This window comes from Siniperca chuatsi, linkage group LG7 (assembly GCF_020085105.1).
Source record: "Siniperca chuatsi isolate FFG_IHB_CAS linkage group LG7, ASM2008510v1, whole genome shotgun sequence".
In the NCBI taxonomy this organism is placed as follows: Eukaryota; Metazoa; Chordata; class Actinopteri; order Centrarchiformes; family Sinipercidae; genus Siniperca; species Siniperca chuatsi.
In genome coordinates, this window is record NC_058048.1 from 28,018,291 (window position 1) to 28,162,469 (window position 144,179).

Here is a 144,179-nt window from a genome sequence, read left to right on the forward strand (position 1 = left end):
TTTATGACTGTATTTCCTTTTGAAATTAGTAATTTCCTCATTGGTCAGCATTAAGGATCAGACGATGTGCTGATCTTGCAAATGTATACACAGTTTGAGGTTCGCAATATAATTTTTTCGTGATTTTAATAAAATACATTCTCAGTAAGTGTTAGCAGCATAAAATGTGATGAACAAACACACTACCTGTAAGGTAGGTTTAACTATGGCTGAACAGTGTACATGATCCTGGCTTTTATAATAGTGAACAGTTGAACACTTCAGTTGAAGACACGGTTATTTTATTTTGCTGCTAAAAGAAGTGACTATTTTGCCAGCTTTTCACTCCAGCCCACTATTAAGGGCACCATGCATTTGATGCAAAACATTAATGGAGGCAAAGTGAGTTTTTGATGTCCATAAAATGTCATGCTAGCTTCAATGACTGCAGAACTCTTCATAGAAAGCAGTATATAGTGTTGTGATGTATCGTCAAATCCCAGTCAGTGTGCTTTGCTAGGCATTTCTGGTTATCTAACTTTATACACATTGCAGGGGAAACTACACAGAAGATGAGATCTGCCAGCTATCCAACCCCAGCAGAGTTGGATGCCTATGCTAAGAAAGTTGCCAACAACCCTTTGACCATCCAGATCTTCCCCAACAGTGTCAAAGTACCTCAAAGGAAGCACATTCGCCGTACTGTCAACGGGCTTGACACATCGTTGTCCAGCCAGCGCCACAGTTCCTATCCCTCTCAGGTCAGCTCCAGTAGGGGCCTGCTGGCTGTCCTCCGTGCGCCTGCCAAAGGTGTCGTCAAAGAGTCAGACGGTAGCCGCACCCGACAGCTTCAGAAGGCCGTCATGAACCCTCACAGCGGGCCGTACGCCACTCAAAGCACTTTAAATCTTCCTCAACCTGCTCCTCACCTACAGGGCCCGTCTCAGCCTGTGGCCCAGGCTGCCCAGAAGCAGGGCATGGTTCTCCCACAGGCGCTACAGCAACAGCAAAGCATGACTCATCCAATGACTTTACAGCAGCCTCAAACTATGCCTCACCCACAGGCTTTACAGCAAAGGAACATGGCTCATTCACAAGCCCTGCAGCGGCAGCAGAGCTTGTCCCAGGTTCAGACTTCACAGCAGCAAAGATTGGCTCACCCACAAGGCATACAGAGGCAGCAGAGTGTGCCTCACCCCCAGGCCCTACAGCAACAGCAGAGCCAGTCTTGTCCACCAGTCGTACCACAGCAGCATCTGTCTCATCTGCAGACACTAAAGCATCAGACGGCTCCTCCGCAAGCTTTACTTACACAACAAGGAGTGACTCAGGATCTGCGCCACATGTCTGATGCAGCTCAGCTTCCGAGCATGCAGCACACCCAGGGGCTAGTTGGCTCACAGCCCCTTCCCCAGGCTGTGGGTGCAGGTCCTCCTACCATGCCTAATAGCCTCCAGCAGCCCCCACCAGGGGCATACGGGCCCCGGAAGCTCCCTGACGCAGATGCCCCACCAAATGTAACTGTATCTACCTCCACCATCCCACTGTCCATGGCAGCCAGCCTGCATCAGAACCGGCCTGGTGACCTGAGCAGCATTGTGCACCAAATCAACCAGTTGTGCCAGGCACGGGCCGGCATGGGCACCACCTCAGTCTGTGAGGGTCAGATCGCAAACCCCAGCCCCATCAGCCGCAACCTGCTGATCAACGCCAGCTCAAGGGTGTCCTCTCACCACCCGGCTCTGGGTTCTGTGCCCAGCTGCCTTATGCTGGGTCCCCTAGACAAAGCTACAGCTCAGACTCCCAATGCTGCTCTCCATTCACAGCCCAATATAGTGGCTACTAATAATATACCTGCCTTTCACACAGACCCAGAGAAGGTACAACTGCAGCAGCAGCAACTTCAGCACCATTTACATCAGCAGAAACAACAACAGCAGCAGCAACAGTTACAGCAGCAGCAACATTTACAACAACTGCAGCAGCTGCAGCAGCAGCAGCGCTCCTGGGCCCAGCATCAACTGGCCCACATGCAGCAGCCGCCGGAGGGGGCCCATCCCTGTAAGAACCCAAGGATGGAGCCTCCAACTGAGTGTGCTTTCCCATCTCGAAACCTCAGCTATTCCCACAAGCTACCCAACACGGCACAGTCCTTTCCTCTAAAGCACCCTGCAGAAAAAACACGACCTTCATCCCCTGTTAACTGCCCACTAGGTTCTATGCCTTACATTAATGGCCACTACATGCAGCCACCGTGGGGCAGCATCCCAGCCACAGCAGGTAACAATGTATCTGGCCCTCAGGACCTCCCAGTGGCTTTCCAGGGGGGGCAGGCTGCTGCCTCCACAGACCGCATCCCAGGGGCAAAGTACAGGCCAGGGAAAGAGGGTCCTACTGGTCAGTCAAAGTTAATGCAGAATGTGGATTTCTTAGGAGGGGACTTCCAGATGCCCAGCTTTCAGGAGCAAAACATGGGTGTGATGGAGAAGATGCACAGGTCAGCCATGGGCCAAGTTCAGGAGCCCAACAACGGCGGAGGTGTCCACACTCATCACCCAGGCTACCGTTAAAGCGTGAGCTTATCCCCCCCCTTGGTGTGTTTTGAGTTTTTCTCAACAGCTACTTTCAGCTTCTGTGGTTCATTCTTTAAGATCTTGCAAGTGATCAATTACATTTTACTGCTTCAGAGCTTGATTTATAGACCCACCAGGTTGTGATGTTTCCAAGTATTCCTCAGGTCTTAAGCCATGTCGTACCTTTGTTGCAGATGAAGGGTTTTTGAGATTGTTGTCCAATGTTGAGTAGAATTCCTCTTTTCATCACTGGCATGGATGTGCTGCTCTTTGTTCATTTATATATGGTGTTCTACAATATTCAGCTGCAGCTGAGAATATGCTTGCCATGTGATTGTCACAGTGCTTTTCCTTGGTTGAGATGGAACAACTCATCTTTTTTCAGCATTTGTGGCCTTACAACTGCCCAAAGGCAAGATTTAGGATGTCCTTGTGTAATGTTTTTATTTGCAATTATTTATCCTCTTAACAGGTTTGTGATCCATTTTAAATAAGAAGGTTACATGTATATGCAATTAATACGACTGTTGAAAGGTTTTTGTCCCAGGAGCTCCCTCCCATATTTGAGGTGTACACTTGTTAATGGGCTTAAATGAGAACCACAACTCTATCAGGAATACAACATGGCTTCTGAACTGCGCCGCGAGTGGTCCAGGTAGTTTTTGCGTCGTTCCATGGGTGATCAGTGTGCAAAAACGGCTAACTATCACTGTTACGCAGAATTTTAGTAAAAAATACGACAAAGCCAGCACTAGCAAAAACAGTAACATTCTCCATTTCTGAGATTCATGTAGTTTCTCAAGTTGCAAGTAGTTTTTCTTACATTTGGAAAGTCTAAAGTGCCCTCTTGTGTGTAATATTTCAAGAATAGCTTTTGAAGTAGTTATTTTATTACAGTTTTTGTCGTATTTCTGTCCTACTACTACCTTTAGAAATTTCTTTTTAAATGTTATGCTTAACATTTGGCAAAAGGAGCAAAAACTCCCATTAACCCCTATTTGTCTATAGCTAATGTGAAACAGAATGGCATATGTATGTCATTATGTGAAAAGCAAATTGATCACTTGCAAGCGTGCAAGTACTTATAATAATGCATACTGGGAAAATGCTTAATTTCCCCTTGAACGCATTTCCTCACCACTTTACTACTGTAATGCAAGTGAACTGATGTGGTGTGGACATAATCTGTGTGGCTTGTGGTGGGCTGTTAATCTACTAATCACTGGCCTTACCCTGTGTTGTATTTCTGCTACCTATAAAGAAAAAAAAAAAGTAAGAACATTTAATGCAGGTAATGTTTTGCTAGATTTGTCTAGCATGAAGCTCTGGACCCATTTCCTCCTCTAGTCCTTTTTCGGGTTGATGTTGTCTGGGCATATATTGCTCTGCTAGCCTCAAGCCCTCTGGAAAAAGCCTTAAATGTCACAGTAGTTATCCCCTACTTAATACTTATCTTAACTGATTTTCTTTGCCAGGATCCCAACTTAAGTATGGCTTCATTGTGAGAAAGAGTAAGTTATTTTTTTCTTTGGTTCATTTGAAATCTGTTAAAACTGTACTGTACTACCTGTTGACAAATCACCTATCCTACTGTCTCAAATGTTGCCTATCTATCAAGGATTTAAGATGATTTTTAAGAGTAAAATATGAATAGTATTTAGCAAAATTAATAGGTATGTAGAACAGGGCTGTAGCAGTTATTTTAAAGTATTTGGACTGTGTTTTAGTTGTTATACTTAATAAATATCCTTATATAGTTTCTTAATTTATTTTTTTTTGGACCACTGCATCCTGAAGCCATAGGTGTTTTCACATTAGGTGCCATAGGTGACACACATTGACGCAGACAGTGTAAACTGAGTTGTCTGCACTCAGAGGCAAATAAGAGGTTTGCACCCATGCTTTAATCTGATGTCTTTCATAGCGCTGAGCATGTCTTCTCTGAATCATTCTCAGAATACAGTACAGGTTAAAAGGGAGAAGATACGTTATCTTCAGAGAAAGACAGCTGAGATGCAAGCCGTAGCTTTTCTGGATTTTGTTCTTCTTACTTGATGGCAGTTCATTTTATTTTTTTCCATGGCTCTCATTTTTGATGTGCCTGCCCCTTAAAGCTGCTATTGACTTTAATCTTAACACACACACTAGTATGATTTGTGTGTATGAATAGTAATGATGTATGGGCTGTATCAGTGAAAATAAGTTCCTATTTATGGGATGGGCGCAGGGCGACCACTCAAATGCTGGTAAATTTGTTAAGGTCTATTCTACCGGCTATATTTGGAGATTATTCTAAATATATAATAACTGACCAGTATTCAATGTGGCAGAGTGATTTTCAGGAGTCTCACCCACTGTGGCCTAAAGACAGACACCTTCCAGGCCTGTTTGGGTTTCCTACCTTTAAATCAACACTAAACAATTCGACAGACCGGCCCTGTTTATTTTGAACTGCCTCTTTACAGCCCGACATAGTCAGGTTCTACAGTTTCATATGAAGTGCCTCCACTGGGCTTAGTATGGAGAAATGTGTGAATGGGTGCTTGCGTGTGTGTATGTTAAGCTTGGGTACTTGCACACAGGTGTGCACACTGACAAGGTGCACAAAGTTAATCTCTGATGGGGGACCAAGCTACTTAGTGTAACTACTGATACTGTGTCATGGACTGAAGTCCTGAGGTGTGCCACGATTCCTAGACACTGTCGGGATGTGTGAACTGTTTGCTGCTGACTCACTGACCAAAGTGACCAAGCGTCCCTCTCTGTAACCACCCCGGCCAAAAGCCTTGGCAAGCTTGTATTGGGAACTTATGTTCTAACAGTAATAAGCAACAACCTGGTGACATAAAGGAGAGCTGCTGCCCTCATTTGGACGGTTAAAGAAAATCTTGTGAAGTAAAAGTTTAAAGATGTGAACAGAGCATAAAAAAAATCTAGAGTGAGTGGTTCCTGTCTGCACAGTACACCCCAATTTCTTTTCAGATTCAGATGTTGTTCTAACCAGAACTTTGTATGTTTTGTGGTTCTATTTCACAATATTATCATCATGCAAAAACAGTACATGTCAATATGCACTGTAAGAATATAATCTATTTAAGCACATTGTAGCTCATCATGTTAGTTAACTCAGATGGCAATATTTATTGGGGCACAGGTATGTAACAACACTCTAGATTTATTTTTACTCCAATTAATATGATTATCTTTGATTGTCAAAGATCTATCATGTTGTGAATGGTGGTGGAGGGGGGCTTACTTTCTCTACTTTGTGAAAATGTGATACTCCAGTTTTGCCTAACCTTCAGGAATAAAATGTCTTGCACAAACATTCCCCCTAACCAAAATAAAGTTTGCAAACACAAAGCTTTTACGAGTGACTGTCTTTAAGTACATATGAAGATGATTTAAGTGCATATCAGAGTAAATGTTTGGTGTATATATTCTAGTTATATTTCAGTTAAATTTCAATCGCTTACTTTATCATATAAGACTTGACCTGTTTACACAAACTAGGTCAATTCTAAACAAGGGAATGAGTGTAAGGTATAATTAAGCAGTTCTGACACTGTAATCATTCGAAGTTAATGGTAGATCTGCAGTATGTACGGCACAGAATGTAGGGGGAATAGAAAAAGTCGCTGTAGTATCCAAAAAAACAACAGAAATAAACCTTAACATTTTATAATTTTGATGCGATGAATTTGGGGAAAGCTGAGATTGGCGATGAGTGGATTTAGGTTCCACAGATTCCCCGATAGATTAATGGCAACTCATATTCGTGACATCTTAGCAGTAAGAAACAGCAAGTTATGTGTGTGGTCTGTTGCTGTACCAGGAGTCTGGTCGCGGGGCTGTGGCTTCATTACTCGATCCCCAGGGTCTTCCTCACGAATAACCCCAAGATCTGACCTCTACTGTCTCCAATTCATTTCCTCTGAAGTTGAAGAAGACTCAGTGATCACGTGGAACACTAAAAATGCTTGACATGACTATATCTTCATAAACTGATAGCATGTTTAAGAATTTAAGGGTCCGTTTTACCCTAATTACCCATAATGGTATTTGTGTTCTCTTGGCACCACAGTAAAATGGGGGTGAGTGGACTTTAGTTTGAGGTGCTCACAGCACTGAAAAATATCCAGCAGTAGTGTTTTCTTTAGAAACAATGTCCTGATTGCTGTTAACTGTTTAACAGGAACTATTTTCTACCAAATAAATGCTCCCCATGTAAAATTCAGATTATTGTGATTAAGCAGGGATATCCCTCTTAATGTCAAGATTAAAGCACATACAACTGAAATTATCTACTATTAGTTACACACCACTGGAGAGAGGTGAGTGAGTTTCTTTGTAATTTGGGTGAACTAACCCTTTGAAGAGGTTGGCCAGTGTTCAGTATAATGTGCTCAGGGTTGCCGGGTGACAATTATACAGTGTTGACAGTAGGTAGACCTACAGCAATACTTTCCCAGACACGTTTGTACCAAGCTGGACAATTCAACATTTCCAAAGTAATTTTCTAATTTTCCAAATACCAAGACACATCCACTGATGGTTTACCTGAAAAACCTACCACTCACGTCCTGCTCACCTCTAAAACACATCATCTTCGACACTCCAGCTTGCTCGTCAGGCACCTCTGCAGAGTCCTCTCCATGTCCAAATTGTAAAAGCCCTCTGAGGATGTCCAACAAAATGTCAGTGGTGTGTCAGATCTTTGGTGTTTGTCATTTTATTTTGTTTGCACACAATCTGGAAACCCTCATAATTTGTACAAGCTATATTTCAGTGCTTCTACAAAATAAACTTTAAATATTTGAGATACTCATTCTGTTTTCTGAGGTGATTAGCTTCATTCTGGCGACTGCAACCTAAATTTCCTGTTACTGTTACCCAGCAGCATTTACAGACATCCTTAAGAATTATCCTGGATTTGTGAGATCAACCTAATCCTGTGAACATTAGGTTTTGTGTACTGAAAGCAAGTTTACGGACTATAACAGCTTCCCACCTGCAGGTTCCAGATTATTGCGACTGTGTTGCCCATTAGGGCTATGAGTATGTTGAGCAGCAGGATGTAGAAAACTTCCTTGTACTGAACATGGTCAGTGAACTCCAGATCTCCCATTCCAATAGTGAACTTGAACAATTCCAGTAAAACAGATGTCATTGTAACTTGGCTTCTCGCACTTAAATGGCTCAACACCAAAGCTCCTTCTACGTGCTCGTGTGCCACTGGTCAGTTTTTTATGAGCTGGAGGGGATTCCTCTATGAGAGCAACAATGGCTGTGGATAAGGAGAAATTTTAAGTCAGAAGTCCTTACCTTGGATAACATTTTAAATCTTTATTCTGCATATGCTTCACGTTTTGCATTTGGAGTCCATGAAAGTCTGCTGTGACTCTGCTGAAGTCACAACATAAACTGGGACAGCAACACTACAAAAGCACAGAAAAATCTTTCAATACTCTGGCAGCAGTTTAACGTTTAATTTCTTAGGCTGTCGTGTTTCATCAAACAAGCCTTCATCACCTTCACGAGGCAGATATTTGGAGTGCCGCCATGCCAGTTTAAACAGAGGATATACTATATACACATAAAGTGTAATAGGTCACCCAGGATTATCTGAAAAGAGAAACAGGCTTTAAACCAGGCAACCCTTTGAGAATTTCGGTTACTAAAACTTAATTCTTACTCTTTGCATCATGACACTGTACATCCCCATTTGTTAAGAGCCTCTTGAGTAGTAAAGAACGTTGATTGCGAAATTTTGCACATCAGAAGGAGTGTTGTCTGCAGGAAACTGCAAACGCAAACGAAGTGGAATGGTAAAAAAGCGATGACATTAAAAGGTATCCTTCACAAGAGGTTTGGCCATAAAAACATCTCATGGCGAGACTTGCAACAGAATGTCACTGACTCCATCTTTGTATAGAGCCTTGAAGTTTGGGGGGGTTCCTCCTGAAAAATAGTTATCTGAGGAGTTAGACATATGGAAATAGTTTGAAATTAATTTGTACTCTCTGTGTGAATTACTGGACCAGATTCCACTCTCTCACCGGTTTATAGAAAAACCTGCTATAAACTGCTCCAAGGACACTGATGAGCTCACCAACGCAACAAAAGGTAGTCAATCGGGACGTCTTCAATGGGAAAATGATTAGGAGTCCTTGCTTAGGATGATGACGTTTTTGAAGTGTAAAGTTAGAGGATGGTTTTGTTCAGTGTGTTTTTGCCTTATCTGTCCTTCCTTTCTGTAGAAGGCCACAGTGCTGAAGATGATCAGATAAACCAAGAAATTCATCAAGAATAATTTGGAAGCAAACTTGTCCCACTCATCCTCGAGAAGCCTGCGCAGAGGCTTGATCTGGAGCATCTCAGGACAGTTCTGAGGCAACGTTCACAGGACAATTTCACATTAAAAACACCAACTTCCTCTGTTTAAACTGGCATGGCGGCACTCCAAAGGCCTTTAATATCTGCCTCGTGAAGGTGATGAAGGCTTGTTTGATGAAACACGACAGCCTAAGAAATGAAAGGTTAAACTGCTGCCAGAGTATTGAAAGATTTTTCTGTGCTTTTGTAGTGTTGCTGTCCCAGTTTATGTTGTGACTTCAGCAGATTATCACATTCACTCAGATCTTGTCTTGTTTCGGACATAATTCCTCCATTATCATTAATATATCCTTAGCATAATTTCCAAATATACTCAGATTTTTTGCATCGATGGAATTAGCATCACATATTTAATATTTGTTGACTTAATCTTTAATATTAATTATTAATATTTCTAACCCGAATGTCACTCCCCAAGACGACTATCTCCAACACAGAGTTGTCTTCGTTAGTATCAATGGAACTCAGGTCATAAAGTGAGGAGTGAACGGGCCCATAGACCCATTCTGTAAACTTCCTGGACTGGGGACTCATCTCCTCATCAACAAATTCACAGTGCAACATGTGCCTGAACAGCTGGCCAATGAGAGATCAGAAAGGAGATAATTATCTTGAGTGACAATACATTGCATCCTCTCATGCCTTCCACACACATGGCAGGTAGTGTTAATCTGCATGGGCGGACATCAATGTGTTTTGACAGATCATGAAAATTTTTTATGTTCAATTAATGTTAAAAGGCAATGCACCATGCTAAATAGGACTGCTACACATTAAAAGAAGGAAACTGTTTCATCAAGGTGCATCTGAAAATACACACCGAGACCTTTAGGCAAGATTGGGGTAGGTCTGTTTTTACTTTAACTTGGCTGCTAACGATTCTTTTTCTCTCTAGTTTGTTGTCCTGAAAAAGGATCTCGTCATACATCCTTGCACTCATATCTGTGTTTTCTGTTATATTGTCTGCTATGACCGCCAAGATGTGCAAGACAGTGTTTCCTTGTGAGTCTTTGTCAGTCAAGTCAGCTCTTCTGAAAGGGTTTTCCATGAGGAAGGAAACAGTATTGGGCTGGTTGGTTCAGGCAGCCAGTGACAGAGGAAGCTCTCCTATTTGAAACAAAAGGTGAGTTTAGTGATAAGATTAGGCCATAAATAACTGGGATAGAAAATGTAGCTTCTGGTTATTTTTAGGATGTAATTAGCCACCAAAATAAAAACCCAGTCCTGCATTGCGAAGAACTTCCCATTGGCTTTGGCTTGCACATCTGCTCTTTTCTGGATCAGCCGTTTCACACGGTCCCTTATCAGTTCATGAATTTTGTGATTGAGGCCCTAAACTTTCTTGTGACAAATGTGATCTGATGGACACTTCCAAAGTGCTTTGGCATTAGTTCCTATATTTTAACAGTATTTTATAAATGTACAGGTCAGGCACCACTTATTTATGGCCAGGCTCTACGCTGTTCACACTGCTCTATCTTTAAATGGATTTTAACATCCAAGTTTCAGAGTATGTCACCCTGAATGTACAAAATCTAAATTAAAATTAATTAAAAGCAGCTGTGTCCTGTGACTGGGTATGCAGTCAATAGCATTTGTGATGGTTGTAATATATAGATTTAGCATTCTACATTTTATGAGGCATATCTAAGTCAACCTCTCTGTGTGAGCATCTTTGACCGAGCAGATATTCCCAGACCACATCTCTTTACACATGAGCCCTTTTGCCCTAGTTCACTTTTGTTCACTCAGCTCTATACTCAGATGGCTTTGTACAGTCAAGTTTCACTTTCCAGAATTCACAATGAGAGAGACTTTCTATTGTATAGTATATGTTTATTTCACAAAAAGTGTACCCAAAGTTCAGGCACACTGATGATGTCTTGAATCTTTAACTGATTGCTGCACTCTACTCTTACGTGTATGGTTTCTCTCCTCTTTACCAAATTGTTTTCATATTTTTGAGGCCACATGGCTGTACTGTTTCAAACTAACATGGTCAGAGATAACAGCAGGACATTGTCAGTTATAAATAAGACACATAGAAGTGCTTCTTCCCTACATGCCTGTAAATTCGGGGCTCGAAAGTTGCTTATCATTATCTCGCAGGTAGTCAAGTAGGCCATTGACTTGAGTTGTGTCTGCCCTGGGAAGACTCTCTCCTTGGTGAATGCTTTACTGTAAATGTTGCCAACACCGGTACTATATTGTCTGAAATGTAGAAAATCATACAAGTCATACAATGCATTATGCAGCTCAAGATTTCCAACTATGCAATAATTAATGAATTGTTACAATATTTCAACACATCACAGGACCAGTAATCTTTTTATACAATGTGCAAAGAACACTTTGTTAACACAATATTTATTTATGAATCTCTTGGGGAAAGGATCCGGACCAGCTTGTGAATAAATTATGGCTTCAAACAAGCTGAAGCTTGTTTACCTGAAATCCGACACCATGTCACCTGATACCTGTCAGTTCCTAAAGGCTAAAATGCAATATTTTCACAGCAGCTATAGAACCACACTGATTTCTGTGTTGACATCACCAGTAGTCAGTCTGTAACATTTAATAATTAAAGGCCACATGCATAACCTGTGAGAAAGAAATCAAACCAGTTCTTCCACAGTAGAACGGGTTACCTAGACATTAAGACGTTGGTATCCATTAGGTGCAGGAATTATCTCTCTTTTCCAAGGAGCCAATCCAGACTATTCCCCTTCACTATCTGATATTATTTTATGCGGTATTAAATACTTGTTTAATCATATGTTGCCACTTGTTTGGACTGTTTGACACTTGTTACGGCTAATGGCGTTAAACAACACTTAAATGTATGTTTTGATTCAAAGTAATGTATCTCAGTATGGTCTGAATGCCTAAAATGCTTCACTGAAAGGTAATTTTATTAAACTTTGATTCTGATGAATAGTCATACCAATTAAGTTAAAGATTTGGAACTCAATAATAAAAAAATAACATTATTTGGCAACAGATACACAATACTACCACTAATAATAGCAACAGGACTACACGATTGATGGCTATAAAATTAATAATCTCATAAAAAGCTTCTCACATTTATTTGAGTTAGAAACTGTTTAATGTGAAATACTTAAAGTCGAAGCCAATCACGGTTCATTGTGCAACTTATACAAGTGTGAAGTGGAAACTTCAAACCTCCAGTGCACATATTAATAAGTATTTGTTTAAGTATTGGCAGCTTAGAGGTACAGCTGGTTGTTCACTAATTCAATAATTCCCCCAGCCCACATGTCGAAGTGTCCTTGGGCAACACACTGAACCCCAAATCGCTCCAGAGGGCTGTGCCTTCGGTGTGTGAGTTAGTTTCTTTGGACGGATGAGCAGCTAGCATCTGCCATCAGTGGGTGAATGTGATTTAATAGAGTGAAGCGGTTTGAGTGGTCTATCTACAGTCCATTTACTTATTTTTCAATGAGGGAGAGGGAGCAGATGTGATTTTAAGAATTTGTATTATTATTATTATTAAACTTTGTTTAAAAACACATATCAGACACAAATTAAGATAAGACAGAACTTTATTTGACCCGAGGGAAATTGTTGTGCAGCAGCAAAATATAAACAATAACATGCAAAAACCAAATGTACACAATTACTATTCAAAGCAGAGTGTTGTAATGTCTTGAAAACAATAAAATATTTGCACCCTCTAGTTTCTGTTTTTATTACATAGATTTGGTTTCAGAATCAGAAACAGAAATACTTTATTGATCACCGAAGGGAAACTCTTTGTTACAGCAGCTCGCCTTTACGTCAGTGCACACAGGAGAAAGTACTAGCAAACAATATGATACACTATAAAACACTATAAAAACAGGTCAGAAAATAAATTAAGTACCAGGTGGGTATAAGATAAAATAAGTGTGAAGTATCAAGTGGGTTTACCGGTTGATGATGATAATACAGTATAGTAATACAATGAAATAAAATAAGTAATAAGTAATAAGCAGAGGTGCATGTACTGTCGAGTTAAGTGTAGCTTATTGAGATTATTAAGATATTGCACAGCAGTAATGGAGGTATATAATATCATCCTGAGATGATTTGTTTTTCTTACAATTCCACTGAGGAAGATTATTATCATTATCATTATTATTATTATCTTTTGCATTTTTGTAACAATATTAGGTTGGATTTTGTTTGGGGTTGGACAGTCTAGTGTATTCATTATAGTGCTTTTCACTAACGTTGCTGTATCTTAAGTTTTAAAGTTGATTTAGGTGAAGTTAAAGAGACACAGAAAATGACTAGACTATATAATAAAGGCTTGAGCTTCAAACCTCAGAATCAGAATCAGAATCAGAATCAGAAATACTTTATTGATCCCCGTAGGGAAACTCTTTGTTCCAGTAGCTCTTCTTTACGTCAGTGCACACAGGAGAAAACGATAATTTAAACTATAAACAGGTCCGAAATAAATTAAGTAACATGTTGGTATAAGTATAAGATAAACTAAGTGTCGAGTACCAAGTGGGTTTACTGGTAGATGGTGAAGTACAGTATAAATACAATGTCACTAATTATGTAATAAATAATAGTAAAAGCGGAGGTGCATGTACTGTCGAGAGTAATTGAGGTATATCCGTAACAGTAATAAGAAAAACTAACAAGGGAAAACTAATATTGCACTTGAGTAGTAAACAGAATATTGCACAATTATTATTAAGATGTAATGCTCAATGTCCAGTTTAGTGACCTAGGGTCAAACAGACTAATCCTTAGAGGGAGGAGTTAAATAGTTTGATGGCCACAGGCAGGAATGACTTCCTGTGGCGCTCTGTGGTGCTCTTTGGTGGGATGAGTCTTCCACTGAAGGTGCTCCTTTGTTTAGCCAGCACGTCATGGAGCGGGTGGGAGACACTGTCCAAGATGGCGTGTAGTTTGGCCAGCATCCTCCTCTCTGACACCACCGCCAGAGAGTCCAGCTCCACCCCACAATGTTACTGGCCTTACGGATCAGTTTGTTCAGTCTGTTTGCGTCCGCTACCTTTAACCTGCTGCCCCAGCATGCAACAGCATACAGGATAGCACTGGCCACCACAGACTCATAGAACATCTTCAGCATTGTCCGGCAGATGTTGAAGGACCTCAGCCTCCTCAGAAAATAGAGGCGGCTCTGGCCCTTCCTGTAAACAGCCTGAGTGTTCCTGGTCCAGTCCAGTTTATTATCCAAGTATACTCCCAGGTACTTGTAGTCCTCCACAATGTCCACACTGACCCCCTGGATGGAAACCGGGGTCGCCGGTGCCTTGGTCCTCCGTAGATCCACAATCAGCTCCTTTGACTTTGTTGCATTGAGCTGCAGATGGTTCTGCTCACACCATGAAACAAAGTTACCCACCACAGCCCTGTACTCCGTCTCATCACCACCGCTGACACATCCCACCACAGCAGAGTCATCAGAAAACTTCTGAAGGTGGCAGGACTCTGTGTGGTAGCTGAAGTCTGTGGTGTAGATGGTGAAGAGGAAGGGAGAGAGGACAGTCCCCTGAGGGGCCCCAGTGTTGCTGACCACGCTGTCTGACACACAGTGCTGCAGCCGCACATGCTGTGGTCTGCCAGTCAGGTAGTCCACAATCCAGGACACAAGGGGGCGTCCACCTGCATCGCTGCCAGCTTCTCTCCCAGCAGGGCAGGCCGGATGGTGTTAAAAGCACTGGAGAAGTCAAAAACATGATCCTCACCGTGCTTGCCGGCCTGTCCAGGTGGGTGTGGATGCGGTTAAGCAGGTAGATGATGGCGTCCTCAACTCCCAGTCGGGGCTGGTAGGCGAACTGAAGGGGATCCAGGAGGGGTCTGACCATGGGCCGCAGCTGTTCCAGCACTAGTCTCTCCAGGGTCTTCATTATGTGGGAGGTCAGTGCCACCGGTCTGTAGTCCTTGGAGCCACTGGGACGTGGCGTCTTCGGCACAGGAACGAGGCAAGATGTCTTCCACAGAATGGGGACCCTTTGAAGACTCAGGCTCAGGTTAAAGACGTGTTGAAGGACTCCACAAAGCTGGGGGCACAGGCTTTTAGCACCCGGGGCTAACGCCATCGGGGCCTGCAGCCTTGTTCGAGTGGAGCCTCATCAGCTGTCCTCTCACCTGGTCAGCAGTCAGGCACACAGCAGAAGTTACAGGTGGGGAGGGGGAGTCGTCGGTCTGGAGAGGGCCGTTAGCCTGATGGGGAGGGGGGGAGCAGAGTACTCAGAGGAGCTTGAGGGCCGACAGCAGCTGAGTTAGAGGGGGGATGAGCAGGAGCCGGTGTGTCGAATCTGTTAAAGAACAGATTCAGTTCGTTGGCCCTGTCCAAGCTGCCTTCAACTCCTCTGCTGCCAGTCGGTCTGAAGCCAGTGATGGTCTTCATGCCGCTCCAGACCTCCCTCATGTTGTTCTGCTGGAGTTTCCGCTCCAGCTTCCTCCTGTACTTCTCTTTGGCCTCCCTGATTTTCACCTTCAGGTCGGCCTGGATTGCCCTCACCTCCTCCCTATTACCATCAGTAAAGGCCCTCCTCTTGGCATTTAGAATGTCCTTGATGTCTTTTGTTACCCACGGTTTGTTATTTGGGTAACAATGGACCGTCTTAGTTGGGACATTGCAGTCCACACAGAAGTTAATGTAGCCAGTGATGCACTCAGTGAGCCCGTCAATGTCCTCTCCATGAGGCTCACAGAGTGCATCCCAGTTTGTCACTTCGAAACATTCCTGCAGTGTCTCATAGGCCTCCCCTGACCATCTCCTCACTGTCCTTGTGGTCACAGGCTGCCTTTTAACCAGAGGCACATAGCAGGGTTTAAGATGAACCAGGTTGTGGTCTGACCTACCCAGAGGGGGCAGGGGGGAAGAGCTGTATGCGTCCTTAACGTTGGCATACAGCAGGTCCAGTGTCCTCTCCTCTCTAGTAGGACAGCTCACATACTGGGTGAAATTAGTCAGTGTTGTTGAAACACTGACATGGTTGAAGTCACCCGAGATTAAAATGAGTGCACTCGGGTGTTGAGTCTGTAGATGTGCTATGGCGGTGTGAGTGGCGTTGCACGCCGATGCCGGGTTAGCAGAGGGGGGGATGTAAACAGCCACAACAATGGCATGTGAAAATTCACGTGGCAGATAATATGGCCGGAGTCCCACAGCTAACAGTTCAATGTCCGGGGTACAGATACTCTGCTTGATAGTGACGTGACCAGGGTTACACCATCTGTTGTTGACCAGAACAGCAAGCCCGCCGCCTTTCCGCTTACCGCTCCCGGTGTGATCCCTGTCGGCCCGAACAGTCTGAAAGCCGTCGATGGAAACGTTATGATCCGGGATATCCTGGTGTAGCCATGTCTCTGAGAAGCACATCAAGCTACACTCACGGAACTCCGTCTGACTCCGGGCTAACGCCGTTAGCTCGTCCATTTTATTCGCCAGCGATCTCACGTTGCCCATTACGAGAGAAGGCAGACACGGCTTAAATCTCTTATTCTTAAGTCTCTTTTGTCTGCACCCCTCTCTCTTCCCTCGCCGCTTCGTTCCACCTCTGCATCCTCGGTGTGTCCTCCTCCAGATCTCAGTGGGGACATCGGTTGTCCTGGGCGCCATGCTGCCCGGCTTCAGCGCGATCAGCTGTTCCCTGGTGTAAACAATGCGGCCAAACAGCTGATCTGCAGCGGTGCCCCGACCGAGTAGCAGAAGAAGAAATTCCACGGCGAAAAAAAGTACAAAAACACTTTCTACCCTCATTTTCGCAAAGAGCGTAGTTTAAATTACACTTACACACAAGTTACAAAAGTTTGGAAGAAAAAAGTAAAGTTAAAAGTTGGAAAAAGTAAGACGACGAGACGGAGCTACAGCAACAGGCAGCATGCGGGCTGGCGCATGCGCACTAACAACCTATATTTGATATTACTAAGAGTAAATAAATTAAGGATTTTATAGAAGTCAGTTGTGTTGAGGACGAGATTAGGAAAGAGAAGTGGCATTTATGCATAATTTGTTAACTGTATGTCCGATTCTATATTCCTTGAGAAAGACAAAGAATGTGCGTGTTTATACATTGAACGCACCGTGTACACTTCAGTCAGTTGTGCGGATTCATTAGAGTTGATAATTACTTTCTTTTCAACACGTCATCAGGGGAGAGCGCGAACGCAGTCCCCCACTACCAGAAATTATGCAGTCGAGATTCCCACATTTGGGGAATTCGCAGAGGTCAGCTCAGCCGGAGTGCAATGGTTAAGCCTCGCCCTGGGTGAACCACCTTCTTGATCATGGTATCTCCCCTGCCAGGTAAGTATGAGTTGTACACATCAGAGGCGAGCCACTCTTTCACGGACAGACCGAGCTCACCGACGGTGCTGACAAATTAATAAACCCAGAGGCTATTGGGGGGGCGAATCTACAGGAATTTAACACACAAGAAACGGTTCTGTACTGAGGCTGAAAAACATTATTTTACACTATTTTACTTGATAAATAATGGCTATATTTCCCATCATGCAATGCTGTCTTCCCATGTTACAAGCTAACTTAAAATCAACAGTTTTATCTATTTTACCTCCTACACATGAGTAACAGCCCAGCGGCAAGTTCAAGCGAGACAAAGCTAAATCATACTGCAATCACAAGTTGTTTGATCCACTTTTGAAATTCAGAAGAATAAAAAAAACTAAACACACAAACCACACTCCCCCTCCTCACATTACAACCACTTCCTGTTTCTTTGTTTACTGCTGGTGGGCGACCCACATTCCTGCTACTGCCACCTGCTGCTCCGGAGTGTGAACAACGCTGGCCGTTTTACAAAGCAGGATTTTTAACTTGCTGTACAGTAAAACACACTGCAGTTCAACAACAGTAATCAGAATCAGAAATACTTTTATATTGATCCCAGAGGGGAAACTCTTTTGTTACAGCAGCTCACTATCACATCAGTGCACACAGGAATAGAAGTACTAAGCAAAAAATATAATACACTATAATACAGGTCAGAAAATATATTAAGTACCAAGTGGGTATAAGTATAAAATAAAATAAGTGTGAAGTACAAAGTGGGTTAACGATAATGATACGGTATAAGTAATAGTGCGTGACCTGTCAAGTTAAGTGTAGCTTATTTATAATGAGACGGAGGATATTGCACAACAGTAATAGAGGTATGAATAAATATCAATATCAATAAATAGGGAATTTTAAACTGAAAAGAGTATATTGCACACGTGTTAACACAGAATATTGCACAATTATTGACATAATACTGGCATTGATTATTGACTTCAAAAAGGGAGTAGTAAGCCCTGTGTTACAGGGTGAGGCCATATGATAGAGTGCCTCTCAGGTGTTTCTGCTGTCAGGAATATGGACATGTTGCTGCAGGATGTAGAGGAGGCAGGAGATGTGGGAAGGATGACTGAAATGTGGAGAAGTGCAAAGTGGAGAAAGAGCAAGCAAAGTGCCTGCATTGTTAGGGAAATCACTATACGGGATCAGCACAGTGCCCAAAAAGAATTAAGGAAGTAAAAATGAATACGATCAGAGCAGAAAAGGGATTGTCATACGCTGAAGCGGCTAAGAGTATGGAGAGAAATGGTGAAATGGTGGCAGTGCAAAAGGAAAAGGAGAAGAATGGAAATGAACATGATCAGAGCATCAATATGGACAAGAAACGATTTCTGGCATTTATTGCCATGGTTATAAATTGTGCTGCTGAAATAAAGGGGAAGTCGGAAAGGATTAATATGGTGCTGGACGCTGCAAGAAGATTCTTGAATGTTGTGGACACATCTGGAGAGGATCTAGATGTTACATTGAGGGAAGGAGTTGCACCAACTAAGACATTTGGGTCTGGGCTATAGAATGGACTATGGCATGGGATCACTTTGGGTGGACACTGTAAATAGTTTACACTGTGAAGCTGTTCAAATCCACTAGGTGGCGGTAATGCACAATTATGGATGCCAACCGCCTTAAAACTCAACAGAAGAAGAAGAAGATCAGTTTGTTGAGTCTGTTAGCGTCCGCTACCCTCAACCTGCTGCCCCAGCATGCAAAAGCATACAGGATAGCACTGGCCGCCACAGACTCATAAAACATCCTCAGCATTGTCTGGCAGATGTTGAAGGACCTCAGCCTCCTCAGAAAATAGAGGCAGCTCTGGCCCTTTCTGTAAAGAGCTTGAGTGTCCCAGGTACTTGTAGTCCTCTACAATGTCCACACTGACCCCCTGGATGGAAACCGGGGTCACTGGTGCCTTGGCCCTTCGTAGGACACACAGTGCTGCAGGCGGTGCTGTGGTCTGCCAGTCAGGTAGTCCACAATCCAGGACATGAGGGCGGCATCCACCTGCATCGCTGCCAGCTTCTCACCCAGCAGGGCAGGCCGGATGGTGTTGAAAGCACTGGAAAAGTCAAAAAACATGATCCTCACCGTGTTTGCCGGCTTGTCCAGGTGGGTGTGGATGCGGTTCAGCAGGAAGATGATGGCATCCTCAACTCCCAGCCGGGGCTGGTAGGCAAACTGAAGGGGCCCAGGAGGGGTCTGACCATGGGCCGCAGCTGTTCCAGCACCAGTCTCTCCAGGGTCTTCATTATGTGGGAGGTCAGTGCCACCGGTATGTAGTCCTTGGAGCCACTGGGGCGTGGCGTCTTCGGCACAGGAACGAGGCAAGATGTCTTCCACAGAACAGGGACCCTTTGAAGACTCAGGCTCAGGTTGAAGACATGTTGAAGGACTCCACATAGCTGGGGGGCACAGGCTTTTAGCACCCCGGGGCTAATGCCATCGGGGCCTGCAGCCTTGTTTGAGTGGAGCCTCATCAGCTGTCCTCACACCTGGTCAGCAGTCAGGCACACAGCAGAGGTTACAGGTGGGGGAGGGGTGGAGTCATTAGTGTGAAGGGGGCTGTTAGCCTGAGAGCCAGTTGAGGGGGGAGTAGGACTCTCCCAGGAAGATGGACGAGGGGGGAGCAGAGGACTCAGAGGAGTCTGAGGGTCGACAGCAGCTGAGTTAGAGGGGGGATGAGCAGGAGCCGGTGTGTCGAATCTGTTAAAGAACAGATTAAGTTTGTTGGCCCTGTCCACGCTGCCTTCAGCTCCTCTGCTGCCAGTCGGTCTGAAGCCAGTGATGGTCTTCATGCCGCTCCAGACCTCCCTCATGTTGTTCTGCTGGAGTTTCCGCTCCAGCTTCCTCCTGTACTTCTCCTTGGCCTCCCTGATCTTCGCCTTCAGGTCGGCCTGGATTGCCCTCACCTCCTCCCTATTACCATTCGTAAAGGCCCTCCTCTTGGCATTCAGGATGTCTTTGATGTCCTTTCTTACCCACGGTTTGTTATTCGGGTAACAATGGACCATCTTAGTTGGGACATAGCAGTCCACACAGAAGTTAATGTAGCCAGTGATGCACTCAGTGAGCCCGTCAATGTCCTCTCCATGAGGCTCACAGAGTGCATCCCAGTTTGTCACCTCAAGAGCTGTATGCGTCCTTAACGTTAGCATACAGCAGGTCCAGTGTCCTCTCCTCTCTAGTAGGACAACTCACATACTGGGTGAAATTAGTCATGACATGGTTGAAGTCACCCGAGATTAATATGAGTGCACTCGGGTGTAATCTATATATACTGTATGTGTCTCTGTATACGGCTAACTGCAAGGACAAATAATCATATAACTGGAATAAAGTGCACGCATGCCCAGTGTTTCTCGGGCTGTGAAACCACACTAGAGCAGAACTAGAGAGCAAAAGATTCAATCCAATCAATCAGAGTGAGGACTTCAGAATAAATGCATGTTTTCATATGTTTCTCAAATGTGGAAAGGGCAGTGAACACAGCACGTTTCTCTTTGCAATCTCCTTGTCTCATTCAGCAATTACTTCATTAAACAGTAGCATGCATGTAACATAAAACCACTTTGCAGCCTCATGCTGTTAATTCAAGGATAATTAATGCAACATTAATTTACAAAATAAGTGTGTAGTTAATTTTAATGAATAGAAGACAGCAGCGGTTTGTTAATTAACATTGAACATAGAGAGGAGGGGTGCACCGGTCCTGGACGTACTGCAATACCAGGTCGATGCGTGGAGTGGACGGAGCTAGCCCCTATTCCATCTCCCTGCTCCAAAAATCAATTTAATATATGGTCCCCGGGTAGGGGACGTATCAGATATTAAACTGATAAGAACAGATACTACACTTGATCTTAGCCAAAAGGCCGAGAAGCGATACTGCAAACAGGTCGGAGGCAACGACCTGGTTCCCCGCACCGGGTCCCTCACTGACGGGTCTGAGTTTGCGTTTCAGTAACAACTCCGCTCCGTGAGACAGAAACAAAGTGCACTACACACGGCAGACGAGTCAAAGAGCAGAAGTGGAAGCAAAATGTGTCATTTTAACAAAAGTAAGGTCGTCGCATGTTCAGATACGCAACGCTTCCTGGTCACGTGACACGAGCTGGTCCAATAGGAATTTAAAACGTGAGAACTGTGTTATTTACTGTCAGAAAGAGAGCCGGGACTTACATTTTAAACAAAATTAATGTCATGTGGATTATAAATGCGCAAAGAAACTTTAAAATCATGTAAAAAGTCCTCTGTGAAGGAAGAAAATATGTTTGATCTGTTAACTCTCCGACGAACAACAAACGGAGCTCCAGCGCACTCTGGCGGCGAACAGAGCGAACTGCACTCTGCGGTCGACTGCATATCCTCCACGTGCTCCTCATGCAAGTTAAACTGCAGACCTGCTGCAAAGTTACAGTTCATGCAGCTACAACGACTTATAAAATATATCCCTGTGATTTAAAACGTACATATATATAGTGTATGGATTGTTATTTTTTATTAATTGTTGTACTTATTATTGACTGCCGTCTGCAAGCCAAGTCTGCAAGCTTTCCTCTACTCTACTGATTCAATATTGATTGCAGCACTCTTGTTTACAATTTACAGAAACAGTTTGACTTGTACATAGTCATTGTATGTTGTTGCTCATTGTTGCTTTTTATATAACTACACACACACGTATGCACATTATAGCTAAAAGTTGATTTTTACATGTTTTTGCTGAACTGCATGTCTTTTCCTATCATCGTAGGAAGAGAGTGAGATTATGCACCTTGATACTTTGAACGCACCGTGTACACTGTTATTAAGCTGTGCAGATTCGAGACAGTTGACAATTAATTTAATGTTGAACATGTTATCAGGGGAGAGCGCGAACGCAGTCCCCCACTACCAGAAATTATGCAGTCGAGATTCCCACATTTGGGGAATTCGCAGAGGTCAGCTCAGCCGGAGTGCAATGGTTAAGCCTCGCCCTGGGTGAACCACCTTCTTGATCATGGTATCTCCCCTGCCAGGTAAGTATGAGTTGTACACATCAGAGGCGAGCCACTCTTTCACGGACAGACCGAGCTCACCGACGGTGCTGACAAATTAATAAACCCAGAGGCTATTGGGGGGGCGAATCTACAGGAATTTAACACACAAGAAACGGTTCTGTACTGAGGCTGAAAAACATTATTTTACACTATTTTACTTGATAAATAATGGCTATATTTCCCATCATGCAATGCTGTCTTCCCATGTTACAAGCTAACTTAAAATCAACAGTTTTATCTATTTTACCTCCAACACATGAGTAACAGCCCAGCGGCAAGTTCAAGCGAGTCAAAGCTAAAATCATACTGCAATCACAAGTTGTTTGATCCACTTTTGAAATTCAGAAGAATAAAAAAAAAAGAAACACACAAATCACACTCCCCCCCTCACATTACAACCACTTCCTGTTTCTTTGTTTACTGCTGGTGGGCGACCCACATTCCTGCTACTGCCACCTGCTGCTCTGGAGAGTGAACAACGCTGGCCGTTTTGCAAAGCAGGATTTTTAACATGCTGTACAGTAAAACACACTGCAGTTCAACAACAGTAATCTATATATACTGTATGTGTCTCTGTATACGGCTAACTGCAAGGACAAATAATCATATAACTGAAATAAAGTGCACGCATACTGTTTCTCGGGCTGTGAAACCACATTAGAGCAGAACTAGAGAGCAAAAGATGCCTAAAAGATTCAATCCAATCAATCAGAGTGAGGACTTCAGAATAAATGCATGTTTTCATATTTTTCATTAAATGTGGAAAGGGCAGTGAACACAGCACGTTTCTCTTTGCAATCTGCTTTTCTCACTCAGCAACTACTTTATTAAACAGTTGCATGCATGTAACATAAAACCACTTTGCAGCCTCTTGCTGTCGATTCAAGGATAATTAATACAACATTAATTTACAAAATAACTATGTAGTTAATCGTTTAAGTGTAAGAAAGTCAGTACTGTTTGCACCTTCAATTAACATTGAACATAGAGAGGAGGGGTGCACCGGTCCTGGAGGTTCTGCAATACCAGGTCGATGCGTGGAGTGGACGGAGCTAGCCCCTATTCCATCTCCCTGCTCCAAAAATCAATTTAATATATGGTCCCCGGGTAGGGGACGTATCAGATATTAAACTGATAAGAACAGATACTACACTTGATCTTAGCCAAAAGGCCGAGAAGCGATACTGCAAACAGGTCGGAGGCAACGACCTGGTTCCCCGCACCGGGTCCCTCACTGACGGGTCTGAAGGCCGGCGTCACGCTTTAACTACAGGCGGGGAAATAAGAGTAAAGCACGACGGACGACAGTCGAGGAAACTGTCGCAGTCGCTACATGGATGTTATTTTAAAGAAATGCACGCATCAACAAATGTGGCTCCTCGGCGCTTCCTGGTCACGTGGTGCCTTATAATCCAATAGGAATTGAGAGCAGGAGACGCACACTTGCAACAACGTTACAATACACACAGCTGTGTGTGTATTTTGCATTGATGTTAATGCTAACACTTGACTGATCGTGAGTCCTCTGCGGGAGAAACAATGATGCGCTTTTTATGACAAAGCGTCTGTTTTCAAAAACAAAAGGAGCTCCGACAGTCTCTAGTGGACATAAGACCTAACTGCAGTTAGCACCAGTTTACATACAAAAACACAAATGCTGCAGCAGCAAATGCTCCTTCAAAAGCTTAAAAAAATGCTTTAAAGTGCAAACTGGAGATTACAAAGTCATGTCAATATCAGATCAGTGTCTTATTTTCTGACTGCCTGCTGTACAGTTCAGGATGCTTTGGAAAAGGTTACAAACCTGCCTCTCTAATAAATGCAGTGGTGGATTGTAAGTACACGTGATAAGTACTGTAAGTACACTTTTGAGGTACTTTACTTGAGTATTTCAAGTAATACTTGAGTATTTTTAATTTCATGCTAATATTGCACTACATCTACAAGAATAGTTCCCTTGCAGATTAAAATTTGATATACAAACCTTATAAAATGGTACATTATATGTTAAACTGTCCAGCAGTATGAGTTGGTTTACATATCAAAATGCTGCTCACACGTGTTGCTTGTTTCACATAAGATCTGGACTCTAATGTCCTCCAAACTGTTGTTCTGATATGTCTGAAGAACGAATAACTGCAATTTCTCTGTAATTCACAAAATAATTAGTACTGTTTATACAGTAATGTTTATAATATAATTGTCTTTTAATAATTTATCAGGGGAGAGCGGGAACTCAGTCCCCCACTACAGAAATAATGCAGTCGAGGTAAGTTTTCATTTTATTAAGTCAATATGGCTGACATGAGCTGAGGGCTCTTACGTTCAGCAATAAGAAATCATCGAAATAAATGTGATAGATAAAATTCTTGGTTTGTCTTCTTCCTTTCTGTCTACATCCATGTTCTGTCAGTTATCATGTCATGGTGGTAGAAGGCTTGGTATAGCAGCTCAGATGTCCGTTTTCCACGCCACATTGTCCAGCTCCTCCTGGGGGACCCAGGTGTTTTCAGCAGCTGTGGGCTGATCTTGATGACGTCACCGGATCTTTTGGGCCCAAATAACAAAGATAAATTCTAGTTTTGGCGCATACATGCAAAATTACAGTCCTGATGGCAAGTAGATAACTTATTGGTTGATATTGCCCAGGGTCATGTTTTAACATTAGCTAAAACTATCAAACAATAAATGATATGGTAGACTGCATTACCTGCCAGCAGAAAACAAGCAAGTTCTGCGTTACTCTGAAAACATTTGTCCCTCATCAGCGATTTCCATTTGGGAAAGGCCACACCAATGCTTATCCTTGTTTTATGCTGTCTCCTGTCCCGATTTTGTTTTGGTTCTTCATGTTTTCGCTTCTTTGACGACGAGGATTCTTCTTCTGCTCGCGTTAAGTAATAAGGATGATCCTCCATTAGGAAACATGTGGGTTCTCAAACTTCTCTCAAAAACAAAATGCTTAGCAGCCACTAGCGAACACGTTTTCCTCTACTTTCTTCTTCGTAATGCAGCCGGCGCTATCGCTCCACCACCGTCAAGCTGCCACTTCATTGTAATGTTGTCCGTTCTGGCCTACTGTAGAAAACATGGCGGTGCAACATGGCGACATCCGTGGAAGTGGACCCACTCCCATGTACATATAAAGGGCTTATTCTAAGGTAATGGAAACAAAATGATTCTCATTTTCAGGCGATTATACACTAATGAAAACATACTTATAAATATTATATTCCACTCCTGACAAAAGATCTCTCTAAATATTACATACTGAACCTTTAATCAATGAACACGATAAATATCACATTAAATGAAAGCTTCCTGCATTTGAATCACTGTATTGTGTAGTGTAAAACAACAACAATCAACAGATCTGCATGAGAAAAATATCCAGTCCACATAAATGAGACACATCCAGCTCTTAAGGGCAGATGCCAAACAATTTAGGAATTCATGTTATTTTTGTATAATCCAATCAATGACATAAAAAACTGAGAATGCTCCTCTAAAATAGACCGGAGAGCTCAACACCTAAAACTGTGCTGTTACATCTGTCATGTAGCTAAAACATCTGTCATGTTTTAGCTGCCTTGTCATATTACTTTCTAAACCATATAACAGAATGATCAAGAATGAATTCCTCATTCAGTGGCATTCCCCTTTACAATCTTGACAATGTATTGAAATGTGATTGACAATCTCATAAAAAAGTACATTTTCCCACAATGACAGTGCAAATAAATACATAATCTCTCCTTCTGATGAAAACCACATGACTGCAATTTTGACAATTTCATACTTTTAGGACAATTTAGGAAATTGTTTTAGGACGCTTTCTAAATGAGGGGTTGAACAAATGAAAATCCCCTCCGACAAACACCTACCCTAAATATCCTGCTGGTTTACGCAGTAAGCAACCTCTTGTGCTCAACATCTACTGCATTTAAATAGTCAGGAAATACAGTGTATCAGGCAAACAAACTCTCTCTAATATAATTAAATACATGGGTTGTGAGTCAAAACAAGCAAATCCTTTAAAAAAAACTACTCATCCCTGATAGCTGTGTAAACATGTAAATATGTATCACATCCCAACACTCTTGATATATTTAAAAACAATGTGAAGCAGACCTGCTTTAGGTACCGTCAGTCTGACATCATATCCTATAATTCATAGGGCAGAACAGTTGCATCTTTATCTGCATTTTAGTACTTGGATTTGGATTAGTCCTTAAGAGTTCGACAAATTCCATGATTCCTGAAATCTGTACCAGTTTTACTCTACTGAACCGTTCTAGTGTCTAGACTTATGTCATCCAGTGCTCCCTTCCTCCCCTTTTAATTCTGCACTGCGCCAAACAAAACAAAAATCTGCTTCTCAAACCACTTCAAATAAACAAGGACATCATTCAAAGATAGGGACTAAAAACATTTGAGTTTGTGAATCCCATGCTGATGAAGGCCTAGAAGATGAGATGGAACTGATACCCATGATGGTGCTACACTCTCCCATCCCTCCATCAGGACAAGAAGGTCATGAGTTGTGGATGCACCATGGGATAGTGGTGAAGTTATTTCCCCCAAGAAACCCCTTTGTCCAGGTCTCCATCACCGTGCCAAAAGCCATTCACATCGCTCGCAGCCGGAGAGTCCCTCCCTCACTAGTTTGGTTGCCCGTTACGTCGCTGTTTCCTGGCAGCAAGGGAGTGAGCTCTGAAAATAAATAAATCATTTTGCGTGTTATTGAATAATTATTTGGAGTTTTGTGTACAGGTTTATTAAGTCAATTCAAGTTTATTTATGTGTCCCGAAATCTCAAGTTTGTCCCATAGGGCTGTACAGCATTAGCCTCTATCCTTAGGGAAATACATAGCTGGAGCCAATAGTCGGTTAGCTTAGCTTAGCATTAAGACTGGAAACAGCGGTCGACAGCTAGCCTGGCTCAGTCCAATGGTGACTAAATCTGCCTACCAGCACATCTAAAGCTCACTAATTAACACGTTGTATCCCGTTGGTTTAATCTGCACAAAAAACAAAGTGTAAAAATTATAATTCACATTTTTTTGCCCAACCCCACATAAACAGTGAATGGTCTTTTCGACACAACATGAGAGTGATATTGATCTTTTTATCTAACTATGTCAGAAAGCAAATAAGAAAGTCAAACTATTGCTTTAACAGACGACTAAAAAGAAGTGCTACCTAATATCGTGACTCTTCCAAAAACAAGACAATAACAAATATATTTTTTAGGATATTAGATAATGCATCAATCCTCAAAGTAAAAACACTGAAAGTAAAACTGATTATTATTATATGATGTGCTGTTAAACATTCCTGTTTGTATTCTGGGAAACAGCATGCATGCACAGGAAACCGGTTTTGTAGAGGTAATTGTTACAATCGCACTTTTTTGACCTACCTTTTCCTCCACCTCTAACTCTCTGTTTCCTGTAATTTCTCATCTTTCCCTCGACTTTTCCTTGAAACCCCAAGGTAAAATTACACTGAGACACATGATTAGCGCTTGTCTATCCATAGTCCAACTCATACTCGTAGTTTTTGAAGGTGGCAGTTTAAATGGTAATAAACTAAAGATGGTTATAACTTCAAACAGAATGCAGACCATCAGTCTGCACTGAGACTGATAAAAGGTAGCATTATGGCTGGACTGAATTAATAATAATTAATATAAAAATTAATTATACTAAATTTGTTTCATACTGATTAAATCCATGTCAGCTACTATGCACAAAATCATGTTAGATAAAAGTTTGAATTGCATGATAATATAAAGTAAACCAAACTCGTGTTTTGTTTAAATTTGTGTCCGGTCTCATTCTGAGAAACTTTTATTACTTTATAAAATGTGTTTAAGGATAACACAATATAATATCATCAAGACAGAACTATGCTAAACAATAGTAATGAATTTCTACATTTAAAATGTAATTTTAAATCATTCATAGAATACAAGAATAGAATTTGGTCTTTTCCTGCCTCTCTGTACTCACCTTTCATCTCGGTTTCCATCTTGCTGTCGTTAGTTGCAGCTGAGTTCAGACGGTTGCAGCTGTTGTTAGCTGCTCCAGTGTTGGCTACTGAGGGGCTGCTGGCAGAGTCAGCTGCATTAGTTTTTACTTGATCCTGTTTCCCTGCAGCACCGGTAGGTTTATTCCCATCCACGCTGTCCATCTTCACCAGACAGAGAGTCTGCAGCAGACCCATGGCGTCAAAGTTTTCTCCGGAGCATTCACCTCGTCTCCTCAACAACTCCAAGACCTAAAGTCAGAAAACATACAACAAAATTGGACAAAGGAAAAAACAACCATATATTCCTTAGTTGCTGAAATAAGTAATTGTATACTACACTACACTACTATTTACACTATTATTGTGCTTTCACCACTTTTTTGGTTTGTCTGATAACATTGAGAGATACAGTAGGTTGTTCAGCAGTAAACGTTTGATACATTTTACACTCAGAGTTTGGAAACTCAAATAAAATGGTGGACAGTAAATATAGTACACTACATAGTAAATAGGGAGTGATTTCTGACACAGCCATGGACACTGGCACACAAACACACAATACGCCAACACACCTTGATGTATTTGTAGGACTTCAGTTCGCTGATGTTCTCCTCCAGGTAGAGCAGATACAGAGAGAGATCGTCCCAATGGCCACCGGGGGTGGGCAGGACGCTCACGGTGGGCAGCGATTGGTAGGTCTCCAGGAAGCGGGCGTATCCATGGCAGAAGAGGGGACGGAGAGTGGCGTAGATCACCACGGGGATCAGTGCAATGAACAGGACCAAGTTGACAAGGCTGGAAACAGAGGAAAACAAACTGCATTTTGACATGTAGAGAGGGGGCATTTAATATTACAATTTGGCCGTGTTATAGAACAACAGGACCAAACAGAATGTCAAAAAATCTATATACAATATAATGATTGAAACAAAATCACAAAATTTTAAGTGAATAACAACTATGAAGTTTCTCTGGATAATGGTGCTAAGTCACATTACAAAAAAAACAGAATTAACTGGAAACAGGAACCATTATATAGGTGGACAAAATGATAGAGGCACCTTATGATATTAATGCCATTCAGTACTATTATTATAAAAATAAAAAAAGGACCTCAAATCCACACATTCTGACATAGTCCGAACATAAACTTGAGCCTCACAGAGGCAGATTCCATTGTAGAGCTATGTTTTGGAGTACATTATATTATACACGGGTTCATGTTATTGTGTACACCTTCTGTAGTTGTTGTTGCAGGAATCAACCTGGGACTTTTGGCCTGACCCTCCCAACTTATATCTGATGTATTTCAGGTGAGCCACACATTAAATGCACCTCAGTATGTTTCTATCACAACCAAACGGCGTACTATACAGACAAATACCTCAGCAAAGAGAAGACTCCCACAGCAATGAGTTTACACTGCACCTTGTCGGGGATGCCCGGGTCGGAGGCAAGCAGGCCGACACGCAGCATGCAGCCAAACTCATCTGTGACGGAGGCCAGGCGGAGGTAGTAGGCCAGATAGATGCAGGCACACAGCAGCGTGACAAAAGTTAGGCCACGACAAAGCAGGTAGTAAAACAGCAGCACCCGCGAGCAACGCTTGGTCATCAGAAACTTCTCCACCAGCGGGTAATTGAAACAGCCCTCGGTAGGGTCGCTGGCAGAAGAGTTAGGAGAATACAGGAGCAGGGAGAGAAACAACAGTGAAGAATGTTTGCGTGATTTCATTGACTGGCTTAATAACTATGACAAGATCAAAGAGATCACCTGGTATTTAGTAGGAATAAAGTAGGAAAATCCTCTTCTGTCTGTTACATAGTGCTAAATGTAGTATCTTTAAAAGTAAATATTTCATCCTCCTCAGAAGTCCCCATCTCTGCAAATCAATAACAAATGTATCACCTTGTCTTGAACTCTGACTGTACTTCCTTCTTGGAGTGTAATTTAGAAAGTTAAAGTGTAGCAGCAAGATGAATAATTTACATTTTTTACATTACATTTTACTTTTTTTTTTTAACAAAGTTAAATCAAATTTTGCATGTGACATAAATAATCAAAAGTTGTAGTAGTACCCTCCTATCACTGGGCTGATCTGTGTTATTTAATGAAAACTGATTAGTGCCATCCAAACTATTGTATGACATACAATAGAATTAAAAATCAACAATTAAATGTTGTTCACCAGTATGTAGAAGGTCAATTACTGTCCCGGTGACATGTCACAAGATTTAAATAATCAATAAAGCTATTCACGCTGTATGACTGTGCGCCTGTGTCAACAAGATGGGTTGGGTCCAGAATTGATTTAGAGATAATTGCTGGTAATACGGTAATACCCCCCCTAATTGTCATAGGGTATTTCACATGCTGCAACCAGCAACCAGTTTTCTTCTGCGATGCTAAATCTGAACCCAACCTTAGCCTAATCCCAAACATTTTCTCTGCAAGTCTGAGTTGATTTCAGGTATCCTACTGTACCTGTCTGGGGTGAGCAGTCCTGAGGTGGCGATGCGTTTGGCCAGAGTGACAGCACGGTTGTAACACCGGTCCAACTCCTCCATAATGAAGCTGAGGTCCGACTGCAGGAGGGGCGCCACAGAAAATCTCCAGAACAACGCAGGGGTGTACATCAGCACCGCCACCAGCAACAGAATGTAGGGAAAGAACTGGAGAGAAGAGACAGGATTGGGGTCAACAAAAATGTTAATTAACAAATCATATTACTAGCAATAACATTCCTACTCAAATAATGGCTGATACAGTCCAAGTCTCCACCAAAGCACAGGAGTCACTGCATAAGGGTATGAAGATTAATTTTATCAGTGTGCGTTGTTTGGCTCAACGGTCATATTATTGCAAGTTCTGATAACAGTTAGAGTGCAGTAGTGCTTCTGCATGGCAGCAGCAGTGTAACCGTATTTAGATGTAGCAATTCAGTCCTTGTGTGTTGCATTTTCAAACCAGTAATATGCTTGTTTCATTGCATATAGCAAAACAAACAAACAAACATCAAATCTGCTACCCCCTCATTCATAAAAACGTGAAAGCCAGACTGTAACTTGAATACTACATCAAGTGTTCTCCCTGGCTTTTAGAGAAGCTTGAGTTGGGTTTCAGCGTCACCACTCCAGTGGATTTTGCACTGAAATGGGAGCTAATGACTTGCCTACCGTGCTGCGAATGGCTCAGACCCATCCTACATCCAGAACATGGTCAAACCAAACCCAGCCCATCCACTACGCTCTGCTACTGCTAAGCGGCTTGCTACTCTCTCACTACGAGGGGGGCCAGCCACCGCTCGGCAAAATCATGACTGTTTGCTGTCCTGGCTCCACAACAGTGGAACGAGCATTGACATCAGCACAGCAGAAACTCTACACTTCTTCTGTCGCAGACTGAAAACTCATCTGATCAGACTGCACTGGCCCATAAAAACTTATCTAAAAAAAAAACAAAAAACAAAACCCTTTATCTCATTGTTTCTAAATGTAGCACTTGAAGCAGTTCAGCATATTTGATGAAGCTGATGTACTTGCATGATTATTGCAATTTTTGGGTTGTAGCCACACGGTTGAAATGCACTTATTGTAAGTCGCTTTGGATAAAAACGTCAGCTAAATAAATGTAATGTAATGCAAACTCTTCAATAACACAATAAAAGCACTGGGGCTGATGATAAAGACATAAACTCACTTAACAGTTTCAGGTGTGGGTGTGTCCATTTTTATCAATGACCCAACTTGAACTTAAAGCTTAAAATGGTGCAGCAAACCACCATAACTCGTCTGATTACTCTCTATTAATCTCCAAAACGTAAAGAGACACACACCCATTACTGCACTCTATTCTTAGCCTTAGCCTAGTCAAGTCAACTTTTATTCATATAGCCCAATATCACAAATCTCAATTTTCCTTTATGGGGATTTACAATCTGTACAGCATACAACACCCTCTTTCCTTCGACCCTCCTACAACATCTTACTAGAAATATTCTCACCACACACTAAAAATCACAAAACAAAAGCTGCCTGTGCACAAGTGAAGTTTTACAAACTAATTTTAATGAAATACACCATACAAGGAAATCACACAACATACAGAGAACTCACATTTTAATGATTTAACACACTAATGATGTAACTCACTGCTGTGTAAAAAAATCCTTTACAGGAAACTCTTAACGTTTAATTTAAAATCAGGTTAAACAAGTGGATCCTGTTAAACACTAACTTTTGGGAGATTTTTAAGAAAATGACTGTCAGACTTTTATTATTTCCACACGTCATGGCACACTAGAAGGATCCTCACTTTTATTTATACCTATATTAATCACTGCATGGCACGATGTCTCATTAAAATACTGTCTGTTCCAGCAGTAGAACTGTCTAAACATGCCTTGTTGTTCTGGTAGAAGGTGTGTTACAAACCATTTTCCCGTATGGTATGTGTGTGGACGAGTTTAAATCATCAAACTAATGTTTAACAATTACACATTTGAATAGGTTCAGCAACTGTAACACTGTTTGCCTGTGTGTGTGTGTGTGTGTGTGTGTGTGTGTGTGTGTACCTTGTGCAGCCACAGAGGTAGTGTGTGTGTATGTACGGCTGCCCAGCAGTATGAATCCACATACGCAGCCTGCCTCCAGGAGAAGTTAGTAGGAGCAAAACAGCTGATCTGAGTACCTGAAAGAAGCATAGAGACAGAAAACAGACACACAAAACGTGAGTGTAAGAGTAAATGATAGGAATGAGAGTGAAAATTTGTAATGGAGCACATTTGATTTTTATTATTTTAACGTTTTAATCTGCAGACTTCTCTAAAGACTGACAAGGCTGTTCATTGGTTTGACACTGCTCTCAAACCCATGATGGCAGGATTATAATCAGTCTGAATCTTTATGTAAAAGGTTCAAAGCTCATGTAATGGCAGATTTAGCTTTTTTCTTTAGAATATCTTCATAATATTTGTTGACTGTGCGCTGCTCTGTAGCCATTAACATTGCAGATCTCTCTCTAATTCTCCATCCTCTTCGTTGTGAACTGGTGTGATCTGTGACATTTCAGGTCTGTGGTTTAATCACATGCAGCTATCCCGACTAACATGATCAGGCTTCAATTAGCCTTGGCTTAAACCTGAATCTACAGTTTAACTTAAGTCAGGTTTTTCACAATAAGTCCAGTTTTTCTTAGCCTCATTGCTGGAATAACCCCCTAGTCTAGAACTCTCTGAGCTAGACTGGATCTGGTCTTGGATCAGACTTTGTGGTCTTGACTCCAGTCCTGGCTCACCACTCACCAACTGAAACTTCTTGAGCGAAGGCCAGAGAGATGAGGAGGAGGGGCAGGCCCACTGCCACGCAGGTCACCATCTTGTCCACAGCCAGCTCAGTTCGGATGTTGCGGTATCGAGCCTGGTTCGGCTCTTTCAGCAGGAAATCGCTGAACATGTACTCCGTAGCCACATGGGCGATGGCCATCTCACCGCTCTTCTGTTACGCTAACAACACCTGTGGACACAAAAAAAATAAATAATCAAGAAACACTTTGTTTTCATGTTTCAGATATTAAGAGTAATTCTCTGTGTAGAATATGGACATGTTCCTTGACACTGTCTGAAGGTCCTTTTGTCTTTTTGACAGGCAAATTTCATTGGTAGGATGCAAAGCAAGGTGTCAGGTAAACTGTGTGTGGCTACTTGCCAAAAAAATCCCAGACAAAGTTTAACAGACTGGTGGCTGGTTAGTTTCCCAACTTGCTTTCTCTTCTTCCAAATGCAGCTCTAACACAGTTCATCCTAAATGAATAACTTTGTTAAGACGATTACAAACTTGATGATCACCTTAATAACCTTAAAGTACAAGTGACATATGTCTACAAATACATCTTAATCTTGTTTTTATAGAGTAAAATTAAGATGGTATGATATAAATTCCATAATGGGCAATCTTTTCCTTACTCTTCCTTGTGTCTGTCCCACTTTGGCTCACTAATAACAACATTTCCCTATTTATCTTTTCTCTTATGTATAATATCATTCTGAAGTCACATGCATATTGTCAAAACATGTTTGTTGAAAACAAACACTTGTAATTAGTAGGCATAAACTGGTTTAAATTAGTATAAACCACGATTTGACGGTCACCAACTGTGAATCATCATTTAACCGCCATTTTAATCTTCGATGCAACTCTAGTCTTGCTGGTTTGCTTCAAATTTCTAGAGGTTAAACTTAGACATCGTACATGTATGTATTTATAAAACCAAGGCTGAAAACAACTCGTGACTGTCTTCCCACAGCAACAACAACAGGCTCCTTTGTTTGGCTGGAGCTGGATCTTTTGCAGTGGATAGTAGTAGCATTTTTAGTTAATACTATTATTTATTATATTTTTTTTCCAGAAAAAAATGTCACTTGATTTGGAGGCTAGGTTAACTCTGAGTACGTTATTTAGCCAGCTATGAGCATACGTTAGGACTATGATGTGTGACTGATCGGAAAACGAAAGTCTTAAGCATAAATAAACCATCACTTTTGCGTTGACTTCACTTAAAAACTATTCAGTAACTTCACACAGATCGGTTAATTTTAAGGATCAGAAGAAACTACCGCTACTAAATGAATAATGACATTATAATGCAACGTTAAGTTATTGTAAAACGGAATAAATGAACTTACCTACCGACCTGCTCCGGCTAAGTTTAATTAGACTATTAAAGTGTCATGGCTGCGATAACACAGCTTTGGCTGCAGCAAAGGTAACTTAAAGGTGTTTTCCAGGACTGGAGCTAAAAGATGCGGCAGACATTCAACAGATGAACCCACAAACACAACTTTGTCTTCTTCCTGTAAGACAGAAAACTCCTTCCGCCCTTCTTTAAAAACAGATGCCTTCAAGTGCAAATCTGCAGCTCTGACTTTCCAGCTGTGATGCTGCCTTCAAATAGAGCTCGTGAGTTTGTACTTTGGGAAGCCGAGTACACAGTATTTATGCCTTTAAGTAGGGTTGTGTTAATTACCCTAAGAAGATAAATACTTTTTTTTTAAAGACTAATTTCTCAATCATGATGTTGAAATGCAGATAATCACAAAATCGGGAAATCACAGTTTTTTTGTCAGCTGAATAAAAACAGGGCTCTTAAGACTAAAACCACGTTAATGGCAAGCACATTGTGTGATTTCAAACAATCACGGTTGGGTCACCAAAGCTGAATTAAACAGCCACCGGTGTGTGCTGACTGGGACCAGCATTCAAAAGCAGTGGTTCCCAACATGGGGTTCGGACTCCTCCACAGGGTCAGAAGGCAAATTTGAGGGGTTGAGAGATGATTTACAGGATAAGAAAGATGAAAAATGCAGTTTCCTGTTAAATACTGAATATGGCTTTAAAATTATTTATATTAAAAAATCTGAGACAGAAACACTCCTAACTGCTCGCAACAAGTTGACATTGCTTAATTTTAGGGTATCATTAGGCTATAATATTGCAAACCATTGTTCAAAGGGATTACAGTCCTACAAAGAGCTCTACATCTGTTTGTGCAAATGGTCCAGTGCTATTTACTGTGGAGGTCAACGTTTGCACTGTTTGTGTATCCCCACACATATTTCTCAAAAAATACACGTGTGAAAATGTTTCCAGAAAATTATCTCAGTAGTAGTTGAGAGATCTGTGTGCCTTGATGGTGACTTTGAAAATTATTATTTAAAGAGTACAATGTCAGGGCTTAAAAAGGGGTATATATAGATGAAAGGCTGTTTTAGTGACAGATATATCAGCCTCTCACACCCAGCTGTGGTGCTCACTGCTTGTTCATCCCACTTGTTTCCCAAAATGTTTCAAAGTTTGATGGTTTTTCTCTAGTAACTGGCAAAGATGGTGGTGAGCAGTAAACCCAAATAGCTTAAAAAGCCCAATCTGTGTCCAAATGTCTGTGTTTCTACAGTCTATGGTCAATGCTTTGTCTCCCCGTGGCAAATATGTTAGTTACAGGCAGCAGCTGCATGAAGTTAACCTATGGGCAAGTCAGCACAGGTAGTTAAGCCTGGAAAAGGGCTTTTCCAACTCCCGTGATAGGCTGGTTGAGTTTAGGCATGAGTTTCAACTATAGCGAGGCTGATTCGCATCAATGTACATAACACTCCGACACATAAATTAAAATTTCAAATGTTAAAAATCTGTACAAATTCACCATTAGGCTACATCACAAAAACACAACATAAAAAATCAACAACTTTGTGCTTGTGGTTCATGTATTTGTAATATTAAGCACTACATTATGCTATGTAATTCTGCTTAGGGTCTTTCATTAGATTTTCTGTTAAATCAACAGCATGAGCCTGTAAAATTCACATGACAAAATTGGATTTTCTTCCTCTAATTGTGAGATATTTCCAACAGTCCTTAAAGGCAGCATCCTCCTGAGCAGCGTGTTTATCTGCGCAGGATGCAGAGGTACTGGGGTGTAGAAGAGACTGACTCAAACTTCATGTACAGTATTTAAAAAACTAAGCTGTACATATAAGAACACATCGTGATAAATAAAATATCAGTTTGGCTCCATCGTTCACACCTACGTTAGGTTTTATTTTTTTGTGGAGGAGTGATTATACGATACTTCGTTTAGTGTGGAAACATTTGAGAAATAAAAACCAAAACCATTTTGAACATTTTTTTTTTATGTTGGTCTATCGCGTTGAATTCTGGGCATTTCTCGCTCTGCCCTCCCTGGTCCTCCCAACTTCTCGCAGCTGCGTCAAGTTGCTGTAAAATATGCACAGTGATACTGGAAAGGGAAGGGTTGTACGTCTAAAATAAAGGCGTAAAATGTGTTTCTTAAGGGAAACAAAAAAAGAAAAATATAAACACCACACTGTTCAACGTAATGAAAATGGTTTTTGTGATAGTTCACGGAACTAAAAGTGGTCATCTACATCCTTAACTTGTTGTTCTTTGTTTGACGAATCCAGAAGACGTGCCCAATCGGTTTTATTGTGAAAATCCTACCCGGAAGCTGTATGCTCTCGCACTGTCTAGCTTGACTACGGTAGATGCTTCACTCTCTCCATTCATTTCATTCGCACACAGTCGCATCCTAGCAGCGTGCCCTCCCCTCCTGTTTCACTCCGCCTGGAAAGATGGCTGCTCCGGTGGTGGTGAGAAGCTCCGGCCCGGCGCTCTGCCCGAGCTTCGCGGAGGTCTGTTCGTTCCTGGAGCGATACGGAGCGGCGCTGGATCTGCCCGAGATGACTTTCCCGCAGATGGAGAGGTATCTGCGGGACACAACGACAGGTGAGAGATCGGTGGTAGTGGTGGTAGTGGGGCGAAGAAGTGGTGGAAAGCTGCGACACTTGAAACCGAAGGAGAAGGGGTCCACCACTACCACCACCACCATCATCATCGTGATGATGATGAGGATGACGAAAAAAATGTTGAGTGTGGCCCGGCAGAGCAGCATTAGATTGGGAGTTTAGTCAGCGAGCTTCTACGCTTTCTTACCGGTTATTGACTCCGACAGTCAGTTTTCCCCTGAAAGACAACCATGTTTTTGTTCCAAGTTTCTAAGAAAACATTTGAACAGAGAGGAAAACGCAGAGCGCTAACCACAAAGCTAGCCCCACTTAAAATAACACACACTTTGGACTGTGTTGTATGTTTGTGCTAAAGTTAAGGGGAAACGGATACAGACGGGGGTACAAAATTTGGCAAGCTACCCCGAGGGGTTTTAGTTAGAGTCAACTGACAGGTCGTCGATAATGTTGTCAAGGCTGATATTGATCTGTTAACGCTAAACTTGGTGTGGGAGCCATGATGCAGCACAGCCTAGTGACCACACACAGCCAACCAGCTAGCTCCGGAGTGTTGTCAGGTGTAATTTTTCACTGGCCTTGCCTCACAGGCAGTCGGACTGGAATGACATCAATGTCCCCTGTGTTTATGTATTCACGGCAATGATATTTTCCCCTTCGATCTGTAGTAAAGACGGCTGTCAAAACTGAGCGACTGATGTTAGCTAAGAACAGTGGATGTTGTTTTTTTTGCCATTGGTAGGTAGAGTCGCTGTCAAATCTGCACATGCGCAATAGGCACTGTAGCTGCTGGCTAACGAGTTAGCAACAACGATTCCGTCAACTTTTAGTCAAAGTACAACACGGAGCCCTATAGTTAATTTAATGCTTTATCGTTTATCAGAAATAGATGTTTGGGACTCGTAGCTGTCGTGTTAGTGGCTTTTCAAACCGTGTCAGCCAGTCTTGCTTGTTAGCTAGCTATATTAGTTTTCAGTTACCGTTAGCTTTGTTGTTTAGCTTCTATAACGTTACCGTAACGTTATATAGAGTAGAATAAAGTTAGATTTAAACGGCTAATATTCGTACTTTAATTAGCTATAATAGTTCAGAGTCAGGCATGTGTAACTGCGTTTTCTTAGGATTCTGTGTCTGCTGATAATGTGAAAACGCAGAAAATATCAGTTTACCGTGCCAGCAGGGAAAACTGGAATTTCCTGTAAATTCATGGGCTCCATAATAGCCTCACATCAGACCACACATTATAGCCTTTTTAAATGTTTTTTTCCTTTCAATAAGGTGTTGTTCCAGGGTTGTAATTTCTAGTTTCTAGCAAATGTCAATGGGACCTTTTCTTTAATTTTGAAGGCAACAGTCATAACACTATCATGACGACTATAATCAGAGGACAGACATAACAAGTCATGACAACAATTATGAATAAAAACGAATATATATAATAGAGACAATAAATAATAAAGGTAAATAAAAAGATAAAGAGTAGGGATTATAGAAAAGAAGGGGGGGGGGGGGGTAATTGCCAGAGGTGTGTTTTGCAGTCTAAAGTGAATCTACAGAGTCTACAATGAAATGTCACTAAGTAACAATACCCTATTCAGCTAAATATCTCTTGCAGTTTATAGCTTTTCTGCTTTCAGAGCAGGTGAGGTACATGCCATTATCTGTTGGAAACACCCTCTAAGTAGGGGTTTTCTTGAGGCATCTCATCTTATTAATACAGAACTTTCCAAGAGTGATGTAAAGATTTACAATGAAATTAATTTTGGAATTCTTGAGTAGTAGAGCATTAGCTTATTTTATGTTTGGCCAACCAGAGTTTTACAAAACATTCACATCCAACATATAACAGTGTCTCTTGGCGATGTTTAAAGGGTCATCAGAGAAGGATGACCTACCAACCTCAATGAAGTAAGGAATTATAAACCTTATTCCGAAACAACACAAAGATACACTGAATATTGATAACTGGCGGCCGATCACTTTTAAACAACGACTATAAAATATCGGCATAAATCTTAGCTGATCATCTGCGATTCCGATTACACGACCTAATTGATGAAAGATTGTAGAATAAGCAATAACATAAGGTGTTGGATCTGATAGACTATAATGAACTTCTTTTCATAAGGCTCTTGACTGTGTCAGTCACAAATCTATCTTTGATACATTAGCTGATTTTAAGTTTGGCCAACATTAGAGCCCTATTGTTATGCTGTAAAAATCATTTGCTCTATATGACTGTGTTTACATTTACACAACTATCTACACTGTACATGGGAGATAAGAGGGAACGTCTGATCTGATGGGCTACCATTAGAATGTAAAAAGTGGTGAAACATTTTCCTGAAAATTAAACATTTAGCTGTGAGATCCCAGGTACCCAATTTTGAGAACCACTGACATAATAAACATTTATTTATCCAGCACTGAGTGAACAACATAAATATTCATAAGCTAGCACATCACCAGTTTTCTTGATCATACTTTTAGTGCAGAAATATTTTTAAAAATAACATTGCATATTATAAGCAGTACACTGAGCAGCTTTGTTGCTTATCTCAAGGCCTTTAAGTTGCACAGATAAACTGGCTCATAAGACCTCTTTTTCATGGTAAAAAGCCATTAATCAATACTTCTGTTTTTGTTTATAAATTCAGTATTATGTTGAATCTTGAACCCAGTTTAAGATTTAATCACATTGTTGTGTCTTCTAACACTGTAACACACATAATAATTAAATCATTGACCAAACATGAATGCAAATCATATTCCTGTGTTTTGTGATATGATTGATCTCTGGCTTTAAAGTTGTGCTTAAGTGCACTTCAGCAGGATGTTGACACTGGAGTTGGAGTGACCTGTGAAAAGTTAAGATGAGCAGTGTTATGTTTCTAATCATCCTGTGTGTTTTCCAGTTCCTAAACCCCTTGTGGAGCTCCATGTGAAGCTGCTCAGAAAACTGGGGAGGTCTGTGTCTACTGACCGCTGGGAAAAATACCTGTCCAAGGTGAGAGCTCTATGTATGTGTGTTTGTGATGTGTTTGGCTTCAGACTCCAACATGAGTATGCATGACTTACTGAAGAGGTTCAGCCATCAGTAAGTCCAGCTTTCTCTGGATGGAGTACTCACTTGCTGCTTCTTCAGAGACACTTCTCAAGTTTAGTTAGTGGGGATGGGATGAAGTTACAGCCCCTGTTTGTCATTTGCTGTTGGACGATAACAAAGGTGTATTTGTACAGAAAACTCTGACCTTGTGGAGCTTTAAGTGAAGTAGCAACTGAGAACTTCCTACTAACTTTACAGCCTTACTTCTGTTGTGGTCAACAGATGGAGAAATGTTGAAAAAGGAGGAGACATATGAAAGAAGATTAAACCAGACATATCAGCGATGAGACAAATATTTTGTGCAAACATGCTTGTATGCAGTGACTATATCTAATCATTGTTTCATGTAGGTTTGCCAGGAGTTGAACAATACCTGGGCATGGGAGCTGGAACAGAAGGGCTACCAGGAAATGTCCATGGAGTGCAAGTCAAGCATCCTCAAAGTATGACATGCCCTGTTTTTACTTAATGTAATTAGTGTATCCAAAAGACTGAAACTTCTGCAGTCATTCAACCACATTAACCTTCTCTTTGTTATATCTTTTCCCCCTTCATCTCCCTCCTCCTCCTCTTCTTTCCACACATTTATTTTGTTTACCCTTCAGTATCTCTGCGAGTGTCAGTTTGATGACAACCTAAAGTTCAAGATGGCGGTTAATGAGGAGGACCCAGAGAAGATGCGTCTGCAGCCTATAGGTCGGGACCGGCAGGGCCTGATGTACTGGCTTCAGCTGGACCAGGAGCAGAACATCCGGCTGTATACGGAGGAGCAGGATGATCTGGATGGATCCACCTGGAAGTGCATTGTCAGGTAGTACTGTTGTCGTAATCTGGTGGATATATCTCATAGTGTGTTGACAGGTGGTACCAGTGTCTCAGACTGCAATCACATCTATTGTTGTGGTTTTATCTGTTCGTACAATGTGGATCTTATTTTGTTAGAAAAGTTGTTTTTCTAAATTTTGTTTGGTTAGGTTCACATTGCAAATTAACATGCCAACCTTGGCTTAAGGATATCTTAAAGTAGTCTTGTTACTTGTTTTCTTCTGAAAAATACATTGTTTGTCCCTGCTGGATAATAGGCTGCAGTTTCATATCAGTTCACCACTTTCTGCTCTAAGTCTATTCAAATTCTGCTCTCCTGTTGTTTTGTAGGACACGTAATGACTTGGCTGAGGCTCTGGAGCTGCTGAAGGCCCAGGTTGATCCAAGCCAGAATCAGGACCGGGACCAGAACCAGGCTGGACCCAGGAGCGCCAGCCCCACAGAGAAAGATGCAGGTATGTTGGGTGAATGAGTAGATATTGCTTTGGAACGTAGGGTTCATGTTATGGATGGAAAAATCATCGGTGGATTGAAAGCTTATGAATGCATGTTGGTAATGATAATTTGGAAAATGGAGAGAAAATATTTAATGTGGCTGATTAGCCAAAGAGAAAAATTGACTAAAAATAATCTAATAATCTGTTATATTAAACAATTGAAAAGTCATTTTCTCACTTGTTCTACATTGTGCCAGTAGTCACCCTAACTTAAAATGCCCAAGAGGCCAAGATTGTTTGTGAAGGACTGTGTGTGTGTTGTGTGTGTGTGTGTGTGCGTGTGTGTGTGATGATGATTTAGGGGATGCGTCCACTGGAAACACCAACCCCGAACCCTCCAAGACCACAGAGGAACACACTGATAGTAAGAAGGTTGACCCTGTAAACGAAGAGAAACAAGGTACCTAGATTAAAGTCATCCCCCTTTTACATTTTGTTTCATGAAAAAGGCACCGTTGACTTGAGATTAACAACATCTTTTTTTTTTTTTTTTTGAATTTTGCTTGGAAAGTGTACAGTAGAGAGCTGACAGGAAACAAGGGGAGAAGGAGACTGGGGATGACATGCAACAAAGGTCTTTAGCTAGACTCAGAGTACTGATGTTCTGCTTACATAGACAGCATCTTAAACCCCTGAACACCCTACAATTTAGTTTCTATCACTGAAAAAGAGGGAGAGGAAACTGGCCAAAGTATCCACTACTACCAGCTACTTTCACTGTTTTACCTGCCAAATATGAGAAGAATTGAAAATTACCTTTAATGATAGTTGTTTCTCAGCTCAAGTGGCTGGTAGACAAACAGCCCGCCCTGATCATCGACACTACATTTTTTTAAATTCTCATTTTGACACAATTTTTTTCCTATTTGATCTGCTCCTAGTGCTCTGTCCCTTTCTTGTTTGATGTTTCTACGAGGTATAATTATTTTGTCTTTTTTGTTTTGCAGTGGTAAAGCAGGAGCAGACACAAAAACAGCCTATCAAACAGGAAAACGCTGAGGTGAAAGAAGAGAAGACGGACCACAAACCGCCTGTCTTTGATAACCGCGTGAGCACAATCACCACCATCATTAAATCAGAAACCAAGGACTCTGATGCCCCTAAAAACGCTGTGTCAGTTGTCATGGCACCAAGTGCGAATGTGACAAAACAGGAAATGAACAAGGAAGAGGAAGCAGAGCGGGCAGTTGTCAGGAGCAACCAGCAGGCCAAGATACCACTGAAGAAGAGGGAGCTTAAGCTTGCTGAGAGCTACCAAAGCAACCACCTCAACAACAGTAACAGCAGTAGTATTATTGTTTGTAACCCTTCAGTGATCCAGACCAAGGACAGTCATGGAAGAGAGGGGAAGTTACCTAACTCATTAGCGCCCCCTGGTGGCCCAGGTGCCTCACAACAGCAGCAGCAACTAGTGGTCACTGCATCGAGGCAAGAACTGACCAACGGGAGAGCGTCTCTCCTCTTGCCGCACAAAGACGGACAAAATGGAGTCATAGGGGTAATAGGTCAAGTTGGCGTTGTAGGTCACGTAGGGGTCATCCGCAGCCCATCTGAGCGTCACAGAGCCCCCGGTGCTGAGCAGCAGCAGGAACAAAATGGGCCGAGTTTAGACCACCGGGGCTCCAGAGCTGTGGAAGAAGAGAGGGAGGTGAGCCGGCAGTCAGTGCTGGTAAGGAAGGGACCTGTTGAAGGGGAGACGCCTGCAGCAGCCACCGTCCTTTCCCCTCATGTGGCGATGGAGGCTGAAACAGCCACAAAACAACCATCATCATCCTTAAAGTCTGATCAACTCCCAGAAGCTGTAGAGAGAAAAGTGGATTCTGTTAGTGTTTCCTTGCTGTCTCAGTCTACAGATGAACCCAAGAGACCGACGGCAGAAGACCAGGGTAAAAAAATGACAGAGGAGCAGTTAGACAGGGGGACGAAAACTGGGCACAGAAGTCATCAACATAAATATGATAACCTGGTTGAGAGGGAGGAGAGGACAAGAGAGGTGTCTGGACGCCCTGTGGCAGAAGAAGGAAGTAAAGATGAACATGAAAAGAATAAAAGCACTTTAGAAAAGTTGGAGGCAGAATCAGGGAGCACCATTCCACCTCTAAAAGTAGAGCAGCAGGATAAAAAGGACCACCAGGGAGATGGGGTCAATGGTGGGTTGGCAGCCCAGTTTAGGGTGAAGGACACAGGGCTTGAATCAGAGGAGAGGCAGCGTCCCCTGGAGGAAGCCTCCTCTGAGCTCCAGAAAGAAGGAATCAGGTTGAAGATCAAGATTCCTCCCCATCGGAGAAACAAGTTAAGGGGAAAAGGGGGAAAGGAGGAGGAGGAGAAAGACAGGGAGCAAGAGGTGCAAGAGGAAGGGAGGCCGCTGAGGAGATCTGCAAGGATTTGCAGGTATGTGTGTAATAAAATTCATGAAACTGCTGGATTAGAGAATACATTTGTATTTGTATTTGTCCATTTTAACCTCAGGTACAGCTGGTTTGATTTGACAATAAATTCAGTCCCATCTATACCTTTTTTCTTGAAGATCATCTGCTTTGCCAACCTGCAGGCCGAGCTCAAAGGTGGCTGAGAGCCAGAAAAAGAAACCACAAAAAAAACAGGCACTGCCTACTAGAACGAGGGAAGAGGATGAGGAGGAGGAGGAGGAGGAGGAGGAGGAGGAGGAGGAGGAGGAGGAGGAGGAAGAAGAGGAAGAAGATGAAGAGGAGCGGAGCTCAACTACAAAGAAAGACAGAAAAACAGAACCTGTTGGGCAAATTAGGAAACAAAGGGTAATCCGTTTCTAAATGTGCCCCGTGAGAATGAACACATAAACTTAGACTATTTTTTTGCTCTATTTTTTGTCTGTTTGATTATTTTTCTTCCTCTGTTGTGTTTTCAGGGTAAACGGAGGCATCGACGCCCCAGATGGTCCAACATTCGTTCGAAGAGACGCAAACTGAATGAGGAAGGGGAGGTGGAGGACAGAGGGAGGAAACGAGGAGATGAAGAGAGCGAAGGAGGAAGTGACTCAGAAGAATCATGTAAATCAGAGGAGATTCCCAGTGAGGATGCCTGCAGTCACTGTGGCCTGCCCAACCACCCTGAACTGGTGAGAGAGGAGCATGTGTGGACACCCCTGTCCACATACATTTGGGTACTTTTGGTCTGGGGCTGTTTTTATGATTTGGACAAGGCCCCATGGTTTGAATTAAGGGAAATCTTAATGCCACAGCATACAATGATATTTAAGACTACAGTGTATTTCCAGCTTTGAGGCAGTAGTTTGGGAAAGGCCTTCTCCTGTTTCAACATTACAATGCCCCCATGCACAGAGCCTTCTTAGAAGAGTGGAGTAATGCCCATGGTTTTGGAATGACATGTTCAACAGTCCAAATACTTTGTTTATGTTGCCGTATACTACTGGTCAGTCAGCACAGGCAGGATCACTGCTAGACTTGGAAAGTAAAACAGTTGGTCTGAAAGACTTGATAAGATCTTTTTCAACATGAATTTGAGGTTTTGCGTGACTTTACTGTGAAGGTATCTGTTTTTGTAAACAAACTTAAGATGTAGCACTGAGAGTAGTTTATTGATAAGCTGCTTTTTGTAGCCTGATGTGCTGTCAGGATTTCTTCAGACATTTCACATTACACAAATTTGGACTGTAAGTAATTATCATTGTCTGATCACTTTGTTTTGATTGTGTAGTTAAAATGTCAACAATAATGACACATTGCACATTGCCAAGCCCGAAGTTGACCAACAATGATTGAGGAATTTATTAATCTAGTAATACTTCTTGCACTGGTCCACATTTATACTGAAGATGCAAGTAAATACAAAATATTGAAGCCATTTAAAGGCTTTGTTGTTTGTATGTAGTTTAATACAGTGAAATTGTGGTTTATATCACAGCTGGCGCTGTGAATGCAAAGAGTTGCCACTATGAGTATCTCTGAGTTATTTCACTATGTAAATGTTTGTATCTTTGTTTCCTCAGATCCTGCTGTGTGACTCGTGTGATAGTGGATACCACACTGCCTGTCTGCGGCCGCCGCTCATGTTGATTCCAGATGGAGAGTGGTTCTGTCCACCCTGCCAACATGTAAGCTGTATGTTTGTGACAGAGAGAAGGACTGACACATAGGCACACATAAAGCACATTTTATCTTTTATCAAACTGTAAACCTATTTACATTTTGGTGGTAAAACTCAAACAGTCATTATATAAAATGTATTGATCAGCATACTCTCTAAAATCCTACTGCCTGGTCAGTAATGTCTTAAAGTAGTTGATGGTTTAAAGAAAGGTTCATTATGAGGTTTGCTTTCATATTTGCAGTAAGGCTGTTGTTTTCTATGCTGGTGAAAGTACAACACAACCTGAGTTTCAGTATCGGTACAAAACCTTACTACACTTCTTATCTACTTGGCAAAACCTTACTTTGAGAAATGTTCATTTAACAAAAGATACCAAAGTTCTCAAAGGTTTCATGTTCACAAGCAGCTGAACAAGAATAATGTTTTGTTTTTAAATTTTTCTAAATTAAATTGTCTAAAACTGACAAAATTTTATATAAATCAGGAACTATTTGATCCAGACATTCAATGCCAGCTTTCAGTACTTGAAAGTTTCAATAGTCAGTGTTGAGGTTCACTACCCAGCCCTCATAAACAAGACATTTTAAAAGAGAAGTTTTCAAACATTTTATGGTGACAGATTTGTGGTGTTTGGTTTTCCTCCCTTCAGAAGCTGCTGTGTGAGAAACTGGAGGAGCAGCTGCAGAATCTGGACAGTGCTTTGAAGAAAAAAGAGAGAGCAGAGAGGAGGTAAACACACACACACACATAAACAAACACACTATGATCAACTTTCTGAAAAAACTCTCCTTCAAAATAATGTTGGGGTGCCCTGGTATCTCACCTGGTAGTGCGTTGAGTCCTTACCGCAGTGGCCTGGATTTGAATCCAACCGTGACCCTTTGCTGCATGTCATCCTCTCTCTCTCTCTCTCTCTCTCTCTCTCTCTCTCTCTCTCTGAGACACTCTCTCTCTCCCCCACATTTCCTGTCTCTCTTCAGCTGTTCCTATCAAATAAAGACAAAAAAGGCCCCAAAAAAATCTAAATAATGTGGATTTTGACCCTCCTCTCTAACTGTCTGTCCAGGAGGGAGCGGCTGGTGTATGTGGGAATCAGTGTGGAGAACATCATTCCTGTGAGTAGTTTGATTTTCAGCATTGTAGAACCATACATCAGAACACGGGTGTAGTAAGTTGTTATGAGGATAAATAATTTAAATGTGACGTTTCACTTGGAGTTACTAACATTCTGAACAAAGATGCTTGCTCACGTTTACAGTTATCACACTGCAATGGCTGTCGCAAGGGAAGCAGTAGTTTACACTCCACTAATCAAATCTCCCAGGTGTTCATGTTTCTGAGTTGGACCAATAACAAACACAGATGTTGGAATTCCCATCAATTAGCCGGGAAATTCCAACCTTGGACTTCGGATGGGTCGTAGCATGAAACTGCCCTTTAAAACTAACAGTTTAGACGGTCTAATCTTGTGAAACAGGTTTACACCAAACTTGACGTGGTGGCCATCTGTTTGATGTAAAAGAAATAGTAGTTTATGTTTTACCGTGCAACATTAAATAGAATTGTCATGACTGTCTTAGGAGGGAGATGAGGAGGAAGAGGAGAAGTCGGCAAAGAAGAAAGATTCCAAAAAGAGCAAAAATCTGGGGAGGAGATCAACCAGAACCAGGAAGCACATCAGCTACAGGTGGGTGTGGCCTGGTGGGGGGTAAAGGTACTGTGTGGGGCTTTCTTACAAACCTAGTTATGTTACATTCATTATTTCTCACTAAAACACACTGTGTGTATTCTTGAGGCGTAACAAAAGTAAAGAATGGTTTTTCTTCCCCATAAAACATTTGCAAGGCACCTCCATTGTTTACTTTCATGTTTACATTAACTAGCAGGCTTCTTCTTTCTCTGCATTTCTGCCACCAACTTTCGATAAGTGGAAAAGCGTGAATGGCCGTACCGATCCATATTTCAGTCCCATTATTGAATATTTGACCTCTCACAGTGCCAAAAGGGCTCTTGAAATGCTTCAGTACACCAGCAACTATAATTTTCTAATGTCACAAAAAAAGTGTGATGACTTGCCTTAATCATAAATATGAGGAGAAATTGTTAAATTGATCAGACAGCGTGTCATTCTTGCTAGGAAATTTTAATTTTGCAAAATTCTCACAATAAAAACACAAAATCCCAGACAAATGGTGTTAACATCTGTTTTGCATGTGTGTGTTGCAGATTTGATGACTTTGACGATGCCATTGATGAGGCTATAGAGGAGGACATCGGGGACCTCTGTGGTGGTAAGTGGACGATGTGAAGGTTAAAAAGAATGGGGCAGATTTCTTGCTGTTAAAGTGATGAACACTGATGAACTGCAGCATTAGAAACAGACATTTATATATTATTTCTTTTATTTTTTATATTTAAAAAAGTATTTATGCAGTTCAGTGTCATCTGTATGTGCAGGAGTTGAACATGTGAACCTCAGTACACTATAAGTGTGTATATTTGAATATGAGCAAAAACAAGAAGAAACCGCATAAGAAATTCATCCCTTCTTGGAGATCCCTTCTTCCTGGGCATCTGGCAGGAATAGACAACATTAATGATGGCTTAGTTTTAATTAGTTATTTCAGTAAGCTAGTATAATACCAGGGTCATGAAACTGATGCACCTAAATGGAATGCAGCCATTATTCATGTTATTAGACTGCACTTCCTGCTATTACATGTCAGAAGGTGCCAGGAGTAAAGGCCTATAAGTGCGTAAAGAGCAATTACAGAAAATGAACAGAAAGTTGTTTGGTTTGTTCAAATGCAAAATACAAAAATGGCTTTATAATCTAACAATATCATTCTAATAAATTCAACCCTAATGTAGTAAATACACACTAATATAAAAAGTCTAATAAAATAAGTCCAGTATCAGTTCTTCACAGCATTTATTGTCCACGATGCCACGTAGGTAGAGTTAGGGGGTTGGTTGGTGGGGCAGCCTGGAGGACAAACTGTCAGGTTCAGGATCTCTAACAACTCACCCTCTTATGTGGTTTCTATTATGAGTTGGGTAGCTACACTCGGACAGAGGAATTCATGTATAGGTGTTCAGTACATGTACGAACAAATCTCTAACAACAAATCTTTAAACTGAACTGACTATACTGAATCACCATTGTCACTGTCAGTAGCTTTTAGCAGTGGAGCTCCTCACTGCTGACTGAGAGCACTGCTGTCAGCTCAGCTGTGATACATTGTACGTTACATCCTCGTTAAAAGCTTATTAAAAGAGTGCGAAAGCCACAGAAACAATCATAATCAGATAATTCTGTCGTAAATAATAGGCTGCTGAGCTATGTAAAGGTTCGTTTTGTACAACTGAACGTAATGAAATGATTCAAATCAGAAAAGTGATTCGTGATTTCCACCTCTAAATTCATGGTGTCTGGTTATTGTCTCTGTTCACTTGTAGGAAAATAAACTTTAAAAATTCTTAATTTGTTAAAATGACCCCATTATTTTGAAGCATGTTTCTCCACTTCTTGCACAGCTATAGAAACAGCAGGTTGTTAGTAAGAGTATCCAGTTTTTGCCCAAGTTGCGATGCAGCATATTGATTAAAATTTCCACCACTTGAAGATGATTGAGAACCCAAACTTAACATTAAATTTAACCCAAGGAGAAGAAGAGTTGACTTTTTAACCGTTCTAACTTGGACTATTTTGATGTAGGAGCAGGACAAGGCAAAGACATCACCGCTATCCTGTCAGAGGACGGGAAGGAGAGCCAGCGGCCAATCAGAAGCCAGGCTCATTCTGCCAGGAACAGGAAGAAGCGGAGACTGAACGACCTGGAGAGTGACAGCACGGCAGCAGAGAGTGAAGACGAGTTCATGCTCAGCAACAGGTAATACACACACACACACACACACACACACACACACACACACACACACACAGACTTTCCCTTCCTCTTTCAAGCCAAAGTCTTTTCAAAGTTTTCTTTCTTCCTCATTTGTACTTTTCTACTTTCCCATCCGTTTTCCTTTTTCCTTCTGTATTTCTCTTTCCCTGTCCTTGTCCTCTATTTAAAAAAGCATTTGCTTCTGTCTGGCTTATTTGTTCCTTCCTCTTCCCCCTCAAAGCTCAGAGGATGAGGATTTCGGTGCATCAGGGGCAGATGATGATGAGGAGGAAGATGAAGATGCGGCCAGCGATGTGGGCAGCTTGGACAGCGGGACTCGCCCCAGACGGGCGGTGAGAGGGGTACCTAAACACCGACCCAGCAGGACCCAACGCAGGGGCAGGAAGCGACTGAGGCGGCGGCGGAGACGCTCCTCCGAGGAAGAGGAGGAAGACAGTGATGAAGAAATGGGTGAGTGCACGGCGAGGGAAAGTGCCACACTGCAAGACAGTTGCAGAGTTGATTGATTGTGTGTAATGGAATACGACAAAGTTCATTTTGAACAGTGTTGAAACATTTTATCAGTTTCATTACGGCACCTTGCTGTTGCTACAGATGATGTAAGATGTAATAAATATTTAAAAGGAAATTTTTTCATCAGGATGGAAATCCCGTGAAACAACATCAGGCATAAAAAAATTTAATTTAACTATTTTGATAACTGAGTAATCGTTTCAGGCAAACCTTCTCTGGTTCCAGCTTCTCAAATTTCTTTGTGATATCATTGGTGTAAACTGAATATCTTTGAGTTTGTGACTTGTGGTTGAATAAAACATCTGAAGACGTCTCAGGATTGGAAGTTGTGATGGGCATTTTTTACTATTTCTTGACATTTCATAGACTAAATGATTGATTGTTTTTTTTGTTTTTTGATTAATCGATTAACGATGAAAATAATCATTAGTTGCATCTCTAATTCAAACTTCTCCACAGCTATCAAGTTTTCGAGCTTCTAGGACTGCAGCTAATGAATGAATGACTATAAAATGTCAGAAAATATTTTTAAAAGCCCATCAAAAGTTCCCAGAGTCCAAGGCAACGTCTGTCAAATGTCCAACCAACACTCCAAAACCCAAAGATATTCAATGATAAAACAGAGAAAAGAGAAACTGGAACCAGAGAATATTTTGCATTATTGTGGATAAATGACCGTGTCTTCTCTAGACTCGGATCAGTTCAGCGACATGACTGGCAGCGACACTGACAAAAAAAGGCGGGGTCTGAGGCGGGGCCAGCGCCAGCAGGTCAACTACCGCGAGACCTCTGAGTCGTCAGACAACTCCCGGACCTCCACCAACAGGGTCAAGGTTAAACCCCGAGGCAGACCACGCAAGGAGCATCTCTCGAGCGACTACAGCGATGGTCAGTCGCCGCTGGCATCTGCAGCGTCATTTCACTTTTAATTCATGGAGGTCAAGAAGTACATTTTAGAGAGGAGCAAGTAGAAACCACAAGCTGTTGTTTTTTTTTCATATTGAACCAAGTTACCACACTGATTGTTTTATTATTATTTTTTTAGTATTAGTAAATCCATCAATTTTATTTATATAGCTTTTTACTAGACTTACTGAGCATACAGTATATACTAGTTGCAACAACACTTCACACTACTTCACACACATTCAGTTTAAGATAGAGACTGGGTTTACATTCAAGTTTATCAAGTGCGCCCCAACAGTATTACTGAAGGGAGGGAAGAGCATGTGTCATTCGTTGTACCGGCAAAGATTTATTCCATCCAATAAATCCTTCCCCTTTCTTTTTCTTTTAGTGTTGCCTTCTTCCAGAGACTCGGATGAGGAGGACGATTATGAAGACGAAGAGGAAGATGACCAGAGAAGGAGTGTGAATAAGAGGAGAAGAGAGGAGGAAGACCTCCGGAGAAATAGGACGAGAGAAAAGCGGAGGAGATACGAGGAGGATGATGGAGAGAGGGGGAGGCGGCTGAAAAGGAAACTATTAGAGAAGGAGAAGGACAAAGACAAGCAGAGATTAAAGAGGACAGACAGAGAAGAGGAGGACCTGGAGAAGATGGGCAGGGGGAAGAGGAGAGAGATTCTGTCACAGCAGCGGCGCAAACGGCTCGCCCAGATGCTGAAAAAACGGCGGCCTTCGACGGACGATGAGGATGAGGAAGAGTCAGATGAATCGGAGTCGTCATCGGAAGAGGATCGTCCAATCCGCAAAAGACTCAACCGCATCGACTCTGATGATGATGAAGAGGAAGACGAGGAGGGAAGACAGAAGATGACGACCAAAAAGTCTTCCGCGGTAGAAAGGAGGGCCGAAAGCGACGCTCAGGAAAAGGGGAGGGGCCGTAGCCTGTCTCCGTCAAACGGACATCGAACCTCCAGAGGCCCGGCGAAGCCTGGGGCTGGAAGTCCCGCCGTGCCCAGGGACACTGCAGGATCAGGCAGGCAGGGCAGGGACAATGGCCCCTTACATCCAGAGGAGGAGGAAGATGAGGGGCAGACAGACTCATTAAACTCTGTCCAGAACAGTCCGCAGTCATGATGGCTGTGTTTGTGTGAGTAACGCTCGCTTCTTTGTTTCAGTTTTTTCTTTTAACTGTCAGGCCTTTTTACCCACAAACCACCTTTGAAACTGGATATCTCTTTCTCTTCCCCTTCTTACTCTCCTGTCTTGCTCTTCCTCCTCGCTGTTGTATTGTGGTAGAGTGCTATCCACCATCACGTACTGTACGTCACAACAAAAACTCACGATTACCCATTCACACTCATCGTCACCTCTGACAGAACCTAACAGCCAGCCGGCCGGACCAAACGCATCCTGACACCAGGACTGGCAGCAGTTCATGTTTCCGTGGACGCACTCACACACAGCCGGAGGTCATCATGACCATTTCCCTGAACTCTTGAGTTACGGACGTCTTTCTGGTGGGTCCATGTGGCAGGATGATAGGGATTGAATTGGACACAGGAGTCTATTTGTAGTGTACCTCATCCTAAAGCACTTCATCATTCTCATAGCACTTAATGACCCGCCACCAAGGAGAGTGTCAGTGTCAAACCGAACACTTTGGATCATGTGAATCAAACAAAACTGTTACAAAATTACAAAAAAAGCATAGTTTCTCACTTACCTCTAGTGGTATCTACCCATGCAGATAGTTTTGGTTTTATTTGTCCAGGTTTTGAGATCTCTGTCTCCACCCCAATACAATGGAAGTGAATGGAATTGTGTTTGTGGTGCTCAAAAACACACTTTTGGTGTTGTCATTGTTGTGGTGTTGTTCTAAAAAATTACCCAGCAGCCTAAGGGTTAAGGCGTATACCACATAACCACAACATTCAGGGTACGACTCCCAGCGGGGGGTCATACCCCTCTCTGTCCCCATGTTTCCTGTCTCTCTCTCTCTCTCTCTACACTGACAGTCTGTCGAGTTTTTAAATTATCTTTTTACAGTGCAGTGAGCACTACAAACTAAATAAGGATTCACCTCCGTTGTGTGCAGAAATCTCAGACCAAAACCTGCAAAAATAAAACCAAAACCATCTGCATGGTTGGATATTATTAGAGGTAAGTAAGGAAATGTTTTTTGTAATTTGGGCGAATCGACCATTAAAACAAGGTGTTTCCTGTAAGTAATCCTGGATAAGATCATGACCCAAATAACCAAATAATGTAAAGTTACACGCAGACTACAGTAATAATCAAACTTTTCTAATTAAGGCGACACACTGACTACTGAAATTAGTTGGGGCCCAATTCGGGGGGGGCCTGAGGGACTGGCATCAAGACTGAACCTGCTCCTCCTCCCCACATAAAACGGTTCAGCCTCACAGAGAGTGCAACACTAATGGTGCATTCGAGTGCTCCTTTTGAACTGGTCAAGTCAAAAAAATTTCCCTCAAACAGCTGGCATGACAAACAATGTCATTTAGGTAATGTCTTTAAAGCAGAAATGCCAAACATTGTCTGGTTGCAGGTTCTCAGTGGTGAAGCTGCTTTTCTTTGTCTAATGTGATAATAAACTGAATATTTAAAAAGCCATCACCTCAGGATTTAGGAAATTGTGTCAGGCAATTTTCACTATTTTCTGGCATTTTATAGACTAAACAAGTAATCGATTATTCGAGAAAATAATCAGCATGTTAACCAATAATGAAAATAATCATTAGTTTCAGTCCTAGTAAATATATTCATATAACTTCCAACACCTTGTAATGAACTTTTTTTTCAGGCTGCTAACAAGCACAAGCGGTGGCGTTTGTATCTGGCATTCATTATTAACACCCTGCAGGGACTTAACTTTATTCACATGAGGACCAACTGAACGCAAATATGTGGCAAAGTTGACGAGGATCGCCTTAACACATATTAAAAAAACGATACTGTTGCTGCAAAGGATTCAGCATTTGTGTTTTCCTAATTTAGGCAGTTAAGTAGTCCATTTTAACAATATTTGGTCTATATTAGATATATTTATATATTAATATATTATGCAGACTTCGGAGTCATTTCAACTCAGTTTTCCAGTTACCTAAACTGGGCTAAGATCATGTAGTTCAAACTTTCTCAAGATGTAAAGAAAATACAAAAACATTAACAGCAACACCTTAAAATCTAAGTAGCTGTTTATAATAATAATAATAATAATCCTTATTCATATTACGTTAAGAGCTGAAAGAGGCACACATTGGACCATTTTGGATCCAAGTAACAATCGGGACGTTCTTTCTGACAGCCAAAGTGTTCGGTTTCAGACTGGTCACTCATTTGTTCCATATGTTCACAAAACCTTAGGTTGGTGGGACCACGTTTGCTGTACATACTTTGCCTGTACGCTGTTCCTTGTAAGATAATAGATGTTCTGTTCTCTTAGTCCTCTTGTAAAATATAGTGTTATATTTTCTATATGAAGGAGAGGAGGAGAGATGCTGCTGTGAGTGATGTGTGGATCGATAAGGTTTCAACTGCGAGTTCATCAACGGTTTGCTTGTTTTGTTTGAGATTCTGCGGCCGTTGATTTGTGTGAAATAAGACCAGCGTGGAGCCCGTTCACCAGGAAAATGTCCCAGAATTGTTTCAAAGAGCCGAATACAGCTCACTTTCAGCTCTGTGTCGTACAACTTTAAAGGTTTTTAACATTTCGTACCCCTGAAGGGGACCGCGGGAGTTTTTAAGAAGGAACAAAGCTTTATTTTTTGATTGAGGCTCAGGTGAGGGAAATGAACGCTGGTCACCAATCAAACAACTGGTAACTTTGTTTTCTCTCTCTCTGTAGGGACATTTACACTTACTCACTTGTTTTATCTGGTAAAATACCTAAAGTGGCAGGTGAATTTTGGGGTTGACTGTGTGGACGAAAGCTGGTCTCTTTGTTGGGCAGAATGGAAGAATTCCTTTAACTTCATACAGTCAAATCACTGTTTATGCTTTAAATGAGTTTTATCCTGCTGTTCACATAAACCGAGCTGTTGACGGGAGGAGGCTGGTTTTACTCTGGATACCATGTTGTTACTCCCCTTACCTTTGAGTTTCTAATAATCCCCCCCCCCGTCAATGCAGAAAATTAGACTCAAAAGTTACTGATCACCTTGCAGGTCTTTCTTTTATTTCTTTCTGTCTGTAAAAAGTTCCTTTTTAAGAAGCAGAATTTTGAGCTGAAATGAATGATGTCCAAACTCTGAGCCTGTATTTGTCAAACTTCTATTCATCAATTATCAAGCAACTTACTCCTACTTACAGCAAAGTGTAAGAAGAGCAGCTTTCAAAAGGTCACATCACTGATCACATGTATGATCAGAGCAGGAAAAGCTGTTTAGGGACAAGGATTTACCCCACGACTGCCATGTTGTGAGGATTCTTTTAAGAATGAACATTTTATCCTCACACATAACTTTTTCTGCAAAAAATATAATAAAAGTGTGAAATCCTTAATATCTCCACTAGCGATTAACAACAATCTAATATATTTATAATATATGAATATATAGATAGGGATAAAATAATTGGAAATGGACTGAAATGGAAACCAAAAGAAAACCCAACTGGAGCTTCAGAGAAAACGCCTACTAAGGAGAATTAAGTACCATGTTGGCAAGTTCAGACAATAAAATGCATTGAAAGTGAATCAATATGAGATTTATTCTTGTTGTTTGAACCCCTCATAAATGTAAAAAAAAAAAAAGTGGTATAACTTCCTGTCAAATGTTCAAATCACACATATTGCTTCAGGTAGTATTCATCATGATTATCACAATTATATTTTGGACAATCACTAAAAACGTGTCTCAGAAGATGAGCTCTCCTGTGTTTTTGTGCTGCCATCATCAAGAATAATGATGAGAAATGTGATAAATAGCTTTTATCTTCTGTGAGTAGGAGTAGAAGTGAAGGATTTATACTTTAATCTTTCACTTAGGTTCAAAATGTCACTTTTAGCAGTTTGATAAATACGGGTCCAGATCCGTCTGCAGCTCTGGTTGTGATCTGATGAGACGACAGATCCTGCAGAGATTCACATCCGACGTGTAGGAGAGTATATTTTAACTTGGTTCCAAACACAGAACAAAAGCTGAGGTCACCAAAAACATTTCAAGTACGATTATATTTTAATTGTCCTTCATTCAAGTTACAAACACAGTTTAATCTTTAATCTTATCACTTTTGAAGTTTTCCAGGTGCAAGAAATACTTTTGTTTTAAGAAAACAAAATGCAGTTTTCATTCTGTCATTCAGTCTTTTTTTTTTTTTTTTTTTTTTTGTCTTAAGACGTCACAAAACAAATGGCCAGTAATTCATTTGAAAAACATCCACTTTTATACTTGGAAGGCAATTTTGGTGTGATTCTCTTTTAAGAAGTCAGGTGTGAAACTGTCAGATAAGAAGTTTGTTTTTCAGCTTTCATTCCATTTTAAAATTGACATGAACTTTTTAGTGAGTCTGGCATTTTATTACTGTTGCCGATGTGCAATCTGTAAAAGTCAACAACTCAGAGCGACGTTTCTGCAGCCATGTGAGTTTACCAGTAATCTTATTTATTATGGTCTGAAACTTTGTTTATGACAAATGTTTGGCAGAATCCTTTACGATAACGTTGATGCACATACTGTAATCATTAAAAAAAGTCGATGCCAGTCAAACCTCAGATTATATTAGTGGTTTACATTTAGATTTGGACACATTTGAGGAGAAAACTCTGAAAATGGTCAAAACCAGGTGTTTTTTTTTTTTCATAAATGTCAGCGTTAGAAAAATAACTACTTCTGCTTGGTTTTGGGTCGCAAATGCAGGATTTGTGCAGGAGAACTTCTCAGTTTGCCAGAAGCATCAAAAAAGATTTAATTGTTGAAGTGATAATTGGGATTACTGGCTTTGGTACAAGCTTGGTACATACTGTCCCTGCTCTCTCACAGTCTTTTGGGTTTGTGGCATTGACTAAAACGACTCCAGATGGCCGGAGTTCACCGCCGGCTAAATTACTAAATGTTCTTCCAGGTACTTTCCTGCGATTGTTCAGGTGTCCTTTGTGGAAAAAACACCTGTTAGGTAAGAATAAGATAAAATGCTCTTCGGACAGAGTCTCTTTATCTGGAAAATGCCCTTAATGCAGACCTGCAAGGCCAGCATCTTGATCATCACGGCAGTGTTTCTGTATCATTTATGAGCTCAACTCTCAGCACTTGTGAAAATTAAGATTGCAGACCCCCTCTGAAGATTTTCACTTGAGTCAAAAGCAATACTTTCAGAGTATTCAGTTTGTTACCCCAGGTTTGTTTTCTCTCATCATGGTGGAAAATCCTCCGACAGCATTTGGACATCAAAGATAGTAAAACCCTCTACTAACTCTTTAAGGCAAGATGAACCACCCCACCTGTGTTAGCAGTAAAGGGAGATTAATGTGTGTTTATGCCACCAGCCCAAAATCATCCCACTGAACTTGGTGTGCATCTGTGTTTGCCACTGTGGCAGAATCTGCTGGTTTTAAAATGTTCAGTCCAACTAATCTGGATTCAAACAGGCATCACTGGATGTGAGTACGGCTCCTTCCACTTCTCTGTTGTACTGTTACTGTAGTATCGCTGTAACATAAATGTTTTCTAAGTTATTAAAACCAACATCCCAGGCATCTCCTCAAAAATGTGTCTGCCTTATTTTTATTTCTGAAATGATTCTTTGATAGAAAATTGATTCCAATCCTGAAAATGACGGAGAGCAGAGACGTGGATTATCCTGCAGGAGAGGTTTCTGTGGAGGTTTTCAGACTTTTTTTCTGCTATGGAAACATGTCACAACAATTGAAATCCCAGCCGACCACAACCTCTGTTCTCTGTGAAAAAACAAACTACAAAATTCCCACATCGAGCCTACAGGTCTACGAAGTCTAAGCCTTAAGCTTTGATAACCAGCCAAGGAGCATGTAACATTTCAACTGATCTAAAAGCATGAAAATAGCCAAAACTTGGGATACAAGACGTTTATGTTACTTAATATTGTACAACTCTGTTTTATATAGTAAATTTGAACAATGGTCTCTGGGGGGGGATTAATTAACTTTATAGATTATATAAGATTATGTCAAATGTCTCCTATATATATTATTATTATTGTTCACTTAATTATTTACTCTTTATATGTATTTATTAATTTCCTAATTCCAATGGTCACTATTATCTTTACATTTGTCAATTTTAATTTATTTTTTGTATTTTAAAGTTTTAAAAAAAGAAAAGGCTTTGCACTGAGGAATTGAGGAATGTTTTTTTTTTAGCTTTCTGTGCATTTTGAAAGTTTTATTTTGAATGGCTTCACCGGAAGTTTTAGTATGAGATTGTGTCTGCCTTTACAACTTGATACTTGACTCGTTAGCCTTGCTAATGTCGGCTAACTGTTACTTTTAAGCTAAATCGCAGACGAGGGTTACCGACGGGTGTAGCCGAGAGCTTCTCCACAGATTATTTTCTTATAGTTTACCGTAAGAAACGTTAGCCCCTCGCGAGCCCCGCGATCAAAGGAAAGAATAACCGTTAACTAGCAGTGAGCGCCTTTGCCAGGTTAGAGCATGCACGTTCTGCCCTCTAGTGGCCACTATGAGTAAGTGCAACTGCAGTTCAGTACCATCAATTAAACACAATTACATATAAACTGTACTTCCGGTCAAACATTCAAATAAAATCTTTATAAATCTCGGGGTGTAGTTACACAGTGTGACCACTGGAGGGAAGTGTAAATTCTCAATGGAGAGAAGACTGTCACAATTCTAAATGTAAAAAAAAAAATACAATTTATGTGTGTGTTTATCAAATATATAAAGTAAAAAAAATCCAACATGGGTATTCTTAAAAAAAAAAAAAACTACACTTAATAAATAAATAACGGTCCCATTAACATCATAACATTTACAATGAAATTAATGTTGGGGTCTTTACATTCAAAATATAATATGACATCTTTAATAAAAAGTTTTAAATTGTGCTTATAATCAAAATCACGAGGTAAAATTACAATTTCTAAATGTATTTCTCAGCCTTCAATTTACAATATTCAACACTTCTGTTATGATTACTTGTAAAATGGAAACTCGTTTTGATTAATAAAGTTTTCCCAAAAAAGCAACAAAAAAACCCCAATTAAAACCAAAAAAAACTTTACCGACATAATAGCACACTAAATCTTCCGGTAAACACTTTCACAATAAAACTTTCAAACTAGCCAGGGATGTAGTTACGCCATATGACCGCTGGAGGGCACCAACCACTGGTCAATACCGGTCATGACCGTTAACTATGTGTGTCAAGTTACACATAATAGCATACAACTTTTTCCGGTAATAACATTCAAAATAAAATGCTAAAAATAGGCAGAAACGTTGATACGTACTGTGGCTACGGGAATAGGGACGTTACGTACAAATACACGTAACGAGGCCTCGTTCGTGTTGTAGCATCGACACATCTTGCCGCGATATTTCAGCTTTGAAAAGATACCGAGGAGTAACGTTAGTCAGCGTCACATCACTAGCTTCAACAACAGTTTGCTAACTTGTGTATTTTCACAATTTACGCCGCTCGAGTTAACTCTCTAAACAGCTCGGCCTGCTTTTGTTAATCCCGGAGAAGAAGCGCAGTAGTTTATCGCCGTTTATCCGCCTCCAGCTGTCGCGCATTTATAAACTGAAAAGTTATTCCGGGTTAAATTGGTAAGATTTGTGGCACAAAATAGGTCACGTAGCTTCTTGTTGACACCCGAGTCTGGTTTCTTTCCTCTCCCGCCGCCTCCTCCAGCGGGTCCGCATACGTTAACGGTTGCACGGACGATGGTTTTACTGAAAAGCCTCCGTCCTCCCACCGATGGAGTGCGGCATGAGCAAGCCGAGACCACGGCGGTGATGGACGGCCAGAAGCTGGGCTGCGGCACGCTCTACGTCGCCGAAACGTAAGTGTTTGGCGTGGCGCTTGTTTTTTTCTTTAAACCACCGGTTTCAGGTTTAGGTTAATGTTTCACCTAAAGTGTTATCAGTGTTTTATACAGACATTATGTTACATGATAGCAATATAACGGATATAAAGTGTAACAACAGATTCATGCTCCATAACACCGCCACTCCTCGTGCTAAGTACTTCCGGAGTAGTCACTTTCAAAATAATAATCGATTTGGTGTTTGTAGTGTAGCGTTAGTCAATCAGGTAAAGCCGAAGCGATTAATCAATTATTCTATTAGTCAGTCGGCAACTATTTTGATAGTCGATTAACTGTTTCGTTGTTGTTTATCAGCTTCTCAAATGTGAGGATTTGATGCTTTTCTTTGTATATGACAGTAAACCGAATGACTTTGGAAATTGTTATGGGCATTTTTCACTATTTTTCTGATCAAGAAAATAATCCCTGAACCAGTCAGTAATGAAAATAATCGTTATTTGCAGCCCTACAGTCAGGGCCTGTCAGATGTTTTTTAACACAGGACTTTCAAGTACTGGCTCTTACTTACACACTTTCTGCTCCAAAACAATCAGTGAACTTGCGATAAAGGTCCACCGTCAGTCCATTTCATGAAAACTTGTTTTGCATAGTTGGAAAGGTACTTGTGTGTGTTTTCTTCTCCTCAGGCGCCTGCTGTGGTTCGATGGCTCGGGGATGGGTTTCTCTCTGGAGTATCCCACCATCGGCCTGCACGCCATCTCCAGAGACATCAGTGCTTACCCACAGGAACACCTGTACGTCATGGTCAACGGCAAACTCGGGGGTGAGAGTCACGCAAAGTGTCATATTTTTATTAAAGGGTCAATCGATCAGTTTTTACTGTAGATCCAGGAAGTTCGAAAAGTCACATTTGCCTTCTCTCTGATTTCTGGCTTGATGTCTGTCAGCAAACAAGGAAACGTTTGTTTAGTACCAAAAATCTGCCACTTACTACTAAAAGTTCCTTCATCTAAATACATGTTAATTTTATTCTTTGGTGTCAAGAACATGTGTTTATTTATTTATTTATTTATTTATTTATTTCACTACATATGAAACCGTTACATGTTCACAAGACAATTCTGAGAGACGCACATGTATACATGCGATACACATTTCCTGCAGATGATATCTGTTTGGTGGCTCATCTCAGAACTGTATGTATGTGAAGCACTGGGCTCTGTTGTACGAATCATAGTGTGGCATAATGATTCATGTAAAACCAGGAGGGGAGTTGAAACTTTGGCGTCTTTCTGCCTGTTTCTGATTTTCTAACTGCAAATGTGTCACTCTTATGTTTCTTCCCAGATGAGAACGAGGCGGAAATGGCAGAGAAAGCAGCTGATGATGATGAAGACGACAGCAGTGACAGCAGCGGCGGTGGTGATGATGATGATGGAGTGATCACAGAGATTCGATTTGTGCCCAGCGACAAGGCGGCATGTGAGTGACCACGCCGAGGAAGAGGGTCAGACTGATACATTGACTTCACAATATATTTTGACTGATACTGGTCCTTTACTGAAATGTTTTTACTGCCTGAAACTGGTCGTATTTTTATAATCATTAAAATTATATTTTAATGACCAGGTAGTCACAACTCTACATGTAAACCACATGAGGGATCATTTATCAAAGATAAATGTTAAAGTTACTGTCCAAACAGTTTGTTGTAGACAGAATTTCCATATTCTTAAATATGAAATATCTGTAGTGTTTCTCTTACAATTGACAAGGAGTATCCTGCTCTAAAAACTACAAAACCTAAAAGACATGTTTTAGTTTCCTTTGATGCTTGTTTATTTTACCTGACAATTGTTAAGTGTAAAGAAATTCAACACCAGTACAAAATATTAGAGGAAAATAACATTGGCCCTTTAAGGAAGTAGTAAGTCTGATGATAGTCTATATTTATTCTTATTGTCAACAAATCCCATGAAAAGACCCAAACCAACGATGAATGTATCCACTAAGTGTTGTGTGTGTGAATCACAGCCTGATGGATCTTCTTCCTCTGAGCCACAGAGCTCCATTGTTGTCCAGAAACTATTAAAAACACATCACTGAGCCGCACTGTTGCACTGGGTGACATGTTCCTTCATCACCATGAACACACACACTGTAGTTTATTCAGTCCCACACACACCGTCCTGCTGCCCCAAACACTCACTACAGCACCACATGTGGATGAATCCACCGCTGAAAATAGTCCCCAACAGATGCACTGTTTCCTCCTGTTTGTTTGATTAAAAACTACAGTGAGCAGCAGTTTTAGGAAATTACTGAGACTTTTTTTTAAAATGAAACTATATATTTATGAGCCTTTTTTTTTTTTATAAAGATTTCCATCTTCAATAGGAACCAATGGGCTTGGAGCTGAGAGCCACAGACAGGAAGTCAAAAAGTATTGACTAACATGTCTTTGGTTTTGGTCTTTTCATGGGATTTGATGACCATTAGAAAAATATAGGATAGTGCCAGACTTAGCTTTGAATGAATACATTTATTTAAAAAGGATGAGTCCACACATACCGGTGTGGGGACTCAGCAGCATTGTGGTAAAAATAAAATATAGTAAGGTTGAATATAATATAACTTTTTAGTAAATCATTTAGAAGCAAAGATATGTAACACAGGAAATTTGACAGTCACAGTGTTTACATTGTTAATTACAGATACTTGAAATGACCACAGGGGCGCAGCACTGCCTCTACTGTAGCATCTCATTTTTGTGTGTTTGTGATTTACATGCAGTGGAGTCCATGTTCTCAGCGATGTGTGAGTGCCAGGCACTGCACCCCGACCCAGAGGACGACGACTCCGACAACGACTTCGAGGGAGAGGAGTACGACGTGGAGGAGGCCGGTGAGGAAAAACGCATAAAGAGACACACAAACGCACACATTGATTCTAATGTCGTCGGCCTGTGAGCAGCTGGTCAACGGTGTCATAACAAATTAAACTTCTAAGTCTTAATTTCTCATCTACATTAAAATTCTGGTATCAAGTCAGTCTCAGCTTTGAAGGAAACACACTGTTAGGTAGTTGCAGAAGTGTGAAATCTAAGCACATACATAGTGAAGAGTTAACTGGTACCAGAATCAGCTTTATTGGCTAAGTATGTGTGCACATACAAGGAATTTGACTCCGGTTTTTCTCAAAGTTGCACACAGTTCCAAGAAAACATTTCAGGAAGATAGTTAGAAATAGACATGCAGCTAAATACAGAAGAAGAAATAAACTGTTCAGTCTGTTAAAAATGTCCAAATGATGAGGTCGAGTCTTGATTTCAGCTGTTCAAAGAGTAGTCAGTGAACAAAGTAACAGGAAAAACATAGACAAGAAAGCTAAAATCTACAAACCTCTCTGGTATTTTCTTGACATTTTTGCTGAATGCATCTGAACCGAAGTAAAAACGTTCACACCGAGTGTGCACAGCAACGTTTCACTGTCCACTGGAGGCGTCTGATCTTCAGCAGCCACATTAACAACATAGTTTAGAGTAATTTGCAGTCATTGTTTGTGTTTTACAAGCATAAATACTAGTTTGCTGCTCATTTAGATGGTAACAGATGCTTTTTGGCTGTACATGAATATGACCAACTCTCTGTCATCACTCATTTTAAATTTCAGTATAGCCGATCACAAAGCACAGCTGCTGTCATTAACCGCTGTTTTTTTTTCATGACAGATGTCATGATCCTAAAATAATGAGCAGCTTGGTGTAATTAATGACTGTTGGTCAACATAGTATTTATTAGCCGCGATCAAATTTAATTCTCGTTCAGTTATCTGACAACAGACACATATGTAAATGAGAACAGCTGTATCATGAATTCAGCTGCATTAAAACACACTGACGGTGATCAGAGAGAGCCGGAGGAGACCGAACAGCCGTCTCCCTCCCTCCTTCACTTTTCTCCTTCTCTCTCTCTCGAGCTACAAACACAAATCAATGTTTTGCGGTGTGTGTGTCAAGATAAAGTCAGAAACAAATGAATGAAGTCAGTTGCCAGTGAATACAGGCATTTATATAAATTCACAAATTAATTTCACACTTTGCGGACTCTGCAAACACAAACCAGCTAGAATGGCGACAGAGCCGGATGTTGTGCCATCAGATTTATTCAAATGTTTATATTTACTATTTATTACATATTGTTGCTGTCATGTAAAAACCTTTTAACTCCAGTGTTGGTAGTTTTAATGTTTTTACTGTAATGGAAAGATTTTATCGACTTGTTAGCATTCAGAAACTTCTCGAGACCCAATCAGATGTCAGAACTGCAGTGAGGCTGTTTATCTTACTGCTTTAAATGTTTACAATCTGGAGACACAGGTTTTCACCCGACAGTACATTATAACATGCTGTGGACTGAACATGAAATGTTGACTCTCATTTCTTTTCTCCTTCTGTCTCTGTTTGTCCGTCTCTCTCTGGTTGTCTGGACTCTTTGGTTGCAGAGGCAGGTAAGACTTCCAGCATTCATTCACAACTAAACTCTACTTTATGAGTACAGACCAGTACAGGTCAAAGTATGGACACTGAATGCCTTTTCAGATTCTTAGGCCTTCCACTTTGTGGAAGCTAGTGGGGATCCAAATTATTAATATTCGGTAACACTTTACTTTAACCCCCCTATTTAACATTTATAAGCGGTATATAGCATTTAATAAATATGTTATAACACACTATAATGGAGAATATGTAGTCATGCAAGCAGATTATTAATGTATTTGTCAACAACTGTAACTCCTGTGGGCAACCATAAGTGGAGGCAGCTGTCTAAATAGATAATGAATGACAATATATTAAAACACAGTTGGAATAATATAAAATGTCTTCATAGGGGAAGTTATAATTGTTGACAAATACTGTACATTAATAAACCTTTAGAAATGTCCTTTATAGCTGTGTACAACTACATACAAGTGTGTTATAAACCATTTATTAAATGTTAATGTACTGCTTGTAAATGCTAAAGCACCGATCACACTGCTGCTGTTATAGTCACCATCTCTCTCCTCCACCACCCAGAGCACGGTCACGCTGACATCCCGACCTTCTACACCTGCGATGAGGGTCTGTCGGCGCTCACGCAGGAGGGCCAGGCCACGCTGGAGAGGCTGGAGGGGATGTTAGCCCAGTCAGTCGCTCAGCAGTACCACATGGCCGGGGTCCGAACCGAAGAAGCCAACGCAGAATTTGGAGGTTTGAGTCAAACACACACAGCAGCCTGGTGATTGTAGCGACTGTAACTGTACTCCCCCCCCCCTCCTTTTTAATAATTTATTTATAACTTTAATCATTTATGGAGCAGGAATTCACACTCGACAGACTGTCCTTCCATGTATCTTCTGAAATATTAACCCCCAGTTCTTCACTCCAAGATTTCCTCAGCTGAATAATCACTGTGTTTATTAAAAAGAGATGTCGATTTGGATATCGAATGCCTGGAATTGGGTGACATTTTTAAAATATTAAAGAGCAAATGTATAACTGAAAGAGTTTCAAAATTAGGAATATTGCTCCTAGCATAATTTAAAATCTGTAAATAACGAAAAATATGATGTTGCAGTAGATTATATTTGTCCTTAAGCTGATTAAATGAATGAAGCAAATTTTCCATCTATATATAAATCTTGAATTGTTATAAGTTCCCTATCCTTCCAGGCAAAATATGTTTTATCCGATAGAAACTGAAACAGCTGATAATCTGAGGGCACTTTTAACTTGATTTAGGACTCTTCAGGAATTTCTCACAGTGAAACTATAACTTATCATTTAATTTACTTCATCACCATTTAGACAGGCTGTATTCAGACATAGTCATTTCCATATTTAGCTACAACTAAACTTAAGTTTCTAATAATGGCAGCCCTGTAATAATGTTTAAAGGACGGTCTAAGTCACCTTCTGCTTTTGTTTTTTGCAAATGAACCTTTGATATTCTGAGTTTTATTTCCCCATGTAAATGTTACAATTCTAGAAATATAAAGTTTAAAGAAAAGGGGAAACCATCTTGATTTAATTCATTTTCCAATTTCCAAAATTCAATTCTTTTGATTCTGTGAGAAACTCTAGAGAAAATTTAGCTTGAATATAAGATTTTGATCCTTTTGGAGACTGTTTTAAAACTAGAGGTTCATCTGGTTAATGTTGAACTGGGACTTTACTTTTTGTTAAAATTAAAGTAACTTCTCTCTTGCAGTATCTAGTAGGTCACATAGTCACAGAGAGAGAAGACAGAGATTTGTATAAATATACTATATCTGATGCTTATTCATATTTCTATAAAGAAATTATTTAAAAAATGATGACTGTTGGGGCTTTGTTGTGTTCTGTTGCACAAGTCTGCCGTGAAACTGAAAAGCAGCTGATTTAACAAGATTTTGTTTATGGGATGTTGTTAAAACTTGGACTTGTTTGGTAATCGGTCTGAGTGTGTTTGTTGTTGACAGATGGTATGGAGGTGGATGGAGCAGCGATGGAGGCCGGTCAGTTTGAGGATGCAGACGTTGAGCACTGGTAACACCAACAGTGAAACTTAATATGAAATAAAAGATTTGACTAGTGGCAAAAGGCAGCAACATAATAATAAACTCAAAATGATGATCAAACCTCAAAAACATCTTTGTAAATAAATATGGATGATCAGAATGTGACAGATTGTGTGCAGTCTGATTCATTCATGTGTTATCTGACTCTTTCTGTAGATGGAAGTCATCTCAGCGGCCAGTCAAAGCACCGGTGTTGCATCATGGGATTGGAGAAGAGGACAGTGGCACTTCTTTAAGGCTCTCAGCTCTTACTCGTACTCTCTTCCTGTTCCAGGCACTTCCTGTTCTCGCTGTCAGACAAACCTTTTCCCGTGTACTTAAAGTCATCTCAGTAGTCTTTTGTAGCTTCCTACATTTTCTCTGCTTTGGAGCTCTCATTTTGCTCATCCTCCTGTCGCCTCCATCTCTACCAATTTGTCAATTGGTCATATATAATAATAAACTTTATTTTTTATTTTAAGAACTAAGTGTGCTGTTATGTCAGCTACTGTAGACTATTGAGATGCAGCCCCAAATGCCCAGATGCTATTCCTGACTGTTTCTGTTTTGAACCTAACGACCAATTTAATCTGATTTTCCTGCTGAGGAGAGTTAATGTCTTTGTATGAAATTGTCAATAAATGCAGAGTTTTTGTATGAGTTTATTTATTTATTTATTTTTGCTTGATTTATTATCATACACCTGTGGTTTCAAAGCTCCACTAAGCATTTTTTTGTTATCTTAATACAATATGAAGGGGTTGCTCGCAGTAACAAACCTACTGAACCACCAACTCTGCAACTCAGTAGTTTTGGTTTCACAGCAAATGGTTCAGTCTGTGCCGCAGCAGCAGCAGCAGGCAGTTTTCATCAAACAAGCTCTGATAAACCCACTGTACTCTACCTGCCCAACACCTAACAGCAAACACCTGAAGTTAGATACTAACTGGTGAAAACGTGGAGTTGGTGGAGACTAAACTAGAGCTAAAATGAGGGTTAATATTGGACTTGCATACACAAAAGAAATGCTCTGCTGGATGTGTAAATAGGCAACTTTTTAATGCATCAATCTTCTGTTTTCAACTAGTTCCTGCAGGAAAAAAAAGCTATTGTAGGTTTAAAAAGCTGCAAATAGAAATCAGAAATATCTTTAGCCAACAGCAGCAGCAGAGTGACCCACAGGCACAACAAGAACAAATGTATGTGTACATTTCTTAAAAAAAGCAGAAGAGAGGTTTTCTATTTTTTTTATTTTCCTACAATTTACAGTGCAGGGTTTGTTTCATCAGATGGTTAATGGATGATTATAAGACTGATTATGTTATTATAGGACCAACAAGCATATTGCAGGTCTGATTGTATCTGTCAGCTGCACAATTTGTTATTTTGCCAGGTGTGACTGACAGTCTTCATGGTTTATGGAGCAAAATTATTGAATTACATTGTTTTAAACATCTTAACTATTTCAATTACAGACAACTGTGAAAATGACTCTATTAATTGATGAGGTTTTAACCTTTAATTTATCCAGGGAAAGTAAAACCGAGGAACATTTATGTTTCACCTTAGTATTAAATACACAGACATACGCTGGCCATTAAAAACAGTCACTGTCAGCCCAAATCCTAAAGTTTCTTCCCAATTCAGTTTATGTTTTGAAACTGAACTGCAGTACATTGAACATTTAAAACCTCCACAATGAGCTGGGAGAACATCTGGGGATTTTATGAATTCCTTCTGGATACCTTTAAAAGGCCAGATCACCCAAATTACACAAAGACAACATTTTCCCACCTCTAGTGGTAACTATTCATGGGGATTTCTGCCTCCACTAAAATACAATGGAGGTGAATAGAATTTAGTTTGTGGCACTCACAGCACTGAAAAATTATATTACAAAAACTCTTTTCCCAGAAACAGCGTCCCAGATCATCAACAGAACACACTGGTACTACTTTTATAGAGGGAGTGCCTGTGAAAAAATATTAAAACATTTACTTAATTGCAGAATAAATCCTGTGTCAATCATTTCCTTGTGTTTGATAGATCACCTCCTACATTTGTCCTCCTCAGCTTCTTTTTTGCTCCATCTGCACTGAATCTTGTTTCAAAACTGTATGATTCTATGGTAGGCTCAGTTACAGGCTATGCTGCAGGAGTATGGGAGTTTAAGGATGCTCCTGATAGTAAGTCTATCCATGGGGTACTTTGTTAGGGTGGGGGTGCATACATTTACAGCAAAGCAGGCTATTGAAAAGGACAGGGGATGGCAGCCATGTCTTGTCCAGCGGAGATGTGAAATAGTAAGGTTATTGAACCGCCTTGTCCAGGAAAGGTTGACCAAAAAGATCTTTAGAGAACACAGTTATCCCTGGTCGAGAGACATCACAGTATTTTCTCTTTCTGACTTGCATTTTATTTTCTGGAACAATTTGCACTGTAATATAAATATCATCAAACTAAAATGATTAAAGATTTATAAAGGAACAATGGAAAGAAGAAAATACATACTGAAATAGTTATTTAACAAGACTAAGTCTACAGTCAAACTGGCTCTGTGAGACTGTACTCTGTGCTAACATGTTCATAATGACATGCTGCGTTTAGTAGGTATCCTAAAACCTAACATTTGCTAATTATCAGTAAACACAAAGTACAGCTGAGGCTGATGGGAATGTCATTAGTTTTGCAGGTATTGGGTCATAAACCAAAGTAGCTATTAGACAAATTGAAATTTGTGACTGGAACTGAAAAATGGCACCATTTAGACATGAAAATAAACCAACCAATCAATCTTATTACAAAATGGAGTCTGACAAGTGACAGTGATTATACAGTTTAATCCGCCTTTCCAGTTTTTTACAGAGAATTCAAAAGGCACCAGTTTAATCTGTGCAAAAACTAACATAGACACGTATACAGTGCATTCCTACACTGTGCTTGGCTCTGGAATGTCAAATTAAGTATAAACATTAATAATATATACAATCTGTCTGTAAAGCACTCTGTAACTTTATTAAGAAAAGTGCTATACAAATAAAGTTTATTGTCATTATAATATTATCTTATTCAGAACATCATATTCTCAACTTTTCATTATAAATGTTTCTGTTGATCAATTAGTGAATTAGGTTGAGTAAATTGTGCTATTACACAAAAACAATACTTGGATCAATGTATATTTTTAAAATTACAATCATGTTTCATTACCAGAAATCAGGCAAGTAAATATTAGTGTGTTTTTCCCAGCTGTGTGGATGTCCAGTCCGATCATGAAAATCAATTGTGATTCCATATCATGCTGTAATGCCTAAAAATCATGCAAGTACAAGGCAAACTTTCTTTTGTTAGTTATAATCGTTGATATTCCAGTGACAGATATTTGACATTTTCAGTGTTGTTTGAACAGTGTAGAGGTGATCCAAAAAAAGTTTTGCAGTGTCTAAAGCATAGCAATAATTTTAAGTGTTCGACCGACCACCTCGTAAAGTAAAAGCTTAGCCAGTTAATTTCTGCATGCTCTGTTTGAGTTCTATCTTAAAATAAAATAAAACTAAAATTAGTGTCTTTCCTTTTCTGTTTATCTTCTAAGATGTGCTCTTGGGGTGAAATCATCCAAAAGACCTACTGTCTGGATAATCACAATCTATTGTGGAAAAAAATAAACTTTCAGGTTGCAGTCTTTAAAAAAGTGCATATCAGTGTCATTCTTCTTTTTCTAACTTCTGATGACTGAAATCAGCAGCAGGTTAACAGTCTGTCAGAAACAACATCTCCATGTGTGCTCTGGGTTTGAACTGCTGCCCAGCGACGCTCATGTCCTCTTCTTGGTGTCCAGGGGAAGATGGAGAGACGGTGATTTCCTCGACAGCGAAGGGACGAGTTTATCAAACAGAAGCACTGAGCTCATCATACCTGGAACAGCAACAATGAATAATAATAGAAGAATTGAAGAAGAGATGAGGAAGAGGAAAAAGCTCATTTTAATATTTAAGAAGATTTGCTTTAAGAAACAAACTCTCTCAATTGTATAGAACTTGGAAGTTACAGCTTGAAAGACAATCTACATTTTACATCTGTGTAATATTTCACAGTATCATACAAATGTGAAAGAATGTGAATGACTGAAGATATACATGGAAATGGGGTGTTATTATCTTGACTTTTGTGTCCTTTGGCTAGTACAACTGATTCATTATCTGTATACATCTCAATAAAATATGTTTAAAAAGTGCATTATGTCCCTCTGAAATGTAGTAGTAGAAGTATTGTAAATAGTAAAGTGCCTCAAAATTGTACTTAGGTGAAGTACTTGAGCAACTTTCCACCCACAACATGAATCCAGATTTACCTCTGTATTCATGCTACTTTTTTAATGGTAAAACCAATCATTTAATTTCTGAAATGTAGGGAGATATTTGATGAGCTTGTTCCAGCTGCCATCAGACAGAGAGAGTTTGTCTTTTGTGCATGAAACAAATGAGTTATGAGAATTTAACATTTAAGCTGTCATAATATTGGGTTTTTGTCCTGTTATTTCCTGTTTTATTTTGAAGTGTTCTCCTCTCCTCATGTGTTTTGTTGTTTTACTTCCTGTCTTTGTTTGCTTTTCCATCCAGTTTTGATTGTTTGCCCCGCCCTAATTAGTTGCACCTGTGTCTCGTTGTCTCCCCTACCTAAGTGTATTGAGTCTGAGTTTTTCCTTTGTTCAGTGTCAGTTAGTTATTGTATGTTGCACCGCTGTCAAGCGCCCTGATTTGTTGGTTCCCTGCACTGTGGATTTTTGGATTTCACCTGTCCACTGTTGGCTTTTGTTTATTACTGCTTGCCTGATCCCTGTCTGAAGTGTTTTGCCTCTGTTGGACTGCCTGAAATAGGTGTAAGCCTTTTTTGTGTTTATCATTAAATGGTTGATCTGCACCTGTTCTGACTACCTGTCTGCATTTGGGTCCTTTCCCTACTTTCCTGCTTGACAAACTACAACATAAGCAGCTTATCAGATTTGTGTCAACATTTTCAACACAGCGGCTGAGCGACTGCCAGATACAGTGACACACACTAAAACACAAAACTGCTTGTTCCCAAACTGTCTTTTTATCTTATTAGATACACAGGAATGTAGTTAGATTAAAAAGAGAACATTCTGATTTTTAGAGTTTTGTATAAGTGAACATTTACTAGAAACAAGACAAAGACATTTGCTTAACCTTCTATTAACTTGCATAAAATCGATATACAGTGATGTCATGTCAGTTGTCTTCTGGTGTTTTATCTCCAAATTACCAGATTTTTTTAACATTGAAGTTCTTTATTAGTTTGTAGAACAGTAAATTTGAAGTTTGGACATTTGGGTTATGAAAATGTTTCCACCTTGCAGCTCTATTATGTTTGATGGCTTTTATCAATACGTGGACCTTTAAGTGTTGACAAACTTTCTACTCAGCAGTGACATTATGTGTTGCACCTCGAACAACTACAACAGTTAAGTACTGCTCGCATGTTAATACATCAATAATAATAATCCAATAATACAACGCTGACAGGGGCCATTCTGCATAATGAGTACTTTTACTTTTGATGCTAAAAAACTAAATTTTGTTTGTTGCTAATACTTCTGTACTTTAACTTAAGTGAAGTTGGTGTGGTATTGCTACTTTTACCTAAACAAGCTGCAACCACGTACGCTAATGCATTCATGCATACACATTTTGGTCATGTTACGTGAATCTGTTTGGAAGTTATGCACCTTTTTGTTATAGGCCACTCCCACTGCCACACCCCCCTTTTGGCAATCGGCATGAACACACACACACACACACACACACACACACACTGGACCTCCATGCCATATTTCAGCCTCCTAGGGCGAAAACTATGGCTGCCAAAGGGTGGGGAAATTTTGAGAGTGAGCCAGGGTCCGACATAACCGATGGCCTGGGGCCAGTACGAGTTTATGCAGGGCAAGTTGATTGAGCAGTCACTGGTCCATCCGGGCCAGTGGCTAAAACGTGACTGTTATTGAGGGTGTCCTCTCATATAGCAGTCTAACGTTAGCCCTATTACGAAACACTTTGACACCTCACCTGGCTTCAATCATCTCATCAACTCTCAGCTCAAATACCTCAGCTCATCGCCACATTGTTCCGTCCTTCCCAGTGGTTTCCTGTGCCAGCGTCTCTGGCCTGCCATCTTCCATACGCCACCTCAACTCACGTCTGGCCATCTTCCCCTTTCACCAGCCTGCCTGCCTCCTGCCTTCGTCAACACAGCTATCCCCTGCCCTTTAAACCTTTTACTAACCGCGCCCAATGTCTCTGCGTCTGCCAAAAACCTAAATGTAACAATGACTTTCACATGAGGTCAGAGGTCTGGAACAATTGAACTAGGGATTTTCCAGCCACTTTTTGGCTATGTTATCACATACAAAAACGTTTTATATTGTTTTCTAACTACTGTTACCACCTAACAGCAGGCTAGAAAAAATATTTAAGACCTTTGTAAATTAAATATAAGCTTTTTAAATACCTTTTGAAGGCCTTTTTTACTTTAAGAAACTGAAATAAATGCTTATTAAAGACTTTTCATGACCTGCAGATGATATGAGCATGCATCAGTGGGTCTTACCCAGCAGCGGGCCCAGCCAGTAGACCAGGCAGTACTCCAGGAAGGAGTTTCCACTGCAGGGGAACTGTGTGGAGAAGGCCAACGCCGGGTTAAACACAGCTCCTGTCACGCTGCCACCTGGACACACACACACACACACACACACACACACAAACACTTTCATTAATGAACTTTTAAGGATCAAAACTGTAGCCACTGTTTTCATTCCTTTAAAACTCCTAAACAAACAAGTTAAATCATCTTTTCTCAGGAGAAAGATGGAGATTAATTCATTGCTAAATGTTTTATGTTCACCAAGTTCAAACAGCTGGGAAACATGTAATATGAGGACACGAGGCTGCAAACTAATTAAAAGTTTTGCTTAAGAAGTTTGTTCACACTGAAAAAGTCATAAAACTAGAGAAGTCAGTATGCAAAGTAAATTTGCTTTCCTGTTCGAGCAAAACAGAACATGACGTTAATTTCTTGTATAATAAGTGCAAATATTGAATGAAGATCAGCAGGTGTTATATAAGAAGAAAACATGGGATACAGAGAAACCAGTTTTAATCAGTTGCTAACATTTACAGAGTTCACTTATAAATTCTCAGTGTTGACCCAACATTCAGTATAGCTCTTCACTTCATCATCCTGTCCAAAAAACACTAATGACAGATTTTTAGACAAAAAAGTGAGCTCTGAGAAGGAAGATGTTTTTGAGATTTATGTACAAACAGTGTAGTGCTTTATATAAATAAATACATGTAAATGGTAAATGATGCACATCAGACTCTCCTCTATGAGACACAGGAAGATTTAGAAACCAGTCTGTATACTGTTGTGAGATCTGTCAGTTCTCTTCAGCTTCAACCACAGGCTAGGCCTACTGTATGGCTGTTTTTAGTTCACATTAATTAGTTGGTTTATTGTGAGTGTCAGATGGGTTAAGGCCAGCTTGATGTCATTATTTTGGGTATCAGTAAAACTTTTAATTTACATTAATTTTCTGCAGTTATATTATCAACACCTACAAACAGAAAACACTGACGATCACACACTAGAGACGCCTAACATAGCCTAACAAATCTCAAATTTGTTCAAGAAACTCAGTTCTGCTGCATGAATTAGAGACCTGCTAAAGTGCCAATGAGCAAGACACTGAATCTCTGACCTCTGACCTCACATTATCATATTATCAGTCTAATTAACGAAGTTGGACTGTGTCCATATAATATGAAAACACAATTATTCACATAACGTAAATAGAGTAGAGTTATTGTCATACCTGCATAAACCACTGTTGCAATGACCGCAGCTACCGCGTGCACGCGGTATTTCTCCTCCACCGATCGCGTGTGCGTAATAGCAGTCTGAACTGCAAAGGCGCACGCGAGTTCCACGGCCACGGCCTTGGGCAGGGGTGCGTGAATGGGGCTGACGCATCGGTAACCGAGCAGCTTATGCCGCACGTGCAGTCCCGACAACCCGATACCCCAGATTACCTGCACCGCGGCTCGCGCAGCGGCGGCCGCAGCGAACTGGCACCCGATCCGCCGCAGGGCGCACCGGCCGGAGAACTTCGCGTGGTACGCCTGCTCGAGCGCACTGGAGGGGTTCCCGATGGCCCCGCTGAAGGTGAGCCCGTGGACCACGGACGCCAGGTACGTCAAGGTGAGCGCGAGTCGAGGCTCGATCCCGCCTACCTCGGACAGCAGCTTTAGCTCGTGCGTGCAGCAGCACAGCTGGAAGGTGGATACGAGCTCCACCGCGTACACAGAGAGCCCGGTGTCCGCGAGGGCCCTGGTCAACAACCTGCGGGTCGCATCGCTCAGTGCGACAATCCCCGCGAGCAACGCCAGAGACACCGCCACGTCTGCAGTCATGTTCGCGGCTGGTCTGCGCTCTCTGTCGGGGATGTGCCTTCAGCCGCTGGGAGTCTCTGCTGTGTGCACCAGCCGCTGAGGTCTCCTTTCCGGCCTCTGGTCTCTCCCTCAATCGCTGAATCTCGGTTCCTCTGGCGGTTGGAAGCCTCGGCTGTGCCGGGCTGCTGCTGCTCTATCCCAGAGGATGCGGCGTCCAACCGGGAACAAATGAGCTTCAGTCCCGGTAGCTCACATGGTGCGGAAATGGCTGAGTTCCGCAGTTTTCCTCCTCCTCCCTCTCCTGTGGATATTGCTGCTCCTTCGCTGTTTCCTATTGCTCTTTTTTCTTTCTCTCTCTCCCTTTGCCTCTCTCCTCCTCCCCACACTGCCTCTACTCTCAGATTTCTTGTCCATCCTCTGTCAAAGCACTTGTCTTTCCCCTGTCTTCTCCTCCCTCTCTGCACTCCTGTTTTACATTTAACTCCCAATGCGGTTAAATATAGGCATTTTATCCTCCTGGAGGCCATGCTTCCCTTAAACTGTTAAATCATATTTGTGACATTGTTATTTTATTTGTGCTGTATTGTTGCAGCAATCTCTTCCTAATTTTTCCCTGATTCCCTGTGTGGGTTTATTGCGGGCAGGGGCACAATATGAGATCCCTGTGGCATTTGCCCTTATGGACCCAAAGAAGGCCATAGGTGTACGCAGACCACAGTTGGGCTTGGGCACATTAACTCATAGACCCAACTGTGGGTTGCCCCACAGAAAATCTGCACAGCCCGATGCAGATTTAGCCCATGCAGAGCCCACAACAGTTTTTCCCAATTTCAGCCCTTATGTGGGATTTCTGGGGATTTTGTGTATATTGATACAGGCCTGATGCTGCTCATGTGGTGCAGGGCCCACAGTGTTTTTTCTGCAGCTTGCCCGTAGTTGTGCTTGCCCCAGTTACCCCTTGTGGGCCAATGCATGTGTGCAGCTCATGTTGGGCCAGTGTTCTGTACATTGACATGATTCTTTAAATTGGTTATTGTATTTCAGTATCGTAGAAAAGGTTTGAATAGTCATCTGGACACTGTTTGGTGTTTCAGTATGTGGACAAATTGTGTAAAAGTACAAAATGCTGTTGAGCAGCAGACAAGTCTGTCAAACCAGCTCAAACTGGTGCAAATATGAAACACTGACTGTTCTGTGGATGCTGTCTTGGAATTAAATCATTTAAGTAGGCCTATAAGTATGTATTTTCGTATGTTAAGATGATCCATGTCATGTATCTGATTTTGTCCCCATCATATACACAAACCTCATTACATTAGAACCCCAAAGTAAATCCTAGATGCATCCAGATTAATAAGGAAAAAATAAACACGTTCAGCCAGGCAGTTCCCCTCAGAAAAATATTCTATTATATAGTGGCTTACTAACTACTTTACTCTTCAGGATTGCTCTGCATGCTCTTGCTGCTACAGTTAAAGTGTGTTGCCTTACGTTGTGTTTTTGGGTCCCTGTCCTGACAAGATGGATATTAAGGCAGAAATGTTGACTGTTCACTTAAAATAAAAGTTTGGGAGCTATAATCCATTCTACTGATATTATCTGCTTTTTCCTCTACTGAATCTGCTATCCTGCACCTGCCCTGAATATTAGGATTGTATGTATGCACGCACCTTTCTGTACCTACTCACATGTGGCTACATGTGTGACCTGTACACAAAAATTTGAAAAAAGCATCACGAAGTAATACTGAGTAATGAAATACAGTAAAATACAATCCTTTAGTTGATTTTGAAATACAATTTAAGATTTATTGCACAAACGATTCTTTACAAGAAATAAAAATCACAATCAAAACAGTACTGTGTGTGTACCAAGTATATATCAGATGATAATGTCACCTAACCATAAAAACTGTTGCTCAATGATATTTCGTATTTCTGAGCAGTTGTTCCAGATAAATAATTGTTTGATAAATATTTCCAGTCTGCTATTTCAGAACAATTTTACATACAAATATAAATTATTTGCAAAAATCAAAGCAGTACAGGCACGGATACAAATTATATTTGTAGACATTGGAATTAATCTGATCTTAAATACAATATAAGCTACATTTTACATACCAAGAGACATGTTGCTTATAATAAGTAAAATCAACAATCAAAGCGATAAAATACTGGGTACCAAGTTTTATTGTTCATTTTTAACCTTTATTATAGACAATTGCTCATTAACTGATATAGACCAAGGTATAATAACAATTATAAAACAATAACAACACTGCTAGATACACCAACTATATATGCATAAAAGGCAACTCAAATTCCTTTACATATAATCGAAAAATCACGTTATCATTAGACTTAAAATAAAACATCAGTACAATGAAATAAGATTAAAAAAAATAAGTAAAATGATCAAAAAACACCTTAGGTGAAAGCATTGTTAAAAGGTAAATTACTGAAATGTAGCCTATTGTACTTTTTACATTGTTATTTTATTTAGCAAAAATAATTATAATAATAATATCACATACAATGAGTTTATGCAGTTTTTTGTTTTGATGTCTCTTACTCTCTCTGTCGCTGTATTTCAAGTTTGTTCAAGTCCAAATGTGTTTTATTTGCATGAATGGCTAAAATCCATTGTTTCAAAATCAAGTATATAACACACTGTATTAAAAACAACAAGGAATGAGTACTTAATTGAAAAAAGGTGATACACCCAATGATGAACATTATGTATATTAACTCTGTCTCAGCTGGCCGCTGCTCTCCTCTCCTGGTCCTCTGGATCACAATAACTACAACAACACAGAGGATCACCAGCAGACCACAGTGATCAGTGAGGACCTCACAATGTAGAAGGTGGAGTAAATCCCAAAGGCCTCTCTGTACTTCAGAAGAGTTTTGGTTGTTGACACACACTGATTATCTGGGTCAGCAACTGCACACCAATACTCTCCTGTGTCTTCCACTGAGACATCAGAGATAACCAAGCTTGCATTAGCGTGATATATGTTCACTCTGCTCAGATCAGACATTATATCAGATCCACTAAAGATTTGCCTTCTGTTCGGTTCGACTTGATGAACCGAAGGCGCCCCATACCGTCTCCCCAATCTCTGCATGTGAGAGTGACTTCATCTCCCTCTGAGAAGAGCTCTAAAGCAGGTGGGCCAAATTTGGGGCACACCACCAGCAAATACATTTGCACACAGAAGTACAACCCTGAGTGATTTAACATTAGCGATGAAAACACCAGCGAGTAGTTTTGGCCCACCTCAGTGAGAGGGAGTGTTTTGGAATTAAACTTCTTCCAAAGTTGGGGCTGGTCATCGTTGACATCAATGACAGTGCACTGCAACACAGCTGTCTCTTCCACTGAGTGGTAGATTATCTCTGGTATTACTTATTATAACTGTACAGGGTGATTGCTAACACACTGCTGTTGGTTCATCCCCAGACCGATGAACAATTCAAAGATTGTTATTGTTAAGTTGGATAGACGAAGAGCTGATGTGTTTTTGACCACTTGGAATCTTCCGTTAAGATCGTCCATCACCGATGTCGTACTGTCCCCAAAAACTCTTGTCCATATGTCTTGTTCATGTCTAAAGTCATGCTTGAGCCACTGGATATCCAGATTGTCAGCCGCTCCTTCACACGGCAGGTCTGCTGTTCCCCCAAGACTCACTGGAATAGATTTCATCTCATCTATTGTACTACAAAGAGTAATACTGATGTTTTTCTCATATGCCACTTTGCTCTCGGTCCAACACTCCTCTTGGTACTAGCCGGAGTCTGAATGGATCAGGTTGTGGATCATGTAAGAAGAGATATTCGCCCTGCTGACAACTGAAAGTCGTTGTTTCAAGTCTTCAGGTACTGTGGAGTTCTCGGACGTACCTCTTATTTTATTTTTACATTAAATGCCACGTCTCCAGTTAATTTAAATGCAAAATTTGACCTGTCTTGTTTCCCGTAACACCTGTTGAGCAATTACATTTCTCTTATGCTGTGATTTGTCCTGTACTACAATAACACATGATGGTTGCCCTGACATTTTTATTGTAGTGTATCACAGACATTTTATTATGGTCTGTTGCTGCCCGTATTGGCTAGAAATAGTTGTTTTAGAATTGCCCACTTGGCTCACATTAAAGGAGCACTCTAGATTTAATGTTATTAAAGTAGGGGGACTTACAACACAGATTAAAAAAAGAAAGGTCAAAAGCAACAGATGCCGAGATATCCTTTTAGTCCCTAGTATCAAAAGTATCCTACATTTCCCATCACGCAAATTAATAGCATCTTCCTTTTGACTTGTAGTTCAGTGTTCAGTATCTCCCACTGATATCACAGTAGACGGATGTATTGAGCATCAGTTTGTCACATTCTGCCTCTCTGTCCCTTCCTCCAGCCACATTTCCACTTCCCCAGACCCTTCCTTGCCATTCTCTACCTGCACATCCACCTGCTCACCTGTTTCCTCTTTCCCTCATCAACCCTACAGTACATAACAGATTTTTCACTCATTCCCTGCCAGATTGTCATTTTTTGCTTATGCCTTTGCTTTCCAGCCAGCTGAACCCTTAAGGGGCTTTACAATCTGTGCAGAATATGACACCCTCTATCCTTAGACTCCCTGCAACCCTAACCTTTAACCCTGAAACCTGGAACCTGTACCTGCCTGCCTGCAAGCATATGTATCTTCACTTTGTTAATAAATAACTGAGCTCTTCCTGTCTGCCTCGACTGTCTGCATTTGGGTCCTTCCCCTGCTGCCTCGCACCCACCTGCTTGACAGTGTTTTAATTATATTCCCCCCAGTAACTGTGTTTACATATTTTAATTTACTGTGAGATAGAGAGCAACAGTGGGATGGTCTGTGTTGTTTCATCACTGAATATAGGACTATTCTGTGCAGTTGCCATAATTAAGTTTTTTTCATTCACTATGATAGAGAGCGGGGGTCGCAGTGAGCAGAATGTTAGCAGTAGAAATTGTTTAGCTAGTTGTGTGTTACTGAAAAGGAGATGGTAGTCTTTCCTCAACTTGCTTCATGTTGTCTTCAATATCAACAATTTCTAGCAGCCCAAGCTGATCAACCACAGTTCCTGTAGTCCCCATGTAGTATGCCACTTTAATATATGTTAATTTATGTTTGCTTGTATGATCTGTGTATAGTTTTGTGTATGTATATGTATTTTTGTTTTGGTTAATGGACCTTTGTGCAGTTCCAATGTAAATGACAGGGGACCAAATCCACAGCCTTTGTTCTGTGCAAAAATGCTTTCCAAGGTTCAACTGAAGTTAATATGATGCGTCAGCAGCCTGAGGTATCCAGAGTACTAGGCTTTTTAGTATGAAATTCCCTCTTTGTACTTCCACCAGTGACATTGTTTCCTTGCTGAGCTGTGGCAGAAACACAAAAAATGGGAATTTCGTACTAAAAAGACTATGGAAGATGCCCACTTGATTTGTCTTACTCAAACTGCTCATTTTAGCTTCAGATTAACTTAAATTCATTTTTGAATGATCACTCTGATGAACACTTAACACCAGTCACATAGTGTCAGGAACAATCCCTGTGCAATAACCCTGTGACACAAACATCCACTGTACCTGTAAATTTATCTCATTGTTTATGGAAATATTATCACTTTTTAAATCTATGCACGCTGTACATACTGTATATACTGTCATATACCTCATGTATTTAAAGCAACCTGTTACATTATCATATTTATTTTTGCACCATTGCACTAATTGTCTTACTATTTACAAATGTTACTGTTGTTGTTTTTTATACTTTTTAAATATATATATTTATATATCTTTGCACATAGTAGCTTAATGTTTGTTTAACTTGTTGAGCTTGTTGTCCTTGTTTTTAGCTGTATTTATGTCTGTTTCTGTGTATGTATATTGAGAGCAACGAAAAAACCGGAGTCAAATTCCTTGTATGTGTACACATACCTGGCCAATAAAGCTGATTCTGACTCTGATTGTGAAATGAGGTTGATGAATTTTGTTCCCCATCCCTTTTATTGCAGTTGCTTTGAGAGGGGATTTTTTTTGTATGGAGAGGAGGAACAATTACAACCACAAGTGACACTTTCAATTTACATACGAGCATGTGAGTATTGTATTTATGTGGACTTTAAAAAATGGGAACATGTCCTTTAATGTCAGGAAGTGGCCCTGTGAAATGTTCAGTAAGACACCTCTGAATACACCGATCTTACCAGAGGTAGTCACTTGGTTCACCTGTTGGTGACACATTTAAAAAGATGGTTTAAAAGACAAAATCTTGAGGCTGTATGACTTTTGTAACCTGAAGATGGCAGAGCTGAAATGTCTGTGCATTTTATTCCCCTGTGCTTAAAACATTGACTTAAAGGAGCAGAAGTCTGATAGACTTCGTTGTGAGAACCCCTTTATGTATTTTTTAGAAGGAAAAAAGCCAGTTACATATTTAAGAGAATTAGTGCACTTTGTTGGCCAACGATACATCACCTATGTTCTATGTATTTCTTAGCTTTGTCTTTCTGTATTAGGTAGACTACACTGAAGAGTCCATGGAGTTCTTTACCCTCACCACTAGATGTCGCTGTCTTGTTATTCTTCACCTTATTTAGTACTGTATCTTCATAGTAATGAAAATAGACCTGTTTTCTGGTTTATTGGACGGTGTGCTTTGAGGAAACAAAGCATGATGTCTTCAATGATTCAGTAATTATTATCAAACTTTGTTTGGTTGTTTTTGTGAAATGGAAATCAAAATTTCTCTCTGAATAGGTTCTCCAAAAGCAGTTAAACTCCACAAAAGAGGAATTGTTTGTTGTTGTTGTTGTTATATCCAGGTAAGACGGTGTAGTCCCTCATTCGTCCAGGAGTGTTCTATCGTAGAAAAGGTTTCAGTCGTCGTCATCTGGACACTGTTTTCAGAATCAAGACGTTTCGGCTCCCATCCGGAAGTCATTCTCAATTGTGAAAATGGTCTGGGAACTCGGAAATTTAAGCTACTCTGTGTTACTTAAGCCCTGCCCTCAGGAAGGAGTCTTCCTGAGTTTCTGCTGTTAAACCTGCCTAGTTTCACCTGAAACTGACCTTCTTTTGTTTCCATGATGGCCCAGTAATCAGTAATCAGGCCTATTGTTTTCTGGCTGCACCTCCCTCATCACTATCATAGAAAAGGTTTCAGTCGTAGTCATCTGGACACTGTTTTCAGAATCAAGACGTTTCGGCTCCCATCCAGAAGTCATTCTCAATTGTGAAGAAATGGGACGGGAATTAGAAATTTAAGCTACTCTTACACTGTTACATAAGCCCTGCCCTCAGGAAGGAATCTGCCTGAGTATCTGTTAATAGCTAGTTTCACCTGAAACTGACCTAATAGTTTCCAAGATGGCCCAGTAATCAGGCCTATTGTTTTCTGGCTGCACCTCCCTCATCACTGTTAAGTACCTGATTAGCATGTGATTGGCGTGACCAAGGTGATAATACACTCTGACAGACTTTGGGCAGATTGAATCTCAGACCACCATTTCTGTTCAAAGAGGGGTTCTCTTTTTTTTAACAAAAATGGCTTCCTTGACGCCCCGTTCAAACCAACTCTTCTCTCTACTTAGAATCTTCACCTCGCTGTCTTCAAATGTGTGGTTTGTAGCTTTTAGATGCAAATGCACGGCGCTCTGTAATCCTGAGTTAGCGTGTCGTCTGTGCTGATAAAGTCTTTTGTGAAGTGGCTGTTTGGTCTCGCCTATGTACCGTTCTTTGCAGTTTTCCTCACTGCACTGAATGGAGTAGACAACATTGCTCTGTTTCTGTATGGGTAACTTGTCCTTAGGGTGAACGAGTTTCTGTCTTAAAGTGTTGCCTGGTTTAAAGAAAACAGGAACATCGTGCTGTCTAAAGATCCTTTGTAGTTTTTCAGACAGTCCAGATACATAAGGAATGGAGACACCGTTCCTTCTTGGTTCTGTTACACTTTTGTCCTGTTTTTTGGCTCTTTTAACTTTGTTGATAGCCCAAGTAGGATAACCACAGGCTGAGAGTGCATTCTGGACGTGCCTTTCCTCTTTCTTCTTACCCTCTGAGCCGGTGGGCACTTCTTTGGCTCTGTGTTGTAATGTCCGGATTACACCCAGCTTGTGCTGTAGTGGATGGCGTGAGTCAAAGAGCAAGTATTGATCCGTATGTGTTGGTTTCCGTCCTCTCCTCTGAGAGTAGAACAATCAAGAAAGGCCAAGCGGTTCTCTTTGGCGTCCTCGCGTGAACTTGATGTTGGGGTCCACAGTACTGATATGCTCTGAGAACGCTTCCAAGTCTTGTTTCTTGATTTTCACAAAGGTGTCATCCACGTAGCGGTACCAATGACTTGGTGGTGTGCCCGGGAACGAGGATAATGCCTTCTTCTCAAACTTTTCCATGTACAGGTTGGCCACAATGGGAGAGACCGGAGAGCCCATAGCACAGCCGTGAATCTGTCTGTAGAAGTGTCCCCGGAATTGGAAGTAGGTTGTGTTGAGACAGATGTCTAATAGTTTGCAGATGTGTTCAGGTGTAAGCTTGGTCCTTTGCTGCAAGGTGGAGTCCTCCTGCAGTCTTCTCCTCACCGCTGTCACTGCTTCTGAGGTCGGGATGCAAGTGAACAAGGACACAACATCATAAGAAACCATAACGTCATCTGGGTCCAACTGGAGATGTCTCACTTTGTCCACAAATTTCTGTGTGTTTTCCACATGATGTACTGTGTTCCCCACCAACGGAGCCAAGATTGTAGTCAAATGTTTGGCTATGTTGTATGTGATGGAATCTGTGCTGCACATGATGGGTCTGAGTGGAACATTCTCTTTGATTTTGAAAACAGTGTCCAGATGACTACGACTGAAACCTTTTCTATGTTATATCCAGGTTATATTTGATTCAGGCCAATTTTCACCTTTGTTGTTTTATTTCTGTTTTCAAAGTAGGACAGGCTGGAGGGGAACAAAAATGTTAAAAGTAAGTCAGTGTTTAATCCTACAAGTCACAACATCTTCACAATGAATTTAAAGTTTTCAACTTTTGTTAAAAGAATCTGCTATGTATACATGAAATGTTTTGCCCTTTATCGTTAAACAAGTGTAAATTATGGTGTGGAATATGGAAGATTCCATGCTAAACAGAATGACAGACTGGGAATCTCCACAGAAATCCCACTCTTCCCTGTGGTGCTGCAGAACATATTGGAAAGCACTTTTTTTCATGTACATTTTGCATGATCGCCAGTTAAAGTATTTTTTTTTTATAACTCAGTAAGATTTTCAAAGGCATGGTGCAATTATGAACACATGACAGTATCTTAGTCACTGGTACAAAAATAGCTATACACAAAGCCCAAACACAAGCACTGTTTGCAGATAGTTATATTAAGGAAATGCGTAGTTTTGACCTTTTTCAGTTGGAGACATTGTGACATTCATTGACACAGTTTTAAGTTTGCAGGACTGCAGTGAGACAAAGCTGCAGGATGTTCCAGTTTATCTGTCATCTCACATTTGATGTTGATTAAAAAAAAGCATTTTTTCCCTAATGATTTACACATCACATGAAAAACAATAATGGTTAATCTTGTATAATTTGTAATGTAACAACAAAATAAAGCTTAACATAATATTCTATTAGATATTATATTAATTTGATATATTTTGATATACGTTCAATATATGTAGATCGAATCATAATTATTATTATAATTATTGGTTGATTAAATTTTGTCATATTTTTCTATACGCCTCAAAAGTTCGGGTTTTTTAGTATCTTTTACCTAATCTGCGTTTTAAAATGTATCAGATGTTATGTAAAGTGCTATTTGTGAATTATAACCATATAAATTCCTACTTCTTTCTACTTTTTGATCCACTAGCAGAGTTAAAGCTGAATGCAACGCCCTTAGCCAGGGCTTGGAGAAAGCTGTAATGTCGGACTTCTCTCCAGTGGCTATGAACGCATCACCGCTCGCTCTCTAACGAGGAGTTGCGACCCGCCCCGGACTTTGAGCGGACATCCGCAGCAGCCAATCGGCGGCGGGCGATGCTGAAATTAACCAATGGCGTGTCTGGAGCGGCGTGTAAGTGGGCGGGTGTTTCTGTGCAGCAGGATTCTCTGTGCCTTGCTAACAATAGTCTGGGATCGGCAAGTTTACTGTTAAAAAAACAGCCAGGAGGGCGACAGAGCGGAGCAGAGCTGAGCCGACAGGAGAGCAGAGTTTGCCGAATACATGAGACGGTGTGTCCCGGTGTCGGAAATAATCACCCAACATTCTGGGATTTACATTTGCAACCAAGGCAAGTGGTGAGTGAGCCTGTCGACTTTATTTCTAAACCTCAAAATAAGCCCCTCATCTTCATTGTCAGACAGGCATGGTGCGTTGTGAATTAGGGGCTCATTTGCCTGTGAACAGGAAGGAGTTAATGGTTACTGTAGGCTGGGATCACACTATTATTATCTTATTCTTTATCTACATGCATGTATTAACGCCCCGGACCCTGCAGGCCCATCAACCCGCATACAGCGGATTTAAATCAGCCACGACGAGGTTATTATAGTCGGAGGTGGATGGTGATTATTCTTTTATTACACCGGTTTCCTCCCAGTTTACCAGCTGGCTGTGATAACATGGGAGTTTTTTTTCTTCTCGCGAACTGATAACACGACAGGGCGAGTATGAAATGAATGAATGAATGAATGAATTGATGTATGTATGAAAGAAATCCTGCCAGTTTCCACTTTTCCATCTCTGAAATCTACCTCAAAGGATACCACTGACATGATTCATCAGAAAGTCCATGCGGTGCCCAAATCCCTTTTGCTGTAGCCCAAGAATAGACATCTACACTGCTCTGCTCTCACTGTAACGCCCTCAAATCTCTGAAATTATTCTGATTTTAAGTGTATTCTTGAGCTCTTGTTATTTGGTGTGATGAGTTTTAATTAGACAAGTAATCAATGTTTAATCTTTTCAACCAGACAGAGCTGTTAGAAAGCAGAAATCCTCTCATGTCTCGTAAATTATCTGTGTAATAATCCCAGTATATTACAATAAGGCTACCGACGTGTCTGCAGTACTCAGTAGTGACTTTACAGTGTCCTCATTGTGACCTCTTGCAGATTCACATCACCTGCTGTATCTTAAATTGCTATAAACTTTCTAATAGTTTTCTATGATACGTAATCTTTCTGAAATGCACTGGGGCTCTTGTTTCCACATGGCTCAGCAGAAATCACTGCACTTCTCTTGATCCTGCAGAGTTCAGTTGGTATTTACTTGTCAGTAGATTTTGGGGGGTTTTAGTGGCTTTGGCAAGTCAGACAGTGTTTATATCTGCTACATCTTATTGATTACAGACAGGCAGACAAGGGCGCTTTAACTCTCATTTGGCATTTTGATCAGCATTAGGAGTTAGTTCCCTTCTCATTACTGCCTATTGACCCTTCAAACTCTGCCTCGTTTTTGATTCAGCTGGACAAATAAACTCATTTCTTTGTCTCTCTGTGTTCTTGCCAGTGCATACAGTACAGCCTTTCTCCGGCTGAGTTGGGCTGACGTTGCCCTTTGCTCCCTGTTGTTATAAAAAATTTCCCCTTCATCTGAGTGACCAGTTTCCTGGATAATGAAAAGCTGTAAGTGTGAGAAGCTGATTAAAAGGGTTTGCTCCTGAGCTGTCTGTCCCACTGGCAGAGAAAAAAAAAAACTTTTAATGATGATTTGATATCATTTTCGCTCGTGTGCTTGATGTTGTTTCACACCTGTATAAGGGGGCATGATAGTGGAGAGAGGGTATTATTTCCAGACGGTTAAATGACCGTGATAATTATTGGCTTGTCATTTTGATTACCGGCTCCCTTAAAGGACCCTGAGACTTCCTGCTGAAAACCTCTGCTGTAGGTTACATGTGTGTGAATTTGAATGGAGCATGGTTCATATTCAGAGTACGACCTCGACTCAAACCACAGTAAACTAGAAGAGGGTGTAAAATGAGCGGATAGTGGAATATTGCATTTATTATTATTTTTCTATCTTTGATGGGTCCCACAGATAAATTAATTATAATAATGATGCAGGTTCAAAATCAAATTTCTAAGATAATCCTGGAAGAAATGGGAAGTTGAATCCTGATATTAGACCTGAAACAATTAGTCAATTAATATATTAGTCGATCGAGAAAATTAATCGGCAACTAATTTGATAATTGATTAATTGTTTGTTATTTTTCAAGCAAAAATGCTAAACGTTTCCCTCTTCCAGCTACTCAAATGTTAAGATGTTCTGCAATTTTTTGGGGTCTAATTTCATTGTAAATTCAATATCTTTTAAGTTTGGACCATTGGTCAGACAAAATAAGACATTTGAAGATGTCGCTTTGAACTCTTGTAATTGTGATAGACCCTTTTTTTATTACTATCTTCTGTCATTTTTTAGGCCAAGCAATTAATCCAAAAAATAATCAGATAAATCCATACTTTAAATTTTCTTTTAAGAAGGTTTTAAATTAAGAAAAAAACTACACAGAATGATGTTGTGTATATTTTCTTTATCTGCTTGCTCCAACTCTACTTTGAAGCTATGCGCTTAGTAAGATTTTCAAACCCAGGACTCCATTTTTTATGACTGCAGAATTACATCCTATTTAAATATTGTTAATGTAGCTGGAATTATTTGGGTTTGGGTTTTGGGTTCTGCATTAGAATTTAAATAAGTTACTGTTGGTTTGAAGAAGCTTTTGTAACGATGGATCGACTGGTGGGTCTGGCATCGGTGAAGATGTTTCAAAAGCAGCAGTATCAAAACAAGCTCAGTAAATGAAATAGAGAATTAGATTTGATTGCATCTGCTTCCAGGCCGTCCCACCAACCACAGTGTGCACTTGAAGTAACGTGAAGCCAGTGACAGTGAAGGAAGTCCATTTTTTTCAACTCAAGTGTACAGTGGTGAGTGCCTGGTGTCCAGTCACATCCGATCAGAAACATGAATGGAAACTCTTAATTCATTTATTGATACACCATCTTTCCATGTTAATCAAACCAGTTATAGCTGAACATGTCAGAAATGTTTACGTATTCAGACTCTGAAAAGGCAAAATGGACTTCCTGGTTTGGTTGAGCAGCAGCGAGTTGAACCCATGGATTGGATTATGGTTTAATAAGGGCAGTGGCGGCACAGCGGTTGTCATGGAGACCTGGGCGTGGCGAAAGGAGTATTTTATGGCCTTATGTAAAGCATGAGGCCACCCAGTTGTCGCTTTGACACCTCGACAGCATGACTGAGAGAGAGGAAAGCTGGGAGGAGTTAATGACCCATTTGGCTCTTGTGGCTTTGGGCGTGGCTACTTCAGGAGAACAAGGACAGTGTGTGTGTGTGTGTTATCATGTGAATGTGTGTGTGTGTGTGTGTTATCATGTGAATGTGTGTGTGTGTGTGTTATCATGTGAATGTGTGTGTTTTTTCCTTTTGGCCGGTCTTTGGGCTTGGTCTCACCTGTCATTGAAGTTATTTTTAGCCCTGAGACAGTTTGTTTGGGCTCTGAGTGAATTAGACCTGCTACAATATAAGCTACTTACTGCCAGGCACACGCGCACAGAAATATACAATGTGCTTAATTTCAGTCATTTATTTTATTTTCAGTCTCCTAATTCTGCAAATGAGATGGGAAAAAATCTGTTATTTCTACTGCAGTATTTAACCCATGTTTTAGTCGTTTTGTGAAAACTCGTCGTACATTCAGTTTCAAGAAAAACTGAAATGCTAAATCAAGTTGCTGTGCTTTAAAGGTGGGGTATGCGATTCTAATCCAGTACACGTCTTTTTGTCAAATTCAGCAAATATCTCCAAACGGTCCGCTAGCTGTCTGTTCAGTGTGTGCGCTGAAAAAAAACCTCTGGTGTTTGTACACAGCCCTGGATCTGTAAATGGGAAATAAACAAAGTGGCTCGGACTGGGGCAGACAACACTATTCCAGAAATTCCAGCCATGATTTGTGCGTCAGGAAACGTTAAATGACTTGACATTCAGCATACTTTTTAGTTTGCCAAGATATGCTGTTGTTGTGATGTTAGCTATTGTAGCAGGAGAGTTGTGAGTATCGCTGTCTGGAGCTGCTGTGCTGGCTCTGGGAAACAGTCTCATCCTCTCTGACTGTTAGCTTCTCAGCAGCAACTGTAGCATAGTTTGCTAACACACAACCTAGCTAACGCTAGTTACGTTACTTGCTGTGTTGTTGTTTGCTCTATATCATGGTATTTGTCATGATATTTGATTTCTCCAGAATTGCATACCCCACCTTTTTAAACCTGCAGTAACTAATTATTTGGCCACTTGGGGGCAATGGAAACAATCTGTGAACTCAACGCTGACATACAGTATTATCACCATTAATATGGCGAACTTTTTAGCAAACAGCAAACTATTTACACATCCAGCATGAGCAACATTAGCTTTCATTTGGAGTCGTGTTTGTTCCATATTTACTTTTCTTTTAGCTCTGTTTTTGGTCTCCACCAACTCTTGAGAAAACTATCTGTCTCTCTAAATGCTCCAGTGTTCACCTGCTAGTCTCTGTCTGCTATTCGCTACTGAGTGGTAGTGTACAGTAGGTTTTTTGATCTATTTTACTGAAAACAGCCACCTGCTGCAGTCAGAAACGATGTTATGAGAGCGGTAAGAGTGAACCAAAATAGTTGAAAAACCTAAGTCTCTGTAGACTTACGGGAAACTACAGAGTCCGGTGATAATTCTCTGTGGGTTCGTCACTATGAGTGGCCACTACAAGTAGTCATGTGATCCATTCTTAATATAAAATTTTGATTATAGCCGGTTTAAAGAAAGGTTTGCTGTGTAATAACAATTATGAACTTGCCTCAAAGTAAAACCTAAATTAAATGAAGAAGTATTATTTAAAACTAGATAAATGTAGAGCTGATTCCTTTTATTAATTGATTAGTCAGTCAACAAGAAACTGTTATGATAATTGATTTATTGTTAGTCATTTTTTTTATGCAAAAATGCCAAACATTCCCTTGTTCCAGCTTCTCAATTGTGAGGATTTGCTGCGTTACTTTATCTAATGTGATAGTAAACTGTATGTCAAGTGTTGGACTGATGGAGTGTCCAGTTTGGTGTCATCAGATGTCTCTCTCTGCTCTTTGCTGATGATGTAGTTCTGTTTGATTAATCAGGCTTTTTCCAGCAGTGTGAAACCTCAAAGTCTGAGGCCTTGGTACTCTACCAGAAGATAAGGTTGTAAGTGAGTTGCTGCCCCAAACACCGAGTTCAGGTACCTCTGAGTCTTGTTCATGAGTAAGAGTAAGATAAAACGAGACTTTAAAGGAATAGTATGATATTTTGGGAAATAGTCTTATATGCTTTCTTTCTTAGAGTTAGATGAGAGATCAATATCACTCACATGTCTGTATATAAAGCTACCACCAGCAGCTGCTTAGCTTAGCTTAGCTTGGCATAAAAACTGGAAAAAGGGGGTTAATAGCTAACCTGGCTCTGTTCTAGACTCCTAGGAAGTTACTGCGCCTGGCAAAGAAATAGTCACGCACATAACCAAAACGTATAATTTTTACACTTCAGCTTTTGTACAGATTAAACAAACAAAATATAGGAACATGTCAGTGAGCTTTAGAGGTGCTGGTAGGCAGAATTTGTTACCTTTGGACAGAGGCAGGCTAGCTGTTTCCCCATGTTTCCAGTCTGTCTGCTAAGGTAACTGGCTGCTGACAGTAGCTTAATATTCATACTGTATCAATCTGCAATTTTTCTAATTTCTGCAAGAGAGTGAATAAGTGTATTTCCCAAAATGTCTAAACTAGTCCTTTAACTGGCAGATTGGTGTAGAGTTGCTTGCATTTTACTGGACTGTGGTGAAGAGGGAGCAGAACCTGGGAGCACATCAGGAAACCCCAGGAGATGGAAGATGGGGCACTAGACTTCCTTGCTTATTTTCAAATTATTAAAGGATTTCTGTAACATAATTAGCTACAGATACCAAGTGCAAGTATTCACTGGCAGATTTCTACAAACAATAATGAACTAAATTACTCATTAAGATGACTATTTTTCTTTGCACTCACTCACTCACACACAGTACCAACAGAAATAGTAATATTGGCTGTGGAGCAACCAGAAGTCTGCCAGCAGCTGAATAATGGATAGTCTGTCTGCCTGGAAGGCTGCTGGAGCTGCTGGAGCTGCTGAGCACGGCGTCTAGACGAACCCCGACAGCACAAAACTACATGTGCTCTCCTCCTCTCTCCATGAAACAGGCTGCCTGTCTGATTTTTTTTTTATCCACTTCATTGATGTGAAGGCAGATGAAAGGGAGGGTGATGGCGCATCTCTAAGCTGTTAATGGTATGGATCAGGATCAGAAAGATAGTCCTAATACTGTGGGTGTAATTATGATCAGACTTGGAGAGCGGTTTGAAATATTCCACTTGACTAGCTCTGCTTCAGTTCATTTTCATTTAGGAGTCAGAGCACTGTTTGATTAGAGAACAGGAGAGGACGAAGCTTTTACAGCTTTTCCATTTGGGGATAACTTCAGTGTAATTTAATCTGTTTTCTGTCAGCACTGATCTGTCTTATTGTATTTGCTGCAGTCAGAAGCTCTTCAGCATTTCCACCAAACACTAGGTATAGTACCCTTGAAACCCGCACCTAACCCGTACCTACATGTACCTAAACCCTAGATCTGTTTTGTGTTTCCACCACAGACAGTACAGGCGGGATTGTTACCAGATGGAAATAGCTGTGTCAACCACGTAAGTAACGTGACATCCTATCTAACACGATACAGTAAACAAAGGAACACAAGAATACAACGGAGGACATCGACTGTTTCGTGTTCTTTCTTCTCAGCTGCTTTGATTGAGAAAATGGAGTGGTTCTATTGGTACCATCCACAACTTCTGCCAGTGGAAACGTGAAAATAATCGTTTTAATGTGTAACGAACAAACTGAACTGAACTGGACTGCTTGGTGGAAACATGGCTTCACTGCCTGTTGTACTGCAGGTTCGCGCAATCTGCAAGAAGTCACAGGCCTGTCCTTGAAATCCCGTATAAATAAACTCCTTAGAAACACTATACAAAATGTCTAATACCACATGTTGTAGTTTTCATGTTTGTGCGATCTCCATATGTACGTAGACGGCTGCACTGTAGCTTACATGGCTACAGAAACTATACAGGGCTGATATTGGAAAGCGAACACACGGCTGTTTGTCGCTGCATTCAAAGTTCATAAGGGTTCAACTTTTTCAACTTACCGCTGCGGCTCGTCATGTGACCATAGCAGTCATAGAAACTACAGAGAGGGAAACGATAACAGGAGCTGATTTTACAGGTATCTGAGTTCCCTGAATTATTTACTTCTTCAACAGCAGAGAACAGACAGAAGAGATATGGTACTGGAGCATCATCAGCCTCAAAGTCTGATTATTCAGTCTGGGACAATAAACAATGTTTATGATAGTAGTTAGCAAAACTTGCTATATTAATCGTATCATGTTGCTTACCATTTCCTCTATTTTAAGCTACAACCTGCTCTAATAAAAGCCTGGCAACATTGTTGTTCTGTGATTTGAATCGGCAACTGCTTGCTTTTTCTAGCAAAGGTATCTCCAGGCTTTTTAGGATGGATGTTCCATACCAGTACACAATCATTAGGATAAAATAATTTGAATCAATGAATCCAGTACTGATCCTGCTCTTAACATTTATACAGAAATCTCTCAGTTGTATGTCTAAAAATCTCGACAGCAGACAAACACAACCTGAACATGAAAATATCAGCAAGGACTGCTGATAGTGAAGATGGTTAAGGCCAAGTCCCAGCTTCTTGAGAGCTGACATCATATTTGTGTGTGTGTGTGTGTGTGTGTGTGTGTGCGTGTGTGTGTGTGTGTGTGTGTGGAGCCCAGAGACCATATGGTGGAGGAACCACCCACTCATTGGGACCAGCCACACACTCCTTTACTTTTAATCTGCCCTTTCCCAGTATCACATGCACACACTTTCAAACACACACAAGCAGCTAAAACTCACACACGTGTAAGAGAGATAAATGATAGAGTGACAGTAGGTCTAATATACAGAGGAAGGTTGTGTGTCACACCTCAGTCCTGAAGTCTACTTTGATCAACCAACTGTGATTGTGTGTGTGGGTGAATATTTCAGTGCTGAAGTATTGCATTCACACCCTGCAGCCTTGCATCCATAGAGAGATACATTGTGTGTGTGTGTGTGTGTGTGTGTGTGTGTGCGCACACATTACATCATTACATGATTACATACTGGGTTTTTTTTTTGGATAGTGTTTGTCTGCTTGCAGATGAACACATGAGTGTGTTTTTTTCACCACATGACTGAGGTGACCCTGTCTCGACTAACAGTGTTTGGTCAACACACACACATGGACAAGGTGACTGGGTTCACACAGTATGACTCTATGTTCGTCCGGCCAAACCGACCAGGGCCTGTACAACAGAAACGTATTTTCAAAGATTGTGATTTAACACCTCAAGTCGAAAGTCCTCATAAATAGTTTCTTCTAAATTTCAGGCTCTTCCTCAATATTTTTTTTACCATTATGTTCCAGCTCATAGGCTCAAATATATTTTTTTGCTTGTACACAAAAAATCCATAAACAGTCTTGTTGCTAGGGCTGCATCTAATTATTATTTTCATTATTGATTAATTTTTCATTATTACTAAATTAATCATTTAGTCTATAGAATGTCAGAAAATAGCGCCCATCAGAGTTTCCCAGAACCTAAGGTGACGTCTTTAAATGTCTTTTGTCTAGCCAACAGCCCCAAACACAAAGATATTCAGTTTATTATGATATAAAACAGAAAAAAGCAGCAAATCCTTACATTTCAGAAACTGGAACCAGCGGATGTTTGGTATTTTTGCTTGACAAATGACTTAAATGATTAAAAGATTGATTCTGTTAATTAACTAATTGACTAATTGTTTTAGAACTAACTGTAAACCATTTTAATGTCAACAGACCATATGTATAAATAACAATCTTAATGTGTGAAATAGTGTACATTGTAATAGGATGTTATATAAGACATAAGAGAATATAAGAGAAGTGGTACTGACTAGCTGAAATGGTTAGTCGATTTAAAAAATAATAAATGAATCAGCAAGTTTTGAAGTTTAATCATTTAAGTCATATTTCAAGCAAAAATGACAAACTTCTTCCCGTTCCAGCTTCTCAAATGTGAGGATTTTCTGCTTTTTTATGTCTTAACATTACAGTAAACTTGAATATCTTTGGGTTTTGGACAAAAAAAGACATATGAAGACTCACCTTGGTTTGTAGGAAATTGTGATGGCATTTTTGTTATTTTCCTGACCTTTTTTATAGCCCAAATCATTCATCAATTAATTGTGAAAATAATCAGCAGATTCAATGATAATGTAAATAATCATTAGTTGCAGCCTTAAATCTTCTGTCTGTGTAAGTCTTAACAGTCACTCAACAAGCAGTCACTGAAGTATCCAGAACTGGGCTGTAGTGAATTAGTTTTTGTATGGAAAAAGGAGTCAGCACATATTCTCAGGATGATACAGGTTTTAAGAAATTACAGCAGAGTCTATTTGCTTGCAGTGCAGTAAAGTGTATCCCATCAGCATTTACAGTGATGGCAAACTAAGACTGAGCCAGACAACATGTTTAACATCTAGGGCCGACTCTCAACACTTCATTCATGGAATGGACTTGACTAGTATCGAAAAGATTTGTCTTATTTCTTCGCTTTAGTTTCTCTGTGTGGGATCAATATAGTTTAATTTATCTTTGTTGTTTAATTGATTAGTCAGTCCACAGAAATTAACTGATAATTAACCATCTAAGTCAAACATTTGCCTTCTCAAATGTGAGGATTTTCTGCTTTAATTAATCTGTTCATTTTATATTATTGTAAATGGAATATGATTTTTATTTTACTGTTAGTTGGACACAACAAGCAACTTGAAGACAACACGTGGGCTCTGAGTAATATTTTCTGACATCTTATGGACCAAATAATTAGCAGATTAATAATAATGGAAATAATCAGTAGTTGCAGCCCTAGACTTGGGCCACATATTAATGAATGATTGTAGATCTGGGTCAGGGTCTGCTGTGACATATACAACACAAACATTTCATTTCTCTGTTGGAAGGAGGGGGAGTTCAGACCTATCGTGATATTTTCAAATGCCAAAGTCATGATATCATTTTTACAGATATCACCCAGCCACTAGTAACTGCAAAACACTTCAAAATATTCAAAGATTGAAATGCAGAAGCTGTAGTTTCTCTCTCTCCTTGGGTCAAGCTGCTTTTTTCAGTTTTTTCATATCCTTCCTCGATACCTCCTCTTCATCCCCTCCTCCTTCTCTTTTTCCTTTTGCCATCCTCCTCTTATCTTATTCAACCCTTTCCTTCTTCCTCTCCATATGTATCTTTCTTTACTATCCTCTTCCTCATCTGTCTCTCCTTTCTTTCTTCCTCCTCCTTCCTGCTCTTCATCCGTTTTGCTTCTCTCACCAATTCATACTTCTACTCTCCTCTATCTTACGTAACCAGTGAAGCAACTATAATACTATTATCTATAAATATCCCTTCATTTCTCTCACTGTCAAATAGAGGAAATCTTTTTGTTGCTCTATATTCATATATATCCACTTCTTTCCATCTACCACAGCTAGGGATTCTCTCACTTTCTATCTCTTCCTCTCACATTTAAAGCAGAAGGAAACTTTTTCAAATCAAAATGAATGAAGTTGGCACATTTCATCTGTAGTGCTTGACATTTGTGATTTAAAGAGAAAAACACCATCAATGTAGAGCTACATGAAGATCAGCTGGAAGTGTGCAGAATACAGGGGGTCACTCAAATCTTAATGATTGGATGAAATTATCTGTTTTTCTATATTGTAAAGTTTATTTGCATGTTGAAAGGTGAGGAGCAGCACAGAAAATGTGACTGACGGTGAACAGGAAGCTATATAGATCTTGCTTGTGCCGCAGCTGCATGTTCAGTATATAACACTGCTGCTGTTGCAACCGGGATCTGATTTAACGTGCGAGTAGTTTTTCACACAGCAGCAGGACGTGGTAAAAGGAGTTTGTTAGCTTGCTGAGGAGTCGGAGGTGTCCAGCCTGTCACCTGCAGCTCTTCATCCAACAGCTCACTGTGGCTGCTCCCAACTCTTCCATTACTCCCTGACAATAAAAGCCTACGCAGGTTTCACCGCGTGAACTATTTGTAGAAAGAAAATAGTTCCTACATGAAACTGCTCACAACAAATCTGTGGATTATCTTGAGTAACCGGGTCATGATTTTTGGAAAGAGACATTGCTGTTGAATTTTTCAAATGTATTATTTTGGCGCTTTGAGCATCACAAGCCGCGTGCCATATAGTCCCATTATATTCAAAAAAGGCAGACATACGGCCGATAGCTCCAAAACTTAGCAACTCACACCAAAACAATCTAGATGGATAAATAGCACTACAGGTAAAAAATATGTATTTTTGATTTTGGGGTGAACTTTCCCTTTTTAAGGATTACAAATTTGAACAGTTTACTAAACAAATTAAAAAAACATTTTAAAACTTGTTTCAAAATGTCTTCAGTTATTTTTCACAGCCAGTAGGATGTTTAATTAGTGTGGTGTTGTTGTATATCTTGTTGGAATGTCAAATTGTGACAGCTGCCATCTTAACTCCATCTCCATCACATCTCATTTTTATTGCTTTATATTTTATCTTCTGTGGCACCTTTTCTCTAATTTCTCTCTTTCTGTCTCTGGCCTTTTCTGTATCACTTGGTTAGTGTCTTATTGTCTCTTAGATTTTGTCAGAAATATTTGGTCAGATTTGTTTCCAGAGTCTCTCCATGCCTCTTTCCTGATTTTCTTTTTTTCCTCGGCTTTATCGCTCTCATGCCAAGATCCATCTCTCTCTGTCTCCCATCTTGTCCTTTCCCCAGGGGGATGTTTCCTGCTGTTTTCTCACCTCCGTTTTAACAGAAAGACAAGAACAACACCCTCCTCCCTCGCCCACATACTCTCCAAATTTTAAATATGGCCAGTCAAGCGCGTCAGCTTGCCCTCTACATGCACTCTTTCTCTCTCATATTAAAAATGATTAACTAGTTAGTGTTACATTATAGGGAAAAAACAGTAATCAGTGTCATGTCGCTGGACTTCTCAAATGTGAATATTTGCTATAATATATATACATGTATATAATGTTTTTTTTTTGTTTTTGTTGTCCTCTCTGAAAATTGAATATCCTTTTGTTTGACTGTTGGACAAACAAAAGCAATGTTAAGACATTAATGTGGGTTCTGGAAAACTGTGATGGCATTTTACAAGATTTTCTGACATTTTATAGCTCAAACAATCATCGAGAAAACTTTCGGCAGCTTAATTGATAATGAAAACAATCATTAGCTGCAACCCTTCCTAAACTTAAGTCTGTAACCCTAAATTATAGGCTACTGATGCTGCAAGACCTCCAGATATTTAGTTTTAGATTTTTAGTGTAAGAATCCAACATATTTTCATGTGTGCCTCTTTGCCAGCTGCTTGTCAGCATTCATCAGATGTTGGCATGCTCAGCAGGAATAATTAGGCTTGCAGCCATTAAACCCAATTATTCTCACATTTGTCTGCCATTACACGCACAAGTAGTCTGACTTATTGTATGTGTGTGTTTCACCTCACAGATAAGACCGACCCCGACCCGGTCGGGGGAAACAAAGCCGGTTTTGAGAGCAACATGTTGGATTTTCAGGCTGATCTTCATGTTGTTGTGGTTGTTGATGCTTCAACCTTGACTTGAACAGACAAAGCTAATTTGGAGCTAAACCTGCCCAGTCTGTTCTAATGGTAATGTTGTTACCAATGATAGCAAAGAAGCTGAATGTATGGCAGTAGTCGAACTCAAAGGTGCTTCAAAGGTGTTTCACAGTGATCAATATTATCCTTACTAAGCTTTTAGCCGAGCCATATTCTGTAATGATATGATCTTATCATGGTGTCGTTCTACAAGTGTCTGTTGTCCAAATGATTTATTCTGAGCAAACTGTCATTAAAAACTAACACAATTAGTTAAGTCTTGGGTCTTAAGATTTGGGTCTGATGTGATGGAGAACCGTGGAACACAGTTCTTTGCTTTGAACATCAGTTTACGATTATTTTCTCTATTAATAATTTAATCAGAAAATGGTGTAAATTGTCCATCACACTTCCCTGCAGTCCAAGGTGATGTTCATCTTCAGAAGTCTTGTTTTGTCCAACCAACTGTTCATTTGACAGTAAAACAGGAAAAAGCAGAAAATCCTCACATTGGATAAGTTGAAACAGAGGATGTTGACTTAAACAATTAATCAATTATCAAAATAGTTGGCGATTGACTAATCAATTGATGAAGTAATTGTTTCAGCTACTGAAAATATCCTCATTAGTATCATGATAATGATAGTGACTATACTCCAGACATAAAACCTTGCCATACCAACGATGAAATCCCATAACCTGTACAATGCTAGACAGAAACCACCACTTCTGTATCCTAAAAAATATTTTTTGTTTTGAGTTTGTAATGACTGACACACCGGCGGGCTTGTTAAGGTGGTTAAGGACATCCAATATGGCTGCCAGAAGAAACCTTTTGTCACACCCTACACCCAACAAGTTTTCAAATAAAGCAACAATGTTGCCACGCCAACGATTAGTCTGATCTGAGTGTCTCACTTTGATTCACAGACATTTGTGATTGATAAGTTGAAATATATACCACCTATTATATTTAATGTTACCCGGGCATTGGTCTAAACTATTAGTACCTTCTGTCTTTACCTGGATACAGCAGCTCTGAATGTCTTGCCTGAACTGAGTGAGTTAGCTTAAATCAGTGCATCAGATAATAAGTTGTGTGTCTGTATGAGAGACCTGCAGCTCACCTGTACCTGTAGCTTAGTGAGTGGATGTATGATTAGCAAAGGCTAAACCTGTGCCAACTGCTACTCTGTGTGTGTGTGTGTGTGTGTGTTTTCTCACAGTAAGGTGTGAATGTGTGGACAGCTGCAGGGTTGACTCTCACCTCCTGCCCTCCTTCTGTTTGTCCCCTCCCCCCCTCTTTCTCTCTCAAACCCTCATCTGCTCAGCCACGTCTGAGTCCCCAATGATACCAACACGTTGTATACACACAAACGGCTTCCTCCTCACTTATAACATGGCAGACTGTTTGTTTGTGTGATGGCATGTGGACCCCATCTGCTAAGAAAGACAGAGAGAAGCCCTGTCCTAACCAATGTGAATATATTCCAGTATTTTTTGTGAATGGGATTCCTTCCACAAATTGAAATGATTTTTTTTTTTTTTTTTTTATAAAAGTTTGCCACAGAAACACCATCACAATAGGAGAGACTAGGATTTCTTTTTGCTCATTTTGGTCTCACATTCACTCCATTCCAGTTCATCCCAAAGGTGTTGGATGGGGTTGTGGTCAGGGCGGCTCTGTGCAGGCCAGTCAAGTTCTTCCATATCAAACTAGGAAAACCATATCCCTAAGCCAGGTCCATATCTATCTTTATGGACATGGCTTTGTGTATGGAGGAATTATTATGTTGAATCTGGAAACTGTTGCCACAAAGGTGGAAGCACACTATTGTCTAAAATATCACTGTATGCTGTTTCTTTAAGATTTCCCTTCATTGGAACTTTTAGACCAAGCTATTAAAAAAGTACAAGAGCAGACCAAAAGTATGTGGACTGGGGTGTCTACATACTTTTGACCATACACTGTATGTCCAAAAAGCACCACAGAGCGCCACAGGAAGTCATTCCTGCCTGTGGCCATCAAACTCTTTAACTCCTCCCTCTAAGTGTTAGTCTATATGACCCTAAGTCACTAAACTGGACATTGGACCATTAACATCACTGCAATACTTGACACAATTATGCAATATTCTGTGTTAATACTGCTGTGCAATATATTCTGTTTTCAGTTGAATTTATTGATATTTATTCATATTTCTATTACTGCTGTGCAATATCCTCCGTCTCATTATAATCTTAATAAGCTACACTTAACTTGACAGGTCATGCACTATTACTTTATACCGTATTATTATCATCAACCGGTAAACCCACTGTGTACTTCACACTTATTATAATTTTATACTTATACCCACTTGGCACTTAATTTATCTGACCTGTATTATAGTGTATTATATTTTTTGCTTAGTACTTCTATTCCTGTGTGCGCTGACGTGACTGTGAGCTGCTGTAGCAAAAGAGTTTCCCCTTGGGGATCAATAAAGTATTTCTGATTCTGATTCTGATTTCTGATTATTTGAAAGGAGTTTATGGTTTCACCTGTCTGTCTGTTTTCAGGATCAAATGGATCTCTAAAAGTTATTCCAGGATCAGTTGATTAGATTTTGGTGGTGATCGAGACTTTGGATTTCTGCTAAAAGATTTTTATGATGCTGATTGTGTAGTGTGTGCAGTACAAGACATAAAAAACACAGTAAATGATTTACTGAATAATTACAACTTTCACTTCTGCTTCTTCTTAACAGTGTGTCGTTCATTTCTCACCATGTCCAGTTCTGTTGTAAATCTCTTTTACTGAGTCTTTTACTCAGATTCTCTCTGTGATCATCTCATTCATATTTTCAAGTTATTCACGTTTTTAAAGTGTTGTCACTGTCATGCCCTTCTCTTTCGACGCTGTTGACTGCAGGACTATAAAAATGTGATTTGATTAAGGGTCATAAAATGCTAACAACCCAGGAAGTACTGTTAGCCTGTGCTAGCCTGCTAGCATTTTCTCCCTTGTAAATCAAATCTGTTTAATACTTGTGCGGATGTCTGACAGCAGAAAGAAACAGAAATTGAAATATGTGTTAATGATATGTTTTGCTTATACTCACACAAAATTAGCTTACTGTTCCAGGTAACGTTGAGAACTGATCCGTATCCTGATGATTGATCGAAAGATTTATTGCTGTGTCCTTTATGAGCAGGTGGAGCGAATTAAATTTTTTTAATAGCCGTTGATAAGCTGGACCTCATTTAAGAAAGTGACAAGGTGATGACCAGTTTGACAGCTGTCACTCTCTGTTTCTGTGCAGGCTGCAGGTTGAAGCTGTCTCTTTGCCTTTCTGTGAGAGGAGCGACCCAGACACGACATTAACAGGTAAGCTTGGCTGGTGTAACACATACGGCAGCTCAACTCTCTGTTGTAGTTGTAATTCGGAGTCTGTTCTGTGGATTCTGCGCCTTGCTCAGGGGCACTGTGGCAGTGAAAGACCCATATTATCATAGTGACTGAGGTGGATGTAGTGATGGCTGACTAAACAGTTTGACGTTTGGAATAAGTGAGATATAAATTGGGTTCATGTGTATGCAGTGATTTGTGTGATTTTGGCAAAATATTGGCACTTAAATTCTCTTAATTTGGCTTTCAGTCCTGTATTGACCAAGTTAATTGCTGGATTCTGGAAACACAATGACATTGCTGAAAAATAAATCAGGGGGGTAAAAAAAAAGCAGATCAGACACATTGGAAACAAACTTCCAGGTTAGAATTGATCTGGATCAGAAAATAAATGCGAACGATAAAATTATTACCAAAACTGTCGACTGTAAACATCCATCACAGTTTACAGACAGACGTTCAACTTTGACTTACATAATCATGTGCACACACAGTTTTACTGATATTTTAAGTGGGGTCACTTTCAGTTTCCCCTATATATAACAGGGTATTTCAATGACATATGTAATGGGTTACATCTTATAGGCACATATATGAAGTCCATTGTTGGAGGGTTTGCCTGCAACCATCCTGTGATGTCTTTCCTGTGAGCAGCCAGTTTCATCCAGTGCCATTATCTTATATGGAAATGTGTCCAGGTGTAGTGTAACAGATCAAATAACTTCTGTACCGAGTATTTTCATTATCTCTTTAGCAATGTCTTGCCAATATTAAAAAAAACTAACAGACACGCCCAGAATATATGACAATGGTCAGCCATTTGTTTTGTTCCTGAAAACCCCTTTGCATAAACTTCAGTTTTGGAGTCCCAAAATATCGTAATATAACTCTCATCAGGACCTTGAGTTGATGGTCTGGTCTTTTCCATATATCATTCCAATCATCCTCCGATATCTCCATGCTTGATTCCCTTTACCATATTCAGGTTGACACAGACAGTCGAGTAGTTTTTGAGTTTTGTATTCTATAGTATAATCTTACTATTAGATGTTTGTTGTCTTTAATCTACATGCATCTTCTCCATCCTCCGCTTGTTTAATTTTTTTTACCAAAGTAGTCTCTGACCTGGAGATATCTGAAGAAATATTTTTTTCCAAGGTTAAATGTATTCATGTATTTAAATATCTTGCAAAACCTAAAGTTAGCTATATATTGGTGCATCTCTACAAACATTGGGATGAAAGAAATTTTTTTAAGATGAGTTACTGGTGTCTTTATTCAGTACATTTTAATGTTACTGACATCTGCTAAATTCTCCATATGTTTGAGGCCAAATAACTGCATTGATAAGACAAAACAAGCCAGTTAAATGCTGACTTCTGAATGTGTTGTTTTATCCAAGACACTGAGAGTGTTTATTAAACATGAGCATTTCCTCAGTCATTTCTTGCCGCAGTGATTTTTAGTATTAATTTTCTCAGTCAGTGGCTCTGGTGCAGGTTACCCTGCAGACATGCTGTTCATTAAATCATTTGTCACAATAAAGACATTTGAGAGGAGCAGCACATTAGTGGACAGTGTTGTGGTTCACTGAGGGAAACCAGAGTTTTTCACATTATGTAAGTTGGCTATAATGGGATTCTGGCCTGATGGCTCCCAGCATACACTGCAGCCTCCATTATTTATGGGGTTGCCATAGTAATGGAGCTGGGTAGGGGCGGAGCCTGGCAGCTGGTAGATCAGGGATGGAGACAGACACACAGGTGTGCTGGGGGGGTTCTGTGCGGGTGTGTGTGTGAGGGTGGGGGGTTTACTGTGCTCATGAGAACAGGGACTCGGAGGCTTTGCCATGCATTTTTTATGTACTGCATCACTGTGTGTGCATGTGGGAGCTCTGTTTGCCTCTATGTGTGTGTGTGTGTGTGTGTGTGTGTGTGTGTGTGTTGGAATATTGCCACATTGTGTGAGTATTTGTAATGTACAAGCAGGCCTATAAAAGGGGTGGGTGATGGGATAAAATCCTCTGTCATGGTTAATGTAATTTTAGTAAATCTTCTGGATGTTCAATGGGAACCTGTTTATAGATAAAATGAACATGACCAATGTATGATTCAATGTTTTTTAAAAATCTACAAACTCAAGGTACTTAATCATATTGATGCATAAATCTTATAAGTCCAGTATTACCATAAAGCAGTCCTGCACATTATTTTGTGGCATTGCCCACTTTAGTCTACAACCTGGGAGACTGTCGACAGACCTCTACGACCTGCAAGGCAAGGGTCACGTGACCGACAGACAGCCAGAGGTTCAAGTGGGCTAGTTTTCAGTAGCCTTGCTAGCTTATCTGCTTGTACTATAGAAGGTGAACTGTGAAGAAGTGCATAGCACAACCTTGGAGAATTAGTAAGTCTCTGTACAGCACAGGCAAAAATGCAGTAAAGCTTGTTAATAAACCTGCTGTTTCTTCTTTCACTGCTGTTTAGTTTTTGCCAAATTGTGATTTAAACAATGCAAAAGTTTTGAAATCTAAAAAGGAAGCTCATGAGAGAAACAAACTAAAAACTTGTAGCAAACTAACTTACATTATGACATTGTACCCTTCATGAATATTTATGCATGCCTTATTGTGATTTGAAAATCACAATAAGGCTCCCTTCAAAATAACTTACTTTTAAATTTCTTTATTACAGTATTATCTATTAACAGTAGTGTTCAGGTAGTAAATGTGCTAGCAGATTAGCTTGCTAGCGATAGTGCTTGCTTAGCTTCCCTCGTTTGTCACGTCAGCCCTGCAGGTGTGCGGTCCGTTGAGATTCTTCCATACAACCAGATATATTAAAGAGATAACTCCTCGGTCGATGTCTTCATTGGTCCACTTGATTCCTTAAATCCGAGGCCTGACCCCGGGACCAGAGTCGGGCCAGGTTCAAATTATATTCAGTCTAACCGGGTCTGGAGGGATCCCGTTTATTGGAGCAGGTCTCTGGTCTCTGATCATGTGGTGCATCGTCATCGTTACAGAAGAAAAGTGTTTGTTGAGGCAGACGTAGAGTGTGAACTGTGAAATGCAGGAAAAACGTGTGGCTGCGATTTTCCACAACAGCTGCTTTTGGTGGAGCATCATGCTGCTGCTGGTGCTGATATTCTGTTTCTCTTTGGTTATGTTCAGTTCGACTGCATTTTGGATCAGGTACAATTATCCTAGGCTCCATTTGAATCTGGTCTGACTCACGTTCCTTTCAGATCAGATCTATTAATTCATTAATTTATGCACATCAGGTTCAGGAAAGTTTTCCAGGGGTCTGTTTAGGATTGGGTCAAAAATGTTGGCCTAGTGAAAACTTCTACTACTCTGTATTAACGGTGTGGCAAAATCTGTAAGTGACCGATTTCTATCGTCTGATGGCAAGTCATATCGCTTCACCCTGGTGTATAAAATACAGTGAGATGGTGTGTGCATGTTGTTGTGTGAGAGGTTCATATATATCCTACATGCAGGGATTTGCTGAGCTGTGACATTACCAACTGTAATGATGTGATCGTGTCATTTTAGAGTTTGTTTTCACATACAGTATGTAGAGTTTGGACTCATGTGATGCATAGCAGTGGAACACAGTTCATTGCTTTGAACAACAGTTGGATTATTTTACGGTGTTGAAATTGTTAATTGAATAATCCAAAGTATCAGAAATCCCATATCTGTTTACCCAGGTGGGAAAGGTGTGTGTGTGTAATACCTTTTGAGACCGGTGTATCACTCCTTGGAAGTGTGTGTGTAATATGAAGCTGATGGATTTTGTGTGTGTGTGTCTTCAGGGCTGGGCTGAGATCACCACAGCCCTCTAAGAATCACATTGCACACACACACACACACACACACACACACACACACACACACACACACACGTACATCAGACATCCAGTTATAAGCTAGGATACACCCTTCACCCACACACATAAAATGTACACAAATGGAAGACACACACATCGTACTGTAGCTATTATGTACAATAACACATATGCAAATAAACACTAAAAAAGCATGGACACCTATATAACATGCACCTACATACACACTTGCACAGACATGAGTGGCACATACACACAAAACCTGCTCATGATCACACCCACATGCTGTTTTCAGTGTGTTGAATTTCTTTTACTGTAGCGCTGTTGAGCTCTTGTTTTCTAGATGTGGAAAATAGATTTCTTTGTATGTTTGGTGAGAGATATTCATTGCTAACTTCCCATTATCTCAGAAGATATCGATGTTTCTTACTACTGGCTTATCACCCCTTAATGCTTTTGATGCTGAGCGGTATGAGTTTGTAGCCCTGAGTATTGATAACTATCAAGTAAAATGTTGCTGATTTTTAAAAGCTGTTGTACAGATGCCTGAGACCTTTGGCTTCTTTTGATAAATAAATAAAAGGTTTTATAGAAAAACATGTTTATAATTCTTAGAGTGCTGTATTTAAGTATTGTTTTGATCTCCACACCGAAACTTGGGTGTCAGCAATGGTATCAAAAACTATTAAACATTACCCAGCCTTTTGAGCATAATGTTGACGTAGCAAAATCTCAACCAGAGCTGGCCACAATCTTAGTAGGCCTGCATCTAACGATTATTTTCATTAGCGATTAATCTGCCAATTACTGGCATCCATTAATTGTTTAGTAAAATGTAATACATGTCCATTCCTGTTTCCTAGAGTCCAAGGTGACTTCTTCAAATGTCTTGTTTTGTTCGACCAACAGTCCAAAATCCAAAGATCCTCTATTTACAAAGATATAAAACAGAGAAAAGCGGCTAACAATCACAATTGATAAGCTATTTTTGCTTGAAAAATGACAAACAATTAATCGATTTTGAAAAAAAATTGCTGATTATTTTTCTGTTGATCGATTTATCGATTCATTTAGAGAATGAAGTAAGAGAGAGCGAGAGAGAGAGAGAGTGAACTCTCAGACAGGGTTTCCAGTGAAAAATGGTTTTGTCTAAATTCCAGTGGACTCATGTTGCTACTCAGCTTTCTTTCTATTCTTTGATCCCGCGCTCTTTATTCTCCTCTGGCCCCCACTTGCCCCCTTCCCTCTCTCTCTCTGTCAGTATTTCTCTCTCTCCTCCTACTTTGTGTTCTTTCAGTATGTCTCTCGCTCCCGCTGGCCCACTTAGTCTCTGTTTTACTTGCCCTTTTTGTCCTCTTTTGTCTTGCTCTTCTTTTTGTGCTATCTCATCGTTGGGTCGCTCAGACCGGACAGATTCCTCTATTCATTTAGTCTTTTTTTCAAATTTTGTTCTTATTTCTTTCTCCTTCCACACACACATTCACATGATGAATAGCTATAAGCAGAAAACTTTCCAGATAGATTAAACGGAGCGAGGGCTGATGTGATGAGGTAAAGACAAGGAATAAAAGTGTGAAAAAGACATGAGAGAGAGAGAGAGAGAGACAGGAGGTTCAGCTGCTGTCAGAGTTTAAACGTATTTTTGCAAATTACTGTCCAAATTATGGCCTGCAAACCTCCAGTTTCATAAATTACTAAAAACAAAATAGCTTTTAAACATTGTTTTCTTGAATGCATCATACAGTACATGGCATACAGCAGACACACACACACATACAGACATACAAGGACAGGAACACACACACACACACACACACACACACACACACACACACACACACACACACTCTGCAGCTTTGTATTAGCCAGACTGTAAGAACCTTCTTCTGCTGGGCTGCAATCTATTGGACGCCACGACTGATTTATCTCTCTGTGTGTGTGTGTGTGTGTGTGTGTGTGTGTGTGTGTGTGTGTGTGTGTGTGTGTGTGTCTGCTGTATGCCATGTACTGTGTAATGCCTCCCCCATGTTTATGGCTCACATTATGCTTTTCTAACTGCTGTGTGTGTGTGTGCGTGTTCATTTATTTCATTAATGGTATAGTATAGGGTAGAGTGTATATCCATGTTACTGACTTGATTTCTGGTGTATGTGTGTACTTAAGTTTGCATTAATCCTGTTAACATCATTAGAGGACTTGCCACTTAAGGCCCTGCAATGCACCCTGGGATTGCAAAGAACTCTTCACTCCGGTGTCCGTAGGGCGTCTTCACTTTCTCTCCTTCAGCTTCTCATCTTTCATAGCCATGTTCTTTCTCTTTTTTAATGTCCTTTTTTCTTTTTATATTCATGTCCCTGTTGGCTGTTCTCTTTCATGCATTCCTTACATCTTTTTCTATATATTTCTCATTCTTCCTCTCCTTTTCTTTAAGTCTTCCCTTACTTTTCACTAGAGCTGTCCCGAGCTGATCTTAAGGGTCCGGTCTGATCCGATCCTTGCACATTTCAATGGTTTGGTATCAGCTAAATTTTGAATATCAAATTCCGATCCTTTCTTTACTGCACTCTACTGCTATTGTTGCATAGCCACTCTCCTTTACGACAGCCTGTAGTGTGAGCATACTGGTAGAAAGAGTGTGTGTAAATGTGAAATATTGTTTGGGCGCATTGTTTGAGTGACTCTGAGTTCTGACATGGAGGTTGGCAAAATACATGCTAACGAATCTGTCATCTCTCTTCTCTCTTCCTTATTATCAAAGAGCAGTTTACAAAACATTCAGGTAGCAGCTTCTCATTTTTAGTTGAAATGACAAGTTGCTGTTGCCAGATCATATCAGCTGCCACTGATTAACGTTAATTCTATGAGTAACTTGCCAAAATTAAACTTGTTGTAAACTGGTGTTGGTTTGTGTGTCTGTACTCATCAAAGATCATTTGTGAAGGAAGAAGATCCTCCCTGTTTCACCACTGTAAAATCAGAGTGAACTGAGTGTTTTTGCAGTTCCAACAACTCCAACAGAGTGAGACTTCTTCTCGAGTAAAAACATCTGCCAATGGCGTCACGTCAATGTCAGTCGCAATTCTCCCAGTTAAAACTTTAACTGGGAGAATGTGACTGAAATTGACACTCATATCAATTTAAGCTTATAAACTTAATATTTTTGAACCAGGCCTTCCAGTATTTTGGATTAAGTAGCTCATTAGAAATAAGCTGTGTCAGATTTAGTAGCTACAGCTGTTGTTTCAATGTGTCAGATACATATTTAATCAACATTTAGCAGATCGGACTTGCTATCGGTATCGGCACTCAATATTAAAGGACTCGGATCGGGATCAGAGCCAAAAAAACTTGATCTGGACGTCCCTATTTTTCACTCAATGCACATGTCTTTCTCCCTCTACCTTTGTCTCTTTTTGTAGTTTTTACTCATTTGCTCTGCTTTTATTCTACCCATTTAGGCTACAATTTCCTTCCCTCCATCCTTCTTTGCTTCCTTCTTTCCTCTCTCCCTCTGTCCTGGTATTTTCCAGCTCTTCTGCTTCCTGTAAAACCGATCAGGTCTACTTTGGGTGGCCAATCACTCACAGACAGTGACTCAACACTGACCAATGACCGCTGCTGATTCAGACCTTTGCTATTATGTCAGACACACAGAGAGGCTTAGTTGATAAATCATTAAGGACTTCTGTGATGCTCTTTCCTGGTTGTTATTTCAGCCTCTTCCTTCCATCTACTTTATGTTCATGTAAAGGAAAAAAATAACCCTAAACAGAGTTTTCATTCACGTTCTGCCCCAGTTTGTAGTTTTTTTGTGTATGTTACAATATGTTCTGCCAGTTTTCATTACACTTCTGCATCAGTAGATAAGGTGGTGATGCCTCAGTCAGAGACTGTCTATAAAGTGTGGTACAAAACCAAACAAAATGCTAATTTTCCATGAGCATAAGTCATGCTATAAATATTTTCCCATGACCAACTATGGCTGCTACATCTACAAAATTATTTATGTGTTATTTAGGTAGCGTGTGAGGCCTATGTCTAGTTTTAAATCCAGGGATCATGAAGTTGTTAAATGTCAAATATTATTGGTCAAATATTCACACTTTTCTTCCTGGTATTTTCCCCTCTGTAAAACCAATCAGGTCTCAGTCAGACAGCCAATCACTCACAGACAGTGACTCAACACTGACCAATCACAGGCACTGAGTCTTGTAAAATAAGTTTGCAGAACACAGAAGAAGCCTGTTTCACTGTTAGTCTCATGTCTTGGTGAAAATGCAAAGTATCAAATATCTTTGAACACGTGGCACTGGTTTCTTGAACTGCTGAGAGCACAGCACAATAAGAAATAAATAATGCGAACAAATGGGCTGCATATGTGGCTAACATGATTTTTATAGAAATGTTATCCTAAATTAGCAACTAATCACACATTTTAGGATTTGTTTTGATAAAAAAAATCTACACACTTGAGGTTACAAAATAATTCACCGCCGTTTCCATGCATCAGTCAATATTAAGAATGCAAATTTCAAGGATTTGGACGTGTTAACAATCAATAGTTGGTTAACCATGTAAAAAAATTACGCAACAGAAAGTGCACGTTTTCCTTAATAACAGTGTTTTTATACTACTGACATGACCCATAATTGCTCGTTTTTCGTGTGTGGCCCTGACAGGTGGTTGGCACACACACCTGTAACTCCATCTCATTAAACAGACAGAGCCACCACCTAGTGACGTAACACGGTACTGCACTAAAACTACAGTACATTTTCTGTAACACCGCACGTCCCTCGTCTTCTACGTTGTCGGTTAATACATTGTTAATTTTTAAAAAAATATATTTTAACTATATATTTAAGTGAATTTATTTTTAATTTAATTAATTTTTATTTTTATTTATTTTTAGTGTTTGTAATTGCTGATTGATAATTGATGATTTGAGATTGGTTTATTTTTCTCTGACACAGCAGAAAAGCAGAAAATAATTAAAAAGTTAAAGGAGAGAAAGTTGTGGTGGATTAAATTCCCGAAACACAACACCATCACCATCACCAAACACAACACCATCCCCAGGGGAAAAATCTGTGTGTGTGTCTACTTGTACTTGCTACATAGTGAGGACTGAAACACAATTTGTACCTACAGAGTAAGGACATTTTTGGAAAGTGAGGACATTTTGGCCGATCCTCAAAACTTCAAAGGGCTGTTTGAAGTTTAAGACTTGGTTTTAAGGGTTAGGTTAGAATTAGGTTAGGGTTAGGATAAAGGTTAGGGTTTGGCATTTAGTTGGTTAAGGTTAAGGTAAGGGACTAGGGAATGCATTATGTCAATGACGGTCCCCACAAAGATAGAAGTACAAGATGTGTGTGTGTGTTTGTGTGTGTGTGTGTGTGTGTGTGTGTGTATGGTCTAAAGGGCATGACAGAGCTGAAACATCAGGTCTCCCAGTTGGGGGTCTTAATGTGACCTTGTAGTCCATGTCGGTATTGATTATATAGAGCTTTTGTTTGTGTGTGTGTGTGTGTGTGTGTGTGTGTGTGCTAGGTCTTTATTGGATTTTGCTGTGTGTGGTGTGGCTTGTCACAAAAGAAGCCTCTCTGGAGTCCATGTTGTTTGTATGTATACACACACACACACTTCAATTCATGCCTAACCCTAACCTTAATCTAAACTCGATTCACACCTTACACCTAACCTTAACCAGGAGTTCAGAAATGGCGTTTTGCCTCATTAGGACCAGGCTTTGGACCCCATGAGGACTACTGGTCCCGACAAGGTCCCCAATAGGTAGCACAAACACCCCTCTGATCTCTTCCCATCAACCTCTGAATGTGTTGATACTGCAAACACACATTTTAACACAAGTTCAATTTTCTCTTTTCTCTCTACCATGCTTTGTTGATTTAAATCATGCTTCACTTTTTACTAGCAACTAGATTTTATTAGCTGTTCAACACTGAAGGCCCTGAGCATTGGTTTGTGACAAGATAATTTCCCCATCCAACCGTTAAAGCATTATGCTTTTATTTATGTAAGCATCAGATCTGGATGTTTGGATGTGAGATGAGAAGGAGGGGTTTCATTTTGCAGGACTGTCAGTTTAGATGCTTTCTGGTTTAGTAGATAGAGAGGAAGAGGAAACAGACTGAGCTGGATTTTTCTTCTGAGTTATGATGTATTGAATTAGACAAGCTGAATGGAGAGGGCAGCATAAGATTTCAATTTCCTCAATAAAACAAATGTTTTGGCACTTACTTGAAGCTTAATGTTTTTTTAAATAAATAATGTGACATTGTTAGCCCAAAGAAGTGGCTCTGGATATTACAAATATGCATATTATGTGCAACTTTTGCTTGGTGTATTAGAATTTTTACAATTGCGTTTCTCTGTTTTCATGCTCTCATAAATGTCAGAGAGACTACAGAATGTAGTCCCAAAATGGACATTAACTGGGGTAAAATGACAGAGCCAGTGATGCTGGTTCAGTTTGACAGCGAGTACAGTTGGGATCATAATCAGGACCCAGTTTGTCCTGTAGACCAGAGAAGCCTGGGCTTATCTTATCACACGGCATATTTACAGAAAGACAACCTCCAAAGTTTAGGAAGAACTAGTAGCTACACATCTTACACTTTACTCACTGAAGTGGTTAATGACCACTCTTTGCCTCAGAGTCTGATTTCTTCCTCAGTTTTAGTCCTGTTTGATAGTCTTTCCCACTACACTTTATAGATGCGTAGACAACTGTACTGGCATTTGCTTCCTTAATTTTGCTTGTGTTAAATCATCTTTTTAGCCACACTGGTGGACGGCCTGTTGGTCCACCACTAGACTGAAATATCAACAACTATTGGGTGGATTACTGTGAAATTTGGTTTAGACAGTCATGGTCCCCAGAGGATGAATCGTACAGACTTTAATGATCCACTGACTCTTCCTCTAGTGCCACCAGCAGGTCAAAGTTTTCACTTATCCTGTGAAATATCTCTGCATCCACTAGATGGATGCCTGGTTTGACCCTCACACTAAATTTAGTTTTTTAATTTGTCATGTGCTTGTGGTTGATGCTGTTTTCTATATATAGGTATTCTTAGTTTTTATACTCAACATTTTCTTCAATAACCTTACCTACAATTATGAGAAATATATTCACTCCTCTGCCCAGTTACAGCGCAGCAGCAGAGCAGCCGCACCACACTCACCTCCTATAACAGCCTTTAGTCTCATGTTTGACAGGTAAGTCTGTGATGTGAAATCATCGGATTTTTGCACATCCTTGTCATAGTTCAGTTATAAAATCCTAATGCATCACAGAGCATCTTTCCTGATTGGCTGCTGATAGCACTGACAGCAAGAGTCAGTCACACTGAACAGAGGTTGTGCCAGCGCCTGGTTCAAAATTGGTTTAGCCGACTTCACTAACATCCAGCACCGCAGCTGAGAGCGTCAGAGAAGCAAATGGAAACGAGTCGCGCTGCTCTGTTTCCATCACAATTAGTTTTGTGATTTGGAAATTTTGACTCGGTTTGTAGAAGTTTACATTCTGCCACGCTGTTATTCTTCATTACTCTGTGTACAATGTCGCAGCTAAAAAAAGCTGAGTGCCTGAAATGTAAATGGTCAGAGGACTGTGCACAGCAGGGAGGGGTCGCCCAAATGATCTCAGTAGGTAGTGTACCAAATTGATTATGTAAGTTTTTTTTAACCAGCACAGATCCCCTGTAAAACACACACACACAGAGTGGCCTCATTGGCCCCTGAAGGCAATATGCTGAGGCGGGGCTGACAGATGGTTGTATGGAGCAGGTTGTCCCTAGTGTGTGTGTGTGTGGCAGGGGTTCTGGGATGGGATGCCTTGCTTACAATAACCTGCATAATCAATGTGCTGCACACACACACAGACAGACGGACAGCTAGTTAATCACATCCTGTGTATGTGTGTGTGTCTGCATGAATAAAATTAGTACTGAGATCATTATTTTGTCAATCTTGATATCGGTATGATACTTTCACGAGTTTTCTAAATCATTAAAATGAAAAATTAAACTTGTGTTTGTCTGATTCGGTTACATTATTTTTGCGTTTTACTACAAAACCTGTCATTTTCAAGTGTTTAAGATGTCATGTTGTGAAATATTGTAGTAAAAATGAACAGTAAAAACTGAATCGCATTATCTTGATATGAGAATTTTGTCAGAATACAAAATTATGGGGGCCCCCTGGTGGCTCGCACGCCCCATTTGCCCGGCCTGGGTTCTTGCTTCGACCCTTTGCTGTGTGTCGTCCTCTCTCTCTCCCCCTTTCCTGTCTATCTTCAGCTGCACTGTAAATAAAGGCCAAAAAAAAAAAAAATAATAATAAAATAATAATTCAATAATATGGAGAAATGAAAAACAAAACTATTGAATTATGGCCCAGCTGTGGCTGTTTGGTTCTGTTAAGACTATGGCCCCAAATCAGATTTTTTGCGTATTCAGATTCAGGTATCAGGTTGCTTGAATCTGGACGGCTACAAAAACCACATGGAAACTTGAACCACATCCTGGTGGTCTGAAATTCAACTAAAGTGGATTTTTTTTGGAGATGCGGCTCAGTCTGGATGCTCCTATCATACTTTAAAGTGAACGTAATGTCACTTACAAAGCAACACATGCAGACCACGTCAACCCGCTGTGACTGCTACATGAAACATGGCTGTGTAAGGTTTATCTACCTCCTCAGTCACTCAGGCTTTCACATGATGACTAGATGCTGCTTTGCTGTGTTGTTAGTTTGCTCTTTAGGTTCCACATTGGACAACTGCACCATGGGTTACACCAATGCCACGAGAGCACCCTGATTATTAAGGCCAGAATACCACAAATCCAACGTGATCACTTTCATATAACAGAGCGAAAAGGTTTGAGAAATACTTCATCTGCTGTGTGAATACAGGAGACATTTCTGATCTGTGTTGTAGTTTTAGGTTGCGTTTATGGTCAACATGTTCTGATGTGTTTATCTAGCTGTATTTCCTGGAAAGGTCTTGAAATGTCTGAAATAATGTTAAATTCAAGGCCTTAGATAGTATAGAGATTTAACCAGTCATACTTTCTGATTGGCTAGCAGCTGTTGTTCTTAGTGATAGTCTTATTTTCTATTCAAATCAACATTAAAAGGTCCTAAACAATCTTAATTCGAAGTTAATGGACTATGGCTGCAACTAACGATTATATTCATTATTGATTAATCTGCAGATTATTTTCTTGATTAATCCACTAATCATTTGGTCTATAAAATTTCCTGAAACAGTGAAAGGCAGCAAATCCTCACAGTTCAGAAGCTGCTTGAAAAATTACTTATCGATCATCTGACTAATTGTTTCAACTCTAAAATGGACCCTACAGACACACTGAGGTGAGAAAAATACAATTCAAGCACTAAATAATGACTCAGACACCTGAAAATTGAAAAGTTGTCTAACACAAGAGATGTGCTCCTTTGGAGTGAGCACGTTATCTGATCCGACTACAGGGAGCGACCCTGAAACACAAAGGATTTTGGGTAAAATGAAGGGAATTTGACATCTGAACAGATTATGCTCTGCAGTTGACGTTCCCTCGGGCAAGGCACTGAACACCAACTGATCTACTGAAGTGAGTGTGTGGGTGTGTTTGTGTGTACACGCCTCCTGCTAAGATACAGTCTGTTATTTGGTCATGCACTCTCTCCGTCTCTTTATCCTCACCCTCTCTCGCTCTTTTCTCTGCTTAATAATCTTTGCTTTATTTAGTTCTACTTTTATTCTCTTATTTTATACTTGTCTCTCTCTCTCTCTCTCTCTCGCTCTCTCTCGCGCTCTCTCTCGCTCTCTCTCTCGCTCTCTCTCTCTCTCTGTGTCTCTCACCCCATCCCAACCAGGCTTGTCATGTCCTTCGTTCATGCAGAAGAAAACCACCATCCCCCTCTCCTCTTCTCTCGCTTTCTCCTCGTCAATCCTTTATTTTATGTTTGGCCACATTCTCCTCTTCAAAATTACCATCTGTCTCTCTACCACACACAAACATGCACACACAAAAACATACACACACACACACGGATTGCCACCTGACAAAAGACTCTCAAGGTTTGCGCTGAACAGCCTTAAAACACACACTCTCTGCTTCTCATATGTGATTGATAATTAATGAAAGTGAAGTGTGTGTGTGTGTGTGTGTGTGTGTGTGTGTGTGGGAGTGGTACTTGTGTTTTTTGCAGAAACTTCCAGTACTGTTTACTAATAAAATATCTGTCTATACGCCCTGTGTTATTCTATGGTGTCCTTATCATTAACAAACAAAAGACCGAAACCAACAATGAGTTAGTTTCTGACTTCCTGTCTGTGGCTCTCAGCTCCAAGCCCATTGGTTACTATTACTACTGAAGACGTAAATCTTTAAAAAGTGGTAACAAATGTAAAGTTTCACTTAAGAAAACAAAAAAAAAACAAAGGCTCTGTTATGAAAGTTACGTTACTCAAACAGGAGGAAATAGTGCATTTGTTGGGGACTATTTTCAGCGGTGGATTAATCCACATTTGGGGCTCTAGTGAGTATTTGTGGCAGCAGGACGGTGTGTGTGGGACAGAGTCAGAATAAACTACAATGTGTGTGTTCATAGTAATGAAGGAACATGTCACGCAGTGCAACAGTGTGGCTCAGTGATGTGTTTTTAATAGTTTTTGGGCAACAATGGAGCCCTATGGCTCAGAGGTATAAGATATATCAGGCTTTGATACACACACAGTACTTGTTGTAATAATGTGCTGACAATAAGAAAAATCTAAAATCCTTTTAATAACGTATCCTAAAGCAAAGTAGCGTTATGATAAAAAATAAGTAAATAAACTGAGTTGAATACAGTTTTATATCAGTCAGGCCAAATGGAGATTAAAAATGTCTTGAATACAGAAGAACAGCCAGGATGAACAGTGTAAACCAGGGACTCTCCCGAGGTCGGAACTTCAAAGACCCAAATTATAATGGGTGTGGTTGGGACGTGTGTGTGTGTGTGTGTGTGTGTGTGGAGACTATGCATTTGAACATGAAAATAGATTTTGTGTGCGAGGTTGTGCGTGTACACTGGGATTTGCTCATGTATCCATATATATGTGTGTATGTATGCTGTCAAGTCTGGTCTATAAAATATGTTAAAATATACATTTGAAGTCTGGGCCTTGGGGTTTGTGTCATTACCATGACGACATGATGTTGGAGTCGACTGCTGACAGACGAGACAAAATTTGATCTCTCCTTATCACTTACACCCCTCTTTCTTCTCTGGTCTTTCCTTCACTAATCAGTCAAACCTGTTCAGTCTCTCTGCAGTTTATGTCTTTACTTCACTCTGCTGTTACAGGGGTTCCAGTGTTCAGAAGAAATCAGATGCCGTTGACTCCTCGTCTTTCTTCCTCTTTTGTTCTTTTGTTGTGTTTTTGGCCAGCAGGCCGCGGTAACGTCTCCATCTCGCCTTTCATCTGTCTCTGTCTCTTTTTCTCTTTGTCTCTTCCTGTTCATGTCTCTTATTTATCTCCGGCCTCACTCCACACACACAAACACACACAGGTTGTTATTGCCATATGTGCACTGAGCGTCCCACAGTGTTAAGTGAGTGTGTTGTAACAGCGGGAGCTCCAGGAGTAGGCAGGGGATCTGTGGCCTAGCCATGCCCAGAGACACTGAACTCTCCTGGGCTACAACTGGTGGTGGACCCCCCTGCTGTGCATGCAAGCTCAGCTAAATGTTAAACAAGGATGGAGGCAGAGAGGGAACCACCCTTGTGTGTGTGTGTGTGTGTGTGTGTGTGTGTGTGTGTGTTGCAGCAAAAAAGAATATTAGCAGAATTATTCTGCTGTCAAATCAAACACAAATCTGTACCCAGATGTGTACAAACATACCATATATAAAGGCTGGTTTGTTAAACAGCACCCACGCAAATGGGATACCTGTGAAATACAACTGAGACAGTTTGGCCCATTTTCACTTCATGTGTCTCCCTAGAGATAAAATCCAGATATGTTATAACACACTCTGGTCTATGGCTACAACTAATGATTATTGTAATTATCAATTAATCTGATTATTTATTACATTATTCTCTTGTGTGTATTTCTGACAGTCCAAAATCCAAAGACTTTCGCTATGTATAATGTAACATAAGGAAAACCAGCAAATTCTCACATTTGAGAGGCTGGAACCATCCAACATTTGGTGCTTTTGCTTGACAAATGACTTAAATGATTTATCTATTATTAAAATAGTTGCCAATTAATTTTCTGTTAATCGATATATATTGAATCTATCGAATAGATTAATCAACTACTAGATGTTTCAGACCACCTCTTGAGGTCTGTAGTCCATCTCTAATGCCTCGTAGTTGCATTTCCACTTTGCTTTTTCCATTTTCCATTTAGAAGTATTTGATCCATCTAAAGGCTGGAACATGCCTCTACAGGCTGTATGTTGGGAAATGTGCATCAGAGACGTTCATGTGGCTGTTTTATATACTTGTACAATACTACTGTCTTTATTGGTGCTGTCTGAGCTTTCATATAAATCAACAAACCCAACTTTAGCACGACTAGCTAATTGATGCATCTTGGAAAATGAACAGAGGACAAATACCATGTAAAGAAAGAGGGGAAAAAAAATAGGAAGCACTTGGCCTTCAGGATGCATCATAAAAACTTAACTAATCAGACTGTTGACCAGTTGCATGTGATGGTGTATTGTGTAAAACTACATACGACAGTGATCGTAGAAAAGGTTTCAGTCGCAGTCATCTGGACACTGTTTTCAGAATCAAGACGTTTCGGCTCCCATCCGGAAGTCATTCTCAATTGTGAAGAAATGGGACGGGAATTAGAAATTTAAGCTACTCTTACACTGTTACATAAGCCCTGCCCTCAGGGAAGGAATCTGCCTGAGTATCTGTTAATAGCTAGTTTCACCTGAAACTGACCTAATAGTTTCCAAGATGGCCCAGGCTATGACTTCCGGATGGGAGCCGAAACGTCTTGATTCTGTCCAGACGACTACGACTGAAATCTTTTCTACAATAGAACACTCCTGGACGAATGAGGGACTACACCGTCATACTACAGTGATCCAAACCATCGCAATCTTTTGGCAATTCAACAAACATTTCAGATTTTCTTTCTAGTAAATTTTTGCTCGGACAGCAGGTATAAAGGGATGCAGTACAGGAGGAGATAGTGAAGACTGTGCTGTGTTTAAAATGCAATGACATGCACTAGTGTGTGTGTGTGTGTGTGTGTGTGTGTGTGTGTGTATGTAAAGTCTTCTTCCAGTAAACGTGGCTGCAGAGGCTGACATGGCGTTTCCAGGAAGTGCTGACATTTAATGGCAACTGTCTCTTAAGATATGTATGTGCGTGTGTGTGTGTGTGTGTGTGTGTGTGCATAATGTAAGTCTCTGTACACAGACATGAACACATACAGTATCTGTCTGTGTGTGTGTATGTATCTATGATGAAGCTCTGGTACATTTCAGAGAGATGTGATCCCAGCAGCAGTAATGTGTTTTTCCAGAGACTTGATATCACGTTTTAAAAGCTGCTAGTGAGCTGTTGTGATGAAGACATGAGAGGATAAAATACGAACTGAATGATTCTCCATTTAAAAGCTACACTAATCAACATTTTTATAGTAAATACGGATCAGATGACTGTAATGTAAAAGGGGTTTGTTAAAGTGAAAACACACAGAGAATTATCACCTGACTCTACAGTTCTACGGATTGTTTGATCATCTTACAGCTTTTTTTGTAATTTTGGCCCTTACCTCCACTTTCACCCTATTCAACCCTATTTCCAGCAACAGCAGGCCGCTGTTTTCAGTAGAGATGTCACGAGTTGATCCTAACGATCAAAAATGTTCTGATAAAGCCACTGTACACTGCCTGCTCAGCACGCAAACAATGTTAGAGACCAGCTGGTGAACATAGTGGAGTATTTAGCTGCTAAAAAGCCAGATATTTCCCTCAGCAGTTGGTAGAGACCAAAAACCGCTAAATGAAGAGTGAATATTAGACTTGCATTCATCAGGTGGACACAAAGATGAGTCCAATATGTTGCTCTGTGTCTGCTGGATATGGAAAAATGCAACTGTCGGCTAACATTTTTGCCATAACAATCTTATATGGTAATAATATGTCAGATGTTGTGTTTACAGCTTGTTATGCTGTGTCGTTGGATTTAAATAACAAATAGATTCAGAGCTGCAGAGAGTCTCTGTTTCTCTGGCTGAACATTCAGAGTAATGTGGGTCATGATTCACTATGATGGGGAGCAGAGGACATATGCAAACAGGGAGGCGCTCACAGACTCACTAATATAGACACTGATATCTCTAAGCACTTATTACTTAGCACTTTATATTATTACCTTTTGACTGCATCTATGTTTATATTTAACATGGGTGTTTCGCCTTGCAAATTATAACTTGTTAAACTCAATAAAGATTTTTCTAAAAAAGAAAAAGAGGTGGAGTGAGGGAGAAGAAGGATGAAATAAAGGAGGTGAGAGTAGACAGAGAGAAAAAGAAAACATGGGAAGATGGAATAGGAGAGATGGATGAAGCAGAAAGTAAAGGGAAGGCATTGAGGAAAGGGAGAGGAAAAGAAGCAAAGCGGAGGAGATGAAGAATGAGAAAGTTATCGGCTAGAGAAATGGATTGGTCGGCCATGACAGCCCCTACAATTTGTGACTCACCGAGACACACTGTAATCATCGTGTGTGTGTGTGTGTGTGTGTGTGTGTGTGTTGTAATTCAAGATATCATATAAGGTCTCTGACACTGTGATATTTTCTCATCAGTCAGAGAGACAGTCTCTCTCACACACACACACACACACACACACACACACACACACACACACACACACACCGCTGCTGTGTGTCTGTCTCTACACACAGTAAAGACTGTTTGTGTTGGTGTGTTGTGTTTGATGTTTGTTGTTGATCCATTGGTTGCTGTGCTGTTTTTTGTCAGGTTGTGTTTGATGGGTGCAGATTCACGATGTAAAGGTTTGCTTCATGTTACGTTATGTTGCCTCGTCATGTTACTCATCATATTTCTTAAAGACACAGTAAAATTAAAAATACATTTTCCAAGTTCTAATCCTGGGTCCCTTTTGTTAATAGTTCTTTTATCTCTTGTTATGTGCTAAATATGTGTCAAAGAAATCATTTTGTGTGACATGTGATTTGCGGTGATTAGCTAACCCCGCCCATCATATTCTGTAAAGCTGTTTGTTTTTTTCCCACTGTGCTGTGAGTGGCTAGTACTCGTTACTTCGACGCGTCCTTGTGAGTAGATGCTAACTGTGAGTGCAGCTGTGCCTCTGGGATGATAGAGATCCTAGGTGCTCCCTCGCCTGTGACTTATAGCATTCATTTTCTAGTTGGTCTTTATTACGAAATAGGAAAGATCTAATCTACCACACTGACACTAATACTTCTGAGGGGCATACATTAAGATAATAAGAATAGCCTTTTCCCTAGATAAAATAACATATGTTATTTTAACTGACATGCCTTAATTTTAAATAATTGTGTTGTCTTATACAGTTCTCTAACCCTTTGTTTTTCTCGATAGCAACACATGGTTCAAGATTGAGTGTAATATGTTCATTGAGCAACGTTATGGGTATGAATACATGATTTGCTGAGAAGCAAATGTTAGATGAACAAGGGGTTAAATTGCATAGAGTTAAACTGAGTTGCATAAGGATTTATAATATATTTATATTTGTATTATTATTACATTATCATCAACATCAGTAGTGTCACTAGTGTTGCTAGCGGGACTTCGACAGAAAAAATTCGACAGAAAAAACAGTGGAGCTAGCATCCAATCACAAGGATGCATCGAAGTAACGAGCTAGCCAATCACAGCACAGTAGGGCGGGACTTGACACAAAACGGGTGGGGAAAGCTGTAAAAGTGCACTTGACCGTTAGCTAGTGGGTAGCTAGCAGAGCAATATCATAGTAGTGGGTGTGTGTTTGGATTTCAGCTGGTAAAGACTTTGTTTACATTTCCAAAGAATGTGATTAATGTCTAATTTGTTCATTTAACTGTTATCCTCCTCCTGATCTAACAAAATGGTTGAGGGAGGTGTGTGTGGAGGTGAAGAGTCCTCTGCAGCGCTGTATTGCGCTGTAATTGTTAAGCCACACTCACTTTTTAGCCATCCAATCACATGTTAAGGGTTTGATTTAAGTCCCTCTCATAACTAAACCCCACAGCCACACATTATGTTTCACTCAGAAATATATCATATAAATATATCCTTTTCTTTCGTCATATTGCCTTGCATGTTATTGTCATGTTAGTCGGTCAAAAAGTGAGATAATAGTGAAAATGTGTGTATATAGGTGACCTCAAAAATGGTCACATTATCATGTCCATTATATCCCAACTGATACTGGGTTTTTAAAAACTGGATAGTGATATACTGGCTGACAACCAGCAAATAACAAACGCATATATTGATAAGGATCTCTTAAATTAGGTTATTAAAGAATTAGATCAACGATATGTACTGAGCTATGTAAAAATAAACTTGTTGGTACTCTATAGTGGACAAACTATGTAATGGAGACACTGTTTCTAAATAACTTCAAACGTACAGTATCTTTGGCATGTCTTACCGATCAGCTGACTTATACACTGATGTGATATATTTGCAATAAGCTAATATTGGCCGATATATCAGATGTGTTGGTGTAGCTATAGTCTTCACAGCATGTACACTACTTTTTGACTAAAAATCGCTGCTTCACCCTCGATACATGTGTAAATCACTGTTATGTGACCACATGTGCAACACTACACGTCAGTGATGAGATGAAAGTATGATGAGGGGTCAAAGGTCAGGGGAAAACTGGAAGCAGGAAGGTTTAGTGCCTTGCTCAATTCTCAGGGAAAGATGACTGCATCTTATTTTAAGCACAGAGTCTCTGGTTGGGAAAACCCTCTGACTGTTGTGAAACTCGCGTTATTCATCCTCTGGTAATCATTTTTAGAAGGTCAATTTGTGTCTCTCTGTGTGTGTGTGTGTGTGTGTGTGTGTGTGTGTGTGTGTGTGTGTGTGTGTGTGTATCATGTAGCAGACAGTGTGTGGGTTTGTTTGATAACAAGGCTCTGCTGAAACTGACAGCAGTGTGCGAAATATGAGACCTCTGCTGTCGTGTGTGTGTGTGTGTGTGTGTGTGTGTGTGTGTTAAAGACAAAGATTTATAATGTTACTGTCAGGCTATTTTTAAAGAGGCTATTTTAAGTTTTAAAGGTGGTTTTAGGCTATGATTCCGTTTCAGCAATTGTGTGTGTGTGTTTGTGTGTAAAGATAAATACATGTGTTTGTGTGTGACGTGTGTTTTAGATCAACAGACAACAAAGGGGCCATCACTTCCATGTAAACAGTGATTGTTTGTTTGTGTGACGCCACCTCTTTACGTTTGTGTGACATAGTGTGTGAGTGTGTGTGTGTGTGTGTGTCTTTTTACCCAGCAGACACAATATACAGTTGTGTGTCTTTGTGTGTTCAGAGATTACTTTTAGTTTTCCGGAATCTCTGCGTGCGTGTTTGATAGTGTGTGTGTGTGTGTGTGTGTGTGTGTGTGTGTGTGTGTGTGTGTGTGTGTGTGTAAGTGTTTGCTATATTTCCCACTTCCTCGTGTGACTCACCTTGTGACATCACTGTCTATGGGAGGCAGGGTTGGTCAAAAGGCAGACAGAGCCTCGCACTCTGTCACTCTCCTTTAACTTTCAGTAGACCCAACATTTTCTCTTCATATAGAGTTATTTCTTTTTTTGTTGCTGTTGTTGTTGTTTCTTTGTAGATCGACTTGAAGCTGTAAACATGTGTGACTCTCTCTGCTAAGGTAAGATATGCCTGCTGCTTTGTGAAGGGGATTTTAAGTGAAAACTGGGTTTTTGAAAAATTATCTTTGAGGCTGAATCTGTGAGGTGAACTCTTCTCGTCTCTTCGTTCAGCTCTGTTTGAATCTCCTTAAAAGTTTGTTCAAGCACAGACAGTAGGTGTTTCTGCTTGTTTCCCTGCTTACTTTACTTTCCAGTCTATTTATACAGTTTTTATTGTGTTTTAGGCCATATCTTGTTTTGCGAATGGCTTCCAAAAAAGCAGAAAAATACTGATTTCATTGTACAGTCTTGGTCATTTCTCTGCTTATAACTTATAACTTCAGCGTGAAGCCAAACTCTCCTCTCCCTGAGAACAGTAATACATCTGTTAATAAAATGTTAAAAGCGATGAATTGTTACATTAAAATGTTGATGTTTTCTTCGCTCATTATGTATAGGAAATATATAAAGAAGAAATTTTGTTTTTTTTTCACATTTTCTTGTTAATTTTTTCAGGTTTTCACTAGGGCTACACAGGTAATTGACATATAATTGAAATCGCAATATGGCCAAGTGCAATATCCGACTTTTAGACGCTGCAATGTTTTGATAAAGATAAAATCTGTGACAAAACAGCTTTATAATGAAGTGCTGCAGAGATGCCCTGGCCTACTAATCTTGTTCTCCAAATTGAAGAAAATCTGTTCTGATTTGAATGGTTTTTTTCAGTGAAAATGAAAATTGTAATGCTAAAATGATCATTCCCACTAATCATAAATCACATAATAATATCTGTAATATCTGTCAAAATAATCACACAATGATTTTTTTTTTTTTTTACCATATCATGCAGCCCTAGTTTTCATATGCATGATGCTATCACACCTCTGCAAACAGAGCAGCTGCTGATGAAAACTCAGCTCAGTGGTAAGTTTTACCATTGTTGTTGTAAACACATTTCTGAAGTTTTGTGAGGAAAAACTCATATCTGCAGAAAGAGACACACAGTGAGAATTGAGTTTTAATTTGGCTGACTGGAACGCCACCTACACAGACACAAGCTTTTTATAAGTTCTCTTAGCGATCTTTTTAGTCTTTTGTTTTGTGCTGTAAAATACACAGCTCTCTCAAATATTAAAGGGACACTGATTTTATACATGAAGATCAGTTTAGTCATGTTGAGTAGTACCAAGCTTGTGAACAGTTGTATGATGTCTTCTGTAGCTCTGGAGGAGCTTTGTCAAGTCTGAGAAAATAACCTTGATGATGTTGTCAGATGTTATCTCAGCTTGGGAATCCTAATAAAAGATGCTGCAGTATTCAGTTGCATTATGGGAAGTTTAGGATCCAGTGTTTATGGAGCTTGACTCACACTAGGGACTAAAAGTCAGGATATCTCAGGGTGTTTTCAAATCTAGTTTGTTTGCTCTGGTCCAAATCAGTGGATGAGTCGGTAAACGTTTTCCCCTTGGTGCAGTTTCTCTTCACACTAAAAGCCACATGAGATCGTTGACTCCTCTCAATGGTTCGATGTGTCTGGGGCGGGAGAAGACAGCAGACTGAGCTGTGTGACACTCGTGAATACCAGAGTAGAGCTGGCACTGCTGCCTTGTGCATCATGGGAAATTCTCAAATACGTTCAGAGGAATGATGGCATGGAACAGGTCCACATTAAAAGTACCTTAATGTGGATTTTGGTCAACTCAGAAATGCACACATACTTTAGAAACATAACATTCAGTAGTCTTTCAGTGTCGATATATTATTTTAGTCATAGTGAATAATTTAAATATATATATATACAGTATATATAATATAATATAATGTACCAGGGGCTGACGTGATATAACAAAGTATGGACAAGGTGGAGGCACAGAACATCACAACAGCAAGTAGGAAGCTGTTTCCTCTGCTGAGCCCAGTATTTCTATAATGATACTGTAGCTGCTGAAAACACCTGCAGGGACCCGATACTGTCAGGACTCTATGTTGTCAGTTCAAATATTCTTGACAAATCTTTATGGGGATTAATAGATCATTGATGAATCATCAACATCCCTAATAAGTCTGTGTGTGTGTGTGTGTGTGTTGATTGATTCTCTGTAGCTCTGACCCAAATAGACTCGTGGGACTCTGTGTCCACTGGAGCATTTAGCAGAGCAGGTTAGCTTGCTGTGTTTAATTGTGTGTATTTTTGCATGAGGGTGTTGTGACAAAACCAGTCATTAAAATGTCTCTCTTTGCCTCTCAGCTGTGTGTTCATATTCCAGGTTGTACTTACCCAACACAGAGTGTGTGTGTGTGTGTGTGTGTATGTGTGTGTGTTTCATGTTCTTATATCCCGGTGGGGACTTTAACCTAGAGACTGCTTTTTGAGGGCTAAGACTTTGTTTTAGGGTACAGGTTACAATTGGGTTAATGTTAAGGTTAGGGTAAGGGGCTAGAGAAAGCATGATGTCAATGACATCAGTGTCATCTTTTGACCAGGCAGAAAGTTGCTCTTTTCCTTCTCACAACATTTAGGTCTGAGTCAGCACACACACACACACACCCACACCATGGTTTAGCATAGTGTTTGTAGATCAAACAGGTCACTCAGTGAGCAAATGGAAACTTTTCTTTCTTTCTTTCTTAAAGGCAAGGCAGTTTAATTTTGTGTAGCACCTTTCGACAGCAAGGCAATTTAAACTTCTTTACATAAGACATAAAATGCATTGAGACAAGATATAAAAGAAACACAAGACAATATTAAATACAATTTTAAGAGTAAAATAAAATAGAAGATAAAATTAAGCTAAAATAGAATAGAACACGGCTTTCAGGAGGAAATATAATTGTGCATGCTAACAAAGTCTACATGGATTCTAATAGTGCTAAATTAATTGATTTGTCAATACCCAATAATTGATTAATGGTTTAAGTCATTTATTAAGTACAAGTAATTCTGCTTTCTTCTGTGTTGTATCATTGTAAATTGAGCGTTTGAGTTTTTTTTATTGTTGGTGACACAAAATAATTTTGAATCATCATTTGAAGGAGTCACTTTGGGCTTTTGAACTTTTGTTTTTACATATTCGAGAAAATAATCAATAATGTGAATAATTGTTACTAGCAGCCCTAATATCCCTATTGGAGATTTTTTTGATCAGTTAAGCTCGTCTATGACAGGTTGATTTTCCTGCTGCTCACCCTGCCTAATTCTGTGATTGGTGTGTTTTTGTGCAGGAGCGGCCAGCTGCAGCCTAGCTGAAGATGTCTGATAATGGGGAGGTCGAGGACAAGCCCCCAGCTCCGCCCATGAGGAACACCAGCACCATGATTGGCTCCAGTAACAAGGACCCCACCCCCCTCAACCATGGCTCCAAGCCCCTCCCACCAAACCCAGAAGACAAGAAGAAGAAAGATCGCTCGATCCGATTCATCCTGACCGGAGGGGGCGATAAGAGTGAGTACTGAGATCACTGTGTGACAGTGTGTGAACTGTGGGATTGTTTTCTTTATTTTGAAACTGAGACTGAGTTACTGCCACCCAAAAATATATGTATACATAGTTTATAATCTCCCAAATCATCCTATTGCATCTCTCCTTTGAAAGGAATTTCTGGTATACTTAATATCCAACTAGTGCAGATAACAAGTAATTCTGAAACCATAAAATCATGTGAGAGTAGAGAAAGTTTTACATGTAGGAGAGATGTCTGTGAGAATATTAAATACCAGATCCCGAACTAGTGAAATGATGCAGGTTCCAAAGTGTCTCTCCTGTAAAAGCACCTAAACCTGTGTTCGGTTCAGTGTGTTTGAGGTTGTTATGAACTGGCCAACACGTGTTGATCTGGGTTTAACCTGTTGGTTTAATGTGGCTCTGACGCTGCTTGGCTTTGGTATTAAACCATACTTACTTAGGTTTAGAAAGTCTAACACTGCGGGTCCCCCGTCAGAGACCTCATTACCTTTTGAATGTCTATATGAATGTTTCCTCAATGGTACAGTGGTATGGGCCTTTCCTGCCTCTGAAATGCACAGTGTGACAGACAGCTCATGGAGCCCCCTCCGCCCCCACCCCCCAGGGGGAGGCACACCTCACAGTTTGAAAGCCTCTGCTCTAATGGTACTGTAAGATTGTTTTATCCTTGTAGTTCATATTGGCAGCAACTTGTAGCCTTCTGAACTATAAATAGTGTTCTTCTAAATTGCACAGAAACAATAGACAAAGTTTAAAATATCAGTTGTTCCATTAACTGTCATTTCATTAAGGGACCAAAAGACAAAAAACATTTTGTCAACAGAGATTTTAACAGCAGTGTTAGATCAACAAGTACAGGCAGACATGTGATCCTGAATCAAACAAACCACTTTAGGCCAGTCATCCAAATGCATCATCATTTTTTATCATCATCACATTTCAGAATCACACCAGTTACAGCTCATTTTTAAAACAGCGCTAAAATTCGTCATTTCTCCAGGTTTTATTAAAAATCACTGAGAAATAGTCCAAGATAGCATGTTTTTATTATCAGACACAGCTCGATCAATAGTCAGTAAACACATTCAAACCTCCTCAGTGTGTCTGCTTCCACTTCTCACAGCCTCCCTCTGTGTATTAGAGCAGTCTGGCCTTATTGTGTCAGAGATGCTATCAGACGCTCTGCAGCAGAATTCAGCTCACTGCACCTTCTCTGAGGCTCTTTGAAGTCTGTTTAGGAAACTACTGTTTATCTCAACCATTAGAAGTGTAGTGAGGTGCAGAAATCCTTTGTGCTGGTAAGGAATGAGGAGCCCTGTTAATATGGAAATGTTAACGCTGAATGTGTGTTAACAGACATGCCTTCGTTAGCATGCTAAAGTCAAAGTGCAGCTCAGCCTAAGACCAACTGAGGCTGACAGAGTAGCCTGATAAAAGCTGAGGCCAGTCAATGTAGAATGGCCTAAACTGGCCACCGTACTAGTAGTATAATAAAGACCAAGAAAAGTAGAACAGTGTAAAAATTGTAACTATGAAGCAGGACGGTGATGAGGAAGAGCGTGCCTGCTCAGCATAACTTGAAAAATAAATATTGTAATTGTAGGTTATAGTGTGACAGCTGCACCCAGTCTCTCAGTTTCCCAGTGTATCCAGTGTGTTTTATCTCGGCCTTATTGTGTCAGTGCTGTCTCTCCCATAATGTCAAATAATAGTAATGTAGTATCATAATGGAGTCTCCTACAACAAAGTTTCATTTAACAAGTGGCCGTCAGCGGACAATTGTATTTCAATGAAGCATCTTAACATACATGTTCTTTTTTCACATCAGTTTGACAGCTTTTCAGTAGCAGACTCAAAGACTTTTCTGTTTTTCTGTTATTTTGGGCCTTCTTAAAAAAATTCATAGAATAAATAAAGCTTTAATATGACAAAATAAACTTTTGGTGTGCCAACTAAGAACAACATTAACCTGTCGGGCCTTAGGCCTGTACATAGTTAACAGTAGGTTCAGGGGGGACTCTTTAGGGAGATTCACATACTCCTCAGCTCTTGGGTCTAGTGTAGTAGACTACGCAAAATCACTGACATGGACCCCTTCACTATCAGTGCATTCACTGTGAGACAGCAATCGCCCCTTTCAGACCTCAACCAAATAAATGTGTTCTTTAAACTCTCGGGTCAAATGAGTTTGCAAAAATGGGAACCCAGTAAGCTGTATAAATTAAATCCTACTTACAGATGGGCCCAAGACATGGGCCATGGCAGTGGCAAGAAATGACCAGATTTTTCAAAAACGCCCCAGATGCCAGGAGAACAAATACTAGTTTACCATTAATAATCATATCATTGAACATAGTATGAGTTATACCTGCCTTGGTATAACCATAACAGCATCAGGGAGTTTCAACATGGCAGTGAATGCACTAAAAGAAAAAGCTCGAAGAGCTCTGAATGCAATTAAGAGAAAATATAGAATTTCCAAATTCCAATTAAAATTCAGCATAAAAATATTTGATAGTGTCATCCAGCCCATTGTGCTGTATCGTAGTGAAGTATGGGGTCCACTCAGTCATCATAGCTATACCTGTTGGGACAAACATCCAACAGAATCTTCTGCAGATACATTTTTCACGTACACAGAAAAACACCAACAAATGCATGTAGAGCAGAATACCCGATACCCACTGATAGTTAACATTCAAAAGAGAGCTCTCACATGTTTTAATCACCTTAAATCCATCCCCCGAGACACCCTCCAAACCCAAGAGCTGAGCCCAGAAAAGAGTCCCCTATGTCAGTTGGTGCCGAGACTAACTGCCCCCTCTCAGACACACTCTGACCAGTCTCACAACAACACTGCTTTCCAAACGCCCGTCAGAGTAAACCAAATTATAACGCAATGTAATGAAACCTACTTGGAACATTGGAAAGAAGAAACTAAAAGCCAAAGTAGATCAGAATGTTATCTCGCCCTAAAAAGAGATTATGAATCAGCAGAATATCTCTCTACTATCAGAGATAGAAAGCAGAAACAGATCCTAACCAAGTACAGGCTCAGTGACCACAAACTGACAATCGAAAAAGGAAGACAAAAAATCATGGCAACCACTTCCTCCTACAATGTACAACATTCAATGAAATGAGGAACATTTCCTCAGTCTTTACAACACATACAACAAAGGGTTGTTGTAGACATTATATAAAAAAAACATAATCATGTTTACATACATGTCTGCTCATGGAGACAGATGAGTTTGGCCTTGTTGTCTCCTAATAACCTGCTAATTATTATGTTCCATCATCCATACAGTGACTCCGTACAGCCACAGATATGCTGCTGGTGATACACCGCTTCTTTATACTGTATTGGTATCAGATCCAATACTGACCTTTTGTAATCAGATTGATTATCAGCCCGATGTGACCGATCCACAATTTTAAAGTTGTAATCCTTGAGATTTCATACTTCACATATATTAACATATGTCAAGCTGATGAAATGATGAAACATGTCTAGTTTTGTAGACACACTTTTGATGAAGGATCACTGTTATTGCTAACCTTATTGACAATACATTGTTTCCTGTGACTGCTTCACAATAAAAGCCACTTCATGTTTCAGTTAAAATGCTTTTTATGTGAAGCAGCAGCAGTAGGAAATGTCGTGTTAGCATTAGCAGTAGCTTAATCCAGCTCTGATACATCTGTAGGAGAGTGAACAGTAAACAGTGAGGCTGATATCAGTAAGATAAATTTACAAACATTAACGCTGATTACAGAAGTGCTGCGTGTGTAGGTCTGTCCAGAGAGACCCCATCCTTCAGCCAGAAGACAGTTTAAACTCAGGAGAAACAGATTATTGCTTTATCAACATTTACGGGCAGATATATCAAAGTTTGTAAGAATCAGTATCTGTGATTTACCTGCTGATAATTAATTATGAATGTATTTCATTTAGGACAAACTGGCACATGTCTTTCTTTTGTTTTTTTGATTTGTTCATGTTTCAAAACACATTATTGAAAAATCATTATTAGTTTTATCAATAGCTATCGACATATGTAGCTATTGAGTTGTATACTGTTAGGACAAGAGATGAAGCTACGAGCATCCTGACAGTTATCATCCTTTATTTCCTCAGTTTGAGATGCTGACGTCTGGGAGGCGCGACAGGTTGCTTAAATATTAAATAAGAATCCTTTTATTCAAGCATCAATCAGGATTTTAAACAAAAAGAACTGAGCCATAATTCTTGCTTCACAGTTTTTTATTTTATGTTTTAATGTTTAATGCTTTTTTAAAGTAATAGTTTGACATTTTGGGAAATGCACTTATTGCTTTCTTTCCGAGTTAAATGAGAAGATCTATACCACTCGCATATCTGTCCATTCAGTATGTAGCTTCTTCTGCAATCTTCTTGTCTAACTCTCCACCAGAAAGAAAATAAACATATTTCAAACTAGTGCTGATTTGTATAATTTTCTTGTGTACTGTGTTTTATACTTTTTTTAGTGTTTTTGTTAGTGTTTTTTGATGCTACATTTGTTCTGTATGTTGCATGTTCGTGTGCTGCTTTTATGTTTTAATGAACTAAAGACAATTTTACACTGGTGGACAATACATTTTATTGTATTGTATTTTATACTATTCTATCTGAAATCAAAAATTCTGAATAATCAGTATGGGTGAAGATATCAGTCTGTTATTAGTTAAAACCACTGACTCGACAAGTGTCCACCCTTCTGACGTGCTCTTGAGCAGGACGCCAACACCCCTGTATTAAAACATTCGTCAGCACGTTTCCAGAGAACAAACACAGAACGACCCATTTTGTTGACAAACTCACTGTACGCTTCCATACACCGGGATTACCCATGATGCTTTGCGAGAAGCTGGTGGTCCTGTATCGTTGTTAGTCTTCCCAGTGGGATCTGCTGTCTGTGATTCTCAGTGGAGTTATGATTTCCCAGAGGATCACCTCACATGGTTTCCAACATATGGTGTCCCCTTTGTCGTCTTTTCTCTGATTCTCTCTGTATTTCTTTCTTTCCATCTTCTTTCCATTCTCATTTTCCTCTTTCTTCCCTCTGTTTCCTGTAGCTTTCCCTCTCTGTCTGCCTCTGTATTTCTTCCTCCTTTCCTTTTTACTATTTCTCTCTGGATTTAAGACTTTCCCAGGAATTTTAATGAACCTGGATCTCTTTTTTTTTTTGTTTGTTTGTTTTTATGTTAAAGATGTTGAAGTTAAGATTTTCTGTTAGTCAGTTTAATTACTGAAGTAGTGCAACAAGCATCTCGGCTGCAGCCTCTGAGAGCCAAGTTAGGACTCTAAATGCTTTTGTTTTTATGCTCTTTTTCACTCATAAACCTTGAATATAAAGGGAAATTAATTCTTGGATAATCCTGTGTCCTTATGGTTGAAAACTAGAAGTATAATTAAAGAAGTCAGATTATGGCTTGTAAACACCACATCATGTTTATTACTGTGTTCATGTTTCCTAAGACAATCTGAAATGATTTAAAATCAATTTTTTTGTTTTTTCTTTCAGCCTATAAGAAGAAGGAGCGTCCAGAGATTTCTCTGCCGTCTGATTTTGAACACACCATCCATGTCGGCTTTGATGCTGTTACTGGAGAGTTTACTGTAAGTGTGTGTGGTGTTGTGTGTTTGCTCCCCTGTGTGTAGTAACACTACTAAATTTACCTAAAGGAACCGCAGTGTACATCTGTGGTGTGTATTTGTGCGTCTGGTATGTTTACATCACTTTTTAATTGCTTACCAAAGGACCCATGTTCATTGTTGCATGCAAGTGTGTGTATAAATGTGTGTGTGTGTGTCTGTGCGTGTGTGTCTGTGTGTTTGATACAAACACGCACACACTTGGCAAATGAACCTTTTTAAATAATCACATTAGACAAAGACGCCTTGTTTAGCTGACTCACTTGATGCGCCTGACCGAGCTCTTTAGCTGGGAGTGAAACTGTGTGTGTGTGCGTGTGTGTGTGTGTGTGTGTGTGTGCTCACTGAGCTACTCCTTCCTTTTCTGTAATCTGGGACATAGTTCCTGCTTCTCACTTATACACACGTCTATATGCACATAAACATTTGTCATTTTTACTCAAATCAACACAAGCTAAATATAATTCAGTGAGTCAACAACAGCAGAGCAGGGCACAGAGACAATGGACAGATGGATGAGATGATGGTTTAACATTACTGAAAGATGAGACCTGAATAGAGTGTGGAGTGATAGAGTGATGGAGTGATGGAGTAGGAAATGGAGGAGAGTGTGTGATGGACTGACCCAGACAGATGAGTAGAGAGAGAGCTGGGAAACAAGGAGATGTGACCCAGTTATGTGACTGAAGTACAAATATGACAAGACTGCCTTGTTAGGACTCGTGGAGGAAGTCTGTGTGTGTGTATGTATGTGCGTCTTCCATACTACCAGATCTTGTTGTTGTATTGTTTGAAACTTATTGTTATACTTACACAGCCCATAAATAAGTAAAAAATACACAGTACACATGTAATAAAAAAGTAAATAAAACTGTATGTGTGTGTAGGGCATGCCGGAGCAGTGGGCCCGGCTCCTGCAGACGTCCAACATCACCAAGCTGGAGCAGAAGAAGAATCCGCAGGCCGTCCTCGACGTTTTAAAGTTCTACGACTCAAAAGAAACGACCAACAGCCAGAAATACATGAGCTTCACAGGTACACATACACACACACACACACACACACACACACACACACACACATATATATCTTGCTCTTCTTCCTTGTTGTTTTTTCTTATAATTTCTCATTGTGTTTTTCCCTGCAGATAAAAACACAGACGCCTACAGCTCCTGCACCACAACGGTAAGACTACTTCTGTCAACACATCCGTCACAACTAGTCTTGTGTCCTGTGTCCCTCATAGAGACGGCTCTGTGAGGAAGGTTTCATCGCATAATTCAGTTGCAATGATCAGCTGCAACCATGAGCGTCACTGAGTGATCAGACGTCAGTGGAACCAGCTAATAATACTAATAATAGTTTCCCAAATTATATTTTGTTTTCTGTACATTTACTGCCCAAGATGAAAGCAGTCTCCCTTAAATCAGCAGAATGAATAACAAATTGCTATTGCTAAAAGGTGCTATTATAATAGTTTTTGGAAGGAGGAACTACAGGAAATTTGCTGTGAGGTGCTGGATATTTATCTTGATAATCAGACTGAATTGCCATTGCATTTCACTTGAGTCGTTAAGCCTTACACCGTATGTTGAGAGTGACGTTGATGATGGATGCTACTGACAGTTTTTCACATAGATCTAAGAAATTTGTCTTTCTTAGAGTCAATTTAAGAGTTGTTATTCCTGTAAGTCAAGTTACAACAACCTGTACAGTGCCGTCCATTTTATTCACGCTTGTTGCTATTTTTCTGTCACTATTTTTCATGAATGTAGCGAGGTACCTGGCTAGCTATGTCAGAAGATGCTCATTTTTAATCCAGCCTACTAAACTCTGATTGGTCAATTGTTTCCCTTACCGAGAAAAACAGCTGTCAGTAAACACAGCAGCAGACATTTTAATTACTGAACAAATCTGAGATGTAGGTGGCCTTGAACCAGGCTGGTGGATTTGCATTTCACATCAAAATTAGCGAGCAAATTTCATAAACTATTCAGAAACTCATATATATACTTAAAGATATATCAGATGACAACTGGAACAACTAGGAGTAGATGTGGCCTCAACAAGTACAAACAGTTATTATATGTCTTCCCAAACTATAAACCCTACCAGCAGAGTCCAATCCACGTTAAATTCATCAACATAAATGAAGACAAAAAATACTGCAAAAAATGACAACTTAACAGTTGTTAAGAACCCAAGAAATTAATTTATCAGTTATATTTTCATAAACTGACACTGAAAATCACTTCTATCAGTTTGTCTTTTTTTCATGTGCTATTGTAAATGATTCCACCTTCCTGGATATTATTACATTATTGAATGCATCATCAAGTTTTAGGCTGGTTTTGGAACTTTTTTTCAAAGGCCAACCTCAAAGCACAGAAGCAAAAAAAAGTTTAACTTGAATGCATGATTAAGATTTAAACATCTTAAAACTGAATCAACTCTAAAAGTGACAATAATCAAATGGTTAAAGTGTGACTATAACTAATACACTTAGTTATCAAGAGACTAAGACTAAAACTAAATGAAACAAAAATAAACCCTTTGTCAAAATTTAACATGTTCACAAAGTGCTTCAAATAACAAACATCAGTTTTTACCATCCAACATGTTAATCAAGACATGGCTGATAGGTTAGTCATAGCTTTGAATTTCTTTTAGAAGAGACCTAAAGGTGAGTTTGAGGGTTAACAAAGTCAAGGAGAAATTTGACAGGAGACTATCTTGAAGGGAAATGGAGCCTGGCTGTCAGGGTAGCCAGGAATGAAAGGATTAAGAGAGGAAGGAGGGAGAGCTGCAGTGGGAGACGATGAGGAGATTAAAAGGTGGAGTGGAGGAGATAAGGTTTAATCTATCGTTTGACAAGACAGACCGGAGAGCATGAGAGGAGATGCAGTGTCGGCGGCGAGAGAGAAAGGGGGAGAGAGTAACTGACGGGGTGAGATGAGAGAGAGAACGATAGAAACAGAGAGGTGAGAGGAGAATACATTTGAAAGAGAGCAGAGTGTTAAAAGAAGTGGAAGAGGTTGAAAACATCGTGTTGAGTTGCAGGACTGTGTTTTCTGACCTCTAATTTGATTGTAGCACAAGTTAGCTCTGAAACTTTACTTATTTGGTTGATTTATTATTTAATATGATTATCATTTATTAACACTAGGTCTTGCTCTTCAAAGGAAAAAACTACAATTACATTGTGTTTCAAGGTTAAACCTGATGGAGTATGTTTTATATCAACAAAGGTTTAACTTCTAGATACTAAAACTACTGTAAACGTACTCTCAGCACAGTACAGGATGTTTTGGGACAGTACAGAGCAGCGCGGGACAGGACAGTACCATCATTTTATTATAATACCACTGGACAGCAGTATACTGAAGGAGAGTATGGGACATAACACTGAAAGACACTAAAAGCACTCAGGATGCATATCAAAGGAATACTTTGACATTATGTGAAATACACTATTCGCTTTTTTGCCAAGAGTTATATAAGAAGATACCACTCTCATATCCGTACTGTAAATACTGTATAAAGCTACAGTCAGCAGCCGGCTAGCTTAGCTTAGCACAACTCCAGGAGGGTGCTGCTCAAGAAACAGTCCAGTACATAACCTCCATAAAACTTTTACACTAAACAATCAAGATATAACGTGTGAGCTTTTGAGGTGCTGGTGGGTGGATTTTGTTACCTTTGGACAGAGCCAGGCTATCTGTTTCCACTCTTAATGCTAAGCTAAGCTAACCGGTTGCTGGTTGTAGCTTCACCGTACAGACATTAGAGTGGTAGAAATGATTCCTTTTTAAAAGGATTTGTTTTATCGTTTTATCTACGTTCTTTTTTGATAAATTATTTGATGGAAGACTACTATTTTTTTATTTCTATTTATTGCTTAATCTGTTTAGCAAAAACTAATTATTTTCAGGAAACCGCATACATTTTAATTAAAATAAAAAAACATTTTTGATGTTGGCCTTAAATCCGAACAGCTCTGAACTTGCATCCTGATATCTAAAATGAATTAAATGGGAGAATATTTGTAATTTATTACAAAACACCCCGTTTTCATTTTGATATTAATATTCAGGGATTTTTTTTCCTGAGTCCTAATATGTACTTATACAGTATGTTCTAGCTTAAAAGGACACAGGTATTTTACCTGGTATGTGCGAGTGCACGCTTTTTGATTGGCCAATGCATTTCAAATCCAGGACCAACTTTATTGCTGGATAACAGACTTGTGTGGCTACACAGGAAGCTTTGTTTTGCCGCAGCACAAGTGTTGTCTGAAAGGTGCCTTTAAACAAAACTATGAAGGTGAGAATAAAGAGGAGGAGGGAGGAGGAAGTGATGATGATGCCACTCCTAGATATGCCCTCCTCTTCCTTGCTCTCTCTCACTCTCTCTGCATTGTGAATCAGCATCTTTTCCTCCTTTCACCATTTCCCTGTCTCTGCAGCTTGGCCACCAGCTGCGCATCAGAGAGAGATAGAGGAGAAGAGAGGGATGGAGAGGAGGATGTATCACTAGTGGCATCAGAAGCCAGACATGACCAGAGCTTTCAGACACCAACAGTGATGACGAGAGAAGGGAGAGAGAAGGTAGAGAAAAAAGGGTGGAAAGACAGAGAGGGAAGCGAGAAAGACAGAAGGTTAAATTCTAAGAAAAAACAAGAAGAGAAGAAGAGCTAAAGATGGGGAGGAGAAATTCTATGCATGATGAGATGATGAAGCAGTAGAGGAAGTGACAGCACGAAGCAATGATGGGTCTGGTTTCGCTGTTGGTTCATGTGAAAATGATGTCACTGAAGCTCCGCCCTCTCTCCCCCTGTGACATCACGCAGAGCTCCAAGGCCGTGTCGGAGACGCCCGCTATAGCAACTGTATCCGAGGACGACGATGAAGACGAGGCTGAGCCCCCGCCGGTGATCGCACCCCGACCAGAACACACCAAATCAGTAAGGACACACGCTCTTTCTAAACTTGTGAAGACCCTCATTGATATAAAGCACCACCTAACCCCTAACCGTAACCTAAACCTAATTCTAACCTTAATCTTAAAACCACGTCTTAACCTTCAAACAGTCCTTTGAAGTAGTGAGGACCAGCCAAAATGTCCTCACAATGCTGAAATGTCCTCAATATGATGGTTTAAAACTGAAATTGGTCATCACAAAGATAGCAATACAAGCTCACGCACACGCCCACACGCACACATCTTGATGGACATCTGAGACATCTGTCCATCAAGGTAAACACACTCTCCTATTTGAGGCTCTATAATAAATTTTGAGGAAAATTTAAGTGTGCTCACTCGAAAAATGACTTGAAAACTGAAAGCAGCTTAAAAGTCTTTTATATGATTGTGTATACGAGTTAAATTTGAGGTTATAAAATTTTAAGTGGCAGCTGAAGTTGAAACACTTGACACTTTTAGGGATTTCCTCCCTAAAAAGTGTCAGTCTAACTGTAACGAAGTCTAGTGACGTGTGAGAGTAAAGGTGTACAAGCGGGACAGGTAGAAAATTGTAATATTCAGTCGAATGAAAGAAGATATTTAGTGGAAATAAGGTAAGAATGAAAAATAGGGCAGAAAGAATAAATATAGGATAAAGGAATGAGACAAAGAGAAAGAAAGGTCTAAAGCCCCATTCAGACTGGATTTATTTCTCTAGGGGAGGATGGGTGATTTCAACATTACCTCCACTAGTGATTTTAATCCTGTCTGGAAGTTATATGTATGTGATTTTTAGCCCCTGACCCCTGTAACAATAACAGCCCCATTTACCTCGTGTTTTTCAGCAGACTTACTGGTCCTCCTGTAATTTAAGTGCAGTCTGGAGAAACCGTTTGCAATTTAAAAGCGTATCTCTAATGTTTTATACCTAGGGCTGCGTTTACTATTACTGAGTGTAATCAGCTCAGCGCACAGTGTGACAACTAAAGAAGCAGAAAAGGATTTTGCCTGCTCATGATGAAGGTCACATGGTTTCCTGCAGCATATCATTGTCTATTACAGAACCAGCTCCTGTAATTAGTGCCAGTTATTTTTCATTTATTTTTTTGGGAAAGTTATGCCTACATTCGACAGTTTACAGTAGAGAGATGACAGGAAAGGATTGGAGTGGAATTATACGCACCAGACGTCAACTTGGCCACGTTGCGGTTCATGACCGGCGCCTTGACCCCTATGCCACCAGGGAGAACCAATCCCTCCATTTTAGTGGCTGTTTAATTCACACATGCTAAACCTTTTCAGTCTGGATGAAGAACTGGCATCATGACTTTATCTTCACAAACAAACTAATGTTTACTTGAGGTAATTTTTTTGCTGGATATATTGATTATATCAATGGTAGAGAAAAATTATGTTGCATCATGATTTTAACATTACAAATATCACACATTCAATCAGACAGACATGAAAAGACTTCTCGCATCGTGTCTCAGCCTAAACTTTATAAGATAAAACATAGTACGGTGACACTGTGACCATCCCTCCGGCACACACACACACACACACACACACACACACACTGTGTAGTTCTCTATACATCAACTCTGTCCCATTCGGCAAGTCCCAGATGATTAGATTTCTCACACCCATTAATCTTTAAATGGGCCTGTCTCCTGCCTCACTTTAAGTCTCTAATAAGACGACGAAGACCTCTGTCTGTTTGTGTGTGTGTGTGCGCGTGTGTGTGTGTGTGTGTGTGTGTGTGTGTGTTTGTGTGGGTGTGTGACAGTCACAAGGGAAGCAGAGGTTTTTTTTTATTTAGAAACAGTTTTTAAAAAGCTCTCTGTTCTCTACTAGGTCAAGTCAAGAGTACACACACACACACACACACACACACACACACACACACTCTCAATGTGAGAACAGATTTTTGGTTGAAACAGTTTTAAAGAGGTGTTGATTCAACTGTATGTTCATCTGTAGGATGCAGTTTGTGGTGCTGTTGAACTCTATTGCATTATACTGACAGGTGTTTCTATTATTTTGTCCACACTATTTAAATCATTGAAGGTAGGCAAAATAACAGAAACACCTCTCTGTATAATGCAATACAATTCAACAGCAAGACAAACTGCAGCCTCCAAAATGACCAGAAATTTAAATCAACACCTCTCTAAAACCGTTTCAACGAAAACTAAACACTTTAACCTTCATGACGGGAGGATTTATTGCAGGACTGTTGTATTAGACTGCATTAGTTTTAGCTTCGAGTTTCTAATAAACCGGGAACTTAGTGTGATTGGAATTACAGCATGCAATTCTTATGAAAAATCTATTTAGACATCAGTCATACAGTATGATTGGAAACAAAAGAAACATATGTTCAGGTCTGCAACAAAGTATTATTTTCATCAGCGATTAATGACGTTTTTTTTTTGTCAAAATTTCAAAGGTGACATCTTCAAATGTCTTGTCCCAAACCCAAAAAAGTTCAGTTTACCACCATATAAGTCAAAGAAAAAAAGCAAATCTATGCAGTTGAGAAGCTGGAACTGTTGGGCATTTTTGCTTGAAAAATGACTCCCAATGATCAAAATAGTTGCTGATTAATTTTCTATCGAACAATGAATCGATTAATTGTTTCGGCTCTACATATGTTTAATACGTCTTTTAATCCTCACATGAAAAACAATTAGAGCTTTTGCTTGAAAAGATTATATTACTATTATTAAAACTTTTAAACTCATATTAATAATAGACTTTTGTATTTTTGTCATGGTATTCTGATCGTCTCGTCTTTATATCCTTTATCCTTTCCAGACACACACACACTCAAAACACACACACCCACACTTTTTCTCACATTAGCAAACAACTTCCTTTTTTATATCCTCTCTCTCTCTCTCTCTCTCTCTCTCTCTCTCTCTCTCTCTCTCTCTCTCTCTCTCTCTCTCACACTCACACACGCGCACACACACATTGTTGCTCCTCTGTCAGACAGGTTGGCGGTTGAGAGGCTGCTTCAGTGGCGCCACCGCCGTTTCCACGGTGACGAGTCTAGTGCACCTGACTGGTGCTCCCACCATCACACACTCACACACACGGCGGTCTCTCTGTTGTTTTTCGTCTTTTCATCCCAACAGTCTGAAAGCGGAGCGGGACTCAAACGTCTCCCAGCTCAGTTACAAACACTTAGTTTTACTTTATCTGACATAAACATTTGCATTGTTAATACTTCCTGACTGCTGACAGCCTGTTCTTACAGTTAGCACAAGCTGCATTTGAATACATAAATTATATATTAAGATAAGAATATATATATATATATTTATGATTGTCAAGCAAGATGGACTATTCAATTAATATTTTCTCAGATTTTTGTTTAACACTGTCTTAATTTCACATAGTGTAACTTATGTTATTCTTTCAGATATACACTCGCTCAGTGATCGAGCCTCTCCCTCCTCCTCCGACCAAAGATGCTGCGACCTCCCCCATATCCCCGCCGACGCCCGCTGCCGCTGCCATCACCCCTGCCCCCCCTGCAGAAGGAGCTCCCAGCAGCCCTCCCAGTGCAAGCCCCGCCCCCGGGCCTTCTGTGCCCCGCCCCCAGGACAAAACCAGGAAGAAGAAGATGTCAGACGAGGAAATCCTGGAGAAACTACGTAAGGCTCATTCACACGCTCAAATACATACAAACATGCAAAATAGACTTTGCATTGTTATATATATCGTACATATTTATATCACAGAAATGAATGTTGAAGTTATTTGCCCTTTAAAAATAATAAAACAATAGTTTAGATTACATACATGCACTGGCTAAACAAAGGAACAACCACACTATATGGCCAAAAGTATGTGGACATACCTTTGTGGACTTTTGGTCTGGGGTTGTTTTACATGGTTTGGGCTACTCTCCTCAGTTCCACTGAAGGAAAATCTCAATGATACAGCATACAATGACATTTTAGGCAACAGTGTGCTCCCAACTTTGTGGCAACAGTTTGGGTTTATCCCTTTCCTGTTTCAACATGAACATGCCCTCGTGCACAAAGCCAGCTCCATAAAGAAATGGTTTTCCCAGTTTGGTGTGGACTGGTGCGGACATGACTGGTCTCCACAGAGTCCTGACCTCAACCCCATCCAACACCTTTTGGGATGAACTGGAACACCAACTGTGGGCCAGACCTTATCACCCAATATCAGTGTTGGACCTCACTACTGCTCTTGTGGCTGAATGGGAGCAAATCTCTGCAGCAGGTTCAACATCTGGTGGAAAGACTGAAACCATCACATGTGGGTGTAATGTTTGGGTGTCCACATACTTGTGGCCACATAGTGTATGTAATGATGCATGTAATGGACTTAAACATACATAGAAATTCACGACCAAACTACATAACAATGCATGGTCAGCAGTGAGAATGAACATGATGATGATCATCCATACCACCAAGTCTCAGGGGATAGCTTTTAACTTCAAAGAACAAGTCAGTGAGAGGCTGTGAAACTCCTTTTCTGAAACCACGTATGTGTGGTAAGAAAGTGGGAAACTGAAGCACTGCTCAGATTTTATTTATAGAAATAATATCTGCAGCTCCTCTCTGGAAAAATATAAGATCAGCTGAAGAGAAGCAGTGGCTCCACTCGGTTAAAGGTTAAACTGTCCTCAGTAAGAATGAAGTCAGTCAAAGATGCTCCACTGACAAATGTAAAAGCCTTTATTAGGACATGGGGAGATTAAAACCGATGAGCTGTGACCACTTTGGAGTTCTTCTTTTCAAGCTCATCCTTTTCTTTAACAAAGGTATATACAAGTCTTAATTGCACAGAACTAATATTTACATATTGATATTATATAATATTTAATGTCCTGTGATTTGTAATCGTTTTGTCTATAAATAGAAATCGTTATCCTGTTATCATTATCTGTATTCTGTAAAGTAAAACTTCTGATGCCGTTTTTACCAGCTATAGTTCAGTGAGGACAGAGTCTCCGAGTGCTAATTTTAGCACTCTTCTTTTTGACAGGCTGTTTCACCACATTGTCTTTATATGCACACACACAGTTTCTCTCACAGAGCAGGGTCTGAATTTATTTTAGGCTGGAGTTGGTCAGGTTGGTGGTGATTTCAGCAAATGTTTTTAAAAAAAACAGTATTTTATTATATTTTGAAGTAGACCTCAGAAAGCATAGTTCTTTGTGAGTGAGACACTACTAAATATGAAATTGTAATAGCCCATATATGTGATACAAATATTTTCTCTTGGTTTTTAGTTGGAATTACATGATCTGCCTACATAATACTGTGCCCGTTATTACTTCTTCCACATCATGATGAAAATAATGGCCACAATAATTATAGCACACGGAGGTCTATAGTGTGGTGTGTTTGCCAATGTTTGTGAGGCCCTGTGAAAGTCGTTACATAACATTATCACTTCCCACTAACAAAAGAAACCGATTCCAGTGTCTCACAGGGTTCAAATGATCCTTTAAAAACTTTAGTTTATTGAAGTGTTAATGTTCAGTCTCTGTTTTCATTGTCATGTTTCCAACATGGTGGCCCGGCTGTGCAGCCTTGACACTCAATGACAGAGCTAACAGACGCTAACAGGAAGGTGGTTTTGTTTTCTCAGAAATGAATCACAGATATAAAAGTACTTGAATTATCCTCAGTGGTTTGTTGCACCGACTTCTGGAAACCCTCAGCCTTTCTTCTTAAAGTTGTCCTCCACAAACTGTAGCAGTTAACATGAGCCAGATGTGAATATTTACAAGTCAAAGTTACACACACAGAGGTTTCGTCTCTGAAAGTCATTCTTTTTGCCTTGATTTACTTTGAGATCACCCGGGTAATACTCCTTATTTTAAATCAGAATGAAGTAAAACATTTATCGGTATGAAGTTGGACCAACATAATAATCAAAGTCCAGAATATGCCGCAGTCAGCAGATCAGAAGCACGAACACTAAAGAACTAAATTAAGTGAAACTCTGTGTTGTGTAGTCATCCAAGATGTCTTATAATTAAATGTGGGCTGTGCGGTTACATACAGAGATATAGTCTGTTATTTTACAAAAGTATTTTATTTTCAGCCGATTTTATAGCAAAATCTTCCTTATTAAAACAATCACGATAAAAGTCCAGATTTTATCATGACATCCATGATTTTTACATCATGTCTTGTTATTATTTTAACAGTTGTTAAAAGTTTGTTGGAGTTTACACCATGTGCCATGGTATACTACTTTACTAGTATAATAATACTTTAAAAGTCAATGCATACAGTTTTGAAATAATGTATAAAATGTGCAAAATGATCAAATCATTTTTACACTCTTTCTCTTAATGATATTTAAGATGATGTAAAGTCTGTATAGTTTTAAACAATGCAACACATTTCACAATAAGTCTATATTTCCCTCTGTGATGTC

General features: G+C 40.1%; 6 protein-coding genes and 4 non-coding genes across 24 annotated transcripts in view; 4 read left to right on the plus strand and 6 right to left on the minus strand.

Moving 5' to 3' along the window:
• Positions 1 to 5,915, plus strand: part of LOC122879624 (protein FAM222B-like) — an 8,515-nt gene extending 2,600 nt beyond the window's left edge. For all 3 annotated transcript variants that reach the window (XM_044203993.1, XM_044203992.1, XM_044203995.1), the window contains exon 3: positions 535 to 5,915. In XM_044203993.1, coding sequence (XP_044059928.1) covers positions 535 to 2,549 — 2,015 coding nt within the window. In that variant the 3' untranslated portion in view covers positions 2,550 to 5,915. The remainder of the gene's footprint in view (positions 1 to 534) is intronic.
• An 11,179-nt stretch (positions 5,916 to 17,094) lies between these two features.
• Positions 17,095 to 17,258, minus strand: LOC122879700. Its single transcript, XR_006378754.1, has one exon. It is a non-coding gene; the product is annotated as a U1 spliceosomal RNA (small nuclear RNA).
• A 3,733-nt stretch (positions 17,259 to 20,991) lies between these two features.
• On the minus strand, positions 20,992 to 21,182 carry LOC122879715. Its single transcript, XR_006378769.1, has one exon. It is a non-coding gene; the product is annotated as a U2 spliceosomal RNA (small nuclear RNA).
• A 978-nt stretch (positions 21,183 to 22,160) lies between these two features.
• Positions 22,161 to 22,324, minus strand: LOC122879711. The gene has a single exon (XR_006378765.1). It is a non-coding gene; the product is annotated as a U1 spliceosomal RNA (small nuclear RNA).
• A 1,005-nt stretch (positions 22,325 to 23,329) lies between these two features.
• On the minus strand, positions 23,330 to 23,520 carry LOC122879716. Its single transcript, XR_006378770.1, has one exon. It is a non-coding gene; the product is annotated as a U2 spliceosomal RNA (small nuclear RNA).
• Positions 23,521 to 25,594: 2,074 nt separating this feature from the next.
• LOC122879339 (pannexin-1-like) lies at positions 25,595 to 35,304 on the minus strand. Of its 3 annotated transcripts, none has more exons than XM_044203332.1 (8): positions 35,057 to 35,300; positions 33,673 to 33,883; positions 32,944 to 33,059; positions 30,855 to 31,042; positions 29,755 to 30,033; positions 28,943 to 29,165; positions 28,352 to 28,619; positions 25,595 to 27,050 (listed from the first exon to the last, which is right to left on the minus strand). In XM_044203332.1, exons 2-8 carry the CDS (start codon positions 33,851 to 33,853, stop codon positions 26,965 to 26,967), a joined length of 1,341 nt encoding a protein of 446 aa, XP_044059267.1. In that variant the 5' UTR covers positions 33,854 to 33,883; positions 35,057 to 35,300; the 3' UTR covers positions 25,595 to 26,964. The 3 variants fall into 3 exon arrangements, with proteins under 3 accessions (XP_044059267.1, XP_044059266.1, XP_044059268.1); XM_044203331.1 differs by having other exon boundaries at positions 35,053 to 35,298; XM_044203333.1 differs by lacking the exon at positions 29,755 to 30,033 and having other exon boundaries at positions 35,053 to 35,304.
• A 2,043-nt stretch (positions 35,305 to 37,347) lies between these two features.
• On the plus strand, positions 37,348 to 58,254 carry rsf1a (remodeling and spacing factor 1a). Of its 4 annotated transcripts, none has more exons than XM_044203320.1 (18): positions 37,348 to 37,666; positions 40,599 to 40,690; positions 41,140 to 41,232; positions 41,395 to 41,600; positions 41,945 to 42,069; positions 42,413 to 42,511; positions 43,059 to 44,502; positions 44,663 to 44,885; positions 44,996 to 45,205; positions 46,097 to 46,201; positions 46,847 to 46,926; positions 47,264 to 47,312; positions 47,778 to 47,884; positions 48,424 to 48,488; positions 49,916 to 50,090; positions 50,329 to 50,558; positions 51,312 to 51,509; positions 51,919 to 58,254. In XM_044203320.1, the coding sequence occupies exons 1-18, from the start codon at positions 37,513 to 37,515 to the stop codon at positions 52,659 to 52,661; spliced, it is 4,398 nt and encodes a 1,465-aa protein (XP_044059255.1). In that variant the 5' UTR covers positions 37,348 to 37,512; the 3' UTR covers positions 52,662 to 58,254. The 4 variants fall into 4 exon arrangements, with proteins under 4 accessions (XP_044059255.1, XP_044059254.1, XP_044059256.1 ...); XM_044203319.1 differs by having other exon boundaries at positions 37,349 to 37,666; positions 44,639 to 44,885; XM_044203321.1 differs by lacking the exon at positions 42,413 to 42,511 and having other exon boundaries at positions 37,349 to 37,666; positions 44,639 to 44,885.
• Positions 58,255 to 60,024: 1,770 nt separating this feature from the next.
• On the plus strand, positions 60,025 to 67,777 carry clns1a (chloride channel, nucleotide-sensitive, 1A). 2 transcript variants are annotated; one of them, XM_044203336.1, is made up of 8 exons: positions 60,027 to 60,548; positions 61,220 to 61,356; positions 61,881 to 62,015; positions 63,327 to 63,437; positions 65,037 to 65,042; positions 65,611 to 65,784; positions 67,035 to 67,101; positions 67,290 to 67,777. In XM_044203336.1, coding segments are annotated over exons 1-8 (750 nt in total). In that variant the 5' UTR covers positions 60,027 to 60,429; the 3' UTR covers positions 67,291 to 67,777. The 2 variants fall into 2 exon arrangements, with proteins under 2 accessions (XP_044059270.1, XP_044059271.1); XM_044203335.1 differs by lacking the exon at positions 67,290 to 67,777 and having other exon boundaries at positions 60,025 to 60,548; positions 67,035 to 67,105.
• A 2,158-nt stretch (positions 67,778 to 69,935) lies between these two features.
• On the minus strand, positions 69,936 to 76,636 carry aqp11 (aquaporin 11). The gene is made up of 3 exons (XM_044203334.1): positions 75,001 to 76,636; positions 73,737 to 73,853; positions 69,936 to 71,027 (listed from the first exon to the last, which is right to left on the minus strand). Exons 1-3 carry the CDS (start codon positions 75,596 to 75,598, stop codon positions 70,927 to 70,929), a joined length of 816 nt encoding a protein of 271 aa, XP_044059269.1. The 5' UTR covers positions 75,599 to 76,636; the 3' UTR covers positions 69,936 to 70,926.
• A 9,089-nt stretch (positions 76,637 to 85,725) lies between these two features.
• The window catches only part of pak1 (p21 protein (Cdc42/Rac)-activated kinase 1), a 74,592-nt gene continuing 16,138 nt past the window's right edge, over positions 85,726 to 144,179 (plus strand). The window contains exons 1-9 of one of the 7 annotated variants that reach the window (XM_044203328.1): positions 85,726 to 85,920; positions 92,347 to 92,394; positions 101,783 to 101,847; positions 126,856 to 127,075; positions 132,646 to 132,740; positions 133,664 to 133,811; positions 133,924 to 133,961; positions 137,626 to 137,739; positions 141,169 to 141,403. In XM_044203328.1, coding sequence (XP_044059263.1) covers positions 126,883 to 127,075; positions 132,646 to 132,740; positions 133,664 to 133,811; positions 133,924 to 133,961; positions 137,626 to 137,739; positions 141,169 to 141,403 — 823 coding nt within the window. In that variant the 5' untranslated portion in view covers positions 85,726 to 85,920; positions 92,347 to 92,394; positions 101,783 to 101,847; positions 126,856 to 126,882. Of the gene's footprint in view, positions 85,921 to 92,346; positions 92,395 to 101,782; positions 101,848 to 123,602; positions 123,651 to 124,146; positions 124,168 to 124,483; positions 124,558 to 126,855; positions 127,076 to 132,645; positions 132,741 to 133,663; positions 133,812 to 133,923; positions 133,962 to 137,625; positions 137,740 to 141,168; positions 141,404 to 144,179 lie in introns of those variants that run through there. The other 6 variants (XM_044203326.1, XM_044203329.1, XM_044203324.1 and 3 more) reach the window with 6 other exon arrangements.

What these genes read in the sequence shown, in the direction of transcription:
- aqp11 (XM_044203334.1), bottom strand. Translation starts at nt 75,598, where the DNA reads ATGACTGCAGACGTGGCGGTGTCTCTGGCGTTGCTCGCGGGGATTGTC. An exon ending in TGCAACAGTGGTTTATGCAG is followed by an intron (nt 73,854 to 75,000) that starts GTATGACAATAA and finishes GTGTGTGTCCAG; the next exon opens with GTGGCAGCGTGACAGGAGCT. An exon ending in CTGGCTGGGCCCGCTGCTGG is followed by an intron (nt 71,028 to 73,736) that starts GTAAGACCCACT and finishes TTGCTGTTCCAG; the next exon opens with GTATGATGAGCTCAGTGCTT.
- LOC122879339 (XM_044203332.1), bottom strand. Translation starts at nt 33,853, where the DNA reads ATGGCCATCGCCCATGTGGCTACGGAGTACATGTTCAGCGATTTCCTG. An exon ending in GGACTGCTCACCCCAGACAG is followed by an intron (nt 30,034 to 30,854) that starts GTACAGTAGGAT and finishes CTCTTCTGCCAG; the next exon opens with CGACCCTACCGAGGGCTGTT. An exon ending in GGAGTCTTCTCTTTGCTGAG is followed by an intron (nt 29,166 to 29,754) that starts GTATTTGTCTGT and finishes CTCTGTTTCCAG; the next exon opens with CCTTGTCAACTTGGTCCTGT.
- clns1a (XM_044203335.1), top strand. Translation starts at nt 60,430, where the DNA reads ATGGTTTTACTGAAAAGCCTCCGTCCTCCCACCGATGGAGTGCGGCAT. An exon ending in ACGCTCTACGTCGCCGAAAC is followed by an intron (nt 60,549 to 61,219) that starts GTAAGTGTTTGG and finishes TCTTCTCCTCAG; the next exon opens with GCGCCTGCTGTGGTTCGATG. An exon ending in AGCCAACGCAGAATTTGGAG is followed by an intron (nt 65,785 to 67,034) that starts GTTTGAGTCAAA and finishes TGTTGTTGACAG; the next exon opens with ATGGTATGGAGGTGGATGGA.
- rsf1a (XM_044203319.1), top strand. Translation starts at nt 37,513, where the DNA reads ATGGCTGCTCCGGTGGTGGTGAGAAGCTCCGGCCCGGCGCTCTGCCCG. An exon ending in GTGTGGAGAACATCATTCCT is followed by an intron (nt 47,313 to 47,777) that starts GTGAGTAGTTTG and finishes TGACTGTCTTAG; the next exon opens with GAGGGAGATGAGGAGGAAGA. An exon ending in AGACAGTGATGAAGAAATGG is followed by an intron (nt 50,559 to 51,311) that starts GTGAGTGCACGG and finishes TGTCTTCTCTAG; the next exon opens with ACTCGGATCAGTTCAGCGAC.